The 113,033-nt window shown below is 39.3% G+C and overlaps 7 protein-coding genes across 8 annotated transcripts; 4 read left to right on the forward strand and 3 right to left on the reverse strand.

Moving 5' to 3' along the window:
- Positions 1 to 27,611: 27,611 nt before the first annotated feature.
- On the reverse strand, positions 27,612 to 29,585 carry LOC114545354 (uncharacterized). The gene is made up of 2 exons (XM_028563628.1): positions 28,968 to 29,585; positions 27,612 to 28,173 (listed from the first exon to the last, which is right to left on the reverse strand). The coding sequence occupies exons 1-2, from the start codon at positions 29,583 to 29,585 to the stop codon at positions 27,931 to 27,933; spliced, it is 861 nt and encodes a 286-aa protein (XP_028419429.1). The 3' UTR covers positions 27,612 to 27,930.
- A 4,595-nt stretch (positions 29,586 to 34,180) lies between these two features.
- LOC114545355 (uncharacterized) lies at positions 34,181 to 36,574 on the reverse strand. Its single transcript, XM_028563629.1, has 2 exons — positions 35,870 to 36,574; positions 34,181 to 34,444 (listed from the first exon to the last, which is right to left on the reverse strand). The coding sequence occupies exons 1-2, from the start codon at positions 36,572 to 36,574 to the stop codon at positions 34,181 to 34,183; spliced, it is 969 nt and encodes a 322-aa protein (XP_028419430.1).
- Positions 36,575 to 41,058: 4,484 nt separating this feature from the next.
- LOC114545888 (V-set domain-containing T-cell activation inhibitor 1) lies at positions 41,059 to 50,964 on the forward strand. Its single transcript, XM_028564458.1, has 6 exons — positions 41,059 to 41,248; positions 45,555 to 45,896; positions 48,313 to 48,529; positions 48,740 to 48,804; positions 49,504 to 49,620; positions 50,081 to 50,964. The coding sequence occupies exons 1-6, from the start codon at positions 41,194 to 41,196 to the stop codon at positions 50,671 to 50,673; spliced, it is 1,389 nt and encodes a 462-aa protein (XP_028420259.1). The 5' UTR covers positions 41,059 to 41,193; the 3' UTR covers positions 50,674 to 50,964.
- A 17,202-nt stretch (positions 50,965 to 68,166) lies between these two features.
- LOC114573917 (mucin-5AC-like) lies at positions 68,167 to 71,393 on the forward strand. Its single transcript, XM_028606148.1, has 3 exons — positions 68,167 to 68,242; positions 68,787 to 69,128; positions 70,061 to 71,393. The coding sequence occupies exons 2-3, from the start codon at positions 68,796 to 68,798 to the stop codon at positions 71,075 to 71,077; spliced, it is 1,350 nt and encodes a 449-aa protein (XP_028461949.1). The 5' UTR covers positions 68,167 to 68,242; positions 68,787 to 68,795; the 3' UTR covers positions 71,078 to 71,393.
- A 10,257-nt stretch (positions 71,394 to 81,650) lies between these two features.
- Positions 81,651 to 86,443, forward strand: LOC114545356 (myelin-oligodendrocyte glycoprotein). Its single transcript, XM_028563630.1, has 5 exons — positions 81,651 to 81,899; positions 83,827 to 84,204; positions 84,448 to 84,531; positions 84,980 to 85,104; positions 86,375 to 86,443. The coding sequence occupies exons 1-5, from the start codon at positions 81,797 to 81,799 to the stop codon at positions 86,441 to 86,443; spliced, it is 759 nt and encodes a 252-aa protein (XP_028419431.1). The 5' UTR covers positions 81,651 to 81,796.
- A 1,739-nt stretch (positions 86,444 to 88,182) lies between these two features.
- On the forward strand, positions 88,183 to 98,515 carry tmem185 (transmembrane protein 185). The gene is made up of 7 exons (XM_028606151.1): positions 88,183 to 88,455; positions 89,819 to 89,995; positions 91,153 to 91,360; positions 93,173 to 93,256; positions 93,465 to 93,641; positions 94,727 to 94,850; positions 95,771 to 98,515. The coding sequence occupies exons 1-7, from the start codon at positions 88,418 to 88,420 to the stop codon at positions 96,019 to 96,021; spliced, it is 1,059 nt and encodes a 352-aa protein (XP_028461952.1). The 5' UTR covers positions 88,183 to 88,417; the 3' UTR covers positions 96,022 to 98,515.
- A 3,572-nt stretch (positions 98,516 to 102,087) lies between these two features.
- On the reverse strand, positions 102,088 to 112,449 carry mus81 (MUS81 structure-specific endonuclease subunit). 2 transcript variants are annotated; one of them, XM_028606144.1, is made up of 17 exons: positions 112,368 to 112,449; positions 111,695 to 111,845; positions 110,336 to 110,465; positions 109,720 to 109,805; positions 109,368 to 109,502; positions 109,172 to 109,252; positions 108,943 to 109,031; positions 108,622 to 108,825; positions 108,353 to 108,523; positions 108,148 to 108,275; positions 106,541 to 106,653; positions 106,051 to 106,170; positions 104,857 to 104,952; positions 104,393 to 104,521; positions 103,708 to 103,811; positions 103,102 to 103,185; positions 102,088 to 102,399 (listed from the first exon to the last, which is right to left on the reverse strand). In XM_028606144.1, exons 2-17 carry the CDS (start codon positions 111,833 to 111,835, stop codon positions 102,333 to 102,335), a joined length of 1,878 nt encoding a protein of 625 aa, XP_028461945.1. In that variant the 5' UTR covers positions 111,836 to 111,845; positions 112,368 to 112,449; the 3' UTR covers positions 102,088 to 102,332. The 2 variants fall into 2 exon arrangements, with proteins under 2 accessions (XP_028461945.1, XP_028461946.1); XM_028606145.1 differs by lacking the exon at positions 112,368 to 112,449 and adding an exon at positions 111,952 to 112,347.
- Between the last annotated feature and the right edge of the window lie 584 nt (positions 112,450 to 113,033).

Here is a 113,033-nt window from a genome sequence, read left to right on the forward strand (position 1 = left end):
GTTCTTTCGGTCATGACCCAGCCTTCATGACCATAGGTGAGGGTAGGAACGAAAACTGACCCGGTAGATCGAGAGCTTTGCCTTCTGGCTAAGCTCTCTTTTAAACAACGGTGCGATAGATTGAATGCAATACCGCACCCGCTGCGCCGATTCTCCGACCAATCTCCCGCTCCATTGTCCCCTCACTCGCGAACAAAACCCCAAGATACTTGAACTCCTTCACTTGGGGTAAGGACTCATTCCCTACCTGGAGAAGGCATTCCATCGGTTTCCTGCTCAGCAGATTATGGATCTGAATTCAATCATTAACAACTGAGGCAAAACTGTTAGAATTAACCTCATTATATCACAGACAAATAAAATACTAGTTTCTCATTGGCAGGTAAAATAACAACAGGTAACCATAGCAACATTGATGTTTCCCACACATGAAAATCAGTCAAATGAACACAAACAACCTGTAAAAGGTGATGACTGAAACACATTCATGATTTAAAAGTCTAATTACAGAACTGATATACAAAACAAATTATGGAGGAAAATAATGTTCTCATTATTTTTATGGGATGTCTGGTCACACTGTTAAGGGAGACCGGGGCAATCGTAACATATTTTACATTTTCCTTCATAACTCACAGACGACTTGAAATACTCTTGTCATCTTTTGATACAAGAAACACACACACATGTGTATGTATGTATGTATAAATGTTTTATCTGATGTTTGATCTGATTGATTAATTTGTCACAAACTGAAATGTGTCCATTATATTTCAATACTTAATTTCAATAGGATGTTAAACTTGAAGAGTCCACAATTTCTGGAGGATTAGTATGTTACGTTTCTAACTAAATAAAGTTAAAATTTTAATGTGTATAAGAAAAGAAAATGCTTCAGAATCAAAAGTGTTTTGCAGAAGAATAAGAAGACAGACTATATTAACTTCTGTGTGGAGAACACTGTGCCCTCCAATTTGGTTCAGTGTTTTCCCAACAACAAACCCTGTTTTTCCATCTGTATGTATCTTTTCCATTCCAAGTACTTACTTTTTCAATATTATTTATATTATGGTCACACTTAAAAATAATTTATATTATGGTTAATTACTTTCGCTGTTATGTAATTACATATTTTTCAATCTAATTTCACGTCAATTACTTACATTACAGTATTTTTTTGCACTATGGCCACCTCACTTTACTTAAATACTTTTTATATAATGTAGGGGTTGACCCCGAATAGTCGAAGATTTATGCGGAGCCTGATTCGACCACCAATCTCACAGTCGGATCTTTGCGGGTGTTAATATGAAACGAGGATCATACCATTTTGGCAATATGGGGGTGCTCAATGTCTAATTTCACACAGAACTACTGGTTTTGTACGGTTATATTAAGTTATAAAGCCTTTAATTATGATAATGCTGTAAAAAAACGTGAAAAGAAAGAAAGAAAATAATATAATAAATATTCAATAATTCAATAAATATTTTTTACGTGTGTGTGTGTAAATCCAACCACCCCTGTGAAAGATTTAAGTTTCACTTTCCCTGATCCGCGACAGACGAGGAGCATCAGACGAGAAGATTAACGTTACTTAACAATGTCTGGAAAAAGAAAATCTAAAGTGTGGATGCACTTTCAAATGGTAAAAGATGATCCAAAAAAAGTAAAATGCAAGTTGTGCCAACAGCTCATGTCCTACCACTCGTCAACAACAAACATGGCTTTCCACTTAAAACGGGTACGTTTATTACCAATAAAGACGTTTCACTTTTTCATAGGCTATATAATGGCGCTTTTAATTTACGAATAGCAATATCATATGTTGGGACTTAAAATATGTTAGTCTTTTTTCTAGATCCACCCACAGTATCAGACTGACGACAGCAGTTCATCTAGTAGTAGTAGTAGTAGTAGTAGTAGTAGTAGTAGTAGTAGTAGCGGAGCTGCGCCAAAACTAACTCAAAGAAAACTAGATTTGAGACCGCCATTGCCCGAGAAAAGGAAAAGAGAAATCCCGGACAAAATTGCAGAGTTTATTTCGCTTCACAATGAGGCCAGTGAATGTTGTGGACGGTGAAGGTTATAAAGAATTAATGCGCACACTTGAGCCAGGATACACAGTTCCCAAAATAGAGACGGTTATGCATGCGGCGGATGCGAAATACGCGTCCATATGCGCCTGCGGTTTACATGTTACCCTCCTGCTGACTAGTGTCGTGCCCCTCCCAACCCATTCACACACACACACACACACACACACACACACACACACACACACACACACACACACACACACACACACAGATGATTCGACTATCAGTCGACTATAGAAAGATTCGTCAATTCTGATTCGAATGTGTAAGTCCTTAGTCGGGGACACCCCTAATATAATGCCACTTTACATTCATTCAGTGTTTTTTTTTGCACATTGTCTGTTGTTTGCCTGTTGTTTGTTTGTTGGTTTGTTTTTATTGTGGAAAAACTGCTGCTGTAATAAGTGAATGTCCCCATTATGGGATAAATAAAGTATTATCCAATCTAATCTAATCTAAGATTATCCACCAGGTGTCCTCAGACTTTCCTCTAAACAATACTTAGTTTTTTTATGATTTCAGAAAGGAGGAGGTAAACCATGTTGAAATCTAGGAGGCGTACTCTAGGTGGTGTACTCTAGGTGGTGTCATGAAGGTGTCCAAGTCCTAGAAACGCGTTTCCTGTTATCTCTTCATACATGGTCATGGTTTGTGGTTTTTCTCATGACTTTATACTAGCTTTGTGTTAGAGAAAATGGATCAGACTAGGGGTGCAAGATATACCGATTCAATATCGTTATTGCAATATCACATTGCGCAATATTATATCTAGGGGTGCAAGATATATCGACTCAATATTGTTATTGCAATATTATATCGAAAGTTAATTTTGTGTAGCGCTGCGTCCCGTCCGAAGGCTGTGTGGCTTAGTTGTGTTTGATTTAGAGCTCACTTGAAACGCTATAATGAGCATCATTTCATTGGCCAGTTACCGTGCCACTTGCACATGTTAGTGCACGTAGGCGTGACAAACCCTATGGAGTGTACCACATGTGAGCATATTTCAACAGAGTGACAGTCTAAGTGAAGAGATAGATAGAGACAACAAAACGGAACAAATCAGAGAAGCAAAAGAAAAGTTGTGTCCTGTTCTCTTTATTTATATATTTTAAAACATGTCCTGTTCTCTTTATTTATATATTTTATACTGTCCAACCAGTAAAACATGTCCTGTTCTGTAGACCTGGTCCTTATTTATTTATTTATTTATTTATTTATTTATTTATTCATTCATGTTGGACAGTCCAATATGACTGTCAGTTGAAATAAACCTTGTGTTGTAAGAAAACTTGTTTCATTTCTATTTTGATGCGTTTTCCTGTAACTTTTGTAATTTCACATATGTTTAAAAATATCGAAATTAATATCGATATCACAATATTCATAATCGATATTGCAAAATCACACTTTGTCAATATCGTGCAACCCTAGATCAGACTCACAAACTGGACCACTGTCCTCTGGTCTCCTAGTTTGGATCTTAAATGACTGAAGACACACAAGGTAATGTGTGAATGTGTTGATGTTGGTGTTGTCATGGTATGAATCCTGTTGTACAGATTTAGTGTGTGAGATTTGGTGGATTAGACAAGAAGTTAACACAGATTAGATTAATTGAAGACAGATCATCCTGAAACTTGATCCACATAAAAAGCTGCTCTATGAGATTTTTAGAGACCAACAGTGAGACCAGAACCACAGAGTCGGGGAAGGATCGGCCTCTACACTGGACTGACAGCAGCAGCTCTACTGGCTATTTTACTAAATTTACTGTACTGATAAGAAAGAAAAAATGTCTTCTCAGTTGTTTAGAGTTTTTCAGAGAAATGAGCCATCAGGACTAACAGGACTCTTTGAATGAGTCGTCAGAGCTCTGATTCGAGACCTGAGAGTCCCAGACTCTCTCCCTCCAACGTCTGTCTTAAGGGTCAGAAGGTCAACGTCTGATGTGACTCCATTCAACCACCTGCCCTCTCCTGGCCCTTCAAGAAGAACATTTAACAAATAATAACCAGCCAGGAATAAAATGACAAGGACCTTCGGCCATTTCACGTCACACGATGACCAGGCAAGTTGAAGTGTGGGTGAGTGGGCTCTGCAGTGAAATCACGTCCATGTTGTTCCGTGTATTTTACATTAAGAAGTGAATGAGAATGCACGTGCATACATTTGGTTTGTTTACATAGTAGCCATTACTAGCTAACGAGTCACTCAAATGAATTTACCTGGATAAATGCACTTTACCCAGGCCTTTTTGAGAATATACATACATTACTAAGATATTCAGTCTTGACTGAAGAGAGAATATTTTCAGAGGGAGAGACAATTAACTCATTTAACTTCAAAAGGTGTCTGCAGAACTGAGAATACAACTTTTATTGAAAAGGTTAAATAAAATCTTGACGTGTATAATAACTTATAGTCTGAACTGAGGAGGATGCTGAGCGACATTACATAGACAGTACATAGACAGTACATAGAATATACAGCTTTCTTAAAAAGAATGAAGGAATGAATGAAGAAATTATAGAAGGTTTAATGTAATATTGTGTCCCAGGCCTTCAAATTGCTATGGGAGGTCATTTTGGGTTAAAATCAAGGTGGTGCTGTGCCACATTTGGCCACAAGATGTCCTCGCACTCTCATTTTCCCAGTCACTCACATAGTGTGTGATCTCTCTGCCTTTGGTTTTGGCTCCTTTCCTCAGAGTCTCTGTTTTGACCCCTGCAGGTCAGACTCCATCCATTTCCCTCTATGACAGGGGTCTTCAACGTTTTTTCCAGCCAAGGACCCCTTAACTGAGGGCGTTTTCACACATGAAAGTCCGAACCAAGGTCCGGACCAAGGTTCATGTTTTTGTTACATTGTATACATTTGATCCGGTAAGTTGTGGTTTCACACTGCAGTTTTGCAAGCGCACTAAAGATCTATACGTGACAAACCTACGTCCTGCCGTCATCACATACGTGAGCTACGTCTCCAGATACTTCTAACTGATTGGTTTGTTGAAGGGCTTCCTCGTCCTCTCATATGCTCTCTCTGTGTCGGAGTTTTTCCAACTGACTGCTGCTCTCCCCCTACTGACTGCTGCTCTCCCCCCTACTGACTGCTGCTCTCCCCCTACTGACTGATGCTCTCCCCCCTACTGACTGCTGCTCTCCCCCTACTGCCGCGGCCCTTTTTGTTTTGTTTTGATGTTGAGAAGCAAGACAACTTTCTTTCTGGAGCATTTATTCAGAGACAAACTGAAACCTACGCTGTACATTTACCACTTAACAAATAAACTGCTGATGTATTCTCTGCTCTGATAGCCGACAGCTGTCTTCTCTGAACGCATTCACAGTCAATCAAACTAAAAAGTCCGAAAGTCCGGACCAAACGAGGTATGTGTGAAAACGCCCTCAGAGAGAGACGGATGAGGGACCTACATTTTGTATATAATTAGGTTGCATAATAAACTAGGCCTACAATAACGTGTGGGCAGCCTAAAGCCTTTATAAGTAACTAAGTAAGTAAGTAAGTAAAATTTATTTGTATAGCACATTTCACAGATAAAAATCACAAAGTGCTTCACAACAAATGGGTGGATACCCAACATTTATACATTGCAGTACATAATCGGAAAATAAACAGAAATATACTTAAGACACAATAAAACCGACCTAATCACCCTATGGTCTATTGAAACACCTCTTTAAAAAGAAGAGTTTTCAACTGCGTTTTAAAATTTGTCACTGAATCCAAGCAGCGTACGGAAGGAGGCAAAGAGTTCCACAGCATAGGTGCCACAGCTTGAAACGAACGGTCCCCTCTAGTTTTAAAATGTGTACGGGGGCAACTAAAAATCTCTGACCTGTTGATCTCAGACTACGTGAGGACGTACGCAGCTGTATCAGGTCAGAGATATATGGGGGCGCCTGACCTTGTAAGGCTCTAAAAGTTAGAAAATCTTGAAGTGTATTCTAAATTTCACTGGTAACCAATGAAGTGAAGCTAAAACCGGAGTGATGTGTGCCCGCTTCCTAGTGTGGGTAAAAAGCCTAGCAGCAGAATTCTGGACAGTCTGGAGGCGACAAAGGTCTTTCTTATCAAGACAAATAAAAAGACTATTACAATAGTCTAAACGGGACGAAATAAATGCATGAATGATCATCTCAAATTCGTCCTTTGACACCAAGGCTCTTATCTTAGAAATGTTCCTTAATTGAAAGAAACCGTTTTTAATTAGTTGCTTCGAGTGTTTCTCCAGAGACATGGCAACATCAAAAACAACACCTAAGCTCCTGAGACTCGGCTGCACAGACGAGCCTAAGGCACCGAGATGCTGTTTTATGTGAGAGATGCTCTGCTCTGGGGCAATGATTAGTGTTTCAGTCTCAGCTGAGTTCAACAGTAGAAAGTTATCATTTAGCCACTGCTTAATCCCACTCAGACAGTTGAGTAGGGAAGACAGTTTATATAACTCAGTAGGCTTAAAAGAGCAGTATAGCTGAATGTCATCTGCATACAAGTGATAAGAAACATCCTTGAACTGGCCGATTATATGTCCTAGAGGAAGTATATACAAAAGGAAGAGAATCTGTCCCAGGACAGAACCCTGAGGAACACCACTCGATAGACCTGCAGTATCTGACATGATCTGATTTATAAAGACACCAAAACTTCTGCCGGTAAGGTAAGATGAAAACCATTTTAAAACTGATCCCGATATCCCTAATAGATCCTGAAGTTTATTAATCAAAATATTGTGATCAATAGTGTCGAAGGCGGATGGAAGGTCCAATAAAACTAACACTGTATGCTTTCCACAATCTGCTGACATCAAAATATCACTCGAAACTTTAACTAGTGCAGTTTCCGTAGAATGTTTTTTCCGGAAACCTGACTGATATTTGTCAAAAATATTATTTATCTCCAAGAAAGTAGTAAGCTGCTCTGCTACCACTTTCTCTAGAATCTTAGCCATAAAAGGGAGTTTAGATATAGGCCTATAATTCATGGTTTGCAATGGATCTAAACTGGGCTTTTTAAGAACAGGTTCAACAATAGCATGTTTAAAAAAGTCAGGAACCACACCAGTTAAAAGAGAGATATTGATCATTTCTACAACACAGGGGCCAATACTATGAAAAACCTGCTTAAACAGCATAGTTGGGAGAACATCACTGTGACAACAAGAAGGTTTCAACTTATCTAGCAAAGTGGTAACCTCATGTAATGTCACTAGTTCAAAAGGAAAAACATGGATGAGGAAGCGCCAAAGTACAAGCTTTGAAACAAGCAGGAGGAGGTAAAATACTAGATCTGATATCTTTAATCTTCTCAACAAAGAAGTCAAGGAATACATTACTGTTTAACAAAGAGAACACCGCAATTGGAGAGACAGATGGTGAAACAATTGAATTAATGGTGTCAAACAAGAATTTGGGGTTTTTCTTATTAGAAGATATTAGCTGAGAGAAGTATTTAGTTCTAGCACTTTTCAGAAGTTCATTTATATAGAGGTTAAAAAATCAGTAAAGTCAGTAAGAAAGATGCCTGCAGGACCAGGAGGGCGGTAAATTAGCACACAATAAAATATGTTACCAGAACCGACCTTAATCATCTGTAATTCAAAAGAGGTGAAGGATTCAGAGTGGATTACTCTGCATAAGAATCTGTCACGATACACAACAGCAAGGCCGCCGCCTCGGCGTGCCGTTCGAGGTGTCCCAATCACAGAGCAGCCTGTAGGACAGAGCTCATTTAAATGTACAGCTTCCTTATCCTTTTGCCACGTTTCTGTAAGAAACATAAAATCCATCTTTTCCTTGGTGAAAAGGTCGTTGATGGCATGCGCCTTATTAGTGATGGAACGAGCATTTAGCAGCGCTAAACGGAGCGATGATGGCAGGCCGGTCTCCTTAATGGCAAGGTGTAGTGGCCGCAAACATCTGGTACAGTCACGTGGTTTCCAGCGGTGCCGTGTGGTCAATCGCTGGTCAGGCAGGTCGGCCACAAACTGCAGTTTCCTAACAGCGTCTCCACCACCGCCCCACGATGACCAGATGGGCAAGGCGAGCTGAAGGCGACCCCGCAACGGAGCGCCCCCAGCACCCATATCCCGGGGGAAAACTGGCAGCAGCCACCGCGGCCGCCGCCCGCAAAGAAGCTTGGGCACCCCCATCCACGATGACAGCTTCATCCCGATTTGAACGCCAGCTCTGCAACCCCTTCTCTTTCGTCTCTTCTTGGGATTTCCACGGCCCCGAAACAAAAATCGGTAATCATATAGGCTGGGTACACACACCAACGGGGGTGGAAAAGTTTGACTATAAGTCTCCCAGCTGTTACAGCAGAGTCCTTCCATATACACTCCAATGTTCATCAGGGTGACACGATCGTATGTCTGTGTGTGACACAGTAGTTTAAAGGCAGGGTTAATGTGACCATAAGAGAGCCCAAAACAAACAAATAAAAACGACACCAATGTGACGCAGTAGCGGCCATGCCGAACAAAGGCGCCATCATGCCACGTCAACAGGAATTATACATACCTTGTTAGTGCATAGAATACTAAGCTATTAAAATATTTGTTGCCATGATTTTTTAAATCATGTTTTAATGATAAACATACATGTGGCACAATGAATCATCAGGATTAACTGTGCATGGCTACCTTAGTGAGTTCCTTTAGGCCAGTAAGCCTATCATCATTTTCTTTCACAAATAGGCTGATTTATATTTGCTAATAATATGTTGGATTCATGTTAAGACATTTCATTTTAATTTTTTTTTACCTCTACAAAATTACAACAAAAACAACAATAATGAACAATAATATGACAATAATATGACTCAGTGACTCTGAAAAACCACACAGTTGCTCTGACTCAACCGTTCATACACTCAAGGCTATTGTACATGGCTGTAAAACCACTTATTGATGTTAACATCATTGGGAATGACTCAACCATTTCATTTCCTCGAGCACGCTTGTGTTCTCCATGATAGTAGACCTAACCACAATGACTCAAAAGGATAAAGCTTTGTCAAATATCTCCTTCCTGTGTTTAGTCAGAGCAGTGATAAGGTGTCCTGTAGATAATATGTCTGTTATAAACAAACCAACAGCATGCTGTATCGAAAGAGGTTTAACCAGCCAGATAAGGCAATTAAATGTTGATGTGATGATAGTTTAAAATGTCAATCAATCAATCAAAATGAGCATTCCACAAAAAAACAATCACCTCTTCAACCTGAATCTGGCTCTCCACTGTTTTTTTTAAACAATTTTTATTTTTATTTTTTAATTACATACAAAAGATACAGCTCACATCATGGACAGTAATAGTAAAGCAGTGATCCAAAAGAACAAAACTCACTTTCATAATTCAAACAACTTGAGGTGATGAATAGGAAGTGTCTCATGTGGTACTGAGAACATGTGTTGAAGTATTGGCGTTGAAGTAGAGGCGTTTCTTAATAGCCGTTTTTTTCCTCTAGAAGTATGCCGAATGAACTATTAGCAGTCCCTCTCGGCGGTCCACCCATGGGTGAACAGACAAACACCACTGGTTTACTTTGATACGGAAGAGAACTTAAAAGCGCCAGGATTCTCAGGCAGGTCTCGGATTTATAATGAGCGTCTTTTTTCTGACTTCTTTTTTTTCTGTGATTTCTGTGATTTATGGACGTTAATTTACGTCGGAGATAACGATATCTACTCAAAGTCACATTGAAGTCTTTATTCTTTTATATGAAAAAAGGCATTCAAAATTAAGATAGAATAGAATAGAATACACTTTATTGTCCCCGAGGGGAAATTTGTCTTGGACATAGTGCTACAATATGTTGCTTCACAACATAAACAACAAAAAACATTCTCAGATTAACATAAAATAAAATACAAATACAATACAATAAGATAAAATCAACATGAAAGTGAGATCAGCACAGCGTCCTAAGACACAAAAGAAGGACACACATGACAGCATTTTTTTTTTTTTTTTTTTTTTTGATGACACATTACAAATGTAAAATCGGAGTGTACAAAATAAATAGCCTAAATCTGTCATTTAAATGTAGTGGAGTACAATAGTACAATTCAGATCAGTATCTGTCGTTGGTATGTTGTACGACCTATAGCTCGGAAGATCACTGCATTGTAACTATTTTAAAATGCATTTATTTAATGTCCGGGAATGTTTTCTTTATTTTATTTTCTATTTCTAATAGGCGCGCCTGGCAGGAGCATCGTTAGCGTCAGGCCTGGATAGGCCCGGGCCCACACCCGTCGCTATGGGCGGGCCATAGGGGGCCGGGCCCGCCCCCAAAAATGCTTGTGCCCCTCTCTCTCTTCTAAAAAAATAACTTTTATTTTATATTATCATAGTTGCTAATTTTGTGTTGCATTAATGTTGCATTCTTTATCATTAAAACATAAAAAATATAAATAATGGTGTGATTTTTGTTTGATTGATGGGAATCTACACTGCAACAGCCTATCACGGCCTTACTAAAAAGAAAGTTAGGCTACGACGTGACGTAGCCTACGTCAGTGTAGCCGCTCAACAGCGCACATTTTTGAAAGCTGGATGAGTTTTTGCCGGCTTACTCGCTTCAGTTAGTCACGGATATCCGTTAGTGGTTGAAAAGCCCACCAACATTCTCCTCTGCCAAATTGGATACGACACCGACCGACGCCTCCTGTTGTCGTTGGAGAAGGAGCCCCTGGACTACTGATGAAGAGCTGGGCTTTTGATCATGTTGATTTTTTTCAGCTGTTAGTGTCATAATCATACCATACATAAAATAAAGTGACATAGTGGCTCCTTTTGTGTCTTTGATTCTGTATGTGTTAGAGAGCCAGGATATCTCACCTCTTGTCCTACTTGTAGAACATCTTATCGGCTGAAGAATTCTCTTGAAAGTTAAATCAAAATAATGTCATTGCAATTGAATTCCGCAACATAAATAGTTGCAAGGAAATTTAAAAAAGGGGTGCACTTACAAAAACAATTAAACACATTAAATGCTTTTTTTTTAACCATCATAGGCCTATTTTTCTCGAACAATTACAAAAACATAATTATATGGCACATGTATTATGTCTATTAAGTCTACTTTTGAAATCCATTTTTTTTATATTTACTTTCCAAAATAGATAAAACAGAAAATTGTGGGGAAGTGATCATATATTACAGCGCTCACACTGATCATATTTACATAAACTACATGTGAAATTGTCTTTACTATAGCAACAGCACTAATATTCTTTCAAAGTCAAAAACCTATGAAATCCAAGATTATTAAAGTCAAAATAATAGTACAAGGAATATTCTCATGAGACAAAAATACTTGTGTATTGTGGAAGACAAGTCAGATGGTTAGAGTCCGGTCATTCCAATAGGTTAGTTTTAGTGGTACTTCCTGCCCTAACCCCTCCCTCTATGACGTGTCAGCAAGCCTCACAGTGCAGAGTGCATTTTAGTGACATTTCTGATCTACTCTCAAAAGCCTACCTCTCTCTTTATGTAAAGTGCAGGGTTGGGTGGTAACGGATAACATGTAATCTGGATTACGTAATCAGATTACAAAAATCAAGTAACTATGATCAACCCATATTACAATAAAAAAAGTGTAATCAGATTACAGTTACATTGTTAAGGATTACCTCATTACATTTTATCATGCAAACAATGCAACTTTTTTATGATAGCCTAACTACCGGTATGTTTTAATTTGACAAGCAGTTCATTTATTTGTCCACTAGATGTTTCAGGAATGTTTTTAGTTTTAAACATTCAATTTGATGTGAGAAAAGAGTCAGACAGATTGATATGAGGATATGTACTGAGAAACTGAAATGTTCAGGGTAAAGAAAGTACTTACTAATACATGTAACGTTTTTAGTTAGTAACGTTTTTATTTAGTTCACACAGGAATGCTTTAATAAGAGCAAAAAGATTTCTTAAGTGTAATGAAATAATAAAGAGAAAAATAAAATAGGAATTCATTGATCAATTCTGTGGTAGTGTCTTTTACTTAAGCTGCATATTTATTGAAGTGATCTAAGAGTTATCCTAAAGTAATCAGATTACGTTACATGTTTTGGGTAATCCAACTGATTACTGATTACAAAAATTGCCATGTAATTTCAGTAATGGATTACATTTCAAAGTAATCTGACCCAACCCTGGTAAAGTGGTATGCTAGGATGGCAAGAGTGTAGAAAGAAGAAGTCGGCACTACACGTCTTGAGTTATACTGGGTAACTTTAATAAACCCTGTTAGTGCGTGTCTGTCTCTCTCTCTTTCTTTGTGTGTGTGCGCGTGTGCACACAGCACTTACACTTTAATTTCCTTTTATGAAGTAGTATTTTTATGTAGTGCTTTATTATGTCCTCGAGCACGGTTCTGTCTGTTGTTCTGCATCCCAATCCCTCCAAAGGATAAAGCTTTGTCGAGTACCTCCTTTGTTTGTTTAGTCAGAGCAGTGATACAACTTCCTGTAGATAATGTGTCAGTTATACACACTGGAGCTCATTCATGTGCAAACAAACCAACAGAATGCTGTACAGAAAGAGAACAATGTTTAAACAGACAGATAAGGCAATTCAATGTTGATGTGGTGATAGTGTAAAAAGTCATTACTAAATACGGAAATCAGACTTTAAAGATGTCTAAAAACAAGGACTAGTAGATTAAGGAATAACTTCTTTCCCAAAGCAATAACAGTCTTAAATTAAGCTAAACTTTTTTTAAATTTTTTTTTAATTTACTCAGCACTTTATCCACATTACAATATATTATCCACTTAGTGTGAGAGTGGGCAAGTTGTGTTTTTATGTTATGGTTAGGATGTGCTTGCAGGAAAGATGAGAACATGTTTAAATTACAGCACCATAAGCTCATCACACAGGTCTCTCCCCCTCCAGGAAGCTCAGGTACTTTCCCTATTTTCTACTATAGACATCCAGTCTGGCAAATCGTTTAGATGCCATCTTTTCAAACGCCGCCACCTGAGCCATCATACAAGCCCACTCCTGGTTTGATGGCACATCTTTCATTCTTCCGTTGCCTTAACATAATCTGTCTGGCTATCATTAAACTAGTCTGGACCCAGCTTCTTATGCACTTATCCATTCCGCGTAGGACTGACCCATCTCCCAGAACAAATCATCTTGGGCTGAATGGAACCTGGGTCCCTGCAATCCGACATAGAGGCTATCATGGATCAGTCCAAAATTCCTGAACCTTGCAGGACCACAGGACATGAAGTAATTGGCCGTCCTCTGTCTTCCAACAATTTGGTGTGTCTTTTAGACCAAGTCTAAACAATCTGGAGGGAGTCCAATAGAAGCGATGCATAATCTTGATATGAGTGAGGCACACCCTCACATTGCATGACATAGTTTTAATATTCCTACAGATTCTGTCCCACTCGTCATCATCCAGTGTAATACTCAGATCCCTTTCCCATGTCTTTTTGAGGGCTGTTCAGGCTCCACCCCCCAGGTTCTTTATAAGAATAGAAAAACATCCAGAAGCCTCATGACCTTTTCCATATTTCAACAACACCTTATCTAAACATTCCTTTGCCTTCTCGTCTGTAACAGTGATCTCTGTGTCTGTCCCAGGGCGATGGAGAGCCACTCTCTAGGCTACTCAACCCCAACCTGCAGAGCAGCGAGGGCGTCCTGTCCAGCTTCAGGACCACGTGGCAGGAGTTTGTGGAGGACCTGGGCTTCTGGAGGGTCCTGCTGCTGCTGGTGGTCATCGCCCTCCTCTCCCTGGACATCGCCTATTACGTCAGCGGAGTCCTGCCTTTTTTATACCAGAACAGAAATCCAGATTTGTGTTCATTTGCAGCCCAGATCTGGTCTTCATCTTTGTTACCTAAACAGGGAAACATCATATGGTATTGTTAGTAAAGCAGAATTCATACTGTATGCTCTGTTACAAGCTGTTTAATTGTTTAAATCAATTACAGTATATTTTTTTGCTTTCTTCACCAATTTCTAATTTCATCCATCTCCTGTTCCAGCTGGAGACAGTTTAGTTGTGATAACTGAAAGTTGATTCCCTCGTGTTGCATCTTCTGCTGACTAGACAAGCACCTTGACTGTGTGCCTTTGTGAGAGAAAGCTTCATGTTTCACAATGAAAGTTGCCTGACACCTGGAGTTGTCAGGCCACCTAGAAATGCAGGGTCACATAGAAATCAACCCTATCGTGTCCAACAGAATGAGCCTCAAGGGCTCTTACTGGGCAGAGTTACTTCCCAGCCAGGGCAGAACACCAAGCCACAATACTGTGAGAAGCAGGCCAGGACCAGCACCAAAAGATGTTTATCACTGATAATATAATAGAAGAGGTGCTGACATGCATTGGATGTTTACCTTGTTTTACCTTTCTCAAAGCTGTTTTGTGATAAAAAAAAAAAATGTTAATACAAAGTGATAAATGAACATTTCAGACATGAAATAATTCTTTTGTTGACCAAAATATAATACAAATCATCATCTTTAACCAAAATGAAAGAAATTTCTTAAGTTTACAGCATGAAACGCATTCATTCTAATTGGGGTCATTTTTGACCCCCACTAGTGGAAGAGTGTAGGTATTGGTAGGTCATGCATCTAAGGGTTAATATCTGCCCTGTTGTTGTAAACATCATATATAGGCACAATGTTTATAAACTGTAGGGTGATGGCAGCAGATTATTACTTGTTTTGTTGTATTTTCATTTTAATGTTCTTTGTAAACCATGTCGATTTGATTTATTGGAGCTCTTCCACCCGCTGATTTTCCGTGAACAATAACACATCGGAAGTAAATCCTAATTTAATGGGGAGACATAATAAAGTAATTTGTGTATGTATGACTCTAATCGACAAGATGACTCCCTGATTTAAATGCTGATCAGTGCATTCTTTAGGTATCTGTGCACATTATTCCCCAACAAGTTCTCTTGAGAGTGACTGATCTGACAGACTGTTCCACATGTTGCTCTGCTTCCTGAAAGGGGGTTTCTGCTCTAAAATGCAGCTTTATACCTTTCATCTGATTGTAACGATGTCAAGAAACATGTCTTCACATACTATTACAGATACTCTTGTAAAAAATAATAAATGGGAGGGTGAAAGACTGGGAGTAAGGTAATTGGATTTGTGTAGTACTATGAATATTCTTTCTCTTACTTTTTTAGCCTACTGTAGATTTGCATTAGTTGATGTAAAAGGGGCGTTTCTTTATGGTCGTTTTTTTCCTCTAGAAGTATGCCGAATGAACTATTAGCAGTTCCTCTCGGCGGTCCACCCATGGGTGAACAGACAAACACCACTGGTTTCGTTTGATACGGAAGAGAACTTAAAAACGCCAGGATTCTCAGGCAGATCTCGGATTTATAATGAGGGTCTTTTTTCTGTCTTAGCCGATTTATGGACATTTATTTACGTCGGAGATAACGATATCTACTCAAAGTCACATTGAAGTCTTTACCGTTTCATATGAAAAAAGTGCATTAAAAATTAAGATGACATATTACAAATGTAAAATCGGAGTATACATAATAAATAACCATTGAAATGTAGTGGAGTAAAAATTTACAATTCAGATCAGTAGGCCTATTTGTCGTTTATATGTTGTACGACAGACTTTGAAAAACAGGAAGAACTTTGATAACTATCCATTTTTTTTCACAGGCTTTTATGGTTTATATCGGCTAGCACTTTTAGCCAGATGCTTAGTAACTAAAAATATGTGACTTGACAAATAACTTCATAGAAACCGACTCAACTCTAAACCTAGTTTGTATATTTAACTCCTCAGCATAGTCTGATTTTAATATTGTGCAAAATGAGTGTCCTCCCCCAGGGACATTTTGAGCGTCAAAGACTTAATTTCCTGCATTTTGATACACTTTTATGCACCAATTCACAGCTGAAAAACTTTTATTTAGCCTATGCAAAGAAATAAAACACATGACAATTCAAAATATGTCAAAAATATATAATGTTCTTAGTGAGTAGGCCTATAATGCGTATACCTGCGTATCACGTAGACTACACCACTGGAGGGTCTATGTCATAGCCTATGACAAGTATAATTTAGTTTTTAACCTTCCTATGCAATCCTATTAAACTCTCTCCAAGAATGAATGCGTTGATCAGCAGTTTGATTAACGGTTGTGTGCACGTGTCTCTTTCACGCGCAGCCTACAATCTTTAAGTTAAGTTTAGTCCTTTTTGCAGTTATTCATGTTGCCAATGTTATATTCCAACGTCTTTGTTTGTTTTATTTAGTGTTTGAGAGGAAATTAGGCGTAACTACCTCGACACACACACACACACACACACACACACACACACACACACACACACACACACACACACAGACAGACACACACACGAACGAACAAAAGATTATTAAACCATTTCAATATCTAAATTAGATTTATTGGCAAAGATAATAAAGTAAGGGACTACAAGACAAAACAATAGTGGGTAAAAACAGTGCAAAGAAAGTTTGAATAGTACTCATGTCAGTGTTTCTCAAATGGGCAGGGGGTACGTTAATTTAAAAAAATATCATTCATGCATAATTCCGTGAAAACTTAGACTATTATAATAAATTAATTTAGTCATGGATTTTAAACATTTGAAGTAGCATTTGAGTGTCTTTCAGTTAAGAAGTTGTTTAATAAATGTAGACAGTGGTGGTGCAGCGCTGTAATGATATTTCCCAGGGGGTACATTATTATAAAAAGTTTGAGAACCATTGCTCTATGTCATCAGTTGTAACAACCTAAAACGCACTCATTGACCATTTGCATTAGGCCGCTGGCCGCCGTTAACGTGAGAGCTAGGAGGGCCTGCATTGAGGGGTTGCATCTCCACATCTGTCCCATCTGTCGGAGTCGAACCTGTTCCCCCACCGGGTCCAGACGGGACATTTGGTTTCCAGAATCGACCACAGTAAAAGGCAAGTGGCATCAAAACCACAGCTACTAGAATGCAGACAACGATCCAAGTTATCATCTCTTTCTTCGTCGGCTATAGAACAAAAGAAAAGAAAACAGCGGAATTAAATTAAATGCCGACCCTGTAGGACACTATGACACTGAAAGTTGACAGGCGACTAAGTCACAAGAGTATAGCCTAATGCATGTGAGTTAAAAAAAAAAAGCGGCGGATAGGGGCCTACTCACACATATGTCTGCGGCTGCTGTCGGCGGGGTGTAGGTGGTCTGATCCGGGATCTTCTCTCTGATCTTCAGCCAGACAGCAGAGAGACCTTCCCTCGGTCGCGTTTGGTCTTCATCTTGGACGTAGCAGAAGAAATCCCCTTGGTCCTCGGGCTTAACGCCCTGCAGCGTCACCGTCAAGTCTCCGCTCAACTTCCAGCGAGGCGACAGCGATAATCTACCCTCAAACCCTGTCCCATATCTCATCTCCCCGGAGGAGAGGTCCAGCTCCAACACATGCTCTCCGTTTCTTTCCACCCGAAAGCCCCCCCCCCCGTTTCCCTACAGTAACGTGGTGGAACTCAAGTCTCCCCGGATCTCCCTCTGACACTACAGCCTCGGAGGCTGGGACGACATTCAAGGATGTCCGCGTCTCGGAGTCGGCGCCGCAGGTTAACACGTACAGTCCGTCGTCGTTCATGTATGTCTGGTTTAAGCTGACACAATCGTTTGGACTCAGTCTGTCTTCATAACCGGGCTCCGGTCTCCAAACTCCATCCCGACGAGCTACCGGCCGTTCCATGCCACCTTCCAGCACCTGCACCAGTGTGGCTCCGCTTTTCTTACAGTTCTCAGTTTGTTGAAATGTAACTTTGTCTCCCAGAATCTTATCAATAGCGAATACACAACTAGGCAACAGAGCCATACAGAGAAGGGCCGATATACGCCAACGCTCTTCCATTGTGCGTCTATCCTGTGTGTCCTTAAGCAGCTGAGTCCTTGCGCTTGCTGCCCCAACTCACGCTGTCAGACTGCGGAGGTGTGGCTTATCGCGCTTATTAACCCCTTGTGTGACAAGGGTCCTCCCGAGTCAAATCTGCTCCTTTTATATTGCACATTTCAAATACTTTCATCTTTAGTTTTCTGTACCATTTGATTTTGCCTTACATATGCACTATTTAGAATGTATTACTTCATTGTATATGTATATAGGCTATTAGCCTACTTATCGTTTTTTAAGATCTTTTTTTTTTAATCTTATTTGTATATTTTACTTATCTTTACTTTATCTTTATTTGTATATATATTTATTCTCTTCTATAGGCCTATTATACTTGTACGTGTCCTTATTGCCTCTTGGGTCGGAGACAATTCCTCTGTCTGGCACATATTGCAGAATTCACAATAAAGTTGAAAATCATTTTCGACAAAATTTTCGATGCTACTTTCAACATTTTGGGGCGCTTTTTTCGACGTTGTTGTGCCTTATTGTAAACATTATCGCTTTGTTTTACGCTTTTTTCAAAGATTTTTTTATTCCGGTTTTCGAGGCTTTCAATTCCTTTTGTCGTTTTGTAAAATATTTGTGGCGATTTTGTCACTTTTTTTAATCATTTCTTTAAACATTTTTTGACGTTTTTAAAAAAACAACAAAAAAAACATTTTAAATGTAGGCCTAATTGTATTTAATTGTAGGCCTTTGGGCCAAATTTCTGATATAGAAAACTTTGAAAAGGGGTCAGACTTGACCCGAGGACAACAGGAGAGTTAAGCAGAGATATCTGCTCACAAAATTGTTGTCATTCGTAAACTTCATTATATAAAAGTGGATGTTGTTAATGTTGTCAAACTTGTGGAACTGTCAGTCTTCAGATTGCTAAATGTATCTACCATCCGTTAGGCTACTTAACTGTTTAGTTGTCCTACTTTTAGCTAACCATTTCAGCGGCTTATGCAATACTTTTGAATAACTTTTGGATTTCTTTTTTCAACTGTTGAGCCATTACTTGCAGCTTTTTATTTCTACAATGTATTCGTTACTATGGAAAATGAATTAAAAAAGGTGAAGAGCTGGTTTGATGCAAATAAACTAACACTGAACTTAAGTAAAACCAAATTTATAATTTTTGGGAATCGTGCAACAAATGTGCACAAAAACATTTGATAAATGACATTGAAATAGAAAAAGTAAAAGAACTTAAATTTCTGGGAGTAATAATCAATGAAAAATGATGTTGGAAGCCACATATACATCATATTCAAGCTGAAATATCCAAAATCAATTGCAATACTGTATAAAACCAAATACCTGTTAAATCAACGCTCATTGTACATGCTGTATTGCTCCTTCATACTGCCATACAGTACTTACTGTTTGGAAGTGTGGGGAAATACTTACAAACACTGAACCTATATTCATCCTTCAAAAGAGAGCCTTAAGAATTATAGAGCACCAACTAATCCACTTTACATCAAACTAAAACCACTACAATTCAGAGATATTGTTGACTTTAAAACTGCACAAATCATATACAAAGTAAATAATCAACAGCTATCGAACAGTATCCAAGGGTTATTTTAAATGAGAGAGAGCAAACATCACTTAAAGTGCTCATATGCTTTTTGGCTTTTTCCCTTTCCTTTATTGTGTTATATATCTTTTTTGTGCATGTTATAGGTTTACAAAGTAAAAAAGCCCAAAGTCCACCCCAAAGGGACTTACTATCTCCAACAGAAAACACTGTTAACAAACTGCTCCAAACAGCTCTATTGTAGTCCAGCCTTTACTTCAGAGACAAACCCACTTTGTAACACATGTTATAATGCTCGCATAGCTGCTAGCGTGGCACGCCCTCATACTCTGCTTCTGACTGGCTAGTAGTCCTTACCTAGGTACTGTCAGGGCACGCCCTCATACTCTGCTTCTGACTGGCTAGTAGTCCTTACCTAGGTACTGTCAGGGCACGCCCTCATACTCTGCTTCTGACTGGCTAGTAGTCTTTACCTAGCTACTGAGCATGTGCGACTCCCAACAAAGATGGTACAGAAGTGAGATGCCTCACTCTGTAGCTAAAACAGAGAGCTCAACACACAGGGTGAAAAGAGGAGCTGCAGCAATGTGCAGTACAACAAAAATATGGTGATTTTTGAAAATTAAACCATGTAAACCTATCCTGATATAACCTCTAAATACAATTATGAACCTGAAAATGAGCATAACATGAGCACTTTAAGAGGAGTTAATTTATTGAACAGCTGCAGTGAAGAGATGAAATCAACAATCAGCAATTTTAAGAGACTATTTAAAATGAATATATTGAATGGATACGAAAAGAACTATTGTCACCACTGTATGGTTCCTGGGATTATACTGTATACTGTATCTAGTCTGGATGGGTTATTATTTGGTTTGATGTATAGAAGGAAACAAAGTAGATGGAAAAGAAAAAAATGTGTAAATGTGTGTGTGTCTATGTTTTTGCATGTGCTTATGTGTGTGTAGGTAGGTAGATATACGGCACATGTATGTGTATGTAAACATGTATAACTCAAGCATCAAATTGTCTTGTATTTAACTATAAAAACAGAAAAAGTTGGTATCAGAATTTTTTTTTTTAACTTCTTCCTATTCCTTTTTGAACATGGGAGTTTCTTATTTGAATCACTTGTGCTGAGATATACATGTTCTTATTTATCTGTTCTTTTTTTATATAACGCTGGCACATTTAGAGAAATGTTGATTAATGTGTGTTGTCCTTTATAGAATAAAGAATATTTTTTTATGTTCAAAATAAACTAAACTAAACTAAATTGGGGTGTTCTAAAGCTTTTGACCGGTAGTGTATATTTAAACATGTTCAAAATAAACTAAAAACTAAACTACAAATTTAAACTGAGTACCTGCTTAAACTTATGCACTCACTTGCTAACTAGTTTTCACTCATTCTTACAGTTTTTTTCAATTGCTAAACGACAGTGGGCACAACTGGAGTCACATGTGCAAAACGCTAACTACAGTCTGCACAGCAGCAGTTCATGTGGACCAAACTCTAGTTCTTTTTTTCATTGCTTGAACACAGTTTTCAAAACTCTACACACTTATCCCATGACTTTAACCACAACGTGCACAACACTGTAGATTTACACACTTTGTTCAAATGCTAACACACTGCTGTCAAAACTGTTAACCATGCATTCAAAACAGAATAGATTTCAGTCTGGTGCCTATCAAACACTGCTGATTGCAATTTTAGCTGAAAGCCTAAGCAAGTGTCTTATTTTAGACTAGTTAGTGAACATATATGGTATTTATACAGAGAAAGCTCAGAAAGCCTTTTTTTGTATACAAACACCAAATAAGAATGAAAAAATTATACACTGTACCGTTTGAAAGAAACAGGTAAAAGAGCAAAGATACCAATATGTCCAGGTAAGATGTCTGAGGTTATGTACACAGCTATAAAAAAAAGTGAAAAACACTATATCTTTACAATAGTAAAACTGTGTTCTTACTGTTTTTCAGAAAGTAATGGCGGTGAAAGCAATAGAAACACCACATTCGTTTTTATTTAGAGATGATGCAGATATCCAATGTGATGAAGAAAAACTTGCCACATGATGCTGGAGCGAGGCAGGATTAGTCTATTCTTTGGTACTGTTACGTATGTACCTTTAGTTTTTTTTCCCCCCAGTAATTCCAAAATTACTAGAGACAAAATACTTTATTGAAGAAAACTGCTGATTTTTATTCCTTCTTTTTTACCTTATGTAAAAATTGGTATGCTATACAATCTATATATTTTTTCCTTAAATAAACTATTGAGTAGTGTCAAGTCACTCAAATTGTTCAAACTGTAAAGATTATAAAGTTTGTAATTCGTGTATTGGTGTTTGATGCTAGTGTGTTTACCCTCAGTGTGTTCTGAGTGACAGTGTGTGTTATCTCAGTGAGGATTGTACGTGGTGTTTGGCTGCACTGAGCCTGTTTTGCAGGTGATGTGAACTGTTTAGCTCAGGTGACTGTTGGTAGTGCAGACTGTAGTTTGAGTTTTGCACATGTGACTCCAGTTGTGCCCACTGTCGTTTTCAGCAATCGGAAAAAACTGTAATATCACTGCAACATCTGGTGTTCAATTGTATATTCTTTTAATCAAATCATAATCTTTTTTTATTTGAACTGCGACAAAATCTTTCCACGTACCCCCCTTGCAACTGCAGAATAACCTGTTTGGGAGTCACTGTTCTAAACAACCGATGAAGAAAAAGGGAAGAGAAGAAAAAGTTCTCTCTCTGTCCCTCTCAGAGGGAGTTGAGAGTTGAAAGTCTCTCTCAATCTTCAATGTAAAGGAGCTTTTTTGTCAGGGAAACTGGTGTTTACATTGCAAAAACAAGTGTGAAATGAAAACCAATGTACCTATGTTCTTATTAGGTAAAGATCTACTAGAATAAAGTACAAACAGAGCTGTGTAACACTGCAACATTATTTTAATTAATAAATGAAAATAGGTCAAGTTAAACTTATACAGTCTATAGGAATTGTCACAACAGCTCACAAATCTTCGCACATTGCTGCATTTCACCTAGTAGGTATGAAAGTTTTTTAGTCACGTTTAAAAAAATTCTTTGCAGTGTTGTAATGTGTGGGGCATATGTGTCTCGTATGTCGTGTTGTAGACATATTGTTACCACATATGTGCAGTGTCATAGTCTGTCCTGGTGACAAAGTAAGTAAGGCTGCTCTGCTCTCAGCTTTTACTCTTGCTTTTTACTCTTGCTTTTTACTCTTGCTTTTTTTCTCTCTGACAAGCTTTTTCCTTGCAGGTGCAGCTGTTGCTGAGTGTAGTGTGTTGCTCCTGACTGCTCTGAGGTTTTTTCAAGCTCTGATCTTTTGTCATTATCTTAATCAGCGATGGCCTGCTTGGTGTGGGTGTGGAAACTCTGAGATGTGACTGTAAAAAGAAGTGAACCCTCAGGCTTTTGTGTGGTCAGGGCCAAGCTGGAGAAACCACCAGATGACAGGGAGTGGGCCTGTCAACCCAGAGTTGTTCTGTTGGTTAGTCTCTCTTGGAAATGATTCAAATGGGACAGACTGGAGCATGTTGTCAGAAAAGCCTCTTAATAATTGTGTTGGAATGTCAAAGGTCAAGACAGCACAGCAGCACAGCACCAGGCCTCACCAACATGCTATGTGTAGAGTGGAGCTGTGATGATGAGGAAGTGTAGCTGGTCCCGGGCTGACTGTTGCATCAGCTGTGGCTTCTCTTCATAAATGTCCCGGCTCTATTCAACAGAACCAGGACATTTAGAAAATATGGTCTGAGAGACTTACAGTAGGGCTAAAGTTGTTTTTTATCTCATTTGTAAAAGTGCAGAGTTTTAGACATAAGGAAATGAGCATCATCAGTGGAGCAATACTGATGCAAGGTGCTCTGGTGGTTTAATATATGGGCCCACTCGGTTGGTGTTATTACACTTGTTTGTAAGGTAGCCTACTTAAAGTAAGTTTACAGTTCAATTGTCTCTCGTCACTCTTCCTGTGTGTGTGTGTGTGTGTGTGTGTGTCTCTTTTTAAGTAGTCTGGATCGATGAAAGTTCATTTGGGGCGATGTGTGTTGCCGTTGTCTAACTCTGTTCTCTTTGGGAAGCAACATCAAACTTTAAGCTGGTAAGCTACACGCTGAAAATGTGTGGAATGTTTGGGTGGTGAAATCAGACCTTACTCTGCAGCGCTATGGAGATAGAGCTGCCAATGCCAGACTATTGTTCAAGAGACTGTGTGCTGAGTGCATTTCATTTCAATCCACTGTGGTGTCCGTTATTAACCTTGAACCGCACCTTCTCTGTGTGTGTGTGTGTGTGTGTGTGTGTGTGTGTGTGTGTGTGTGTGTGTGTGTGTGTGTGTGCGTGTGTGTGTGTGTGGCTGTGGCTGTGTGTTCTCAAAACACATCAACTGTACATAGAAGGGGATAGAGTGAAGAGAGCATCTAGTTGTAGGTTCTTGGGCACTCACTTTCCATCTCACATGGAGAATAAACACAAACTCACTGGTTAAAAAAAACAGAACAGTGACTCTACTTCCTGAGAACAGTCAGGATGGCTGCTGAAGTCATTCATCATTACAAAGGACTCCCATCACCCAGCACATGACCTTGTTTGAACTCCTCCCGTCAGGGAAAGCTACAGGTCCATCAGAGCACTGACCACAAGACTGATCAACAGTTATTACCCTGAAGCCATCACCACACTGAAATCAAAGATCTTATAGACACAGCTGTGCAATAAGATTTTTATCTTGAAATTATCATTTATTTTATTTTCAAATGTTGTAATACACACCAACTTTTTAACCTTTTTACTCTTTAAACCTTTTAACATGTGTAGGATTCCTCTAGTCTCAGTGTAGGATTCCTGCACCTGTTTAGATATGGAACTTTTTTTAAATGGAACAGACTTGAGCATTAGATTTAGAAGGTGTGTGTCCATGTGTCATATACACACACAGTTAATGTAATGAGTATAGGCCCTATCTATGCTTAATTGTTCCTGCAAAATGAAATTCTTATCAGTCTCTTCTCCTCAGTTGTGTGGGCAGCAGCACGGAGCCGGCAGAAATGTGAACACGCTACTCACACACTTCCTTTCTGGGCATCTTGCCCAGGCTGCTTCTCTCTTTTCAAAGACTGTTTGTTTGTCGGTGTGGTGAGTCATCACCTCTCCCCCTCCCCCCATTAAGTCCCCACTGAACACATACTGTCAGTGTCACATAATATGTCCTTTTTTTACAGTTACGATTGATATGATCTATCTGTTTGACAGATCATATCAATCGTGTTTTTTCTTCCCTGGAAGGAGTTACGCTATCTTTTTTCCTTTTTTAGAAAGAATAATAAATTATCTATTTTGTGTCTCATGTGAAGGAATGCTTCTTAAAGCTCTGCTTTTGGATCAAAATAATGCACATTTGCTTTACAGCAAGTGTTATATCCTCATAGCCTCTCGAGGTGTGTGCACAAGCGAGCACGTTTTGCATATACGACCAAGAGTTTTCTTTCCATAGCCTCTGTGGACAAATTACTGCAGAATCAGAGCCAAATGATTACATAATCAAATTTTCAGATGATAGTTATGTTAAGCTTTAAGCCCCTTGGGGACAATAAAGTATATCTGATTTTACTTACATTCTGCACTTTAGTAAAATATGATGATGATATGATATGTTAATAAATTTGCATTTCCTGGGTGACAGTCTTTTGTTTTTCCCGGGAAGAGAACCCATCCACCCCGACCTCTTTCGTAGCTAAATGTATGTATGGTTCATGCAAACTGCCTGAATATTAGGGGCTATTACAGTTACATAAAGCTGTGTGGTGACCACTGCCCCTCAGTTAATCATAACCCAATACCACCTTTTTAAGGTCTTGATAGAAAGACCTCATTTTTTATGTCAGACACGACTCCGCATGAAAACAGGTTCATCCTTAGGCGTTCTCTAGGCCAGTGGTTCCCAACCTGGGGTCCGGGCACCCCCAGGGGGGGCGGCAAAGATCACAGGGGGGGCGCGAGTCTTTATCTGGTTTGAGGTTGAGGTAAAAAAAATTGTTTTGCACATGTTAAACAAATGATGATAATACACTAGAATATCTAATGTATACAAAAGTCAGTATGAAAACTATATATTTTGTTGTATCCTCATTTTTCCTGCCGCCACGGCATCACAATTTTATGAATGAAACATGGAGGAGAAACGTAACAGTGCTGATAACTCCTCTGTATCAAAAAGGAAAGTAAGGCTCTATCTCGAGAGTTACCTCAACTTTGGTTTCGGGCGGGGGGGGGGTTTCGGGCTGGGGGGGGGGCTCAGCTTTTCTTAGACATGAGTAGGGGGGGCGCCAAGGAAAAAAGGTTGGGAACCACTGCTCTAGGCTAGGCACTGTTGCATTTAGTTTTGCGCATATGGTTTTTATGACTTTCCTTTTCTCGTTTTATAATTAGGAAAGGATAATATTTTGCTTATCTTTTGTTGTATGTTATTTTTTTATGGTGTCTTTGGTGTACTGCTGTACCAACTTGGTGCCTTTTGTTTTAGGTAGATTGCTGGAGGGGAGAGGCCTTTTCCTCATTACCAGGGAGACTCCTGTCCTGCCACTGGGTCAGCCCACGTAATTGCAGCTGCATTCCAGAATAAACCTAACCAGGCCACTCACTCAGTTTGGAGAAAACCCACACAAAGGAGTAGTGGAGGACGTGCTTCTCCTCCTGTCCCCTGTAGTCTCGCATTGCCAGACCTATCCCCCAGTGCTAGTGAGGGTTTTTAGCCTACAGGTGTACAGGTAGGTGGTTATCTGGAGCACACCCAGAAACACACTCACAGAAGTAGTGAAGGGAGTGTGCTGCCTGCTTTTCCTAGAGACTACGGCCCCGGGCGGTTTATCTGACTACAGAGATGTCTGTCTGGATTATTAAAGACTTTTCAGCCCCATCACCATACTTACATATGTTTTTCACACTAAATAAAGATAAAACAGAACCAAAGGGCTTGTCTTGATTCATTGTCTACTGCTCAAATAAAAGATATAAACGTTCTGAGCCTCAGTAAAAAAAAGAGTGAAATGAAAAGTTGATATTTTAGCAACAGTTTATAGAATGCATCAGGCCACACCGTGACCAACCAACGTTCACACCTGGCATTAACATCTTTCCTGAGTGGACAGCTCTAAGTACGTGTGTTCTACACCTGGCATTAGAATGTGTCTCCACATGTGTCTTGACTGACCATTTGTGATCAGATTTTTTTGCATTTTTTTGCATTACCAGATGAAAATGAGATCTTTTGAAATAACAAAATTGAAGTTTCTGGGTTCAGCTTTATTGTGATTATACACAAGATCACACAAGAAATGCATTTGTAGCTACACACAGAAATTCTACAGACAAAGGCTAAAATATTTTAAATTAGGAGAACAGACATAAAAGATGATATGTGGAAAACACAGTGGCTAGTGTTGGGTGGTCAGCTAGCGATTATTTTAAAAACATGGGACTCATGGATGACATTTGTTATCGGAGATGTTAAAAAAGAAGCAGGTAATTTTTGTCATTTCCTGTGTGATTATTCCTTTGTTTCTCCCTTTTTGGAAACAAGTAATTAGAAGTAGTGGAAAGTAGCTAAACTTCTATCCTGAGGTCAGTTCATATTTCAATGATGACATAGCATGTTTAATAAATAAAATAACGATTTTATAAATAAATAGTCTATATGGACTGGTGTGTGTGTGTGTGTGGGGGGGGGGGGGGGGGGGGGGCTTGTTTAACTATATTCGTGGGGTCCAAAAACCAGGAGTCCAGTACAATTGTGTGGTCCCGACAGCTTTGTGGGGCCAAAATGCTGGACCCCACACGTTTAAAGGGCCGTTTCAGGGTTAAGACTTGGTTTTAGGATTAGGGTTAGAATTAGGTTATGGTTAGGGTGAGGGTAAGGGTTAAGGTTAGGCATTTAGTTGTGATGGTTAAGGTTAGAGTAAGGGGCTAGGGAATGCATTATGTCAATGACAGGTCCCCACAAAGATAGTGCCACAAACCTGTGTGTGTGCAAACGTAGTTTAAACTATAGAGGACATTTTTCAGCTATAAACTGTTAACATGCACGCACATAAATAGTGTGATGTCAAAACAAAACCAGGATCTGAGAAATTAGTTAGAAATGGGCTTGCTTTTATCAATCTACCGAGACGATAGTCGATACTATATTATTTAATCCCAATTTTGATTCCATTGAAAGACGATAAATGATCAGTGTCCGATTGTTTGAGCTAAGGTGTGACACTTAAACATGGCAGGAAAATACAGGACATGAAACTCAATAGAACCTTAAACTTGGATGTCTTTAGAGCTCGGACTCTGCTTGAGCATTATTTGACGGGGACCATCCGTTGGCTTGACGAGGAGGAGGAGGAGGAGGAGGAGAAGGAGGAGGAGGAGGCACATCTGAATATTGTTCTCCGCCTGGTCTGGTCCTGCCAAGCAGAAAACAAGAAGGGGCCACAATCACAAACACCACAACTGCTGTTACGATGAGAACTGCCCAAGTTCTCATTTCTTCTTTCTCTTCTGTCACGTTCTGTGGTGTCTACAATCGGGAGAATGAGATAAAACAAGATTTGACTTAGTCTTCAGTTTCAGATGCATCGTTGCGTTATATGAAAATATGCGTGATGTGCCACAATGTGTGCATGTTGGTAGAGGTTGCACGTATCCTGGCGGCAGTGTTGGAAAAAAAAGTACAAAAGTACTGCCTACATTTGAGGGTAAGTCCTGAAAAAATAGGAAAATCCAAACATTTAACAGACACTCTTCTTGTAAATTATTTAAAAAAAATAAAGTGAACAAATGTTTATTTTGTGAATGTCTATTTTTTGATAATAGAAAATGTAAAAGACATATATAAGCAACCCACGCGTAGTGGCGCATCGTTATGAGAAGGGTTAAGCTAAATATATGTTAAGTTGGTGTTTTCCCAATAAATCGTGGTCTATAAAAAATATGAATAAAGATTATTAAAAGTCACAACCTAATGGATCATAGTTGTCAACTAAATTATCATATGAATCAACAGTGGTTGATATTATCAAACTAACATCTTTCAGCCAAGACATTTGAACCTTACAATCGCCACAATTTCATGACCAAAAACGTTTAATCGTAAACAACAGTTGTTGTTAATGCAGCCCTGACATGAATCCATTCTGAGGCAAACCAAGTCCAGGCACACATCCAGAGCATATATTTAGTTCAGAAAGGGAGATCCCCTTCAAAATAAACTCCATAATAATAATAATAATAAGAAGAAGAAGAAGAAGAAGAAGAAGAAGAAGAAGAAGAAGAAGAAGATTTCTTCCACCACTGCCTGGGGAATATACTTACAGTCAGAGACGGGCGGCCGGTGGTCTGATCCCGTCTTCTCTCTGCGACCCTCATCCTCACAGCAGCTGGGTCTCCCCGTCCCTCTGGCGCGCCGTTTAGGTGGAAGGAGCAGAAGTAGTCCCCTCCATCCTCCAGCAGAACCGGGTTGAAAATCAGCGCCCAGTTTCCTTTCTTGTAGCCATCAGGTGACAGAGAAAGTCTCTTCTTAAATCCTGTCCCGGGTTTGATCTCTCCGGAGGACAGACTCTGCTCCAGCACCATCTCTCCTCCTCTACTCCACTTTATAGAGTCCACATGTCCGCCTGTAATGTAGTAACATGGAAGTGTGGCGTTACCCCCCTCAGTGGCTGAGACTTCAGATGCTAGAACAACATCCAGCTGTGTGGAGTTAACATGCTGGCCAGCGCATCTTAACTCATACAGTCCTGTGTCTGTGTATTCTGTGCGACTGAAGCCAATGACCGCGCTGATCTTCATCCTGTCTTTGTAGTCCTCTGCCGGTTTCCAAACATCTTCCTCACGAGCAGCCACCAACTCGGTGATGTGCTGTCCGGATTGGCCCCCATCTGCGACCCGGTAAAGTTCAGCCGGAACACCTGACGGACAGTTCCCAAACATATACGAGTCTCCCAAAATCACGGTCACACATTCTCCAAATTCAGGGTGGAGAAAATAAATTAAGAGAAATGCCAAGACCGGTGAAAGTGGTGTCATTTTCGGGGTGGATTTATGGTGATTGTAGTCAGCGCGGCTTCTCCCCTCGTCCCTGGCTGACTATAGACTGATAGGGCGGAGGAACGTCCTCCCTCCCCACCACGTCCTCCCTCCCACCACTTCCTCGCCTGCCTTCCTTTCTGTCTGCCTGAGAGAGAGGCCAATTCCATCGACATCTTGCAGTGTGTTTTCTGCAATGTAAATGTAAACTATTTGACTTTACTGTAAATTGACTGTATTTATATAGCGCTTTTGTAGTCTTAATGACTACAACAACATAGTACAGGAACCATTCACACACTGTGGCTGAGGCTGCTGCCCTACAAGGTGCCACCTGCTCGTCAGATCAACACTCACACACATTTACACTCTGATGGCGCAGCATCGGGGTTCAGTGTCTTGCCCAAGGACAATTTGACATGGGAGTGCAGAGCCAGGGATCAAACCACCAACCTTCCTAGGCAGGCAACTGAGCCACAACCGCCCCTGTGCTGTAGGCTACTGTGCTGGCAGATTAATTTAAAATCATCTCAAAGTCTGAGTCGGTGCCATTTTGAGTGTGGCGTTTCGGGTGTATGGCGATTGCAGTCAGTGCGGGTTCTCTCCTCTTTTCGGGCTGAGTGCTGCTCATTCTGCAGCAGCTCATATATTTGCCATGAGTCATGCAGAAGGCCAAATGCACCACACAGTCAGCTACACACAGAAACACACACACGCGTTCTCGTTTTTATGATTTCAATTTTCTCGTTTTATAATTAGGAAAGGGCAATATTTTGCTTAAATCTTTTGTTGTATGTTATTTATTACGGTGTATTTGGTGTACTGCTGTAACAACTTGTTGCCTTTTGTGTTAGGTAGATTTCTGGAGGGGAGAGGCGCTTTTCCTCATTGCCAGGGAGACTCCTGTCCTGCCACTGGGTCAGACCGCATAACTGCAGCTGCATTCCGGATTAAACCTAACAGAGGCCACTCACTCAGTTAGGAGAAAACCCACACAAAGAGGTAGTGGAGGACATACTTCTCCTGGGAATTTCTTTTAGCACACACAGCAACACACTCACTGACTACAGAGATGTCTGTCTGGATTATTAAAGACTTTTCAGCCCCATCACCATGCTTACAGATGTTTTTCACTCCTAAATAAAGATAAAATGGGGCCAAAAGGCTAGTCTTGATTCATTGTCTACTGGTCAAATAAAAGATGCAAACGTTCTGAGCCTCAGTAAAAAACAGTGAAATGAAAAGTTGATATTTTAGCAAGAATGTATAGAATGTATCAGGCCACACCGTGACCAAGCAATGTTCACACCTGGAATTAGCATCTGTCCTGAGTGGACAGCTCTAAGTAGTAGTTCTACACCTGGCATTAGTGTCTTGAGTGACCATTTGTGATCAGATCCACTTCCCCTACTTGCTCTATATATGCAAAGAAACACACATCACATGGCAGACCATGTTCAGCAGAGTTAACCACTCATCAAAAATGTCCCACAATGCATGGATTTGAGGAAGAAGTGCACCAAACGGGTGAGGATTTCTTAAATGAAGCTAAAGTAAAACAGCAGGAATCCCCCAAAAATATAATTTAATTCCTTAGGGTCACTGCTAATCACACAAAGGCATGTGTCATAACCACTGTGCCATCACCACCCCACCTTCATGTTGATATCCATCAACTAGGGCTGCACGATATGAGGAAAATATCTAATTGCGATTATTTTGACTGATATTGCGATTTGATTCACAAAATTGGAGGGAATGATCATTTCTGTGTGTAAACCAAGAATACCTGGGGATGCGATGGGGAACATTATTTGCATCAGCTAGAGAAAGACCTTTTTAATTCAACCAAGGACTCCTGCCACTGCATTTACTTCTTCAAATTATGGAGTAATCCCCAGAGTGAACACATTTTGGGCTACAGACACAGTTAGATAGTGTTAGACAGAGAGAGAGGTAACATAATAAGATAATAAACTTCTTGTCTGCCTTTTTTAAGTTTTCAAACTTAGGCAACAGTAAACGCTTATCAGTCTCTTCTCCTCAGTTGTGGACAGCAGCATGTGAACACGCTCCTCACACACTTCCTTTCTGGGCTTCTTACCCAGGCTGCTGCTCTCTTTGTGCGGAGTGTGAGTCATCACCTCTCCCCCTTCCACCCACAAAATCACCACTGAACACATTCTGCCAGTATCACATATGTTACAGCACAGTGGGTGGGTGAAATTAGGTCGAGGTTTTTTTTTTTTTTTCCTGGAAGGAGTTGTGCTATCTGTTTTCCTTTTGTAGAAAGAATAATAAATACACATTAACTATTTGTGTCTCATGTGAATGAATGCTTTTTAAAGCTCTGCTTTTGGATCAAAATAATGCAAATTTGCAAAACAGCAAGTGTTATATCCTCATAGCACCTTGAAGTGTGTTTTTTTTGGACAGAAATGACTGCAGAATCTGACTGCCAAATCATAAATCATAGTAAGAAAGCGATTTATTGCCACAGGGTTATGGGGCCTTGTTAAATGCAGAAAATGAAGTTGTTGACACCCCAAAACTTCCCTGGGGGAGGACACCGAACCCCCCCACTATGATATGTCCCCCCTTCCCCAAAGGCAGATTCTGGGCCATATATAGGCCAGTATACAGTACAGTATACCCACTACAATACATTAGACTACACCACTGATCCTTAGACCTACTTAGGCTAGGCACTGTTGTATTTAGTTTTATGCATATGGTTTTTATGATTTCCCTTTATAATTAGGAAAGGATAATATTTTGCTTATCTTTTGTTGTATGTTATTTATTACGGTGTCTTTGGTGTACTGCTGTACCAACTTGTTGCCTTTTGTGTTAGGTAGATTTCTGGAGGGGAGAGGCGCTTTTCCTCATTGCCAGGGAGACTCCTGTCCTGCCACTGGGTCAGACCGCATAACTGCAGCTGCATTCCAGAATAAAACAGAGGCCACTCACTCAGTTTGGAGCACACACACAGAAACACACAAACAAAGAAACACACATCCAGGAGTAGTGAAGGACATGCTTCTCCTCCTGCCCCCAGTAGTCTCGCATTGCCAGACCCATCGCCCCAGACGTTGTCTGGAGCACACACAGAAACACACAGGAGTAGTGAAGAAAGTGTCCTGCCAGCTTCTCCTGTCCTCTGAGTTTTTTTTCGGTCAGAGGTTTATCTGACCGACTAGAGAGATGTCTGAAAGACTTTAACATCTCAGCCCCATCTCCATGCCTACACACACTTTTTCACTCCTAAATAAAGATAAAACAGGACCGAAGGGCTCGTCTTGATTCATTGCCTGTACAGTTTATAGAATGCATCAGGCCACACCGTGACCAAACAACGTTCACACCTGGCATTAACATCTGTCCTGAGTGGACAGCTCTAAGTATGTGTCTTCTACACCTGGCATTAGAATGTGTCTCCACATGTGTCTTGACTGACCATTTGTGATCAGATACACTTCCCCTTGCTCTATATATGCAAAGAAACACATGTCACATGGCAGACCATGTTCATCAGAGTTAACCACTCATCAAAAATGTCCCACAATGCATGGATTTGTGGAAGAAGTGCACCAAATGGGTGAGGATTTGGCCGTCTTAAATGAAGCTACAGTAAAACAGCAAGAATCCCTAAAAATATAATTGAATTCCTTAGCGTCAGTGCTAATCTTCCATTGGCAACATGCAATGTGTGGAGACAAACTATTTGACTTTACTGTCACTGAGCGGGCAAATTCATTTGAAATCATCTCAAAGTCTGATGGAGATACAGGAACGATGATCAAACTCTGTGCATGTGTCACTAGCATAATGCAAATGAATATTAAACAGAATATTGAAACTAAACTAAAGATGGAAACATGTAAGTGTTTGGTGCATTTGGTGTCATGTCAACAGCCCAGAATAAATCAGATGAAAAATGAGATGGAAAATCTTTCTTTCTGGGTTCAGCTTTATTGTGATTCTGAGATTGTGAAGATCGCAAAATGAAATGCACTTGCAGCTACACACAGAAAAAGGCTAAAATATTTTAAATCAGGAGAACAGACATAAGAGATGATATGTGGAAAACACAGTGGCTAGTGTCGGGTGGTCAATTAGAGATTAATAGAGAATAAATTGTACACAGGTATTATTTTAAAAACATGGGACTCATGGAAGACATTTGTTATTGGAGATGTTAAAAACCTGGAGCAAACGTAGTTTTGTCAACTATAGAGGATTTTTTTTTGTTTCTCCCTTTTTGGAAACAAGTAATTAGAAGTAGTGGAAAGTAGCTAAACCATCATCATAAACCAGGACCTGCAGCTGTGTGCTGGGTGATATTGCCAAAATCTTCTATCCCAAGGTTAGTTCATATTTTCATAACGACATAGCATGTTTAATAAATAAAATTATGACTTTATAAATAAATAGTCTATATGGATTACAATGGATAAAATGTTCTCTCCCCCTCAATAGAACCTTCAACTTGGATGTCTTTAGACCTTGGACTCTGCATGAGCATTATTTGACGGGGAGCCCCCGTTGGCATGAGGACGAGGAAGAGGAGGAGGAGGAGGCACATCTGAATATTGTCTTCCGCTGGGCATGGGTCTAAATGAGGAGCAGCGGGACTTCAGACACCTGGCCCTGCCAAGCAGAAAAAATGAAGGGGCCACAATCACAAAAACCACAACTGCTGTTATGATGACAACAGCCATAGTTCCCATTTCTTCTTTCTCTTCTGTCACGTTCTGTGTTGTCTACAATCGGGAGAATGAGATGAAAGAAGATCTAGGTTAGACTTCAGTTTAAGATAAATTGTTGCATTATATCAAAATATGCATGATTTACCACAATGTGTGCATGTTGCTAGAGGTTGCACGTATCCTGGCGGCAGTGTTGGAAAGTTAAAAAGTACAATAAGTACTGTTTAAATACAATTTTGAGGGTAGTTAAAGCTTTACTCCACTACCCCTCAAGTGGAAAATAGGCTGGTGTACATTTTACTCCATAACATTTAACAGACAGCTTAAGTTACATTGTAGATTTATATTAACACAAAATAAAGTGAACAAATGATTTTTGATGTAATGTGAATGATTTAGATTTTTACTTTTTTGATCCCAGAGGAAAATGAACAAGCTACTCGCAGAATGTAGTAATTTAAACAAGTTCCACATTATTAAAGGAACACACCGACTTATTGGGAATTTAGCTTAGTCAGACAGCGATACAGCACGCACGGAGATGAGAAGGGTTAAGCTAAATTCCCAATAAATCGGTGTGTTCCTTTAACTGGTTCCAGTAATCCTACAGCACGCACGGAGATGAGAAGGGTTACGGTGAATAAGCTAAATTCCCAATAAATCAGCGTGTTCCTTTAAAGTGAACACATTGCTGCACTAATAAGCTTTATATTATCTAATAAAGATTATTAAAGTCACAATAATTAATGGATCAGTAGTTGTCAACTATTTAATTAATTCCCAAGCATTTTGATGATCCATTAATCAGGTTGAGTCATTTTTTAGAAAAACAGTAAAACTCTGATGTCAGCATGTTAAATCTAGTTTCTTCTCTCCTCTGTAAACTGCACATCTTTGAGTTGGGGACAAAACAAGACATTTGAAGACGGTTTCTTGGGCTTTTTGGGAATACTGATCCACATTTTTCACCATTTTCTGACATTTCAATGACCAAAAAACTAATCCATTAATCGAGACAATAAACAACAGATTATTAATCGTTCAATGCAGCCCTGAATATTATTCTGAAATGAGCCATTCTGCGGGTGATGACCTCAAACCATTTAGCTGATTCAGGCACATAGCATCCAGAGAAAAGTTGGATATATTTAGTTCATAAAGAGCTTTATTTTTTCACTGCGCATTGTTTGTGTAAATGTAGGCCCTATGTTACATTGGTGTTTGCGGTCTATAAGAAATATGATAATTACGCTATATTTATAGGTTCAAATCATTCAATCAACTTTCATCCGTAACCACATTGATTGCACAATAGGAGTTTTAGCTTAGCTTTGTTATTAAAGCTGACATGAATCGCGAGGCAAATAAATCCGCACAGAAAGGGAGATTCCCTTCAAAATAAACTCCACAATAATAATAATAATAATAATAATAATAATAATAATATTTCTTCCACCACTGCCTGGGCAATATACTTACAGTCAGAGACGGGCGGCCGGTGGTCTGATCCCGTCTTCTCTCTGCGACCCTCATCCTCACAGCAGCAGGGTCTCCCCGTCCCTCTGGCGCGCCGTTTAGGTGGAAGGAGCAGAAGTAGTCCCCTCCATCCTCCAGCAGAACCGGGTTGAAAATCAGCGCCCAGTTTCCTTTCTTGTAGCCATCAGGTGACAGAGAAAGTCTCTTCTTAAATCCTGTCCCGGGTTTGATCTCTCCGGAGGACAGACTCTGCTCCAGCACCATCTCTCCTCCTCTACTCCACTTTATAGAGTCCACATGTCCGCCTGTAATGTAGTTACATGGAAGTGTGGCGTTACCCCCCTCAGTGGCTGAGACTTCAGATGCTCGAACAACATCCAGCTGGAACCGTTGTTCTTGACCGCCGCATTTTATCTCATACAGTCCTTTATCTGTGTATTCTGTGCGATTGAAGGCAAGTACCGCGCTTTCCTTTATTCTGTCTTTGTAGACCTCGGTCGGTTTCCAAATCTCTTCCTCACGATCAGCCACCAGCTGGGTGATGTGCTGTCCGACCCGGTGAAGTTCGCCCCGGGCACCTGTCGGACAGTTTGCAGAGACTATAAACGTAAACGGGTCTCCTAAAATCACCGTCGAACATTCTCCACATTGAAGGATGAGAGAATAAATGAAGATAATAAACGACAAGACGGGTGGAAGCCGTGCCATTTTGAGTTTGGACCTTTCGTGTGTGCGGTTTTTGGAACTGTCGTCTCCGCTATATGGCTGCGCTCAGTCACTCACTCATCTCATAAACTCCGCCTCCCTCCGCCAGAAGGAAGTTTTCTCACTCTGCGCCTCTTTTACTGTCTATGTGCGCCTCCCTGAGTCTTCAGCAGTCATGTCCTGCAGATAGCCATAGATGTCCTCTCTGATTACATAGTTGAACTTGTTAATGTTTTAGCTTATAGCGTTTTTTTTTTTTTGTGGCTCCCAACATAGGCTACTTTATTACCCACGACCAAAACACTGTTAACACATAAGGATCTTATATTGCTCCTCATAACGACTGAAGACAAAAAAAATCTAACCCAAAGTCAAATTATCATGGACGTTATCTGACATTAAGCGTTTTTGCTTCATTAGAGCCTATTGTAAGAATTGACAGAACAGCTAGGTGAAAAGGGGAGAGAGAGAGAGAGAGAGAGAGAGAGAGAGAGAGAGAGAGAGAGAGAGAGAGAGAGAGAACACGCCGTAGGCCTAAGGTGTCACGCCGTACGGTGTCCGGGCTCTCAGCTCTGGCTCCTTTCAGGAGAAAAGAACAGCAGCTATGAACAGCCTGAGATCAGGGAAGTGCTCCTCTACTGGGCAGGCTTGCCTAGTCAGTCATTTTCTGACTCTGGTGGAGCGTCTTTGGCACAGAATCCATGAATTTTCTCTTCTGCGCAATTTTTAGTACTTCATCATCATATTTTCCTCGGATAGACGCCAATGAGAAGAAAAAGGTTAATGTGAGATAACTTCTATAATCAGTTTAGTTTTTTGACAGGCTTAAGTGTTCATGAAAAGATATGGCCATGGAAAAAATTTGGTGATCGTTGTTTTCCGACCTATTGGCCACGTTAAGCTTGTTCACGTTAAACGTTTTAGAATGTCCCCTTTATTATCGAGGCGTGTGTGTTCGTGTTTACCGCTGTCCCTTTCCTAAGGTTCTGAAATGCAAACATTTTTTGACTATTTTTTTTTGTAAAGGGCGTGCGCCCGTCGCACCCACAGAGGAAAACATAAATCGGCGCCTATGGACCGGAGTAGGCCTACAATTCAATTCAATTCAATTTTATTTATAGTATCAAATCATAACAAAAGTTATCTCGAGACACTTTACAGATAGAGTAGGTCTAGACCACACTCTATAAATTCCAAAACCCCAACAATTACAGTAATTCCCTCAAGAGCAAGCATTAGCAGTGGCTATTGCGACAGTGGCAAGGAAAAACTCCCTTTTAGGAAGAAACCTCAGCAGACCCAGACTCTTGGTAGGCGGTGTCTGACGGGCCGGTACAGAGATTTAAAAAAAAAAAAGATAATTTTAAAGTCATACATATAATAAAGTAAACATTTAAATAGCCTACATTTAGCATGACAAATAAATGGCTAAGATTACAAAATATCCTTGGCAAAAGGATATACAAGCATCTTATGTAAAACAGTCGCACTTAAAAATAAAAAGCAAAATATGATTCTTTATTTTAAATAAATGTATAGATGATCCATTGTTGGCTTCAAGAAAATTATCCTATTTTGTAGCCTATATTTTAATATCCTTAGCTACAGTATAAAATAAAGAACTTCATGTCAGAAAAGTAAACTAGTTCTCTCTCGTGAATACATAGGCCTAGTTGTATTTTGTAGGCCTATTTGCGTTATTTGAAATACAGAAGTTATGAGTCAGACTGATAGAGCACGCCACGCAGCAAGTGGATTTGATTTGTTACCAATCTCACAGTCGGATCATAGTGTCTGAAAATGTGGTTATGAAACAAAAGATGATTCCATTCGGGCTTTATGAAGTGCTGAATGTCTGATTTTACGAAATGCTTGTCTAGCCTCAGAATAGTGTTACTGACAATTAGAAGTAGGCCGAAGGGTAGCCTGCTCATGTGGATAAAATCCCGAAATGCCGCTACTCGGTATTGGTGAGTAACGGCCCGTTTGCCATAGGCCTACGTAAAACCATGGAAATAAAATGGATAGAAAGGCCAATTCTATTCAACTTGCCTAAACGTAGCAGAATGGTAAGAGCTGCAGCCATTTTTGTAAACGTTGCTATTTAATTTCTATGTGTAAAACCCTGCACTATGGTAGGCCTATTGTTGTTTTTTTAAATCATTATCGTATATTAGGCTATATAACGGCTGTAGGCCTATACATACACACGCCTATTACACGTGTAGGCCTTCATCTGAGATGATTAGCCAATTAAACACTTTGATTGACACAAATCCTTTCCACTTTCTAAAATGGGAGGATTTTTCTGCATTGAGTATGGGTAGCCTACTTTTACTTTTAAATACAGTTTCCTGATGACTTACATACTTTTACTTAAGTAGCCTAACATTTCACTGAAGGACTTTTACTTGTAACAGAGTATGTTTTACAGTGTGGTATAGTAGCCTACTTTTACGGAAGTAAAGGACCTGAGTACTTGCTCCACCACTGCTCACAACTCTACAGAGAAGAGTTGTGAGGTGTGTCCCTCCCAGTACATTAGGCTATACTGGTCTAATTCTGCCATCTACTGTTCAGATCAGGCTGTTGCAAGAAATCAAGAACTCAAGATTATTGCAGCACTTTATCTTAGTTTGAGCTTCCTTATACTGGCTCCCAGTATGTTTAAGAAAGTATGTTAGTATCTTATTGATTAGGCTACTTTGAAAGCTCTCGGCTGGTACAAATATTACAAGTAAACTTCCACTATACATCAGTAATGGTTGCTCTGAGCAAACTGACTTTTCCCTTTTTATTGGTGTTCCAAGTCCACTTTGTAACCTTATTTATATATAAGCACCAGTGAGTCTGTTATTGTTTTGAGGTGGATCCTGTACAAATAATATGTAGCCTACTTACCACTAGTTATGTATCTAGGCTATGTATTTAAGACTATAAATTAATTTAGTTAATCTTAAGTTATTATGCTATTATGCAATATGACATTATCAATCAGCCTACATCATCAGAAAAGCAACCATCCATTGGGCTAGAGTGCTGTCAATCTGACAATTTGTGATTTCCATTGGTCACTGGGCTGCCTGTTCTGTCAGTCTTCCCAGCCCTTGTTACATGACCAATTAATGTTTCCATGATGACTACCACTATCAACAAAACTCTGATACCATGGAAACAGTAAAACCAGTGGCAAACCAGCCTAAATAAAATGTGTTTTGTATTTGTATACACACTTTCTTAAAAATGAAAACAAGTGAAATGACAGTGATATTGTATTGCAGAATCACATTGTGTGCTATCCTTTCCAATATTTCCAATATTTCTAAGCACATTTTCTGTCAGGAATAGACCCTGGATATTAGTACTCTAACTAAGGCCTAAGCAAATTGAAAACTTCTTCCACCTCTGGTCATTTGGTATTCAGATCCTGGACTCAGCCAGGAAATCCTGGACTCATCCAGAATAAACTTTAAGAAAAGACCAAGAATTAATATGTGCAGCTTCCCTGCTTTCCTGCTGTGGGAACCGGGGACTAAAACATATCAACCAGCCATGACAAACATCCGAAATTAAAATGAATTTAGCCTACCTGTCAAGTCCAGGGACGGTGTCGGTCTAGCGCACGGATGGATATCACCTTCCCCGTCATCGATCGCTCATTGATAAGATACGACAAGTTACAGACCTGACTCTCACTGAGCCTTGGTCACACGACGCTCTATGGATAATAATTAAAAAAGGCTACGTGTAATCCACAAGAAGTTGAAAACTGACCAGCAGTCTTCCTCAACCCTTTCTCTTAGGGAGGGAGCGCCTCTTGGACAAGTTAGTTGGCATGGCGACAACAGGAGGAACCGGATTGTGATCATTTCCTGTTTACTTTAGACAGTGTAAAGAAGAGTAGCCTACGATAATAATCCTGTTCCAAGTGAATGCACGATGTGTGTACTAGGCCAGTTATTATGGTTTAGCTTTTTTTTTTATTTGTTAAATATTCTCTCTTCAACAAATCTGAGGCCATAAATTGTCATGTAATCTGTTCACTAAAACAGCAAGTTGTAGATAAGACCATTGGTGCTTATCAGTATTTTTCTTTTTCAATAGGCCAGTCTGACTGCGCACACACGCACACACAAATGTAAATATTGATATAAATAAATATGAATATTCCATACCATTCGTCCCCTTTCATCCGCCTAACACGCACACACACACACACACACACACACACACACATACAGAGCCCTTCGGTTCCCTCAGCACACACACACACACACACACACACACACACACACACACACACACACACACACTAAGATGCAGTGAGCCAGGCCTACGTGATCCTTGAGAATGTGAACAGCATTATAATCATAGATTGTTCTATATCTATGATTATAATCGAATCGATTACACACTTAGGCTACGTCATGGATGTATTCACACACCCATTCTTCTGTTAATCACGTGGTACTAAAATCGAAAGCAAACTCACGTTCACCTTGAATGACTTGTAGGGGTGGGAGCGAGGGCTGCTGTGTCGAGCCGACACTGATTCATTTTCACACCGCCTGGATTCAGAAGGAAGGATTCTTTTTGGATTTTTTTATTGGATTTGTTTTACTATGATGGGTGGTCGCGTGTTCCTGGTCGTCGCCGTCCTGCTGTCCTGTTGCGCAGGTAACGTTACGCATGACAAATTTAATGTTTGTATCTTGATTGCTTAACGTTGCATCGCTATACTATACGGTTCAGAATGAGTGTAGTTATAAAAGCTGTTATAAAGCCACTTGTATCTAAAACGATCTTCGCAAAAAGCGGTGGAGGAAAACCGGAAGTTGACTAAATAGCTTTGTAGTCGTGTGTTTGTTTGTGATCACTGTCTTTATAAAATGATGTCCCCTTTTATATCACACAGCTACAGTGGAGGAAAAGTACTCACATATTTGGTATAAATAGCCGAACAGTCCTGCATTCAACATGATTACTTACAATTTTTTTGATTGGTAAAACAAAGTTGGCACAACTGGAGTCACATGTGCAAAACTCTTAACCACAGTCTACATTACCAACAGTCACCTGAGCTAAACAGTTCACATCAGCTACAATACTCATTCAAAGCAACACAACTCTTAACACACGTCTCAAAACACTGAGATAACACACACACACACACACACTCAGGACACACCGAGAGGAAAAACACTAGCATCAAACACCAATAGGCCTACAGCAAATACTAACTTTCTTATCTTTACAGTTTGAACAATTTAAGTGACTTGCCAATACTCAACAGTTTATTTAAGGAAAAGATATAGATTGTAGGTAACACTAAGGTACACAAAAAATAGGTAGTTAATGATTAGTTACTGTTTTCAAAAGGGCAGTTACCCTTTTTCAGAAGGGTAACGAATGGTTAGTTACCCTTTTTCAAAAGGGTAGTTACCCTTTTGTAACCACTATTGTAAAGATTTAGTGTTTTTCACTTTTTTTTTATAGCTGTGTACATAACCTCAGACATCTTACCTGGACATACAGTGGTACAGTGTATAATTGTTTGATTCTTATTTGGTGTTTGTATACAAGAAAAGTCTTTCTGAGCTTTCTCTTTAAAAATACCGTATATGTTCACTAACTAGTCTAAAACAAGACACCTGTTTAGGCTTTCAGCTAAAATTGCAATCAGCAGTGTTTGATAGGCACCAGACTGAAATCTATTCTGTTTTGAATGCGTGGTTAACAGTTTTGACAGCAGTGTGTTAGCATTTGAACAAAGTGCTGTAAATCTACAGTGTTGTGCACGTTGTGGTTAAAGTCATGGGATAAGTGTGTAGAGTTTTGAAAAACTGTGTTCAAGCAAAGAAAAAAGAACTAGAGTTTGTTCCACATGAACTGCTGCTGTGCAGACTGTAGTTAGAGTTTGGCACATGTTACTCCAGTTGTGCCCACTGTCGTTTAGCAATCGGAAAAAAACTGTAAATGTAAAAGTACAAAAGTATCAGCATCCAAATATAGAGTAAAAGTATTATGCAGAGTAATTATATCCCTGAATTAGAGAGAGGCTATAATGTGTTCATCACGTTAATGTTGTAGCAGGTGAAGGTGGAGCTCATTTTAATGACTTTATACTTAATGCTGGGTAGTTTGAGTTCACACCCTGGAAATCAAATGAATAAAGTTTGATATAAATCTATAATAATAAATCAAAATGTATTGGTTGTTTATATTTTGTATCATTAAACAAAATCTGCAAAGTAACTCAAGTTTTCAAATAAATGTAGTGAAGTAACTACAATATTTGCCTCTGAAAGGTAGTGGAGTAGAAGTATAAAGTTGCAGAAAATGGAAATACTGGAGTATGGTACAAGTATTCCCTTAGAATGTTACCTAAGTACAGTACTTGAGTATATGTAGCCTAGGCTACTTTACTTTCCACCACTGCACAGCAATTACAGCAACTACAGTATTTACCTGTAAGGATCAACCGTGGCTACCTACATGGCTAAACTATATCTAAGATGTGTGCATGTTTTAATTTTTTTTAAATTAAGTCAATATATATACTCAAATTTAGATTGCGATTGATTTTCGATATGGCTCCTAACGATCACATAAACAATGTAATTGAGAAAAACTATTATTTTGCATATTACCCTTTGCAAGTTAAACTCTTATTTTGTCTCGTGTTCTGAATGCCACGTGCACTTTAGCCCCTCCCCAAGGCTAAACTCACCCAGCCAACATTTGAGTATATTTTTTATATTCACAAAAAGGAAGAAGAATTAGGACCAAGACCAACTACAGCGTCTAGTAGTTGACTACACCCTGAGGAAGGCTCGAGCCGACACGTGCTGGTGTATTTTTTTAATGTCTTACCCTATTTATTAAAGGCCTTTTTTTAATCACTTTTTGTAATCAACCTTGAGTGCCTGGACAGTATTTTTTTTCCAAGACTTTCTTGGTCATAATTCTTCCTTTTTGTGAATTGTATTCCCTTCCATGAGCACCGGTGGTTAAAAGAATACCAGCAGCGCTCCTGCCACTTCTTTCTACTTTTTATATTATTTAATTTAAGGTCTTAACTGTTTCACTGTTTTTTTTAAGTTCAGTAAATGCAACATCTTCCCCGAAGACGATGAGTAATCGTGATAAATAATTGTGGTTTAAACATTGACCAAAGTAACCGTGATTATGATTTACGTATATATATACGTATAATGTTTAGAAGGTTTACCTTCTCAGTTTAGGGTTTTAAATTTGAGGATGTTGGAAATGTCAGAGGTCTTGCAGGAATTTGGTCAGACACTTAAAGTTTTGGAGGAATGAATATTTCCACCAGATGAAGTTCGCTGGATGAAAAGTCCGGCAAAGTTCTTACAGTCACATCCTGTGGGAAACCTGAAAATCTGAGCCAAAGTTCATTGCCATCCAAACAAGCTGTGTTGAGACATTTGCCTCAAAACTACAAATGTCAACTTCCTTGTGACGCTAGAGGAAAATTCAGTCTGTAGAGTGAGTGAAGTAGAAAAAACACCTTCCATTCAGGTTGCAAAACACTGGAGTTGTTGTGATTACGTCGGTTGACTTCCATTTGATGTCATTTTCAAAGATCTGAATGCCAAAGAGGAATTGAAAGACGACATATTGTGTCTCGTGGTTTTGACATGAATCAGCATGACACTGTTCACAGCCACACTGTTGTGAACTGCAAAACTTTCGTGTCTTTAGAAGTTGTTCTCTGAAAACTTGAAACAACACGGATAGATGAGAACTTTATTGTCATTGTACTTCTGTGCAATACAACATTACAACGAAATTGTAAAAATGAAAATAAAATATCAATGCTATAAAACAAAGTCAAAATGAACAATAGCAGCAAAAACAACTTACATTTTTTACGTTTCATTGTACATTTTCTTACTTTTGTTTTACATTGTGTCTTTTTACTTTTGCACTGTGTTTATTGTTATGCACCAAATTATCACCAAGTCAAATTCCTTGTGTATGCTGACATACTGTACTAGACAATGAAAGGGTTCTGCAAAGGAAAATAAGAACAGCCAGGTTTCGCAAGTCTTTTGTTCCATCAGCAATTAGACGGTTGAATGAGAGGGTGTGTGTGTGTGTGTGTGTGTGTGTGTGTGTGTGTGTGTGTGTGTGTGTGTGTGTGTGTGTGTGTTAATGGATTATAATGCTGTTCACATTCTCAGGGATCATGTAGCGCAGTGTTTCTCAAATGGGGGTACGTGTACCCATAGGGGTACTTTGGAGTACTGCAGGGGGTACGTGAAAATGTTAATTAAAACATATGTCATGCATAATCCCTAAAATAATAATACTACAATAATGAATGAATTAAGTGATTTATTCTTAACATTTGAAATGTAACATTTAAATCTTTTTGTTTAAAAAATGTTGTGAATCTATCACTGCTGGCGCTGTATTATACCTCTTTATATAGACTTTTTTTTTTCTCCCCAAAATGTTTTGGGCTGGTCAGGGGGTACTTGGCTTAAAAAAGCAATTCAAAGGGGGTACAATATTGAAAAAAATTTGAGAAACACTGATGTAGCTGACTGCACATCCTAGTATGAGTGTGTGTGTGTGTGTATGCTGAGGGAACCTGGAAGGGCGCTGTGTATGTGTGTGTGCATGCGTGCACACACACTGTGTCTGTGTGAGTGTATGTCAGAGTGAGGGTGTTTGAAAATGCTCTCCCTGTACTCCCGGTGCTCTTGCAAAGGTTCAGTTGGCGTCTCCACAGAGGCTGGCTTTTGCTTGTTTCTTGGGTTGATTTAGAAAAAATAACTAATTGTTGGCTGTTTAGGCTCGTCACTTTCTCCGCTCCTCTTCGATGTTTTCTACCGCCAGTTACTACGAAGAAGCTTGCTACAGTTATGCTACATTATTGAGACCATGGAATGTTAATGTACGTTACTCAGCAACAGGTGAGTAACATGTTCATGTTTTTTTTTTTCATTGCTAGGAAAAGCCTCGACAGATGGTCGGAAGATCTGGACCTCTGCTGGCCAATCGGTCATTCTGCCCTGCAACATCAGTGTCAGTGTCAACGACGACGTCCCATCAGTAGAGTGGTCCAAGGAAGATCCGAAACCCAACATCGCCTTCCTGTATCGGGACGGCTGTGAGACCTTCTCGGAGAAGAATCCGGTCTTCGATTACAGGACAAACCTCATCATGGGCGAACTGAAAAACGGAAACCTCTCGCTCAGGATTTCCAACGTGCAGCTGTCCGATGCGGGGAAATACACATGCAAGACCATCCGGGGACGGCCCCAGGAGATCGTTACAGTAGAGCTCTCCGTAGGTAAGCTAGGGGTGACCCCCCGAATAGTCGATGCTTGGCCAATCTCAGTCGAATCTTTGCAGAGGCGATAGGAAATGAGGATTGTGCCATAATTTTGGCTATATGGGGGTGGTCAATGACTGATTTTACATACTGTAGAACTATCTGTTTTCTCCCAATAAGTTAAAGCTTTAGTGCGTAACTTTTTTTTATATTTATGAACGTTACATTCAAGCCATTGCCAAGTGAGTTTAAACAAATCTAATTAAGACGATCAACTCCACCAACTCTTTTTGTATTTCTCAGTATGGCTATGTTCAGAAACTGGTGAAGACTTGACAAATCTAATTTGACTATGTAAATTCTTAGTCGGGGACATAGGCAAACTGTCAATCTGGCAGTTCCGGCGAATGCCAGAAGGGCAAATGCACTTTTGGGCTGCTGGGGAAAGAGAAAAAAATGCGGCAACACTGGTGTTTCACACCAGTTTGAAAAAATATATACAAGACTGTACGGCTGCAGCCTGGAGCCTCCCGTCTGGTGCCGTCTGGCTTCTACTTTTCAAAACAAAAGCTTGAGTCTGGTCCACAGTGTCTTTGTAATTTGGTGTTTTGGGTATTAAAGAATGTATAATATATTTTAAATGTGCAAGCATTTCAATCTTTCATCTGTTCTAAGATGGTGCAATGGTAGTTCATTTGAAAGTTTTATGAATTGCTTCAGTGTGTGTATTATTTTATAAGGAAAGCCTGTAAGTGAACCTCATGCTGCTGGTGCCATAATCTCATGTGAGCCTGGATTTTTTATAAATTATAAAGCACATAACATCCCCAAATGAAATTGGGACGGTAAGGGACAGAATTGCCATGGCCGAATTTTTGTCCCAGTCTTCCTCTGGTCTGGGACACCCCTAGGGTGAGCTATCCCATTGCATTATAGTCTCCTAGCATTAGCTTGTTTCCGTTATGGAGGAAGGTTTTGCCTTGGAGTGCTGCACAGGCCTCATTGCTACAGATCCTGGTCAGGTGTGATACGTACGTTTGAATGGTTTATCATTAAACGTGTTGATTTCTGCCGCCAGGGGTCTTTTATATCAAAACAACACAAGACGCAGTTTGTTGACTTAGTAAAGCTATCGTGGGATCATGGCAGTTGTTTTCTTCAACCCGGTGTTTCCTCTATGTTTACTTGACGGTGACGGGCCCCCCACGGAAACATTTCTGCCCCCCCACGGTATCAGAAATAGGGCCGCATTGTTAGAGTGCATGTCGGAGAATAGCGCGGTCACTCGGCAGAAAAAGGGGGAATGAAAAAAGAGACGCTGTGAGTATGATAAGCCAGTTGGGATTGTGTGTGTATGTCCTTGAGAACTGTAAGTCGTATAACTTATGTTGTCAGTTCATTTAAGCCTGGTCTTGCAAAATTAAATTAAGATAACTGGTAATTTTCGTTATTTGTATTCTTCACCTGCTAGCTGAATTGCACGTGGCTGTTGATTCGATATAATAGCGATTGCTCACGTTTGTATTTTAGGTGCATTATTTACATGCTGAAGTAGTTACACTGCATTAAGATAATGTAATTAATAGTGGGTTTATTGTTATTTGCTACAGAACGCTTAGCCTATATGTCAAGATCAAAGTTGGCCTATATGCTAACTCTGAAAATACAGTTCAATGACAACTGAAAATATGCCTCATTGTGTGTGTGAAGAGGTGAATAAATATACAGTATTTGTTTGTGTTGCAGCGTAGTGTCCGTTCCGTGTAATGGGGGGGGGAGGTTCGGACCTGCCCCCACTGCTACACTGTCAACCACTGTTGGCGTCAGCAGTCAGCTTCTCCTGGTTAGGATTCCTTCAGTTTTTATTGGAAATAAGTTTGCTTAGCTGGTTTCTCTGATAACTTCAGATCCAGATGTCTCATGACTAAAATCTAAAAGGTTGAAATATAGAGTTAAAAAACGACCAAGATAGGTGACCATATTACCGTACATAAGTGATAACTCAAAATATAGAATAATAGATGTGTGATGTATAGAATAACTAATATGGACTACAGTGTAGTCCATATTAGACATTTTAATGCAGAAAAGTGACACATCTTTTAAAGAAATGGGTAGAGATTTTGGGAAATAATCGGTCTCTTGCTGGGAGTTATATGAAGAATATCAATACCACTCTGATAATTTACCGTATCTGTTTAATACAAAGCTACAGTATATCATAAAGACAGCAGCCTTGTTCCATGTAAAGGTAGCCAAATCTTCCAACCAGCCCCTCTATACCTCTTTAATTAACACATCATATCTTGTTTGTTTAAGGTGTTAAAAAAAAAGATTCTTTTGTCCCAGTCCATCCCTGTTGTCTAGATTGATAATTAATATGATTTTGACAGAAATGTTGAAACTACACCTTGTATAATTCTTCTTTTTGTAGGGTCAGCCTCTGAGCCAAAACTCTCCGTAGTTTCAGCTGCGGACGATGGAGTGACTCTGCAGTGTGAAATCTGTAACTGCTGGTTCTCGACGCCTGAGATAATGCTTCTTGATGTTCAAGGAAAAGTCATCCGTGCCGAAGACACAAAGACTCATCTCGATTCCAGAATGGGATGTTACAACGCCACGAGGAGAGCGACTGTGCAGACTGGCAACAGGTTCTATATTCGTTTTATACGCGCGTATGTTCTATAATAGATGTATGAAAGGTTGTCATGTACTTTACTTTCCTCACGTAACACAGTGAGACTGAAATACAGTCTGCTCATCGCTCCACTGACCGGATGGTTTCATCTGCTGCCATTTTTCCTGCACAGACCTCGACATGTATTAACTAAAAACAAACTAAACGTATCTTTGCATCTCAGGGTCACCTGCAGAGTTCACCAGCCTGAGATAAATGAGACGAGGGTCACAGAGATTAACCTACCAGGTACGCCGGAGCTTTAACAATCCACCTGTATGGCATGAATGCTTTTCCTAATACTATCATTTTTCTCTAGTTTTGGCTCTGTGTTTTACAGAAAGAAATGTCTTGTCCTAATCTGAGATGATAGGAGAATAATAGGATGATGGCATGATAAGATAATGAGGACGGCTGTATATAAGCCTCCAAAAAGGGTGGTTCCTTCAATGAAGGAGAGTCTCATGTCATTAAACTGCAGCCACGTTTCCTTCACTTGCTTCCTTTCCTCGCGTAGTCCGTCCCACAGAGGAAGCATGGGAGAGACGCGAGGAAATCATGCAAGGAGAGAGGAAATGAAAATTTTTTTTTTTAGAGGGATGAGAAGTCCTTTCCTCTGAAGCGTCACATGAATTTCATCAGCTGTTTGGGCGGCGTTAGCAGCGGCTTTCAGCTGCACGGCTTCCGGGAAGGCTGCTCTCTGTATCCTCGCTCATAGCTCCTCAGAGATCCCTCCTCCATCCTCGCTCATAGCTCCTCAGAGATCCCTCCTCCATCCTCGCTCCACAGGGCAGGATAAGAGCGGCCTGTATGAAGGAGGGCCAGAACGACTTCTGGTTCAAGCGAGGAGATATATCTGAGATTCAGCCTATAATTTTATCTTCAACTCCTCATATGTGGTCAGGGGACCTCTGTTTGGGGAATTATAACACTTTATTTTCATTTCAGATGAATGCATCGGATCTTGCACTCAAAACACCATCATCGCTGTTGCAGTTACCATGATCCTATCATGTGCATTAAGCTTATTAACTGCCCTCCTATGCAAGAAATGTGGCCACTCTGGTAAGTCGGTAACACTTTGTTTGTTGAGAGGAGATAAGACGTGTTTTTGTCTGTAGCTGCTAAATCCCAAAATTCACCCCCAGCTTCTTCGGCCAAGTACTTCCAAGACACAGCTATGTGTACAGTATGTGTGATTATAGCTGCTTGTGGATGTATATTTGTACCACTCGGGGGCGCCAAAGCTGTTTTTCTTAGCTTCTGGTGATTAACCAACGGCAGCTGATTGACAATAAAAGCCTTTACAGCAAGTAAAAGGTGGTGACGTAGAGCTTTTAATTTGCACCAAACACAGTCAGACTTGAGTTTAATTCAAACAGATGGACAGTATTTTTAAACAGCATATCAGGAAACACTTTATTTCTCATATTTCTATTCTGTTTGATCATTTATAGCAACAGTAGTAACAAAACGGAAATGTCAGTGATAAAGTCATACATGTTTCTTTGTGTTTTCCACACAGTGGGGGGACATGAAATGCATAAAAGTCCAACACACAGCATTGTAGAAGGTCACAACCCGGGTGACCATGGTGACCACGTTGTAAATGCCTCCACTGACCCTGTGATGTCGAACCTTCGTGACAAAGAAGAGATCCGCCGACTGACAGAAGAACTGAATCACCTCAGATCTAAACAATGTGTTGCGTGCCAGCATGGCCAGCCTACAGTCGACAGCAGTCCTTCCAAATCTTCAACAGAGGTCTCCAAACCCGCTAACCCTGACCCAGACCAGTCTCCCCACAGCAACCATCCAAAAGCAGCGACCTCAATCAACGGCAACCGTCCAAAACCTGGCAAAAAAGATTCAAAATGCGTCTCCATACGCATTTCAGCATCCGGCCCCGACGGCAGTCCCGCTCGTCTGACAGACAGCGCTGCTTCTTCAGCTTTCCCTTCAGATCCAACGCATGTTGGCCGTTCGATGAGCATGTCGGAGCCCCGTCCCCGTCCAAACAGCGCCAAGACCCAACGCAGATACTCCACCTCAGGCCTGTCCAACCGCTTCAGTCCTCTGGAAAACTTATCTGAAGAAGATGCGGAGCCTTTGCTGTAAATGAAAACGGAGCGGATTGAGATCTGATGTTTCCCTCTTTTAGCAAAATCACAAACTAAAACCTGAGGTCAGTGCTGAAAGAAGGAAGTCAGTTCTTTTACATGAGTAAAAGTAGAAATACCACAGTGTTAAAATACTCTACGTTACTACTCTACGTTGCAAGTAAAGGGCCTGCATGCATTCTTTTTACTTAAAGAGCCCCTATTATGCTTTTGGGGATTTTTGCCATCTTTAAGTGCGTTTTTTTGTGTATGTAATAGATGTAAAAAGTAAAAAAAAAACACATTCACTCTAAAGCTTAGATCGGGCCCAAAAAAAATCAAGCCCGACCTTACCCGAGCAGAAATCTGTTACATTCTGTTTAGAATTATCTTAATGAATAATGCCCGATGACCCGGCCCGTGGGATTCGGGCAGATAATCTAAACTCTAATTCACTCCACATGGAGCTTTCTCTCGCACAGACAGCACTTTTTCTCAACTGCCTGAAAACGGCTCATCCGCATTCTGAATTTAGCTAGGTCTTGCAGATCTCCAGAGGTCTGCTATTTAATTACTAAATTCACTTCTTCTTTATGCAAGAAATCAACTATGTAGAGGTCAGATATGGGCCGTTTTATGAAAGTTGCTTTGCTATGGCTAATTGCACATTTTGTCCGACTGTGTGTCGCAGTTCAGCAGGAGCTCAGCAGGCTAACGTGACAGCGGCCGGTGCTGCCTTGCCACCCGTCATGTCCTCATTCATACACCCCGGCTTGCTGTGAGCTAAATGGATCTCCGTCACGACCAGAAGCCTGCGGCGCTCCATACCCGCGCAAAGTCACCAATTCTGGGTTACTGGACTACTAAATGCCAAGGCCCTGACGGAGCTCCAGGGCCTGCAGCTAGCTGCGATCTTTACCCATAGGATTGAAGGGACACCAGCAGCTAACGAAACCCCTCAAATCACAAAAATGCATTAAATTGAAATAAATCGGACACAAGCGTTAGCTCTGTAAGACTTTAGGGTAGCTGTTTTATAAGTGGTGTGACGAAATTCAAACTGTAAATATATTATAGTTATGCCGAAAGTTTAGCTAGCTAGCTAGCTAGCCTTGATCTTTAGCTACCCATGGGATTGAATGGACACTAGCAGCTAACAAAACCCCTCCTATTCACAAAAATGTATTAAATTTAAATCTGACACAAGCATTAGCTTTATATGACCTTAGAGTAGCTGTTATATAAGTGGCGTGACAAAATTCAAACTGTAAATATATTATAATTATGCCGGCAGCCAACAAGCTCCGTGGAGCCCCGAACCCCGGTTGTCCAGTACCTAACCCAGAAATGGTACTGGGTATGGAGCGCAGCGGGGCTGCTGCTGTCTCGTCAGACTGTGTGGACCTCCTGAAATCCGACACGTCTTACCAAATTTGCAATTAGCCATACATTTTCGTAAAACGGCCCATATTTATACATACATACATATACTTTATATAGTTGATTTCTCACATAAAAAAGTCTCAGAAGTGAATTTAGTAACAAAACATTGCAGTGTCTGAAATGTAAGACCTGCTGTCTAGTCTCCAATGTGGTTCGCTCAAACCAGTCAGCGCGCAGCTCATCTAAATATTCATGTTCATACCATATTTGGAAGAAAACCTTTTGTTACAAATAGGGCCATAAACTGTGCCAACCTGCACCACCAAACATAACAAACCACATAACTTCCAGCGTTGCAGCCAATAACCGACAAGAAGGATTTGGGGGTGGGGGTTGGGGGGGGTTAGTGTACGGAAGGGAGGGGGAGGGGATGGCATGAGGAGGATGGAGGGGCGAGCTAGCCTCGTTTTGTTTGACAATACTTTGAACGTCAGAAAGAAGTAAGGTCACCTAACATCAATTAGAGCACCTTTTAAGGGTCTGGCATTGAGTGATGAAAATGGCCCAACTCGAGGGGCGGCACCAAGCATGCATTTGAAAATCTCACTGCACACAATTGGATAACACTACGACCAATCACAACAATACACGGGGTAAAGTATCCAGAGCCCCATACGCTTAGCTACCAGCGGAGCTAACTGGTAAATTAAACTCATCATCGTCATCTGTTTAGCTCGCCTCTGGCCCGCCTATATCAGATACACCGATGTGATTGGTGCAGCTCGACTACAAGGGCATAGTTAATGAGCATCATTACTGATTGCCAGAGTGACTCACTGAGCAAATTCAAATTGTGCTCTCGCGAGAACTCTGGATTTCCAGGGTGGCAGCAATGGGCAGTATGAGAAATATTATAAGTTTTTTGAACATCAAAGCATGTAAACCTACTCTAGTAGACCCCAAGAGTACACATATGACCCTGAAAAGAAGTAGAATAGGGGCTCTTTAATCCTCTTTAAAGTGAGTAGGAGTTTCCTAAAAAACAATGTATAGACTATAACAATATTCCCTCTGAACCATCACTTATGACCCACTTGAAGTGTGTGGTGGTGCTTATTTAGTTTGGGACGTTTGGGATGTTTCTGGGCAACAACCTCTAAAAACCTAGCGCCCAGGTTCCAGACTGTAACCACACACATCCAAGAGCAAGCTATGAAAATGGCGGTGCAGAAAACAAAACAAATGGCTTCTGGTGGGGCCAACTTTTAATGTTGAGTGTTTACAAACCGCAATAAATAAATACTCCTTCTGCTTTTAAAAGGGAGAGTAAGTGGGGTTAATCCAATACACTTTTTGTCAAATTCAGGGAATATCTCCTCACAGTCACCTACCTCTCTGGAAACAAACCGTGAGGAGTGCACGAGCCACACAACATTATACCAGCCAATCAGCAACAGGCAGCAACAGTTGATGGTAGGGGCGGTGGTGGGGGGGGGGGCAGCATGTGAATGTGCCGGCCAGTAGTTATCTGTCCATGAATAAAGTTAAAATATCAACAATCTTTTGATTTCTAATGGATTTCAGCTGAGAGACCAAACTGCCATAGCATTAAAAAAATGGGGGGTTCTTTTAAAACAACAAAGGGATGTGTGAAGCACATTAACATGACTTGTCTGACTTGTCCACAACTGTCTCAGGTGAACGACTCACAGCTGTAAGTTGACTGAGGGTTTGGGTGCATGTTTTCGTTAAAAAAAAAAAGGAAGCATTAGAGATTTTTACAAAATGCTCCGTACCTATAAGCCATTGTCACTTCTTAAACTGTCAGGAGCTGCTCTTTCTGCAGATTTTAGATACAACACATCCTGTGGACCAAAGAAGACTTGACAAGTGAGTGTATAGAAGTGTGTAGAAAATAAAATTAAAATAAAGTCTCTACACCTAAATCGATTCAGGTTTCTGGTCTTCAAACCTTGAACGTTTTTGCTGTTTCTTTATGTAGATACATTTAAGAGAAAAAACATTAATATTGCCTTAATATACATCATTGGTGGTGTGTGTTTTACGTACAAAACCTTTATTTCAAAAATCCTACATACAGTATGTTACAGTACCTTTTGATAGGTGGGTTTGTTTACAGAGGTTCATTTTTATTCTGTGGTAGGAGTATGTATTAATAATGTGTGTAAATAAATTTATATTATGTCAATACTATTTTTGCATGTTTTTAAAGCTTTTGTATAACATTACAAAATAAAGAACTACGCCAGTTTTAATTTTGTGATCACTGTTCGTTGAGGCGGCTTTATTTCCTGTTTGCTTGTGACTCAGCTTGATGCTGATCTGTGAGAATGAGCTGCAAAGTCACGGTGGCATTCTACATGTTGACATATGGATACAAAGGTTCGTCAGCAAAATGTAAGACATGTTCTGTATGGATACTTGGGGTGTTGTACAATACAATGTTGTACAATACAATATATGTTGTACAATACAATACCCCCTCCCCCCCCAACTAATAGATTGCCTGCCTTTCTGTTTATGCAGCATGTTTCGCTTGTCCTTAAAGCAGTTCTCTGAATTCATGCTGGATCTGACTTCTAAGCATATACTTTAATTTCACTTACATGTCACATTTAATTTGTCCTGTGACTTCCACTTTTGATGGTGATTCTGAGAAGGATTATTAGTCTACTGTAGTAACTAAAATGCAACGGTGTAGTTTCCATTGGAGATGGTGGTGGGATTTGTGTCTCCCTCACTTTTATCATTTTGGCTGGTTTTCTTCCCAAAGTCTCTCTGAACATTGTTCTCTTACTAAAATCCACGTGTCTGAAGAGAGGAGTATAAAATATTGAGACACTCCTCTAGAGCTGGGGGATGTAGAGAAAATCAAATATCACAATATTTGTGACCAAATACATTGATATCGATATTGCGGCAATATAGTATTTTATTTATTTTTTTGCTTTCACAAAATATTTACAAAATGAGATTTTAGATAAATAATCATCAATACCGTGTATACGATGACTATGTGGTTAATGGAAAGTAATAGAACAGTCTGGTAAGTTTAGGAAATTACATCACTTTAAAGTAATATAGGCTTTAAAACCAAGAGACAGCAACACTTCTGTCACATATATAGCCTAGGTATTCAAAATTAAAATTTTAGATCTAACTTCTTATATTGATATAATATTGATATATTGCCCAGCCCTACACTGATCTAAATTCCCTTCAGTTATTGCTGTTCACTTAACAGGATCTTTAAGTTTATTCTGAATTCTACAAGAGCCAAGGGATACAATAACTGGGGATGTGGAACCGACGGCTAGATGTAGTTAATAGTCTGGCAGCAGAATTTTGAATCAACTGAGAGCAGTTTAGAGCAGCTTGACTGAGGCACGAGTAGAGGGAATAACAACTATCCAGATGGGAGAAAATAAAGTGTGAATTAATAGTTCAAGTTTGTAGATGACTAGATACATCTGATTTTTGCAATGTTTCTCAGCTGAAGAAAACTGGACTGGGAGTTTAGTAACATGATGGACAAAATGAATTAATTTTAATTTTTTTTTTACGTGACCTTAAAAACTGGTAACTGGTCTTATAAAAGAGGAACAAGAATTTCTGAGAAAGCCGCTTTTCAGAAATTTCTCAGATAGAGACGTATTTAGCTCTCGCTGAAGAAAACAATGACCTTTTACATGACATCAGCATTTTTAAAAAAACTAGTTTCAGTTTGAGACTTTAAACGTACAATTATTGTTCTCAGCAGCAACTTGGTGAGTACAATGTTATTATTACAGATAGAAAAAATGGCCTAAACTACAAAAATAAGATTCAAGTTTTAACAAAAGCAAATTAACCTGTTACAGTTTTTTTTTTTTTTTCAATTGCTAACCCACCAAAATGACACGGCATAGCGCAATTATTTAAACTGAAACACAGAGAGCAAAACCTCTTCTCAAGTCTCCAAAAGTATAAACACATTTTCTGCTTTACACACATTTTGCAATTCAAAATGGCACTTTTTAAATGCACTGAACAAGGTTCTCTTCATAAGACACAACAATCTGACATAAAGTCACATGTTGGCCATTTCAAAACACTGCCATTCAAAATGACACTACATGAGCTGATTGGCCAATATACCGTATGTGCCCCCTGGCCAAACACCTCAATGGTTAATTGTTACCACTTTAATCAGGAAGTAAGCACTATGAAAAGACCACAGGTGAGCACCTTTTTTTCCTTGCCTCTTTTTTTTTCTATATATTTCTTCTGCAATTTTCTTTTTCAGTTTACTGTTTTTTGTGAGCATATTTTTGTTCAGCCCAATGTAAATATATGTGCTATGCATTTATTGCACTGACTTGTTTGATGAAAAATAAAATGAACAGAATGTGTGTGTATCTGCAAATATTTCTTTGTATGTGAACAATCTGAATGATTTTCTACAGTTGGAACTATTTTAGTATTATGGCAATTTCCATATCCATGAGAGTGCTTTTCATTATGCCCAACAGTGTGTAGTTGGTTAGAACACAATCTGGTAATATGATTGAAATGTGTGCCATTTGGTGCAAAAGTTAGATTTTGATAATGCTATATGTTTTGGTTGCAGTGCTTCATTTTGCAGGATATATATGAGGTATTTTGCAGTTTGGGGTGTGTGGTTTTGTGAATTGAAAAGTATTTTTGATGAAATCAGCCTAGTTCTCAAAATTGTTTTTTAGCAATCGGGAAAAAAAACTGTAATGATCATGATGTAAAATATAGAATAGATATGCTGAAACATGCAAAAACAAAAAAAAAACAGTATAGTAAAGTTTCTTTAATTAAGCCACAATGAGCTCATGTTCTGATATGAAACTTTCCAACTTTCTCCAACAGTAGATCCTACTTTTTCCATATTGTTCTCAAACTATATTTCTTTAAAACTCGCCTTTAAAGCTGATTACCGATATCATTTATTTTGTTTCTTGTCCAGCACTGCCCAGGCTGTTGATCATGCCATTATCAATTATCTTACTTGTTTTAGTCTTTGTGTTTTGTCATTTTATTGCATATTGTTGATGTTTTTAGTTTTCTATGTAAAGCATTTTTGAGTATCTTAAAAAGTGCACATTAAAGGCTGCAGTCACAATAAATGTGTGAAAGTGAAGCTCAGTGGTTAAAAAAGGTTAATTGGGAGTAAACATATTAGACTGATGGTAAGAACACGCCCCCTTTGATGCTCTGCAGAATATAAATATCAGACTTCCTCATAACTTAAGCTCAGTTTATATTTGAGAAAGATTGTCTCCTGTGAACTGAAAGACACCAATGTGACTGATATTCGGGAAACTTGAGGGACGGTAAGACTTAAAGATTTTTTTTCACTCTGTTTATGCTTCATTTTGTTCTTCTTTATATCTGTAATTTTAGTGAATACAAATTTGCAGAAAATACAAAACAGAACAGCTGCCTTTTTTTCACTTATAACAAGCCTTTTCTGCTGATTTAATCCAAACACAAATAAAATGCAGTTGACAACAACTGTCCCAACTGTGATTTAGATTATTGCATCTTTAAGCTATATTAATAAGCATATTCTGAAATTCACCCACAGCTAAAGGTACATTTGAACAGACGGATTTTCCAAAGTCCTATATGAATGTAATGCAAAGTGCATTTATGTGGACTAATAGAGTTATTAATGTACACGTTATATTTTACTATATTATCAATACAACTCATGGATGTAGGTACAAAAGTTAGATGTTTTACTTATGTTAAAACTTTACAAAATTTCCATAAAAGAAATATAGTAGCGTTGCGAGATTTCATTTTTTATTTTAATTTTTGTATTTTATTTTCAGTTTTATATTCAAGACACACGTTAACAACAACACACAACATTCAACAGACTAAAACATAATAGAAATAAAATGAATTTAAAATATATTTGCATTTCTTTCTTTTTGCTGTATCGAAAACGTATCGAACCGTGACACCACTGTCTCGTTGAACCGTTTAAAATCCTGGATCTTCCCATCATTTGATAAAGCTCACTGGATAAGTGGAGAAAGTTTTTTGACGTTTTTTTATTTATTTTTTATTTGATTTATTTGATTAGGACCATGCACATTAATCAACATTTCTGTAAATGCGCCAATGTTAGCCAGTCGGCTAATTTTCAACTGTAGTCCTAGTCAAAGGTTTTTTGACTTGAAATGCAACAGTCAACTTTTCACTTTAGTTCAAAAAGAAGAAAACCCTAAACCATAAATGTAACTAGAGCCTAACTTAACTTTAATGCTTGATCATTCCCTTTGTTCTCTCTTTTTGACCTGATACAGTGTTTGACGATGACATCACTGAAGATGTGCTGCCTCCTCCTGCCCCTCGCTGCTCTCCTCCTCCTCCTAATTATTGTTCCCACGGTGACTGAAGTGGTCCTGTCGATGTCAGACTGTACAGGGTTTCTCCTCGACGAAACTCCACCAAATGTCCCGGAGATCTTGGAGGGAGGGAGGATCCAGGACCAGAACAGATACAAACACATTTGCCAGACTTTTGATAACAGCAGAAGTTTTGTTACGCTCTACGACACCACAAACAGGATTCCAGTGTTTTCTGCTTACAAGTACACAGGGTCAAAGCCTGGCAGACCCAAAGACATTTGGAAAATAGAACCACAGGTGTGATTTTATTTATTTTTTTCTCTGTTACTAAATCACAACTACATTATTATTCAAAATATAGATTTTTGGCTGATTACATATTCAAATCTACATCCAAAGAAACAGCTTGAGAACTGCATTTAGCTAAATAGTCACCTATAGTTGATCTGTATGTTTTTAAGATGACAATTACTGGTATACTACTGCAATAAAGCTGCAAAAAAGTTGTATGTACTAGCTGTAGATCTGGTTACATTTCACAGTTGTGAACATAAACATTTTAAATGGCCCCAAGTTACTTTTCTGCTGCAGTGTATGTAAAAGGGGAACAACATCAACTGACATGAAGTTAACAAGGGGCTAGGCTGTTGCCTAGCAATACATTTTAATTGACATCTATAATGATACTAGGGGTGGGAATCACAGGGCACCTTACGGTACTATACGATACATGGCTCGCGATACCGATAAATATTGTGATACAGCAATTCTGCAAAAATCAATGCGTTGCTAGAAATTCCTATAAACAACACATCTCGATGTCGGTCTAACTACAAAATGCTCGTGAAAAAGGTTAAGTGCAGGTTTTCTCTCTTTATTCACTGCAAATCCTAAACTTTCAGTAAAAGGCAAAAATCTGCAGCACACGTTTTTCAGAACTATAGAGCCACTAGTCCAGACTTCGGACTTAAACGTGGCTGGGGCATCTGTTATTTTCCTCAAACTGCTGTCCTGTTGAAAACCTCTTCCTCCCTCATCAAGTTTCCCTCGTGTGTTGAGCGCCGCCTCGTGGAGCTATAAGCAATGCTGGGAGCAGGGAAATTTATCTAGACCGCCTGATTTTATTAATTATAGATTTGTGGCGCCAGTGTATGGATTATCGCACGAAGGACAACAATATATCGCCGTATTGATATTTTGTTCCACCCCTACTGCCCACAACTAATCCTCATCTGCCCACAGCATCTACTATAAACCTTCTTAGTTGCTCTCCCTGAACTTTCTTCCTCTGTTTCTTCCTGTTTAAGTGTTTATTGGGGGGAGTTTTCACACTGCATGAGATTGCTGAGTACATTTTAAATTGTAAACTTTGTGTAAGCAATTGGTTATTGTACATTTAATCGACACTGCTTGCATCTGTAACTTATCCTTCCTTTTGTTACAGCTTGACATTACTGACATCAAGAACATGTGGGCGGCTGTCTTCAAAAACCAGGCTGTGTATGATGATTACAACAAACCAGGGTTCGACAAAGGGCATCTGTTTCCAAGTTCTTATGCATTGACTGAAAATGATAAGCAATCTACTTTTACCCTTACCAACGTTGTTCCACAGCATCCCACATTCAACCAGGGAAGCTGGGGACGAATGGAGAGCTGCATCAAATGTGTTCTGGAGAAGTACTGCATCAACAGAAATGGTGTTAAAGAAGGCTTTTTGGTAACTGGAGCACAGCCTGGCCAAAACAACATGAACAACAGGGTTAATATTCCTTCCATGCTCTGGTCAGCATTCTGCTGCTACAGTCAAAGTAAGGGATGGCTAGCAAGTGCGCACTGGGGCGACAACATCCCCGAACCTAGAGATAAACATCTGCAGACTAAGACCTTGGCAGAGCTCCAGAATCAGCTGGGAACATTGACCTCAGTATTTACAGTGTTTCCTGGAACACAATGTCCTCTCCACACAACTGTCACTCACTTATACCCAAAACTTAAAAAAACCTGTGAATGCCCAAAAACCATTTCAACCACATCTGCCTCTCCAAGTTCAACATCTGCCCCTCTTTCTTCCACATCTGTCCCTCTTTCTTCCACATCTGCCCCTCTTTCTACCTCATCTACCCCTCTTTCTACCACCCCTGGAATGACTACATCTGCCCCTATTTCTACCACATCTGCCCCTCTTTCTACCACATCTGTCCCTCTTTCTACCACATCTGCCCCTCTTTCTTCCACATCTGTCTCTCTTTCTACAACATCTGTCCCTCTTTCTACCACATCTGCCCCTCTTTCTTCCACATCTGTCTCTCTTTCTACAACATCTGTCCCTCTTTCTACCACATCTGCACCTCTTTCTTCCACATCTGCACCTCTTTCTTCCACATCTGCTCCTTTTTCTACCTCATCTACACCTCTTTCTACCACATCTGTCCCTCTTTCTACCTCATCTACCCCTCTTTCTACCACATCTGTCCCTCTTTCTACCACATCTGCCCCTCTTTCTACCACATCTCTCCCTCTTTCAACCACATCTGCCCTTCTTTCTACCACATCTGGAATGACTACATCTGCCCCTCTTTCTACCACATCTGTCCGTCTTTCTACCACATCTGCCCCTCTTTCTTCCACATCTGTCTCTCTTTCTACCACATCTGTCCCTCTTTCTACCACATCTGACCCTCTTTCTACCACATCTGTCTCTCTTTCTACCACATCTGTCCCTCTTTCTACCACATCTGCCCCTCTTTCTTCCACATCTGTCTTTCTTTCTACCACATCTGTCCCTCTTTCTACCACATCTGCCCCTCTTTCTTCCACATCTGTCTCTCTTTCTACCACATCTGTCTCTCTTTCTACCACATCTGTACCTCTTTCTACCACATCTGCCCCTCTTTCTTCCACATCTGTCTCTCTTTCATCCACATCTGTCCCTCTTTCTACCACATCTGCCCCTCTTTCTTCCACATCTCTCCCTCTTTCTACCACATTGCCTCCTTTTTCTACCACATCTGGAACGACCACATCTACCCCTCCCACAACTACAGCTGGCCCTGTTACTATGACAACCAGTATTCCCTCAACTATTCTAACAACCACTCTCCCTCTGACCACAACATCTGACGAATCAACAAAAACTCCTACAACTACCATTCCAGCAACAACCACAGTCCCTACTACAACAACAACAACAACAACACCAACCACAGTCCCTACAACCACAACAACAACAACAACAACACAAACTACTTCCACCACAACCACCACCACATCTACAAAGAAGAAAGATAACGATCAAAACCCAAAGCCTCCTATACCACCTGCTCCACCAGTTCTCCAAGTTCCACCATTTCCACCAGTTCTTCTTTCTACAACATCTGTCCCTCTTTCTTCCACAACTGTCCCTCTTTCTACTACATCTGTCCCTCTTTCGACCACATCTGTCCCTCTTTCATCCACATCTGAAATGACCACATCTACCCCTCCCACAACTACAGCCGGCCCTGTTACTACGACAACCAGTACTCCCTCAACTACCACTTTGAGCACCACTTTACCTACAACTACAGAAACACCAACTACTTTTCTGACAACCACTCTCCCTCTGACCACAACATCTGACGCATCAACGACAACTTCTCCTACAACTACCATTCCAGCAACAACCACAGTCCCTACTACAACAACGGAATCTACTTCCACCACAACCACCACCACAACTACAACGAAGAAAGATAAGGATGAAAACCCACAGCCTCCTATACCACCTGCTCCACCAGTTCCACCTGTTGAACCAACAAGTCCTCACAAAACTACTACCATTCCACAAAAGACCATTACCATTCATCCAGCATCTACTACTCAACAATCAGCTCCCATTGCACTGATGCTTCCAACCACTACAGTGCCCCAAACAACATCCATCCATGCAAACTCTTCCGTGGCTGTTACATCAACCCTCCCTGTCGGTGCAGCCACAGCTACGACTCAAACCTTTGAAACCTTTGAAACGCTGAATTCTTCTCATGCAACCATTAGTGTTCCTCAGTCAGACTCCACTAGTCCTCCAACTTCAATTACTTATCACATCCTCTCAACTCATAGTCCACCTTCCCATTCATCTCCTTCTCAAACCTCAAGCCCTACAACGATGTTTAACCCTCCTCTTCCTCTTTCAAATTCCTCCATCCTCTGTCCTCCTATTACACAAATGTATATTTCTCACTATTACCAGAATGTCCTTGCCTACTACCAAGTGTTATACCAGTACCAGAATAACTAACTGCAGGTGTTTTATGCTGAAGTATTATCATATTTGACATTATGTCCTAATCAGGCAATGATGGTAATAACTTTCAGTGGAAAATGTGGCATCTATTCTTATAAAATGAATGAATGTATCTTCCTCTTCAATGTTTTTTTTAATTTTCTAATGAATTTCTTTGCCTCATGTACATCATTTTAAATCACATCTGTGTTGAAAAGGCGCTACGCAAATAAACTTGTATTGTTCAATATTAAAGTCCATACAAACAATATTTAAAGCCAGTGGATTTATTACATGACCAGTATCAAGGAGCACCAGATTGAAAACTAGCCAAAAAGCCCATCAAGCTCTACTGAATTGCCCAAATAGATCTGAGCCACAAATACATAACTCAGTTTTTCCACAAAACAGAGCCTAATTCAACATCTCAACAAGCATCTTCATTGAGCATTTTATAACACATAGTAAAGATGCATAACATCAGCAAAATTCTTCCACACACGTCACATGTATATGCATTACTTTGAGACTGTCCTCCCCTCAAGCAGCAATTACGACTTATGTACTGAACTATGGGGAGGTTTTATACTTGCACGTCTCATCTCAAAGTTAACTGGACACTGTGTATAATGGAGCTTAGTGATTCATCACTGGTTTTACATATACTTAATTAAATCAGGAAATCACATTGAGATCAAGATCTCATTTACAATTGAGACTTGACTACGAAGTGAAATATCAAACAAAAATACAATCAAATGAAAATAAGAAATATTTAAATATCAAGACAGCAGTATGTAGGCATATTAGGAAAAATGTATAACATTGTTTAATTCAAATAAATGAAACCATTTTAAAAGTGTTATAAAGCCCTCACTCACCATTGTAGACTGTATGAACGTGTTGGCTGGTCTTTGTCAACACATACACTGGCTTATCTTCATTTGCAAGGCTATTTTAGGTCTACTTCCCTTTTAGCTTCTGACCTTCATCAGAATAATACAGGGAGAGTTGTGTCCGTGTGAAATGGAAGTGGCTTTAATCAAAATGTCCACTAGATGGCGTAAGTGTCTCCCATTTGAGGACAACTCCTCAGAAGGTATCTATTCTAATTTCAGCAGCATGGTGGCCCAGTGGTTAGCACTGTGGTCTCACAGCAAGAAGGTTCTGTGTTCGAATTCAGGTCGTTCCGGGGCCTTTCTGTGTGGAGTTTGCATATTCTCCCCATGATTGCGTGGGTTTCTTCCGGGTGCTCTGGTTTCCCCCACCATCAAAAACATGTACTAGGTTTTCTAGGCAGTGCCCTTGATCAAGTCACTGGCTCAGATCTGGAGTTGGTCCCTGGGCACTGTCATTGGCTGCCCACTGCTCCCTTGAGGGATGGGTTAAATAAAGAGAATGAATTTTACATGTACGTGTATGTGACAAATAAAGTAACTTTACCTTTAGATGATAATGTGAAAGCACAAAGCATCATTCTATTGTTTAGTTCATCTAACCAGAGTCTGCTGCTTGTGTTTGTGTAACAGGGTTTATATATTATGCCATTTCACTTGCCATTATTTTATTTAATATCAAGGTGTGTAGATTTATTGGCTCAAGGGCACTGTAGAGTTTTTTTACCAACTCCTACATTAGGCCAATGAGGTGGGACCAACTTGCTTGGACGTGTGTTCTGCGTGCCAATAATCAGTGTCCACAATCTGTCTGCATTTCAGTGCTGTGACCCATCTATTTACCTGACGGCCTGCTCATCGTAGCACAAGCAATACAGTCCATTTCATTTCATTTCTGGTTTAATTCCATTTATTTTCTTTTGCACACAAATCAAACAATGACACACAAACCTGACACGGTGAAAAGCTGTATGCTTTTCCCCCTAGCCACACATCCCTGGCTGTTAACTATATGCCTTCCCAAAGGCAATGCTCCACCCAGTGCTCAAACATCAAACCGCAGATTAATTAGCATCACCAACGTGGTATATAAACAAAATAAAACAAAGTTGTATAATGGCTCTAACAGGCGCCCTCTCTCTACAGTAGTTAAATGCCACTGGCTGATGTTTATTCCTTTCCAGTTATGAGATACCTGCCCAAGGTGATTTGCTAAAAGGAAACTAAATAGCTTACAGTAGCTTAGTGTTAGCTTCCTGACCGTGCTGGAGTCTCCGGATCTAACCCCCGTCACTCCAAATAAATGCATTGCCCCTCTCTTACGTTTAAAAGGCAGTTGAAGACTTTGTTATTGAAAGAGGCTTTCAGTAAGTTCTTTTATGGCTGTCAGATTTTATGTACCTATGTTTTCCTTTGTATTCTTATGTCTTTTATTTATTGTTTGTTACTTTAATGTAAAGCACTTTATGATTTCTATCTGTGAAAAGTACTATAAAAATAAACTTTACTACTTATTTAGGAACATGCTACCCAACCTCAAAGAGAGCGTTTTTAGTCGTTATGCATGGTTTTGTCGTGATTTTGCATCTATATTTTTTGTGTGTCTCTTTTTTATTCTTTTGACTCAATGACATTATAAATTAGGGCCGTCCCTCAGTGATCTCTTGAGTAAAAATAAAGGTTGAAGGAATGAAAATGAATGAAGCATCTATTGTCAGTAAATTTACCAATCTTCGTGTTAATTTTCCATCTCCTTGTAGTCGGATAGTTGGACGTTTTATATTTCTGTGGTGTCATTTTGATTTGTTTTGTGTATGTTTGTGGTCATTTAGCATCTCTGTGTTTTTTTAGCAACAGTTTGTGAGATGGGGCCCTTGACCCTTTGGGGCCCCGGGCCTGTGCTCGGTAGGCCCGTACAGTAATCGGTTCTTGACAGCAGAAGCAAAACTGTTGCATTGCTGGTCTTGTAGAAGACCTCCCTACCTAATACATGCCTGTCTCTCTATGGAGCATGTTCCGTTTGTCCTAAAAAACTATTCTCTGAATCCATGCTGGATCTGACTTCTAAGCATATACTTTCATTTCTCTTAATGTCACATTTTATTTTTCCTGTGACTTCCACTTTTGATAGTTATTCTGAGAAATAATAGTCTTAAGTAAAATGCAATGACTTTGGTTTTGGAGGTGTTGAGAGTGAGTTTGAGTTGGAAGAAGATATCTTGAAGTGTACCTTGAACAGTATCAGAGGAAGGACCAGTGGCATAAAGCATTGTATTATCAGCATATAAGTGTATGAGTGAACAGCCAGCAGCCTGAGGAATGTTATTACTGTACAGTATATGGAGAATAGTGTAGGACCAAGTATGGACCCTTTGGGTACACCCCTGGTGGCCGGGAGAGAATGGGAAAAAGGTTTTTGAATCTTACACGTTTTACCTGGTGACTCTGGCGACTGCATTGTGAATATGTTGTAGTTTCTGCAGAGCTTTCTTTCGAGTTCTTGGTTTAAGACAGAAAAGCTCTTTCATGACTTGAAGCATGACAAACACAATCCAAAGAGCAATTACATTTCGTAAAATAACATAATAAGGGAAACAAATCTGTATTACATAAACGTATTTTCTAGCATAGATGAATTATTAGACAATGGGCAGAGACGTCTAAGTTTGTTCCAGACAGAGAAGTTAAACAACAGGAAATGTCAGGTTGATGTGTATACGTTCGGTCGAGGGGAAAAGGTTACAAGAAGCAAGAAGAGGAAGTGGAACTAGACAGAAGACTCACACCCAGCTGTGATGAAGATAGCAACACACAAACACATGCACGCACCCTCGCTCACACACACACACACACACACACACACACACACACACACACACACACACACACACACACACACACACACACAATTCTGCCTGGCAACAAAGAAGACATCAGCCCAAGAGGGGAGAATAATAGGAGAGGGACAGTCAGATTTGGGGCTCACAAATTTGGAGAGGCTGGGTGGACTTGAGCTCCGCACATTCATGTCTGGAGTTAGGGATACTTAGTCTCTATTTGAGTCTCTATTATATTGCGGCATTATTGTAGGGTTGTAGTTAGTGTAATTGTTTTTTCTTTTGTTCTTTCACAAAATATTAACACAATGAGATTTTAGATAAATAATCACCACAATAACGTAGATTATAATGACTACGTGGTTAAAGTAAAATAGTACAGCTATAACAGTCTGGTAAGTTCAGAAAATGACATCACTTTAAAGTAATGTAGCCTTTAAAACCAAGAAAAGAAAAACACATTAAGACGAAATCTAGCCTGAAATACCATAACGATATAATATGGATATATTGCCCAGCCCTACACTCATCTAGTTTCCCTTCAGTTATTACTGTGCTCTTCAAATTGTAACTGGGGCCAAGGCCATGCAGTGCTTTACATGTAATCAACAGGTTTTTGTAGTTTATTCTGAATTACAGAGGGATGCAAGAACAGGGGTGATATGGGAGATGTAGTTAATAGCCTGGCAGCTGCATTTTGAATCAACTGGGAGCAGTTTAGAGCAGCTTGACTGAGGCATGAGTAGAGGGAAATACAATAATTCAGACAGGAGAAAATAAAGTGTGAATTAATAGTTCAAATTCTGTTTTGTGATAGTTCTTAGCTGAAGAAAACTGGACTGGGAGTTTAGTAACAGGATGGACGAAATACATAAATGCCTTTTTTTACATGACCTTAAAAACTGGTCACCTTATAAAAGAGGAACAAGAATTTCTGAGAAAGCCACTTTTCAGAAATTTCTGAGATAGAGACGTATTTAGCTCTCACTGAAGAAAACAATGACCTTTTAAGGGATCATATCAGCATTTTTTTTTAACTGGTTTCAGTTTTAGTAAGAGACTTTAAACATACAATTATTGTTTCTAGTTCTCAGCAGCAACTTGGTGAGTACAATGTTATTATTACAGAGAGAAAAAATGGCCTAAACTACAAAAAAAAGATTACAGTTTTAACAAAACCAAATTAACCTATTAATGATCATGATGTAGCCAAGAAAAACATTCTTTATATAGAATAGATGTGCTGAAACATGCAAAAACTAAAAAGCAGTATAGTACATTTTCTTTATTTAAGCCACAATGAGCTCATGTTCTGATATGAAACTTTCCAACTTTCTCAAACAGTAGATCCTTCCACTTTTTCTATATTGTTCTCAAACTATATTTCTTTAAAAATCACCAAAGCTGATTATACTTTATTTTGTTTCTTGTGCAGCATTGCCCAGGCTGTTTATCATGCCATTACCCATTATCTTAAATGTTTTAGTCTTCGTGTTTTGTCATTTTATTGTTTATTGTTGATGTTTTTAGTTTTCTATGTAAAGCGTCTTTGAGCATCTTAAAAAGTGCTCATTAAAGGCTGCAGTCACAATAAATGTGTGAATGTGAAGCTCAGTGGTTAAAAAGGTTAATTGGGAGTAAACATATTAGACTGATGGTAAGAACACGCCCCCTTTGATGCTCTGCAGAATATAAATATCAGACTTCCTCATAACTTAAGCTCAGTTGATATTTGAGAAAGATTTTCTCCTGTGAACCCAAAGACACCAGTTTGGCTGATATGTGCACCAATATTCTGGAAACCTGAGGGACGGTAAGACTTATTTAGATTTTTTTTACTCTGTTCATGCTTCATTTTGTTCTTCTTTTTATTTGTAATTTTACTGAATACAAATTTGTAGAAAATACAAAACAGAACAGCTGCCATGTTTGTTTTTGCACTTATAATGAGTTTCTCCTGCTGATTTAAGTCTCTCTAAACAAAAATAAAATGCAGTTGACAACAACTGTCCCAACTGTGATTTAGATTATTGCATCTTTAAGCTATATTAATAAGCATATTCTGAAATTGACCCACAGCTTAAATGTACATTTAAATAGGCCATATAGATGTAATGCAGAGTGCATTCATGTGGACACATTCAAAGTAATCTGTTATTATAATATGAATACAACTCATGGATGTAGTTACAAATGTTAAATGTTTTACTTATTACTGTAAAACTTTACAAAATGAAAGATAAATAGTAGATGGTAAAATTGCAAGATTTACATTGTTTATTTTAATTGTTTTTTATATTAAGTTTTTATATATTGAAGAGACAGATAAACAACAAACCCTTTTTGACCTGATACAGTGTTTGACGATGACATCACTGAAGATGTGCTGCCTCCTCCTGCCCCTCGCTGCTCTCCTCCTCCTCCTAACCATTGTTCCCACGGTAACTGAAGTGGTCAAGTCGATGTCGGACTGTCCAGGGTTTCTCCTCGACGAATCTCCACCAAATGTCCCGGGAATCTTGGAGGGAGGGAACATCCTGGACCAGAACAGATACAAACCCATTTGCCAGACTTTTAATAACAGCAGAAGTTTTGTGACGCTCTACGACACCAAGAACAGGATTCCAGTGTTTTCTGCTTACAAGTACACAGGGTCAAAGGGCAAGAGACCCAAAGACATTTGGAAAATAGAACCACAGGTGTGCTTTTTTTTTTTTTTCTCTGTTACTAATTCACAACTACATTATTATTGAAAGTATTATTTTTAGCTGATTACATTCTCAAATCTAAATCCATAGAAACAGAAAACAGAATTTTGAAAAATTCAAGTTTTCAAGATGACATTTACTGGTGTACTACTGCAAAAAGAATCACAGGACCACGCTACTATACTACTATACTTTACATGGCTCACGATACCAATAATATCACGATACAGCAATTCTGCAATAATCAATATATTGCTAGACAATCATAAAAACGATACATGTTGATAACGGTCAGACTATGAAAACAAAATGATGTGAAAAGGATAAGTGGAGGTTTCTCTCCTTTTTCCCTGCAGTTCCAAACTCACAATTCCGCAACACAAGATTTTCAATCTGTAAATCGAATTATTACAGAACTATAGAGCCAATACAGGTCCAGACTTTGGACTTAAACGTGTGCATCATTTTCCTCAAACTGCCTTTTCCTCTTTGGCTAGTTAACTATTATTTCAGTTTTCGTCATTTGTGTGTTGAGCACCACCTCGAGGAGCCATGAAGTAGCGATGCTGGGAGCAGGGAAATCTATCGAGAGCGCCTTATTTTCTTAATTAAAATCTAGATCTTTGAAGCCAGCGTGTACATTTTCGCTTCGCAGAAAGGACAACGACATATTGCCGTATCAATATTTTGTTCCACCCCTACTACCCAAAACTACTCCTCATCTGCCCACAGCATCTACTATAAACCTCCTCAGTATCTCTTCCTGAGCTTTCTTCCGCTGTTTTTTCCTGTTTAAGTTTGTGTTCACACTGCATGAGACTGCTGAGTCAATTTTAAATTGTAAAACTTTGTGTAAGCAATTGGTTATTGTACATTTAATCGACCCTGCTCTCATCAGTAACTTATCATTCCTATTGTTACAGCTTGAGGACATTACTGACATCAAGAAGATGAGGACATCTAATGACCAAAGGACCTACAACAACCAGGCTGGGAATGCTGATTACACCAACCAAAGTTTCGACAGAGGGCATTTGTTTCCAAGTTCTTATGCATTGACTGAAAATGATAAGAAATCTACTTTTACCCTTACCAACATTGTTCCACAGCAATCCACATTCAACCAGGGAAGCTGGAAACAAATGGAGAGCTGCATCAAATGTGTTCTGGATAAATACTGTTTCAACAACAATGTTGTTAAAGAAGGATTTTTGGTAACTGGAGCACAGCCCGGCCAAAACAACATGAACAACAGGGTTAATATTCCTTCCATGCTCTGGTCAGCATTCTGCTGCTACAGTCAAAGTAAGGGATGGCTAGCAAGTGCGCACTGGGGCGACAACATCCCCGAAACTGGAGTTACATATATGCAGACTAAGACCTTGGCAGATCTCCAGAATCAGCTGGGAACATTGACCTCAGTAGTGTTTCCTGGAACACAATGTCCTCTCCACACAACTATCACTCACTTATACCCAAACCTTAACACATGCTGTAAATGCCCACCAACCATTTCAACCACATCTGCCTCTCCAAGTTCAACATATGTTCCTCTTTCTACCACATCTTCCCCTCTTTCTACCACATCTGTGTCTCTTTCTACCACATCTGCCTCTCTTTCTACCACATCTGTCCCTACATCTACCACATCTGCCCCTCGTTCTACCACATCTGCCCCTCGTTCTACCACATCTGCCCCTCTTTCTACCACATCTGCCCCTCGTTCTACCACATCTGCCCCTCTTTCTACCACATCTGCCCCTCTTTCTACCACATCTGCCCCTCTTACTACAACATCTGCCCCTCTTACTACCACATCTGCCCCTCGTTCTACCACATCTGCCCCACTTTCTACCACATCTGCCCCTCGTTCTACCACATCTGTGTCTGTTTCTACAACAACAACAACCACCGCAACCACAAAGAAGAAACTGGTTTAGCTATAGGAAATGTTTCTGCTGCAGGAACTGGTTCAGCTGCAGGGTTCTGTTGCAGAAAGTGGTTCAGCGATATTGCAAAAATTGTACCTCCAATCATTAACATATCTACTCAAACTTCTACTCCTCATCCAAACATTAAGCATCCCGTTTTCACCACCGTTCCTAATACCACCGCAACGCCGACATCTGTTAAACCTCCTGCAGTTCCACCTAGAGTTATTTCTTCTGTTACAGCAATTACTGTTTCCATGTACTGTTTCTGTTGCAAATCCGGCCCCTCGCAGATTTTGATCCGGCCCGCATATCAATCTAGGTTCATAATACATTTTGATCCAACTAGTTTTTGTTGCTTTATCTGAAGTTTTTATCACTTTTGCCAACGCTTTTGGTGCTTTTTTCAGCATTTTGCCTCTTTTTCAGAAGTTTTTCTCACTTTTTTCTTTGATGGCTAAGTTACATTTTTTGGGGCTTTATGTTGACCAAGATGTAAGTGGGAAGACTATATGAGACATGCAATAATACAGTAAAAGATGTTTGACCTTGTTCCATTAAATAAAGCATGTTAATAAAATGTACATGTCTGGCCCTTGATGTGATTCTTTTTGTCCAGTGTGGCCCTTAGTGAAACTGAGTTTGACACCCCTGATGTAGCCCAATACAGATTTATTTCCCTTATTATGTTATATTGTGAAATGTGTCTGCTGTTTGAATTGTGTTTCTCATGTTACCTCAGAGCTTTTCTGTCTTAAACCAAGACCTCTAAAGAAAGCTCGGCAGAATCTACAACTTATTCAAAATGCAGTCGCCAGACTAAACAAAACAAAGAAATATAAACATATTACACCCATAGGTGTAGATAGAAGAGGTAGATTGTCCCCCCTAAATATGAAAGATAACCCGCTCCCCAAAAGAGGTAAAAATATTCATTTAAGAGACTCAAAACATGTACGGAAAAAATGAACTGTGTTTACTTTGCAACATCAGAGAACACAACAGAAGTGAAAATAGGGATTTGGAGCTTCTGGCTTTAAAAAGGTGTCATTCTATAACAGATTTGATGTTGAGATGAACATCATTCCTAAAAAAAAACGCACAAAACATGTGTGATGTTTTAAATATGCAGACATAAATTTCATACAGGGGAATAGTTATTTCCTTTACATAATAATAATAATTGAAATGAATAATTTGCATCATAAATTATTGCATTAGGGCACCTGGGTAGCTTAGTTGGTAGAGCGCATGCCCATATATAGAGGTTTACTCCTTGACACAGCAGCAGTGGGTTCGATTCTGACCTGCGGTGACCTCTCTCTCTCTCTCTCTCTCCCCTTTCAGGTCTTCAGCTGTCCTATAAAAATACAGGCCTAAAATGCCCCATAAAGAATCTTTAAAAAAAATTAAGTGTTTGACATCAAACTTTTAAAGATCCCACCCCCGTTCATAATTTGTCCCTATGCCTTTGATTACACCTTTACTCAAATCTCTGCATTTGTTGTCAGTAAGTCAGATCATCTATTTTAAATATTCCTACTGGTCTATGACAAAGAACATCTATAGATCTGATGTGCTTTCTCAGTATGCACCCTCAGGGACATTTATGGTTTCAGATTCAGGTCTGCTGTCCATTGTCCATTTTTTTATCCTGTCTTATTCCATCATGCAATTTGTAACATATTTAATGATTAGAAATGCCTCGTTATAGATTGCAGAGGTTTTTCTTTTAAATTCAAGCTTTCAGTTCAGAGTTGAACATCTTGTTTTATGGTTTAGATGAAATTGCCAGCAATCACTGACACTTGTGTCAAAAACCCCATATCTACCGTTTAGCAGAGCTTCCATGCACCAACGTGTTGACCAAAACAAAGCAACCAAATTTTAAACCACTCCACATGTATTACCATTAATTTACATGGCACAAACGGGATCAAAAGCCTAACGAGCCCCCCACTTTGTCACAAACATGGCTCTAGGTCATGACAAAAGACGGGGAAGTGACACAAGACGCCAATAGTATAAAGAATTTATTACAAACAAAACATATATATGGTTTCACTAACTAATACAAATGCAAAAAGTAACAAACAATAAACAAACAAAACAAAGAAACACCCGGGCCTCCTGTGTTTGCAAAAATAGGGCAAAGAAAAGAGGCGGGCTGAAGTCCAGGAAGCTGGGCCTTTATCTCCTGTGGAGCCCTGAGTCCAGGTTCTCCAAATCAGACTCATCAGCAGATACCTTGAACAGTTTCAGCATCTGGTTCCGCTGCAGGAACTGGTTGAGTTTCAGGATCTGGTTCAGTTGCAAGAAGTGGTTCAGCAGGAAATATTGCAAAAATTGTACTTCCAATCATTAATATTGTTCATCAAACTTTTACTCCTCATCCAAACAATCACCATCCCGTTGCCACTACTGTGCTGTACTCTTGTTGCTACCGCCTCAACAGGTCCTTCAGAGACTGTGTCTGTTGAAACCACAAGTCCTCACAACACTACTACCGTTCCACAAAAGGCCATTACTGTTCATCAAGCAACTACTAATCAACGATCATCTCTCATTGCAGTGACGCTGCAGCCACAGCTACGACTCAAACAGCTATCATTTCTGAGGAAAGCACTACCAAACCTACTGCTACAGTCTCCGCTATGCTTCCAACTGCCAGCACCACTTTCAATGGCATTACTGTCACTTCAAACTCAACTGATCCTCAACTTGCAACAGCCACCACTAACCTCGCAAAAATGACTATTAAGCCAATAACTTCTACAACATATTTGTCTCTTCCTACAAGCAGCAATGCTACTCTTTCAAGTGACAAGACTTCAGACTGCTCTGAACCTCAGACTGATGAAAGTGGGGATTGGGAAGAAGCTTTTTCCTAATCAAACTAGCACAGCTGCCTTTGAAACCCTAAATTCTTGTCATGCAACCATTAGTGTTCTTCAGTCAAACTCCACTAGTCCTCTAACTTCAATTACTTATCACATCATCTCAACTCATAGTCCACCTTCCCATTCAGCTCCTTCTCAAACCTCAAGCCCTCCAATGATGTTTAACCCTCCTGTTCCTCTTTTAAATTCCTCCATCCTCTGTCCTCCTATTACACAAATGTATTTTTCTCACTATTACCAGAATGTCCTTGCCTACTACCAAGTGTTATACTAATACCAGCAGGTGTTTTACGTTGAAGTATTATCATATTTTACATTATGTCCTAATCAAGCAATGATGGTACTAACTTTCAGTGGAAAATGTGGCATCTATTCTTATAAAATTAATGAATTTATCTTCTTCTTCAGTGTTGTTTTGAATTTTCTAATGAATTTCTTTGCCTCGTGTACATCATTTTAAATCACATCAGTGCTGAAAAGACGCTATGCAAATAAACTTGTATTGTTCAATATTAAAGTCCATACAAACAATATTTAAAGCTAGTGGATTTATTATATGACCAGTATCAAGGTGCACCAGATTGAAAACCAGCCAAAAGGCCCATCAAGCTCTACTGGATTGCCCAAATAGATCTGAGCCACAAAGACATAACTCAGTTTTTCCACAAAATAGAGCTTTATTCAACATCTCAACAAGCATCTTTGTTGAGCATTTTATAATACATATAGAAGTAAAGATGCATAACATCAGAAACTGTCATTCTTTACAGTGTTTACATGCAGCTAAGCACATACATCATTACTTTGAGACTGTCTTCCCCCAAAAAACTCCCAGAGGTCGTTTGTTTAAGCAGCAATTAAGACCTATTACCTCTGTCTGTACTGGACTATGGGGATGTTTTATACTTGGATGCCCCGTCTCAAAATGAACTGGACACTGTGTGTCATGGAGCTTAGAGGGTCATCACTGGTTTTACATATATTTTACTTTGTCAACACATACTTAAACACTGGCATATCTTCATTTGCAAGGCTATTTTAGGTCTACTTCCCTTTTACCTTCTGACTTACATCAGAATAGTACGGGGAGAGTTGTGTCCCTGTGAAATGGAAAGGGCTTAAATCAAAATGTCCACTAGATGGCGTAAGTGTCTCCCATTTGAGGACAACTCCCCAGAAGCTATCTAATCTAGATGATAATGTGGAAGCACAAAGCTTCATTCTATTGCTGTGAGTTGAGGTTGTTAGTTCGTCTGACCAGAGTTTGCTGCTTGTGTCTATCCCGCTATAGGACCATATTCACAGGAAAATATACTTTTGCTTAGATATCTTTTTTCTTCTTTTGATTGTGTTCTTTTTGTTTTAATTAATACTTTCTCATTGTCTTGTTAATTTATGAGCAAGAAAATAACAGACATATGACTTTCGGAAAATATTGTAACATTTATTTATTTTATTCAATAATACTCAATAACATTACACATTACATTTAGTTGTCAGGTCCCTGTCTTTTATGCGTGGGGGCAACAATTAGTTTTATATTTGGATCACCGATTGCACCTTAAAAGGTTTTGATACTACAAACATGGCTCCTTCTTTTTTCAGTGTCTTGGGAGCGCTGTCCCAGCATGCACTGGGACTTGGCAACGTCCACAGTGACAGGGCTGACATGTAAGAATAGGCAACCATTCACACTCTATGTGTGCTGGTAGCCTGTGTGAAGAAACTAGACACAGTTGGTAGTAGAACAAGCAAAGTAAGTTTCTAAAGGATACCAAATAACCAGCTGATCAGGTGAGAGAAAAAACATTTCCTTGAGAAAGGACATGGGTTTTTTCCAGCTATGATACAATATTTCCCTGATGTTGATGCCAGTCACAGATACCATGGATAAGAGAGAAACAAGGTGTATTGACGGTTATTTCCTCTCTTCATTCATCTCCTATCAAAGAACAGGAGCCACAGAAACTCATAGGGGATATTTGAGTTCATTTTCAGGTGAAGCATTGATTTGGTCATTCGCAAGACATTTAGCTTAAATTTAAACCTGACTCCCAACTTGGCGACTCCAGATCTTTACCTTTTGTTGTATCTCACAGCAGCTTAGTTCTATCCAATTGTTTTATGACTTTGTCAATCATGTTCTTCTTAATTATGTGTCATTGATTTCTGTTTTATAGTGGTTTAAAAAAAAATTATTGGGGTTCTACCAAGAGCCTGGGTCTGTCCGAGGTTTCTCCCTAAAAGGGAGTTTTTCCTCGCTACTGTTGCACTGGGGGAATTACTGGAATTGATGGGTCTTTGTAAATTATAGAGTGTGGTCTAGACCTACTCTATCTGTAAAGTGTCTTGAGATAACTCTTGTTATGATTTGTTATAATAAAAAAAAATTAATTTAATTGAATTTGGGGACTCCAGTCAAAAGCACCCGATTCCACATGTGCAGTTTTAATAGATGAAACTATTTATTGAGCTCATCTTTACCACGGGCCCTAAATTGAGTGTGGAATACTAAAAAGTATTACACACTATCAATGTGGGTGGGGGGTTAACACTCTGTCCTTTTGAAGGAGATACACAGAGATATCTAAATTAAAAAACCTAAAAAGTTACAAGAAGTTTAAAGGACTGGGTTAATTTCTATTATTTATTTTTTTTAAACTGGAATCAATGGATGGTGAGTAAGCTTTTAAGTACTAAGCCGTTGTACTTGGGATATTGGATATTAGCTTCAATGTGTATGAAAGAAAAGTGTATTTAGAAAAAAACTTTTACTTTTACACAACATGCAAATTAGCAAACTTTCCTAAAATAATTGCCTAATAATTCAGATTCAGATGACATACTTACAAAATAATGTTTTGAGAAGAAAAGTTAACATTCTGGTTGGTTCTGCATTTTAGTCTTGGCGTCCTATGACTCTAGTCGGTAGGCCTAGTCCTTAAATGTTACACATGTCGGTAGGGTTCCAACTGGCTACATTTGGTAGAAAAGTCAACGCTTTTTAAAATCTAAAGAAAAATTTTTTTTTCACTTATTGTTTTGCTGAAAAGGAAATGTGAAATGTCTTACTACTATCATGTCTGTACATCTAGGATAGAGCCAAGCTAGCTGTTTCCCCCTGCTTCCAGTCTTTATGCTAAGCTAGCAGCTGTTGTCTACAGCTTTATATTTAGGGAACAATAATAGGTATCAATGTCAATGTCAATTTATTTAAATAGTATGTTTAAAAACAACTGGGTTGACCAAAGTGGGATAATAATAAGGTCTGTTCATGTATGAAAGTTCAGGCATGAGTTAGCATAAGTATATGTGAGCTCATAGTGGGAAAATTAAGGAGGGGAAGTAAATCATTACATACATAAACAGATACTGTTGTTTCCAAAAACAGGATTGGAAATTAGTCAACGCTTATTGATACTTTCAATCACATGAGTCAGATCATTTACATCTGCTGCCTGGGATAAAAAAAAGACTTCTGCATTTTGACTGAGTCACAACATCTTGTGATCATCATGTGAGGTCAAGGTGGAGAGAGCCACTTGAGGATAGATTTATGTAAGCCCCCTTTTGATTTTGGTAAAACTTGAATAATGGATCTTTGCCAAACCTACAAAATAAATGAACAAAAAGGAAGGGGAGAAAAGATTGAAAAGAAACCTTTCTGCAAAGCCATTAAAACCTACAATTAGCTGAAAAAGACTAAATGATAGCCTATAGCAGGAGAATACACATCTTAAACTTTAAAATACTGTAAATATCAAATGGTAATGATGTTACGTTAAGACTCTCTCTCTGTCTCTATTTTGTTTCTCTCTATTTTCTCTCTCTCTAGTCTCTCTCTCTCTCTCTCTCTCTCTCTCTCTCTCTCTCTCTCTAACGTTCAGCATCCAACACGGAAGCGAGTTTAAGTGTCTGCTTAAACATTTTTATTATAATATTCATTGTTTGTCATTTCATTTTCAGTGACATAAAGTAGGCTAGAGGAAAAAGAAATTTAAAAATCGATTACTCACAACTGACTATAGGGGCATTCCCAGATTATCCCCAGTTTCTTTTCCTCTTTGAGATTTTTTCCAAATTGTGCATCATGTCAGGTTAAATATTACAGGCTTTCACGTGCATTATCTTGAAAGAAATTCCTTTCATTAACAGTAGGCCTACTGCATTTACAAGTTAAGTGAAATTATTTAGCTAGAGATTTAGCTAAGCTTTTTAATGTCCAAATAAGAGAAAATCAGTTTTTGGCAAGCAGGACACTGTATTTGGGGAGGTAGGCTATACAGCTTTGTTATTTTGTATTTTTTTTAAATGTGTTTAATGGCAAAAGAGATCCTGTAATAGGCTACAAAAATAGAGTCATGCGTAGTCAGTTTAATAACGTTAATTCCAGGCAGATTTCAAATGTGTTTCTGCGTTCAGATATTTACACTTGTAGGCTACAGTCAATTAGAGGTGATTGAAGCGTCCATTTTCAGATATGATTATACACTATGAGAAGGTGATAACATTTACATAGGCTATAGAGGGAGAAAGGAAAACAGTGTCACGTTGACCCACGCTGATAGGAGGATCGGGTTTCCTTGTAGTCTAGATCATAGTTGGCAGGGCTGCCAACTTTTCAAAAAACCTTGGCGTGAGATTTGGTGAGGCCAACCCAAATTTTGTTGCGTACAAAGCAATTTTTTTGGGCTCATTCAGCATCATTACCGTACAGAGAAAAAAAATAAAGTGTGATATATATAAAACACACACACACGCACACACATCAGTGGTTCTCAGTGTAGGGACCAGGGTCCCAAAGTTAAATTAACATTGGTCTACCAAAGGGATCTACTAGGACCACTGAAATTCTAAAGAATGAGAACCACTGATTTACATAAATTCTAATCCTTCAAAACTAAATAAATAGAAATAACAATTTTTGGACACCAGGGGGACTGGTGGCCAAAGACCAAACCTCATTAGTTAGGCAGTGAGGGAAAATCATTCTTCAATCAAGGTCTTTGCCCACCACAAGGTCCAGCAGAAAATAGACAGACAAATACCAACAACAAGACAAAAGACACAGCATGGCTCATTTTGTGCATGTGTTATATCACAGCCTTGTGCCCCACTTACGCAATTTATTTGGGAAAAGAGAACTGTTTCATGAAACATTTAATGAATTATTTACAGTTACATTTTGAGATGCACAGAGGTTAGAGAAGCACAATAGTGGCCCAAGGTTTCCCAGTATCTGACCCCCTGGTGAGCTGGTGCAAACATCTGGAGCGCAAACATCTGGACCAGACACAGCTGCATGGCCTGGCAACCCAATGGCATAGGTTTTGTTTCCAGATTTTGTGAGGAGACATATAATTTTGAGCATTAAACACTGAATTTTTATGCACCTATTTCTACCCTTTTCTACATCAATTTATGCTGGAAACAATTACAAATATAGAAAAATAAGGCCCTCAGGCATTCTGCATTACTTTCAACTATTCTCTTGTAGATCATCTTTTTCTAATTTAACGTTATCTCTGCTGAGTCAACACACATGTAGGCATAATTTACTCTTCCCTCCTCTTTTGCTCTTTTTTTGGGGAAGTAACATCTTTAACATGTGCATGTGGCACTTATTCATGTGAATCATACATTAATTAATTTTAATTAATTATTTATAAACGCGTCACTGCCCACAGCAGAGCAAGTCCACTAAAATTAACTGAAGTTGCTTCACTTACCAGCCGCGCTGCTCACTATTTTTACAGAGAGCGGACACAAAGCGACGGACGGGTCTGTATTGTTAAATACTCAAAGCATACATACCTCAAGCCGGGGAATTGCGTGGGGAAATGCGCCTGGGATGTGGGCTTGTGAAGTAGCATTGCAAATGTGAGAACATTTTGAAAATTCCACAGGCAGGGAGCGCTCTTGAACCCCCTCACCGTCTCTGAAAGCATAACTAGTCGATCACGAGTGGCTCAACGGGTAGATCTATAGATAAACTCATCTTTCAGGCATCTGACCGACCGAGGTGACACTTGACAGCTTGAGAAATCGGGGCTGTGGCGTTTGAGCGTGTGAAACCAATCAAATGCGTGTGAGAGTTGGCAGCCCTGAGATCAAGTGCTACTGTGCCAACTATTATTACTTACTGTTACTGTTATTATATTATGGCGAGTGGATTGTGTCATTCAAAGGATAACCAGGAGAAGGAGAAGGAGCAGGTTAACCTCCCCGTCGTCGCCAAACCGTGTGGAATTTTGGAATTGATTTAATAGGGATTGCAGACGAGAGACCAGCGGCGACTAGGCGGCGAGTGCGTACAAACATTTTCCGGCGGCGACGTGGCGACGGCGTATGTTAATAATTCCCATCAAATTTACACCTACTAAAGACGTCTAAACTAAGTACGTCGCCTTACAAACGTGTGAAACACACGCCTTCACTATCTAAAGACGTCTACGTCGTCAGGGCGACTTTTCCCCTAATATTGAACTAGAGTAAAGTATATTGTCATTGTTTAGATTCACATTTTGTTAGTGTTCTTTTGCTTACTTTCTGGTTCTTATGTGTCACTCATAATGTGTGGCTAATAATATCATCATGCTTATAAAAAAAGTATTAAACTGCTGAATGAACACTCGAAATGTCTCCATGGCAACAAGAGACAGATGCCGTTTGAACAACAATCATAAATAAAATAGCAATTTGGCATATTTAACCAAAATTAACAACAATCAGCAACTGTCTTATGCCTCCTTAGGACCGTAACGAAGGTATAGTCACAAGATATATGATCAAAATCATAAAAATAACTTGCAGGGAGCTTGCAGCCTTATTAGTGATAGTTGCGTCCACTTGTTACCCAAAATGAACGTCAATTCACTAAAAAAATACAAACAAATTAACTATTAAGGGTATTCAACGTTAAAACAAATATGAAGGTGCTTGATTGACATTTACCCATTACATAATAAATAAGTCAGTGATTTGGCTGGTCTTAGCTAGGCCAACTAGCTAGATAAAGAACAGAGAGCCAGCCCACACAGCGAGACCGTGGTGCCTTTGACTCAAATCGAATTTTTTTTAATTGGGGGTCTCTGCAAAGCTACTAAATAAAGAACTTACAGTATATTTCGGATTTTTATCAGAAACTGCTTTATTGGCCATGTAAGTGTAAACACAAGGGCATTTGAGTCTGGCTAGGTGTAGCTTTCAACACAGAAACAGACATAACGTTATGGCTAAAAACAAAGATAAACAAGGTAACGTTAAACATGAACGTTTCACTACTATGTAGGCTACATATATAAGTTGTATATAATAAAGTGTATACATGCATACATATCCACATACGTACATAAAGTTACATGTAAATAGATCTATTAAGCTTATAAACAGTAAGGCAATTAGTGCCAATGATCCAGTAGATGGCGCCGATGTTCAATCAATGTTAGAGTTACGCATTCTTTCAACAGTGCGCAGGTCACATAAGCTGATGAGATACTACAATTTAATTCATCGTATTATTTTTATACTGTCAGTGGGTTACTTTTAGAGCAACTTGTATAATGGTTAAAGGGCCTGGAACATATATTGAATGAATTGAAACACTTTTAAACCTATAGGCTATAGTCTTACTGTATATTGAACTTGAATTCACTCAATCAATTTATTTTTTCGGGGGGAGGGGCACGTCTGGCGACGACGCTAGGTGTGGCGGCGTACTTATCAACTACGATGTACACTGGCGACGGTGTAGTCAATCCACACGTTAGAGTCACACGACAGTCTCCTTCGGTAGGTTATCCGTGGCACTATCCACTCGCCCTACTAGATGGACGTGGAGGAGCTCGGTTTCAGCGTTTCTCCATCGCCTATAATCTTACGCTTCACTCTCGTCGTCCTGTTGCTGCTTGTCCGATTCACAGCTGTTGAAGGTAAGCTCACTCAATAGTGTCGTTACCACAGCAACGACTACAAACATGATATATTCAGCCTTAGACAGATTATCTTGTCATGGAAATGAATTAATATCTCCAGTTTACGTGTAAACAAGAAAATATGTAACAATGTGTCTCTTGTCATGTTATTCTGAGATGTGTGGTGTTCTCTTCTATAGACATTTGTTAACTGCTGCTTATTGGATTTGCTGAAATGATAATTCAATAATGATAATTGATGGAAAAAAGTTTATGAACCCATGCTAAAGTTGACTAAAAAATAGGAATAAAAATATCATCTTTTGGAAATTGATCTTAATACCTTAAATAAAAAAAATGAGGAAAAATCCAACCTTTAAGGACACAATTTTCTTTGTGAATGAATAATGTATTGTAAATACATAAATGTTCTTCCTTAAAATACAGGGGGCATAAGTATAGGATGCATACTATCCTGGATCCATCCTAATAAAGTTCACTTGGCCTTTGGAATTAAAAATAGCATGAGAGATTTTCATGGGGTAGGCTACTTTCCATAGATCATCTCTCAATGCAAATCAAACCAGTTATTAGGTTAACTGAAATAAAACCATGCCAATCTCTAGGTATGGTGAAGGGTATGTGATGATGTGAGGCTATATTAACTCCAGAGGCCAAGGGAACTTTATCAGGATGCATAGTATCCTGGGTCCATGAAATAACTGGCCTTTAAAAATAAACATATGCCTGCCTCTATGGGAATTTAACATATGGGTGTCTATACTTATGCCACCTGTATTTTAAGGAAGCACATTTATTTATTGCTCTAGAATAAGGCTCAGGCTCTTTTTGTATGACGTTTACTGACAGTATTTAAACTAAGTGACAGATATCAGAGTCCACCAATCTGCCTTCCTGTAACAGGCTAAATGTTTTACATGGAATGACTCATTTATCTTCTAATCATTTGGACTGATAAGATTAAAGGGGCCAAACTACTATAATACACAATGGCTTATAATCATTAAATCACTTTATTAGGTACACCTGTTGCCATCTCTGCCATAATCTACCTTTTACCAAGTTTATAATGTTAATGTAATAGAGTACTATGTGGGATGTGACAGAGAAGTCACAACTTCTGTTCCCCTTTTTCAGCTTAGTTTGACCTTTTTTTGGCAATGTATTCTGGCATAACATTATCAGCAGTCTATTTAAAACTGGTTTAAGCCTGTGATGTCTGACTCTGGAACAAAATCACATGATCTCTTACACCCCTGTCATCAGTGGTTGCGGTGGTTTAAACTTTTGGTTTGGTCAAAACCGGGTTGCTATGTTCTGTGTCACACACCTGTTTTAACGGATCTTTTATGTCATGGTTTGAGTAGGAGGGGAGAGTACTGTTAAGATCATTTTATTAACTACTAATAGTTTAAAGTGCAACAAAAAAAATGGTTTATAGCAAAAACAATTAGCCAGTCGATTAATCGATGGATTGTTTTGATAATCAATTAATCATTTGAGTCATTTATCACGACCAAACTTAGATTTTTCTGCTTCTATCTGTTTTATATCATAGTAAACTCAATATGTTTGGGATTTGGACCATTTGTTGGACCAAACAACACATTTGAAGACGTCACGTTGCTTGGAAACTGGGATTTTAACATTTTGGAAACAAAACTAATCACTGATTAATCGTAAAGAGTCATCAGTTTATTAAAAAAGTTAATCAGTATGTTAACGTGAATCAAATGGGCATTTGTAAGCTTGCTGTTTAGCACCACTGTTGTAAAGTTATTGGTTCAGGAAACTGGGTATGATTGTAGGGTAAATTTGTCAGTAAAACAATAGTGGAGATGTTTAAATCATCAGCATACAGTGAAACATATCCCAGACATCAATGGCTTCTCAGCAGGTTTTAAATTGATCCTCCATTTTTCAGGTGAATTTCATGTGGTTAGTCCACTTCAGCCAATCGTGGCTGCTCCGGGTGATGACGTCATCCTGCCGTTCCATGTGGAGCCTCTGGTAACCGTGGCGGGACTGACGGTGGAGTGGTCGAGGCCCGACCGTCAGCCGGACCCCAAAGATCGGCTGAGCCGGGTCGAATATGTGCATCTTTACCGGGACACCCGAGAGGTCCCGGACATGAAGATCCCATCATACGTCGGTCGGACAGAACTGTTCACAGAAGGCCTGAGACACGGCAACATATCGCTCAAGATCATGAACGTGACGCTTGCAGACAAAGGGAGATTCAGATGTTTCATCCCGAAGTTAAACAGCCAAATACAGTCTTCAGTTGTTCAGCTTTTTGTTGGTGAGTTAGTCTGTTAAAAGTTTGTGATCCAGATTAAAGCTGCAATAAAAATGTTGATGTAAAATTGATCATATCAACATTTTATCTTGTCTATACAGTGCTAAAAATATAATATACAAGATCTGTGCCTCGAATATCTTTTTGTCAACAGCTTATGTTTCTGCTGCCCCATAGCAAAAGGCTGTTGTCTCCTTTACATATTATTGTAAATCATTGCACTCTTTACACTTTTGTTTTTTCCAGAACGAAAATCTGCTACAACAGAGACGCCTCTGCAACCCAGAAGTCACCAAACTCCTTATCCGACAAAAGAAGCGGATGGTAAAGGTGAGAAAAAGTCTTAAAATGCCAACGTTATTAGTACAAACATTACGTTTTAAGTTTCTTTATTCCGGTTTGGCAGGCCATCATTGTCAGTGGCAGACTCAGCCATTCCCAACTTGGATTGAAATTGCCTTTACACACATGCAGGAAACGATGCATCCATCTAGCGTAATTTCATGTCAATAATATTTCATTTCCCACTGCACCCTTGCCCATGCTTCACATTAAAAGCGTATAACTACTCAAGAAACAACAAACACTTTGTTGTGATGTTAAACTGCACTTAATTTTACCAGCGGTAACTACGGGCATCACCAAATCAACAGGACCAAAATGAGAAGGATTAATACTTCAATGTCGGTGCTTTGGCTTGTATCAAACCTGACCCTGAATCACATTCATGTTGTGTGTTAGCTCTCATCATCATTGTTTGTTTGGTTCTTTTTGTCAGGTGGTTTGTCCAGTCAGAAGATAGTGATCGTGGTTGTCTGCGTGGTCTTCCTGATGATCCTGGTTGTTGTTGTTGGAGTCATAAGATATTCACCACATTGTGTCACAAAGTGTCAAAAACAAAAAGTAAGTCAGAACCAATTTTGAGTTTATGTGTTTTCTCATTGGCAAAAGAAAACACACAATTCCCTTCTCTCAGTTGACTAATTATTACTTTTTTTGTTTAAATTGTCCCTCCAGCTTATATTGGTACCGACTGTCTAAGGGCACATTGGTAGACTCCTACAAAGATGAGAACCCACTTTTCTCAGCAGGATATTTCCAATTAGTTCGAGGATTCAAACCAGCAACCCTTCCAGCTACAGATGGACTCACTGGATCTGCAGGAGCGAGGCTTTTTATATTGTGGAAGAAAGCAGACCCCCACCAAAGGTCCCGTAAGTTTCTCTGATTTGAAGACTGATTGTGTGACATCTGAAGAGTCTTAAATATGAAGACTGTTAGAAGATCTGTTATTTGTACAATTGTTGACTTCATGTCATGAAGGGGAAAGTACATCTGAAGGCATCAGGATTATTTGCACCTGCTGTGTCCGGACTGAAACAGTTTTTTGCATAGTTTCACCCTATTTGAATTTTGTTTCCATAGCTTTGCATATGGCTTTCAATAGGACGTGGCAGAAATGAGTCAGAGCTAAGTGTGCATTTAAATGGAAGACATTGTTCATCAGGGAGAGTATATGCGTTCTTTTTTAATTTATTCTGTTTAATAAATTAATTACGTGTTATGTTCTATGTGTGTGATGTGAAGAAGCTACAAACATTTAATTGTGTTGTGAAATATGAGATATTTAAACCTTGTAACAGTGACTGTCAAGTTATGTCTTAACTTATTCTAAACTCTTGTTCTGTTATATGCTGTTTTTATTCTAAGATGTTTCAATAAAAGCGGGCCTTTTATTGGTTAAACATTGTTCTTGTGATCTAACAGATAACCTTTTTTAATGTTGCACTTCAAATAATTTTTTCAAATGTATTTGTCAGTTCTATGTTGTGCTGTGTGTAAAGAAATTATCAGCACAGTTGATTATTCAGAAGTTAAAATCTACCTCGTGTTACGCGGCTCAAGCAGGTACATTGCTTGTATTGCATGTTCCTCAAAGTTATGTTTTAGGATATAGGTCAGGCTTTAATTTTAGCCTCATAGCTTTTCTTATTTCTGTTATTTTTTTTCTCAGTGTGTTTACATCATATGAGCTGTGACTAATATATCTGTGCGGAAGGTCCCGTAACGTCAGCTGCTTATCTCTGTGACCTGTGACAGTAATTGGGTAAAGGTACTTTATTATCACATACATGTAGCGAAATTCATTCTCTCATTTAACCCATCCCTCAAGGGAGCAGCGGGCAGCCCGGGGAACTCCAGATTTGAGCCAGTGCCTTTATCAAGAGCAGTGACTGGATAACCTGTTTTTGATGGTGGGGAAAACCAGAGAAACCCACGCAAACAGGGGGAGAACATACACATCCACACAGAAAGGCCTGGGACGACCTGGATTCAAATCCAGAACCTTCTTGCTGTGAGGCCACAGTGCCAACCATTGGGCCACCATGCTGAGATAATATGCGATGTGCTTATATGATTTTGATTATGATTTATATGGTTTAATATTAAACCGACATATGTCTTGTTTTCACTCCATGAAAGTTGAAAGCTTTTGGCAATACTAGTTGTAGGCTCCAGGTATTAATTTCAGATGAGAACCAACAGTGATGCCAATTTAAGCCACCGCTTCTGTGTCATAACATCCTCTGCTAAATGAAATATCTTTTAGAGCAACTCACACAAAGATAATTGTTAGATATGGAGTGCAGAGAACATCAGCTCGTTAAAAATGTTCATTAGAGTCACGGTAATAAACACAAACATTTTGTTCAGCATGTAGCCATTATAACTTAACATCATGTTGCAATTTTAGTGAGAACATGTTTCAGACAAAAATCAACAACAAGACAGACAACAACAGAATTTGAAATTGAAAGTTGAAACTTTTTGGAAAGTTTTTTTATTTCTCTCATAAATTCTAAAGTGTTTCCCCTCTGGTTGTTTTATTGAGGAAGACCTTGCAGAATAAACAACAGACATTACATGAGATATTTAACTGAATCATTTCCTGCTCTAGAACAAGTATGACAATTGTGTTATCTAGAGTTCACGGAATCTTTGGGGGTTTTTTTCTGTCCCAGAAACCGAGACTCTGGATCTTATGTGGGTAAGTCAGCTGTTTGACATGGTTTTGTTTTCTTAATGATCTAGGCAAAGCTCCGCAAGACTTTGTTTATTAATTTGCAGAGGCAGAGGGAGAGATAAATTTTTTTCTCCAAATGAAGTACATTTCCAAATTACAATGTGTTTACTTCATTATGTTTGAACTCATTGCATTCAATCTGTGAATGCTCTGCAGTCATTTTCCCAAAAAGGACGTGGTTTGATATGGTTGAACCATTCTCTGGTGTTATGTTAGGAGGAAAAAAAACAGCAGAACATGTCAACATTGATAGAGACTTATACAGTGGGGGAAATAAGTATTTGACCCCTTGCTGATTTTGCAGGTTTGCCCACTTACAAAGAATGCAAAAATCTACAATTTTAATCATATGTACATTCTAACAGTGAAAGACAGAATCCCAAAGAAAATTCCAGAAAATCACATCATATGAATTTATTAAAATTGATAACCATCTCAAATACTTATTTCCCCCACTGTACATCTACACCTACAGCCTAGCTACTCATTCAAATTAGTAGTTATATTCTCTACAAAAACTGGCACATGTTAAAGGAAATGTAAGGGCAATAAATGTACAAGTTGTTAGGTATAGGTCAAAACCATTAGCTCATATATCTTATATCTGTCAGTCGTACTTTATAGTTCATGTTCATATTCTTGTATAGATCTGAAATTGTGCCATTAAAACTTATCCATTGGGTGATGGCAATGACAAACAATCCACAGTAGCATTCTGATGGTAGTAGTAGCTGTTCTATTCTAAAAAGTCACAGTTCACCTGTAAAAGTAAACTTGAATAAACCATACCTATGGACTTCATTAATGCTTATAGGCCTATGTAAGCCTTAAGCTATATATTTGTTTAAATAAATGGATTTGCGCTAAATTAGTCCGCATCCGCCGTTAAACAAGCAACTGAAGAAGAAGAAGAAGAAGAAGAGGAGGGACTTCGCCTCTGTGTGTAGTTCCGTCATTTCCGTCCGACGGGGAAAAAACAAAACACACCACTAGCAAAAGAGCTGTAATGAAAACCGAACCTAAAAAGCTCAACTACCACCTAAATTACCATGTGTAGCATACAGGTTAGGCGGTGAGTTAGCTAATGATACGGGGAACTAATGTTGGGTAGCCAACCAGCCTTTTTACAACATGAATTTGAGAGGACTCTTTCAGGACTTCAACCCCAGGTACCTTTAGCTACGACCTAGCTAGCACTTTAGCTAACTGTGTCGCTGTTGTTGTTGCGCTGCCTGCCGAAGGGAAAACATGCTGAAAACGTTTGTTTCATACGGGTGGAATAAAACACACTTATTCCTCATAGCTAAACAGATAAAGTAATATATAAAGTAAGTGTAAGTGCAGTGGCTAAAAGAAGCGAAAATAATTTATCTTGCTAAACAAGGCCTAGCTAGCATGCTAGCAAAGATGACGCTAGGTTAATGTAATCTGCAATAAACGCTGACTGTAGCTTTTAAGTCCAAACTTTACGCATGTTTTCAGTGTCCATACTTAGCTTAATAATGCGTGACACGTTGTTTTTAGGTTGCCCATAACAGTTACAGTTATGAATATCTTAATGAGATTTAAAGGCCCTCAAGAGCAACGGGTCCAGGCTTAAAATTACTACTAAAACTGGCCAAAAGTTGTAATACTAAAAAAACACCAATTATGGATTCCTTTAATAATGGACGTTATAAATGGAGTGCAATCAACCTGCAGGGATATATTTACATTTATATTTGCAAAAGGCTTCATAGTTAAACGATTTTTATTTTTATTTTATTTGAATCAGCAAATATGTTTGAAACATGTCTAATCTCTAATGACATTTCTTTCGATTTAAAAATCGAGTTGGTAGGTCAAATCGATTCATATTTTCAAAAATTCGATTTTTTTTTTTATCCAAATGCATTATAAATACTGTGGATGTTTAACAATCTTTGTTGCACACTGCACAGTGACTTTTCACTTAGAGAAAGGGTTTGCCTTTGCAATTTTGTTTATGTTGATGCACTTTAATTAAATACAATAAATATATATTTTTAAAATATATTTACAGTTCGCAGTTATTTTGTTTTAAATGGAAGGGGGGGGGAATCGTAAATCGAGTTTTTTTATTAAAAAAATTGCAGATTTTTTTAGGGAAACAAATCGCCCAGCTCTACTATGAACCTCTTTTTAATCCATTTATCTAATTTTCACATTCTAAGCTCCAGCCAAATACTTTTGTCTATTTATTTCATTTGCACCCATGACTGATATTACCACTGTCTCCTGTCTCAACCATCCTAACTTTCAAGTTTGTCTTTTTATATTAGCCTATTTTTTCCCACAAATGTGGACACTGATTACAGCAAATTTCAGTTATGCTTCTCTTTCTTCAATAATTGACATTTCACTTGCACACATTGTTTTTAAGAAAAATCTTAATTGATTAGAGATGCTCCTTCAATACCTGTAACTGTCAGTACTTACAGGATTACGAACAGGCTCCTTCTTTACATTGACGTCAGGAGTCAAACATGTCTCTCTCTCTCTTCCCTGTTGCAGTAAGTTCCTGATCTACTCCTGTCTGCTGCTCTTCTCCGTGTTGCTCTCCTTGAGGCTGGATGGAGTCATCCAGTGGAGCTACTGGGCTGTGTTCACCCCGATATGGCTGTGGAAGCTGTTGGTCATCATTGGGGCCTCTGTGGGCACTGGAGTCTGGGCACACAACCCCCAGTACAGGTAGACTCTCTCACACATTAATGTTGGCTGCACAATACTGTCCAGCACACGAAATTGTTTACTTAATCATGCATTTAGTGTACATCCACAAAGTATGCGTGTCATTAGTAGGGGTGGGTATCGTTCAGAAATTTGACACCTCTTCCTGATACAATACCTTTTTCCAATATCAATTTTATAAAATCTATTTTAATAAAAATAAATTACAACATTATACGTTATGAAACAAATCATTTTTTTTCCCCACTAATGTGATACACACTGTAGTCAAGCCTCTCAAAACAAAAAACACTCACACACTGTGGGTGGGAATATTCACTGGACTCACGATTCAATTTCATTACAATTATCCTTTCTAAGATTTGAATCCGTTCGATATCGCGATGTGTCATAACCTCAATATTATCATATATTGCTACACATGGTTTTCATTGAGAAATTCAATGAGATATCCCCTCCCCTCTTTTATTGTGTCTGCTCTTAAATAAAAAAATGAAATAGACTTCCTGAATGTAACAGACTCTAAACAAAGCAGACACAAAATTAACAAGTTACATCTGTAGGCAATAATTGATTATGACCTGTCATTGCATCAATGCAGAATCGTCCACGTCTGCATCACAATGCATCGATGCAATGATTAATTTCAACGCGCCCAAACACACACAGACACACACACATTGTGTGTGCTCATTGGCTAACTGAAGCTAATGGGATTTTGAACTTGTATTAAATTGGGGGTGGCAGTAGCTCAGTCCGTAGGGGGGCTGGAGAGATGCCAGTGCACCTCCTGGGCACTGCCAAGGTGCTCTTGAGCAAGGCACTAAACCCCCAAGTAGCAGCCCCCTCATTCTGACATCTCTCCATTAGTGTGTTTAGCATATATAGGTCCTGATCATGTTTGTAATTCAGGCCTGTGTTTAATGTGTGTGCAACTGTACTAACAGAGTGGAAATTGTCAATTTCCCCTAGCGGGATAAATGAAAGACATTCTTCTTCTAAAAAAAGATATTATAATACTAATTATATGTTTATATTATCATCTGTATTGTGTGTGATTGTGTGTGTTTGGTTAGCACCATGACATTTAATCGCAGGAATCATCAGTGTCAGTATGGATGAACCTGATGGTTTGATCTTAATGTATTCTCTCTTAGGGCTGAAGGGGAGACATGTGTGGAGTTCAAGGCCATGCTGATCGCAGTGGGGCTCCACGTCCTGCTGCTGATGTTCGAGGTGTTAGTGTGCGACCGCGTGGCGAGGGGAAATTACTTCTGGCTTCTCGTCTTCATGCCTCTCTTCTTCGTGTCGCCCGTCTCTGTAGCAGCCTGCGTCTGGGGGTTCAGACACGACCGCTCGCTCGAGGTAAGGGGTACACCGAGACCAGAGTAGGAAATCAATGCAAAATCACGGCCAAACACAATTGCAACTGTGGCTAGATAGTTTGAGTTTGCCTGTGTTAGGAGAGGGTTCAGAAATGAGCACTCTTTCTACATACAGAGACTTCTCATATACAGGCAGTATTGACACAAAGATTAACATTAGGACTGGAGTTGAATATTTTATTTTTCCCAGTATGAAGAGTATGTTTTATGCAGGGCTGCATATCATAAAAAAAAAATCTCAAAACCGGTACAGATACTATGTATTCTATACCAGTTCTTAAACAACACTTTTTTCGAGACCAATTGTATGAATCTATTTTAAAAAGAAACTACAAAATTTCACTTTACGGCAAGAATCTTTTTAGCTCTTTTACATCTATGTGACGCACACTGTTATCAAGCCTATCAAAATGTAACAACACACACAGACATGAGTCGTCTCTGTGCATAACGTAGTGTTTTTCCTGCATGTCTCTACAACGTCGACCCAGCCAATCACCAGCACCATTAGATCTTTATAGAAACATGCTGCATGCTTTATTGGCTCACTGATGCTGGTGAGATTTACTCCTTTAGGTATTGAACTTTGGTATTGAATGACGAAGCATTTTTAGATACTACGGAGGCAATTTGATTGTGTCTAAAAAGTATCTAAGTAGAGTACTCAGCCCTAGTTTAAAGAATGCTTTTTTGCGGGGCGGCCTCTAGCTCACCCAGTAAGAGCGTTGACCCCATGTAGGCTGAGTCCTGCAGCGGCGCGGGTTCGAATCTGACCTGCTGCCCTTTGCTGCGTGTCGTCCTCCATCTCTCTCCCTCTTTCACGTCTATCACTGTCACTATAATAAAGGGAAAGGCCCCCCTCCAAAAAAAAAACGAAAAGCAGCCAATTTGACGTGTCAGTGTTAGGGTTGGGAACCGAAACCCGGTTCCACTATGAAACCTTTTCCTACGCAACAGTAGAAATCGGACCGAATTAGAACGCAAATTTCAGTTCCTCATTTCGGTTCCACTTAATGTGTCGACTGAAATATTATATATGCAAAAAGGATGTAAAAGCGTATTAAAGGTCCCATGACATGGTGCTCTTTGGATGCTTTTATATAGACCTTAGTGGTCCCCTAATACTGTATCTGAAGTCTCTTTTATATAGACCTTAGTGGTCCCCTAATACTGTATCTGAAGTCTCTTTCCCCAAATTCTCTGGGCGGGCAAATCAGAGAAAGGGGAGGTAACCTTGCTCCTTATGACCTCATAAGGAGCAGATTCCAAAACGGCTCATCTGAGCTTTAATTTTCTCAAAGACAGAGCAGGATACGCAGGACTCGGTTTACACCTATCACCATTTCTAGCCACTGGGGGACCAGAGGCAGGCTGAGGGAACTCATATTAATGTTAAAAAACCTCATAAAGTGAAATTTTCATGCCATGGCACCTTTAACCATTCACTGCATGTGATCACTAGTAAACATATTACATCTTTGATGTCATTTTTCAGTTTTTCAGGAATCTGTATAGGAATCGGAATCGTTTTAAAAGTACCGGTTCGGCATCGGAATCATAAAAATCCAAACGCTACCCAACCCTAGTCAGTGTATGATGCACTAGTCACAATGGACACTGTAATCCCTTTAGTTCCCCACCCAAGACAATATTTGACAAAGTTAGCAGTTACATTTCTGTGTCCTCGTCCATGTGCAGACATTTATTTCAGAAAATATTAAATATGTGTGTGATAGGTTTGAAAAATGAGTATTGTGCTGATATTCTGTGTTTGTTTTTTTTCTCTTCTCAGTTGGAGGTGTTGTGTTCAGTTAACATTCTTCAGTTCATCTTCATCGCCCTGAGGCTCGACAGGATCATCAACTGGCCTTGGCTGGTGAGATACACAAAGTAGATCATCAGAGATTGCCCAGTGCTTTTATTTCACACACACACATCCATTTATCCGTTATTATATTATGCTTTCACAGGATGGGGTGTTTTCTGTGTTGTTCTCCAACCATGCGTTAAAGTGTAAGGTGATAACATTGTCCTTACCTTCATCTACTTTAATGTGTGTGTGTGTCTGTGTCTGTGCGCTGCAGGTGGTGTGTGTCCCACTGTGGATCCTGATGTCCTTCCTGTGCCTTGTTGTCCTCTACTACATCATCTGGTCTGTCCTCTTTCTGCGCTCCATTGACATCATCGCCGAGCAACGGCGGACTCACATCACCATGGCAATCAGCTGGATGACCATCGTCGTGCCCCTCCTCACCTTTGAGGTGAGTTGTCACTACTATACGTTTATTACCTTTGGTGTGTTGTATTTCATTTGTTTAAGCCTGTTTAAGACAAATTATGATTGTAGGAAATGGTCTATTAGGTATTTAAGATATATTTTCTGTTTAGGCATTTTTTTAAACCTAAATTACACCTTTTTAAGTAGTTAAGAATTATCTCCAAACACTAATTTCACAATCACAATTATCTATCAAACCAAAGTACTATTATAATAATAATAATAATAATAATAATAATAATAATAATAATAGAATTAGCCTGCCCTCTACTGGCTGAATACAGTCCTTTTTTAAAAGTTGATTCAAATGGCATACAGTATGTTCTGGATATTATAAATACCTTATGGCTTAATCATGGACAAAATGTGAAAGAAAATATAAAAAGTACAAAACTAGATTTCCTCATGTTTCCAAGTTACTTAGAAAAGCAAAAAAAATCATCCCCAATTGTAATTTGTTGGACAACATGTTTGCTGGAGTGTTCAGCATGCTCTGTGTACATTTTGTCATATTTTCCCATTAAATCGGTCTGATTTACACTCTTCCTTTATGCTGCAAGTTAAACTACCTAGATTACTGGGAATCCACCAGTATGTCGAAAAAATGTGAAACTATAGCCTGCCATAAAATGTCACAAATAAGTCACAGTATAAAGTATGTCGAAAATAGTAATAAAAAAAAAAGTAATTCATTAAATGTATTTGTGTCAAAATGACATATAAACATCTTTTCCTATTCTATTTTGCCTGGAAATGCTTTCAACACGCTTGCGTGTCACGTGAAAAATAGGCGTCGGTTCTATTTCTGGCATGCACGCGGTTTCAGCTGAAGTGCGTAAGTTCTAACCTGTTAACATGGGAGGCGGAATAAAAACTGACCCGCCACGCAGCTGACACACTCGCGCCACGCAGGCAGTGTGCAGGAGCCTTTAGGCAGTGATTGAGAATACTTATAAATACCTCCTGCATGCGTGTGCACATTTATGCACAACTTTGCACCAATTTGCTGCATTGCAGGTTTGCCTCCCAGTGAGAGCCTTTGACTTCTAACATCCTGTGTCTCTTCAGATCCTTCTGGTGCACAAGCTGGACGGCCACAACAGTCTGAGCTACGTGTGTGTGTTCGTCCCTCTCTGGCTCTCCCTGCTCACACTCATGGCCACCACGTTTGGCCAGAAGGGAGGAAACCACTGTGAGTATTTAAAGCCAGTGATGGGCTGTGGGCTGCTAGATGTCTATCTACAGTATAGACTATCTACAGTATCAATCAACTCATTTGTATCTTTTGCATCTTGTTGACGGAGCCGAAGCTTCTGATGTTTATCTACTTTTCAGCTCAGAGTATATACTTCTACTGCTATATACCTATACGTTTACTTATATCATGCAGAAAGCTTTGTTTGTCAATTCTAGGGCAGCAACTACAGTAACAATTATTTTTATTATTGACCAACGCCCGTAGGTGACTTTAAAAGGTTTCTTCACAATTTCTGAGTTGAAAATGCATCTTGTTGTCACGTTAGGGCCCTGTTCATGTTGCACAGACATTTTAATTGCATTTTGTGTCTGTTAAGAGGCATAAAGGCACTCTTTATGAGATGCCCCGACAACTGGCATTTTAGCTAACTGGGAGCTGTGGCCGTAGCTACAGCAACTCCAGTTTGATAGCACCGATTTAGCTCGGTTTTTTTTCTTCTATCGACCGTACTATAGATATATAGCGATCAAGATTCGGGTCAAAATCGGCCGGAGTTCTCCTTTTATAAAATGGTTACTCGGTTGTCAAAATAGTACATTTTCCTGTCAGCCGATAATTGATTAACTGACTAACCGTTTCAGCTCGGCCAACGTAGTGATGTCTTCAAATGATTATTTTGGTTTTTTTTTGTCTGACCAAAAGCATAGAATAGAACCAAAAGATTGGTTTTGTATAACAATTGAGAAGCTGGAACCAACAAGTCAAGTTTTATTGTCACATAATCATACAAAGTCAAACGTACGATGAAATTCTTAGATGTCATACACATTTTGTGCACCTGTGGTAGTTGGCAAGTACCGATGATTTTTATGTAGTTTATTAAGTTCCCTTCTGTCCTGATCCTCCCTTTTTAGGGTGGTTTGGCATCCGTAAGGACTTCTGCCACTTCCTGTTGGAGCTCCTCCCCTTCCTGCGAGAGTACGGCAACGTGTCCTACGACCTCCAGCGCAGCGAGGACCCCGAGGCGGCCGAGGACCTGCCCATCCCCGAACCGCCGCCAAAGATCGCCCCCATGTTCCACAAGAAGACCGGCGTGGTGATCACACAGAGCCCCGGGAAATACTTTGTCCCGCCGCCCAAACTCTGCATCGACATGCCTGACTAACGGGCCATCGGAGCGAGAAGGGGACTGCTGTACTGACAGGTTCACGTCGCGGAGCCAAAAACAGCAGAGGACGCTGCGTTTTCTTTTGGTTTCACCGAAGGATTTGGTCCCCCGGCCTAACCTCTGCGTTAGCATGGCTGCTGAGACCGAACACACTAGAGCCAATATGGTGACAGAACACTAATGGATCCATTAAAGTAAAGACTGCCCTGCCTAACTCTGTCGAGGATCGAATCATGGAACCAAAAGAAAGGACTTCTTTGTTGTTTTTTTTTAATCCGTAGATGAAGTTTCACTGTGTTGCTTACTCCCAGTTGTATCCATTTTTACGATGGACATTTTGGGGGAAATTGACAACAGAATTGTCTCCGATTCACTTGGATCTAACTATTTAGGTTGACACGAACGATGACGAGAGCTGGATCTGCGTAGACTTGAATATTTGACTCCGTTAACAGCGGTCGATCACTGATTCAGACAAACCTAAAGCCAAGATGGCGCTCGTCTTGCTTTTAAGATGGGGACCATTGGAGAGACCAGCTTGAATTTGGGATCTTTTTTTTTCCTCCCGTTTCCACTTTTGACCATGCAGGTTGGAGAAACAAAGGGGAGGTGGAGTTAAAAGAAAGGTTCAGCTTCTTTTTTTTTTTTTTTTTTTTTTTCAGGTTCTTGGTACAATATTTGCATGCCAGTATATGTATACTGAAAGAGCTAGTACCTTCGTCAAGGCGGTTATGCTCTTCGTCTCGGTTTGTTTCTGTCCTATTCTCCTGATTTTTATGCCACACCCTTCCACCATCGATTTTGGAGGGGACCCGAATCATTTTGCAGATACGCAACTATTTTTTTTTTTTCACTTTTGTCAACATTGTGGGGCATTTGTGCTACATTCAATTCCATTTAATTTATATATCAAATCATAACCGACGTTATCACAGGACCCTTAACAGATACAGAACAGGTCTAGACCTCACTTCAATTTACAGAGACCCAACGATTCCCCCAAGAACATTTGCACAGTGGCGGCAAAAAAAAAAAAAAATTAATTTGGTGTCGGAGTAATCGGAAAAATGTCTTTCCGATTTATATTTCACGACTCCCCTATTCCGCTTCCCTTTCCCTTCGTCGTCACGCAAAAATACTGGACACCGCTATCGACGTGTCGTTTAAACACTCTGAGCAAATACAAAAAAAAGCAACACATCTTCTTTGCAGCGTCGATGTCGTTTCCACATTACGACCTAAAGCTCACGGGGACACGCTAAAGTTGAGACTTCCGAACTCGGAAAATGGGACCATCCGAGGAGCTTGTGAACGCACCACTTGGCCTCGGCGGAGGTCTGCCGGTCTCTGTAATCGTTCCTTCTGTTCATACTTCGTACCGGCTGTGTAAGGATTCCTGCCGTCCTTCACGCCAACTCAAGACACGTCGGGAACCAAATCCAACGTTTGTTAAAAACAAATGCAGCAAGTGTGAAATGTCCTCTTTGTGTTCCCCGTATAAGGGCTGCGTAGGATATGCCAATACGGAGGGGATGTCACACTAAAACGGTTGTAACTCAGACTGCTGAAGTCTCCCATTAGCTTCAGCCCAGCGTTAGAATGCACATCTGCACAGAACCCCCGGGTTCCCCATCTCTTGCACTGCACCGGTATGGACAGGCTGAATTATTACAGTGACTCTTTCAGTGGGCATTTGTCATGCAAATATTGTATTAAAAAATATACCTGAAAAGAAATTGAACCTTTTTAAAAGAGAACAATGGAAAAAAAAAAAAAAAAAGCACTTTGTTAATCAGTTTTTTTTGTATTCCTGTTTTTTGTGTGTGTGTGTAAATAACATAAGTCACATTAGGGACCAGAGTGGAGATGGCAGGGTTAAAGAAAAAAAAAAAAGGAGTATTTGCAAACAATCATCCACATCTTTTTCAATTCACCTTGTAGTACAATCTGTGCCGAGAGTCAACATATTTAACGAAGACAGAAAAATAAGATAATCATGGGGTTTTCAGTGATTGTCAAGGTTTTCCGTGATTCAAAAAACTTAAGGAATGTGGCAAATACTGTACCTCCCGTATGGGACTGATGTGCATCGTTGTTGTCATTTAGCAGCTTTCATATTATTCTTGTAGCATACTGTAGAAAATGAAAGAGCTATGCTGTGCCCCTTTTCGTGCACCAAAGCCAGGCATTTTTCAATTCCTACACATATCCGCTTTTACCTGGCTCAAACTATAACAAATTGCAAATACTTTTTTTTTTTTTATCCTATCCAAATCTAATAAGTAGAAAATATAACTCCCGAGAATCCCTATGTGTGTGTTTACATTACCATATTTCCTCAAGTTATCAAGTTACTCAGAAAAGCAAAAACAATCATCCCCATTTCTTTATTTTTTTTTTTTTGTTGGACAAACTGATTGCTGGAGTGTCCAGCATGCTGTGTGTACATTTTTTCTACGTGTCTCTTTTCCATTAAATTGGTCTGATTTACTCCCTACACTCTTCCTTTATGCTGCACGTAAAACTACCTAGATAACTTGGACTCCACCAGTATGTCGAAAAAATGTCAAACTATAGCTATGCCATAAAATAAAAAGTCTGTATTGTAAATCGAAAAGTCAAAGTATAGTATGTCAAAAAAGTCATAGTATGTCAAAAGTATTCATAATATAGTTTGTCGAAAAAAGTCACAAAGTGATCGTATAGTAGTGATGTTACCCGTGAACCACCTGCTTCGAGGCATGTATCGAAAACATGAACCAATTTGGAATGAAGCTTTGTATCGGAGCTCGATTCGTTTGGAGATAATCACGTGACCAGTGACGTCCGAAGCTTCGTTTCACACACACCCACGTCACTGCTTCGAAGTTCAATTCAAAAGCTGCGCGAGCAGCGCGACACGGGGCTGGGGTTGTTGCAGTAGAGAGTCAACAGAGTCAGGAGAGTTAGTTAATAGAGAGATTATTATAGCCAGTAAGAAAGTGTATAGTCAATAGAAAGTTCATAGCGAGTAGGCTAGCCTAGTTTATAGTGAGTAGAGAGTTTATAAAAGAGAGTTTAGAGTGCCTTCTGCACTGCCTATCTCACCTATTTGGCTGAGGAGACCATGTTGCTCTAGGCTACATAGGCTTAATCACAGAAATGAGTGTGCAATGTGCAATGTGTTCTTCATTCATTTCTCTCCCAAATTGATGATGTTTTCAAACACAAGACAGTTCACAACCAAATTCCTAACTTTATAGTTCTTTTTTTTTGGCGGAGAAGGCAATTACATTTTTATTTATGCAAGGTCCCACATATAGGCTTAGTTATTTATGTCATTATTTATTTATCAATGAATTCATACTCAAAATGTGTTCATCTTCAACTCTAAAGTAGAGTTTAGATTCTCTGCCCAAGCCCGAGCCCGCCAGACTTTCGGGCCGGGCCGTTATTTTCCGCCACTATCCTGGGCCGAGCCGGGCCAGGCCGGGCCTTTAATCAAGCTGTTGTGTTTTTTTTACTAGGACTATAGCCTAATTGGGTGGGGAGAAAGCTATGTTATAATCAGAAATAGGAGAATTACCTTTGAGCAAGTTTGGAGTAAAGTCTGAGGTATGGAACCATTTTAAAAGTCGTGGGCAGTGACAATATGTGTCGGCTTTGTTGAGGGCATTAAGCGCGGCACGCTGTCGCCTATAACAGCAAATAAAACGGGGACTTGGATGATGAACAGACACATGAAGCAGGCTTGCCGTGGCAGAAAAGATGATAGTCAGCCTTCAACCTCCTCTTTTGTTACTTCTCCAAGCGTGAGGACGAGGCAAGCCCTCACAGAGAAGTACGTTGAGTTTTTTTTTTTTACGTTTCTTCATTCAGATCCATTTGCGATCCGTTCCATTCTGAATAAACAAACAGCGCAGTTTACATGCTTCGTCCTTGTTGCATTATTCATTAAGATCATTTTAAACATATTTCAGATTTTCATTTCAAACAACTCTGAATTGTATGAGAACGTCAGACGTATTAAAAAAGTGTCGGGTTAAAATCGGGCTCATGATTCCAGTTAATGTGTCGGGCCGGGCTTGGACACAACGCTGCTACTTTATGGGCTCGGGTCATACGAAGGGCTACCAGTTTGATAGGGCTTTCGCTTTAAATATGATTATTCATTAAGGATACTATTTATAACACTGGTCATGTTAATGATCAGTTTGTGACAATGACAATGGGTAACTATCCCATTTTTAAACAGGCCGGAGGGCTTCACCACCAGATGTCCTCAAAACTGTGTCAGTTTGTGACACAATCTATCCCTAACTTCACCACCAGATGTCCTCAAAGTTCTGAGTGAAACCTTTTTTCGATACAATTGGCTTGAAAGCTTCACTGCTTCAGAAAGCTTCAGTTCGCCATCACTAATTCATACTATAGTTTGTCTAAAAAAAGTCACGTATATCCAAATCCAAAGTGGAAAAAAAGTGATCGTATAATATGTAAAAAAAATAAAAAAAAGTGGTATAAAAGTCATAGTACATTATGTGTAAAATATATATATGTTTAAAAAAAAAAAAATTTATTAGGCATGGGCCAGTATACAATTCTGACGGTATGATAACCTTCAGCAAAAATATCAGTTTCACGGTATTGCGATAGCGCACTTACAGCGACCATGTTGAATGTTAAAAAAAAATGTCAGTTAAGTGTATCGAAATAAGTCATAAAAAAGTCTATGAGGTGATTGTATAGAAAGTTTAAAAAAGTATTATCAGAATCAGAAAAAGTTTACTATAACTCATGTGAAATTTGCCTTGGTGAAAGGTGCATACATAAACAAACATATTAAACAATATGAATTATTAAAAATAAATAATAATACAGAAAAACTAATACATATACAAAGTACGTCGTCAGCGGAGGCAGCAGCGTACCAGGTGGCGATGGAGCAGCTGAGGACGGACTTGATGATGGCTGTGTAGACGTGCAGCATCACTGGCTTTGGCAGGTGGGATTCTTCAGCTGCCGCAGGAAGTGCTTCCTCGGTTGTGCTTTTTGGGACTCCAGGTGGTCAATCTCCCACCTGTAGGCGGACATACTAGTATAGTATGTTGGAAAAATTCATGAAAAGGACATAGTAGTATATTATGTCAAAAGGTCCTAACATAAAAATTGAAATGAAATAGAAGTAAAAAAAATTTCATTATAGCATGTTGAAGAAGTTATGAAAAGTCATAGTGTATGTCGAAGAAAGTCATAGTATAGCATGTCGAAAAGCCATAGTATAGTAAGATGAAAACAAAAATCATAAAAAAGTCATAGCGTAGCATGTCGAAAAGTCATAGTATAGTTAAGATAAAAAAAAATAAAAAAATCATAAAACAGTCAAAGTCATAGTATAGTCTGTCGAAAACAAAGCCATGTACAATATGTTGAAAAACTCATAGTATAGCATTTTGAAAAGTAGTAAAAAAAAAATATGTCAGTAGGGTGTCTGGGTAGCTCACCTGGCGGGGCATGCGCCCTTACAGAGGCTCAGTCCTCGCCACAGCAACCGCAGGTTCGGTTTCAACATGCAGTCTTTTGCTGCATGTCGCTCCCCCTCTCTCTCTCTCTCCTCTTTCATGTCTAAACTGTCCTATCAAAAAAAGGCCTAAAATGCAAAAAAAAAAAAATCTTAAAATTAAATGTCAGTATAGTACGTCTGAAAAAGTCATATTATGGTATGTTGAAAAAAATACAGTAGAATATAAGTTAAAAAAAAATCATAAAAAAGTCATAGTATATGATTTCGAAAGAAAATAAAAAAGTCATAGTATGGTATATTGAAAGAAAATAAAAAAGTCATAGTATAGTATGTATAGTATGACTTTGTGCCCTAAAAATGTCATTAAAAAGTAATAGTATAGTATCCAAATAAAAGTCATAAAATGTCTTAGAATAGTATGACCACTTTGCCCGGTCGGTTATCTGCATTTCCAAGTCTTTAATACAGCTTTTAGCTGGAGAAACAAAAAATTAATCACTTCACATTTGCAATAAAATAACAGTATAAAACTTTTTTTTTTTTTTTTATTATATTTATTGATGTAGTAACATCGGATACATGAAGTGAAATTCTTCCCACAACTAGCAATATGTTACAGTAAAGAAAATAAAGCAGCATTTTTATATTTACATAAACGTGGAAATCCCGGTCAAGTTAATTCTATTCAAGTAAATAAGGGACTGAAAATGAACATTACGAGGTGAGTGAGGTTGAGTGTGCATCCCTCTTTAAGACGGAAAATAACTGAATGGGTGAAATGGTGTTCACCGGTGACTGGGTGCGTCTAGGACAGTGCTCCTTGAGTACAGTACAGCTGATAAACTGTTCTGCTCAGAGCTGGACCCAGGTTTCTGAAAAACAAGGAAAGAAAATTAAAGCATTCATAAAATCGCAATTTCTCCTGGTACAGGTGCATGTCATCTTACAACTCAAGTTAACACGACCCGCTAACATTTGTGTGTTTTTTTTGACAGTCCCTTAACTTCTAGTTGAGTAGTGTTGGGCATCGTTTGGATTTTAACGATTCGGATTCCAATTCCGATTCTTCCTTTTGATTCCGGTTCTTATCGATTCTCGATTCCGATTCTTTGAGTGGTGGAGTTTAAACGGGTCACATGCCTATTTCACAAATAAGAGGAAAGTTTTATTTTGATTCAAAATGTGGGTTGCAATTTGACGGGGCTTTTTCAACGTAAAATAAAGCCACACTAGAGCACCGCTTACTGTGCTCCAAGGCTGCAACACAAAAAGCGCCTGGCCGCTACGGAAACCCAAACTTGCGCATGTTAAATTGGAAAGTGATGATCGGATTTGAAACCAAATCCTCCAAACGATTCCAAAACGATTCCAATACAGAAACGATTCCGATGGAATCGTAACTTTTTAAAACGATTCCAATTAGGAATCGGTTCTCGATGCCCAAACCTATAGTTGAGTATATTTTCAGTTAAGTCACAGTAGTTGGACTCAATTATGACTTTTTTTTTTTTTTGGACAACATGAATCTTTGGAACATGCTAGAAAAAAATATGAATCAAGTTTACACTACAAACCTTTTCAGCTTCCCGTATCGGATGGAAGAGAGGAGTTTCTCCTTCTCTGCTTCACTTGCACACTTTTTATAGGCCGTCAGAAGACTGAGAGAGAGAGAGAGAGAGAGAGAGAGAGAGAGAGAGAGAGAGAGAAAATAAAAGCTCTTACAGCATCTCTTACAGTAGCTTGGGCCCATAGTCCTCAGTAAAGATATCAGTTTCTGCCTACCACCCAGTTCTGCTGATCTAAATAGACCTTTTTTGGGTTACACTTTACTTGAAGGTATCTACATAAGAGTGACATGACACGGTCATGAACGCGTCATAAACATTATAAACAAGTCAAACGTTTATGACTAACGATTGTTGTGTCATTCGGTTTTTGTCATGACAAGTTATGGTTAGGGTTAGAGTAAGGGTTAGGGTTAGGGTTCATGTGTCATGACAGTGTCATGTCTCTCTTACGTAGCTACCTTCAAGTAAAGTGTTACCCTTTTTTGTTGCTGCTGCATGAAATCATGAGTACATTACCAGGAGAGGAAAAAAAAAGGAGATGATGGGTAAGAAGTGAGAGGTTATAGTAAGTACAGACTGACATGTCTGTACGTTCTAGAACATGTGAGCTACCTGTGCGGGGTGCTGTAGTGCTCCAGGATAGCAGCTGCCTTGTCTCCAGACAAACCGCTGAACTGCATCAACTGTCTGGCAAACACTTCCCTCACGGTCTGACACTACAAGGGACGAGAAAGACACACCATGTAACACTGCGATTAAAACAAAGAAAAAAAATTTTTTTTATCCCTTGTGTTGTCGTCCCGTAGACCATGCAACTTTTAGTTTTTCCTGGGTCAAAATTTAAAGTTAAAACCTCCAGACACACTTTTGTCACTTTTCCCGAAGTTCTTTGTCAAATTGTATTCGGACATTTTTTGATTTCTCGGGCAGTTTTTGTCACTTTTTGACGTTTTCTCACTTTTTCCAATGTCTTTGTTGATCTTTCTGCGGTTTTCTTTGGCATTTTTTTTTTTTTTTTTTTTACCTACATTTATGTCACTTTATTCAGTGTTCTTTAATCTTTTTTTTTTTTTTCTTCAAATGCTATAAAATTAAATAAAAACACCCAAATTCAATAAAAATTGTGAACTGATCAGTTATTTAACTTGTGAAGAGCGTTGTTTTTTTTTCCCAATTTGGTTGAAGGAAACCCAAATTTCTGATATAGAAACGTTTTGAAAATGGGTCAAATTTGACCCAGAGGACAACAGGAGGGTTAAAGTGCAAATACACAGTACACGTGTACACAGACACGCACCTTGTTTTTGATTGCGCCATAGTTGAACTCTGCAAAAGAAATGAGAGAGCAGGAGGCGGTCCCGCCCTCCTCCTCATCACTCCCTCCATCACCCTCCAGCTCTCTGGAGCGACAGATCAGCGTACAGTTCTGAAATAAAGATGAAAGGAGGACATGTGTAAAGCCCACATCACAGTTAAAGCTATAGTGCGTAGTGTCTGTCTCCCCCATGAGGAATTCTAAGTAATGGCACAGTTGCTAGTAGCCAAGGAGGACACGGAGGATTAAAAATAAAAACAAGACGGACTCTTCAGAAGAGGTCATTATCTTCACTCTTCACCGGACGCCACGATCTTCTGAACATAGCCATACTGAGAAATACAGACAGTTGTGTTCCCCAGATTCTGTATGGGTCTGCTCATGAGGTGGCTTTTGCTTAAAAAGAGAGAAAGATGAGAGAAAAAGATACCGTCTGTGTGTTTCACCTGGTACAGTTTAGTCAGGTACCGCGTCATGACTGTGAGGTAGGCCGCCGACTCCCTCACGTCCTGGACTCTCTTCACGAAGAAGCCATCGACTACCTAACACACAAACGCATACGAATGACAAGAGCACACAAGACGTATATATACACACACTACACACACACACAAAATCGGCAAACCATCACGAAACCACAGTAACATTTGCTGTCGCTTATTTGTACTACGATGGAGCCAATAGTCGTGTGATGTGTTTTTTGTGTTTAATGACTTTAACTTGTTCTAGTGATGTCTAGAGCTGGAACCATTCTGGATTTTTTATGAAGATATACATTTTTAGCAACATTATGGCCATTTTGGCATCAGAAAGTTGTGCTAAAGATATGTATTAATATGGATTTTACGACAGCACACAGTACAAATAGCAGTCAATTTTGAACAACAGAAATGGCAATATAATATGATAATCGTGAATAAAAACACAAGGACAATAAAAGTTGAAACAAACCTAAAATGTAGTCTTTATGTACTGCAAATTATTTGCCAACATACATGGCTATTCAAATATATTAAGCCAGTATTGTTCATAAATATTGGCCCATATAGCAATTTGGTCATATCTGTAGTTGTACAAGAATATTTTAAAAAGTTATTAGCCAACAAAAGTATTGTGATTTCTTTACTACATAGAATTTTTTTTATCTTCCCATGTAGAAATGAATGGGATACGGTTGTGGTTTTATGTAATCACGAGCATGTAATCATTAAAAATGCGATATTGCCGGGAATAGATGCATATTTGGTTGTGCTGCATTATGTACACCAACTGTGTTCCCAATAAAAGTTTGAATAAAAATAAATAAATATAAATGCTGTACTGAAAGAACAAGAAACAAAATGACAGATGCATGTATTTCAACAAAGGAAAATAAGAACAATTTCTTTAACGAGGTGCACCTGAATGCACCATCCCTGTCGGCTGCCACACAAACAATTTTTTTGGAGGTAGCACAACCGCGACTCCCTAACTAGACATAAAAGAACGAGGTGCCCGTCAAAACCGGCACATACTTCTTTCCCTAGCAGCACAACGGCAAATAATCACAAACTTCACGGCGATCAGCATCCAGCTGTACTGGTCTGGATCTATTGTTGTCCAAAGTGTGTACATGGAAGCGGAGGAGTGTGTTCTCCCACCTGTGTGTTGACTATGGCCTGCTGCAGCGTGGTTTCAGGTAAACTCAGGTGGGAGGCAGCCGACCCGCACTCCTCTACCAGATAGCAGGGCCTACGGAGACCACACCTCTTCAGTCGAAACTGATGCAGGGAAGAAAAGAAGGGAGAAAGACAAAAAGTTGAATGATGGTTCCACCCAGTAAAACCATTATATATAAAAGAGAAACTCAACTAAATTGTGACAGGGATTTGGCTTTGTTCTTCACATTTTGCAGACTAAATGACAAATAACAATTTGACTAAAAAAAAAAAACTGAAAAATGAATTGCCAAAGGAGACTATGCACCACACACACACACACACACACACACACACACACACACACACACACACACACACACACACACACACACACACACACACACACACACACACACACACACACACACACACACACACACACACACACACACACACACACACACACACACACACACACACACACACACACCTTCTGTTCCCTGAAGCGTCCATCGATGATGCTACCACACAGGTCGTCCATCCTCTTCCTCTCGATGATGTAATCAAGGACGAGCTCCCTGCCTGTAGGGGCACGCAACTGACCTGGAGGAGGGAGGGAGGGAGAGAGAGAGAGAGAGAGAGAGAGAGAGAGAGAGAGAGAGAGAGAGAGAGAGAGAGAGAGAAACACAAGGATTGAGGCTATAATGCATTTATGTAGATAGATGGGCAATGTGCAAATGACTTAGGGGGACATTAATGCCCAAAGTATGGAAGTAAGTGAGGACACTTTCTTTTAAAACCAGAATTACGAGTGTCTTACTATTTGTTTTAAAATTCACTTTGGGATTCTGTTGATCACTTTTAAAGCCACACGTGGTTTGGCTGTGTTGTAGATTTCTGATCTTCCTAATTCTGCACCAAGACCTCCGCAGGAAGTACTGACAACCAAATGTTGTTAAAAGTTCAAACTAGCAAAGTGACTTAATTTAGACGACACATTTTTATCAGCCTGAGAAGAGAATGATATGAGAATGAAAGAGTGTATAATATTGTAATAGTTAGGGCTGGGCAATATGGAGAAAATCACATATCACAATATTTTTGACCGAATACCTCGATATCGATACCGCAACAATATTGTAGATTTTTGATAAATAATCATCAGTAATGTGGATATAATGACTAAGTGGGTAAAGGCAAATACTAGAACAGTTACAACAGTCTGGTAAGTTCAGAAAATGACATCACTTTACTGTAATGCAGCCTTTCAAACCAGGAAAAGACAACACTTCTGTCTTATCATGATATTACGATATCCAAAATCTAGGACAATATCTAGTCTCATATCACGATATTGATATAATATCCATATATTGCCCAGCTCTAGTAATAGTAATGGCATAACAATGGCTCGGGCTACCCACTGGACACCGGTACTAAACAAAAGAGAAAACTATAAATTCTGTCTGGAGTCAAAAGGTGAGAAGTAAAAAAACATGACTTGAAAATTAAGCTATAAAATAGCACGCTTGATGACGCCATTTGGAGAAAAAAAAAAAAAAAGGTATAAGTCACAGATTCTGTATTGTCCCAGATGCTATGATTAGCTTTGCTCATTATTTGGTTGCTGTCCCTCTGAACAGCAGTACCTCCCAACATTTTCAGTTATGCCCCTCTTTGGAAGCCGGGAATATTATCAAAAACATGCAATTTTGGAGAACAATTCATGTTTTTTTGTTACGTAAAAGTAGGGCTGGGAAAAAAAATCGATTTGATTTAAAAATCGAGTTGGTAGGTCAAATCGATTCATATTTTTAATCCAAATACAGTATAAATAATTTGGATGTTTAACAATCTTTGTTGCACACTGCACAGTGACTACACTTAGAGAAAGGGTTTGCCTTTGCAATTTTGTTTATGTTGATGCACTTTAATTAAATACAATAAATATATATTTTTAAAATATATTTACAGTTCGCAGTTAAAATCGCAGATTTTTTTAGGGAAACAAATCGCCCAGCTCTACATAAAAGTAGGTTTTAGAGGTAAATATGTGCCCCTAGTTTACCTTCTTGTGTGTGTATGTGTGTGCGTTACCTGGAACAGGTGCCACCTTTTCTCGAGCAACCCACAGGAAGTCTCCAACGTTTAGCTTCCTAACATCGAAGGTCACTCCATTCCTCTGAAGCTCTTTGACCAGCTCCTGCTTGCGGTGGCTGCTGCCGCTGCACGGGCAAATCAAAAAGGTCATGAAATACACATGTGCGTGTACTGTACACGTATATCCAGACAGCTCTCTTACCCAGTTGTCTCAATGAAGTCAACACAGAGTATAATTTCGTAGGTTCCGGGCAGAAGACACGCTGCATTAAACTTTCTGCTCGTCGCATGCGAGTTCTGGGGGTTTTCCGATAAACCCATCCCGTCAACGTCCCTCCTTGGCGAGGCTTCGCAGGTCGGCCTCTCCGTGGGGCTGTGGAGAGAAGACGATTCCTTTTGTTCCAGCAGAGGAAAAAAAAAAAAAAAAAAAGAGCAGAAGGTGAAGACTTCACTTATTTAAAGCAATCTTACTGTAGTCTGTCTTCTTCCTTCTCTTCGTCGTCGTCATCACTAGCGGTAAGGTCCACGAGCCCAGGACCACCGTGCGCTTCCTCCGCGTCCCCCTCTCCTTCACTTCTAGCCTCTTCTCTGTCCCCCTCCGGGCCATCTTTAGTCCCTTGTTCTACGCACTCCAGTCGCTGCGCCAAAGCCAGACCCTCTTCTGTCAGAGAATACCTGGGCAAAAAGGAGAGTGAACTAAATTCACGTCGCTGTGGTATTAAATGACACGGAAAAACTGCACTAAACTTAGGTTAGAAGTTTGTCAGCATCCCAACACTGCTCACTGTGTACCTTGCAGGGTTGTGGGTCTTCATCACAAAGTTCTTCTGAATTAGAGTGCTCACCGAAGACCAGGCAGTGTACTTACTGCCTAGATCTGGCTACAGACACGCAGACGGACAAAGTAAAAGAGGGAACGATTTAAACTCCGTTTTGAAATAAATCGACTGCACAAGAAGATAAACAGATATCAAAACCAGGGGTTAACATTAACAAAAGGATGCAACGATATTTCACTTACGACAGTGAAAGACTTATCACAGAGACGCTGCGCTTCTGCTTGTAGCTCCATCTTAAACATATAACCTTTGCTACCTGGGATCTAGAGAGAGAGAGAGAGAGAGAGAGAGAGAGAGAGAGAGAGAAAACAATGGGATTTGGATTACTAAAGGCCTAATGCAATACATTTAAACTACATGTGATGGAGAAAGGTGTACCTGGGACTGCCTGTAAAGTGTGAGCAGCACAGCATAACCTCCAGACCTCTTCTGGGGTATGTAGTCCCTTTTCTTCTTCCTTCCTCCTCCTCCTCCTCCTCCTTTGTCTTTCCCTTGATCCCCTGCTGCATTCTTCTACAAGGAAAGATGGCAGACACAGGAACGTTAGAAGTTACACCTATAAACACTTTTCTATTTTTACTTTCCTTTTATCGCTGACTGATATAACACAGAATGGTGGTCTTTTTGTTTTGCAGCGGGACCAGGCAAAACACAATTTTGCTCCTCCATGTATAGTACTGCCCTGTATATGGAAGGATGACCATAATCTCTCTCATCTCATCTAAGTTACCTTTCTGGAGGGAGCCAGGCTGTTGTTGTCCTGTCTGCCAGGACGGGGCGCTCCTTCAGGGAGAGAGTGAATAGGAGCGTCTGGGCCTAATGGAGACGGAAAGAGGAAAAACACAGAGGAGCTGGTGTGATTACATACATAAACTAAAAAACTTAAACATACTTTAAGACTACTTTGTTATGACAAATCTCCAACTATAATACAAATCGCTTAATACAAATTAGGTCGTGTGGGTTTTGTTTGTTTGTTTTTCTGATTTGACTGGTTGCCTGTGATTCTGATGACCTATGATTTGAACTCTGAACTGCTCCACCTTTTTCTTAAATGCTCATGGTGTGAAATATTTGTAGTTCATATATGTACAGTATTCATATTTCAATTGATTCCTTCAAAATTCATTCCCTTCTGAAAACATTCTGTAATACCACTAGTTTCTCATCCTGTATTTAACATAGTTTCTCCCACTCTCAATGCAGCCACCAATTTTTTTTTTTTTTTTTTTTAATGATCTCCTATTTTACAGATTCCTTTGCAACGACTTATCTTCACAGCCTTGGTTCCTGGCAATGTCTTATTTGGACAAGAAATAATCTAACATGCAACATGCGTTTCTTACCGTTCTCTTTAAGGTACCGTTGCAGTTTTTGATCCAATATTTTACAGATGCCGTCTCCAAAGTTCTGGAGGATCTTTGCCTCTTTGGCGTTTTGAAGCGGTAATGGATATTTATTCAAGGAGCCGATGGCCTGGACAAAGACACAAAGAAATACACAGAAATAAAGATAGACTTAAGTAAAAGTAGTAATACCACAGCATAGAAATACTCTGTTACAAGTAAAAGTCCTGCATTCTTCACAAAATCTTACTTAAGCAAAAGTACCAAAACACCAGCATCGAAATATACTTGAAGTACAACTAGTAAAAGTACATATTATATTCAGCGGCTACTTCATTAGGTACACGCGTACAATCTAATGTGATCTAATACAACAGCTCTGCCACAAATTCATCAAGCCCTTATACTTTATAACATCACAAATTTGAGTTTTAGCACTCTAGTTTTTGGATTTGGGAGAGAGCTGTTCATGTTTACTAATGTTTTTGGACTGTCTGACCAAAAACTGACAGTCCAAAATCCAAACCAAAATTGCATCAAAACGGACTAAATTAGGCTACTTTTAGAATAGAATGCCTTTTTATTGTCACTATACACATGTACAATGAGATTAAAAGCAACTCCTTTCCCAGTGCCAACATATACGTAAAAAATGTAACGTGAAATAAAATAAGCAGAGCAAAAAAAAAAAAAAAGGGGGATTATTAAGCACAGTTGAGACACTATATACATATGAAAAAATAAGTATGGTTTTATATTCAGTAGGGCTGGGCAATATATCGACATTATATCGATATAGTGATATGAGACTAGATATTGTCTTAGATTTTGGATATCATAATATTGGGATATTCTGATCTTTTCCTGGTTTTAAAGGCTTCATTACCGTAAAGTGATATAATTTTCTGAACTTACCAGACTGTTCTAGCTGTTGTATTATTTGCCGTTACCCACTTAGACATTATGTCCACATAACTGATGATGATTTATCTAAAATCTAAAAGTGTGAAGATATTTTGTTAAAGCACCAATTGTCAACCCTAGAATATCACTGCAATATCGATATCGAGGTATTTGGTCAAGAAAATATTGTGATATCTGATTTTCTCCATATCGCCCAGCCCTAATATACAGTGTGATATGCAGTCTGGGTTATTGCACACTATTTGAATATTGCCCAATAATGGTGTAATAATGAGTAATAGATTTTCTCAGAACTAATGGTTGTAGTTGGTCCCCGGTGGACTTCTTTAGCAAGTTTTATGTATCGGATTTTCTTCGATAGAGATAAATATACAACAGTTATATGCAGTAAACACAAAAACTGCAGAACTGGAGTGAAGAGACCACCCTCTTTACCTTCTGGTAGGTGTACTGGATCTTCAGTCCCTTCTCTTTGGCCTCGTCCCGGAGCTCAGTGAGCCACTTGAGGAACAGTGGGTTGGGGCAGGAGGGCAGGGCGCGTTTGCGACCCAACCGGACCGGCTCCGCAGCTGGCATCCCTTTGGGTCTGTCAGGAGAGAAATTACACGTTAGACTGATACGGATAGCATAACACATAGCACACCACGACATGATCAAAGACAAGCAAACGTTACATTTACATTGACAATTACCTGGGAATGAGTTGACTGACAAGTCGGAATGCACGGTGGGGTTAGCTCTAGCCAGGTTAGCCATTGTTAGCAATGCCAGTCGATAACAACGCATTACGCTGTTTCTTGGGGCATACAAACAGCGTAACAACATGTCCACAGGTAGACGTTGGACAGGACTGGGTGTACGACTGATTTAGTGAGACACAAATAAGACAGGAGTGCTAGTAAACTGTATGTTACTACAGCTTTCACTGCGGTTGACGCATGGAGACAACTGCAACTTTAGCTAAGATTTAAGCTAACGCTGGCAGCCGCTAATTAGCAACGTGAAAGTTTTTCGCTGACAAGCCACCGTGTTTAAGCAACATGTGTAGAGGGATGTAGCAGAGGAAAAAGTGAGGTAAAGTGTGCTTGTGCGTGTAAATGCGGCTCACCTTTAACCTGTGAGTTTGCAGCAGTTGCTGGCGCCTTGCATTCAAAGACACAGCAGATCACGTGTTCTTTGTTGACATCACGTCACCGGAAGAAGACGACAGGGCCGGGGGCAAAAATATCAACAGTGACATCTAGCGGCGAATATTTAAAAGGATTTTTTTTATTTTAAAAGATTTTTATTGTTATGATATTGTGTTCATTTATTTGATTTCTAGTTTATTATTATTATTTTTAATTTTGTGTTTTTTTATGGTTTGTCATTGAATTGTTTAATTAATTAGCATTATTATTATTTGTATGCTTAAAGGCGTGCTAACTTGAAACCCCCTTGAAAACAAGTTGGTGTATCTCATGTGAAAGAGAAAGAAATACAGGGATGAATAAACGTAAATTACTAATTAACAGTATTGGGAAAATAACCTATACATTTAGTAGACTCAAGTACTATTTGGCCAACTTGTACTTTACTTTCATTTTCATTTTCTGTTACTTTATAGGCCTACTTTCACTCCACTACACCTCAGAGGCAAATATTGTACTCCACGACATTTACAGTATGTGGTGACTTCTGTGGGACTGTACTTGAACTTGCTTTGAGCTTCTGACAATTCATCTAAAAGATGTTGACACATTTCACACAAAACCACAATTGTCAACCTCACAGT

The sequence above is a fragment of the Perca flavescens genome, chromosome 19 (genome assembly GCF_004354835.1).
Source record: "Perca flavescens isolate YP-PL-M2 chromosome 19, PFLA_1.0, whole genome shotgun sequence".
Lineage (NCBI taxonomy): Eukaryota > Metazoa > Chordata > Actinopteri > Perciformes > Percidae > Perca > Perca flavescens.

Bases quoted from the DNA above. Each gene is read 5' to 3' on its own strand.
- mus81 (XM_028606144.1), bottom strand. From the start codon at position 111,835: ATGCCAGCTGCGGAGCCGGTCCGGTTGGGTCGCAAACGCGCCCTGCCC. The intron at 104,953-106,050 runs GTGGGAGAACAC...TTTGTGTGTTAG, and splicing joins AGGCCATAGTCAACACACAG to GTAGTCGATGGCTTCTTCGT. The intron at 103,812-104,392 runs GTGCGTGTCTGT...CGTCCCTTGTAG, and splicing joins ATGGCGCAATCAAAAACAAG to TGTCAGACCGTGAGGGAAGT.
- tmem185 (XM_028606151.1), top strand. From the start codon at position 88,418: ATGAATTTGAGAGGACTCTTTCAGGACTTCAACCCCAG. The intron at 88,456-89,818 runs GTACCTTTAGCT...TCCCTGTTGCAG, and splicing joins TTTCAGGACTTCAACCCCAG to TAAGTTCCTGATCTACTCCT. The intron at 93,257-93,464 runs GTGAGATACACA...TGTGCGCTGCAG, and splicing joins TCATCAACTGGCCTTGGCTG to GTGGTGTGTGTCCCACTGTG.
- LOC114573917 (XM_028606148.1), top strand. From the start codon at position 68,796: ATGACATCACTGAAGATGTGCTGCCTCCTCCTGCCCCTCGCTGCTCTC. The intron at 69,129-70,060 runs GTGTGCTTTTTT...CTATTGTTACAG, and splicing joins TTTGGAAAATAGAACCACAG to CTTGAGGACATTACTGACAT.
- LOC114545354 (XM_028563628.1), bottom strand. From the start codon at position 29,585: ATGTTTGGGAACTGTCCGTCAGGTGTTCCGGCTGAACTTTACCGGGTC. The intron at 28,174-28,967 runs GTAAGTATATTC...TCCCGATTGTAG, and splicing joins CCGGCCGCCCGTCTCTGACT to ACACCACAGAACGTGACAGA.
- LOC114545888 (XM_028564458.1), top strand. From the start codon at position 41,194: ATGATGGGTGGTCGCGTGTTCCTGGTCGTCGCCGTCCTGCTGTCCTGT. The intron at 45,897-48,312 runs GTAAGCTAGGGG...TTCTTTTTGTAG, and splicing joins TACAGTAGAGCTCTCCGTAG to GGTCAGCCTCTGAGCCAAAA. The intron at 48,530-48,739 runs GTTCTATATTCG...TTTGCATCTCAG, and splicing joins ACTGTGCAGACTGGCAACAG to GGTCACCTGCAGAGTTCACC.
- LOC114545356 (XM_028563630.1), top strand. From the start codon at position 81,797: ATGGACGTGGAGGAGCTCGGTTTCAGCGTTTCTCCATCGCCTATAATC. The intron at 81,900-83,826 runs GTAAGCTCACTC...TCCATTTTTCAG, and splicing joins CCGATTCACAGCTGTTGAAG to GTGAATTTCATGTGGTTAGT. The intron at 84,532-84,979 runs GTGAGAAAAAGT...TCTTTTTGTCAG, and splicing joins AAAAGAAGCGGATGGTAAAG to GTGGTTTGTCCAGTCAGAAG.
- LOC114545355 (XM_028563629.1), bottom strand. From the start codon at position 36,574: ATGGCACGGCTTCCACCCGTCTTGTCGTTTATTATCTTCATTTATTCT. The intron at 34,445-35,869 runs GTAAGTATATTG...TCCCGATTGTAG, and splicing joins CCGGCCGCCCGTCTCTGACT to ACAACACAGAACGTGACAGA.